Source organism: Gopherus flavomarginatus, chromosome 3, assembly GCF_025201925.1.
Source record: "Gopherus flavomarginatus isolate rGopFla2 chromosome 3, rGopFla2.mat.asm, whole genome shotgun sequence".
NCBI lineage: Eukaryota > Metazoa > Chordata > Testudines > Testudinidae > Gopherus > Gopherus flavomarginatus.
The window spans coordinates 50,693,084-50,831,103 of record NC_066619.1 but is presented as its reverse complement, the minus strand read 5'-3'; the positions used below and the strand labels follow the sequence as shown (position 1 = coordinate 50,831,103).

Below are 138,020 nucleotides of genomic sequence, written 5' to 3'. Positions count from 1 at the left end.
TTGACTTCCACTTTTTAAAAGATGCCTTTGTATCTCTCACTGCTTCTTTACATGGTTGTTAAGCCACGATGGCTCTTTTTTAGTTCCTTTACTGTGTTTTTTTAATTTGGGGTATACATTTAAGTTGGGCCTCTGTTATGGTGTCCTTGAAAAGTGTCCATGCAGTTTGCAGGGATTTCACTCTATTCACTATACCTTTTAATTTGTTTAACTAACCTCCTCATTTTTACATAGTTCCCTTTTCTGAAATTAAATGCCACAGTGTTGGGCTGCTGAGGTGTTCTTCCCACCACAGGAATGTTAAATGTTATTATATTATGGTCACTATTTCCAAGCAGTCCTTTTATAGTTACCTCTTGATAACTATAGTTAATAGTCTGCAGTTTCACATTTGAGCGATCCTGCACTCCACTCAGGACTAAATTGAGAATTGCCTCTCCTGTTGTGGGTTTCTCTACCAGCTGCTTCAAGAAGCAGTCATTTAAAGTATCGAGAAATTTTGTCTCTGCATTTTGTTCTCAGATGACATGTACCCAGTCAGTATGGGAATAATTGAAATCCCCCACTATTACTGAGTTCTTTATGTTGATAGCCTCTCTAATCTCCCTTAGCATTTCATAGTCACTCTTACTGTTCTGATCAGGTGGTTGATAATAGATCCTTACTGTTATATTCTTATTAGCGTATGGAATTACTATCCATAGAGATTCTATGGAACATGTAGATTCATTTAAGATTTTTACTTCATTTGGTTCTACATTTTCTTTCACATATAGTGCCACTCCCCAACACACGACTGTTCTGTCCTTCCGATATATTTGGTACCCCGGAATGATTGTGTCCCATTAATTGTTCTCACGCCACCAGGTTTTTGTGATGTCAATTATATCAATATCCTCCTTTAACACGAGGGACTCTAGTTCTCCCATCTTATTATTTAGACTTCTAGCATTTGTGTACAAGCAGTTTAAAAACTTGTCTGCCCTTTTCTGATGTGTCAGATTCTTTTCTTATGTGAATGTTTCTTGTCTGATGTGGCCCATACTTTATCCTCTTCCATCCTCTCCTCCTGACTAAAACTTGGAGAATCTTTATCAATAGACTCTCCTCTAAGAGAAGTCTCTGTCTGATACACATGCTCCTCTGCAGCATGGGCCCATGGGCTGCAGGTTGCCCACCACTGATTTAGACTAAACTCATTTGTATTTCAGGATCTTTTCACATAGTAAATACAGAATTGTTATGCTGCAAGTGTGGCTTTGATCTTTGGGCAACCACAGACACCGTTGAACCTGATGGGCATGCTAATTTCCTTTCATTCAGCCTAAATGAGGAAGCAATTAAATAACCCTTTTGCTTAGTAATAGCTGGAAGAATAGAAACCACCATGACCAGCATGGTAAGGCTGAAGTAGAAGCTAGGCCATGCAGGCTGAGAGGTTTCCCTGGGAATAGATTGCAAATGTAAGGAGTGGTCTTTGATTGTATTACAGCTGTGTGCCTATCTATGTGTGTGAGAAGCAGGAAGCTAGCAGGAAAGCAGCAAGGAAAGGCAGAAGTCATCACAAGAAGCACTGATAGTGTGGACCCGGGAGGAAGCCGAGAAAGAGAGCTTCTTTTGGGCAGAATGCCGGCCAAAAGCAGTCTTGGATATTTGAACAAGGAAACTACCTCCTGTTTTGTTCCTACTGGGAAACAGGACTTTTGTACATTCTTTATAAGTAGGATTGCACCCAAGAACTACCTGACTCTGTCATCAACCCACAAACCCCTGAATATTAGCTAACCAGTTGGGCCAGAAGAGCAAAAGTGTCATGTGTTATTAAATGGAATTAAATATATTCCAGATGTAGCTTGTTGTAGGTCAAACTTTTAGAACAAATAATAAATTAAATTTCTGGAGTGCCTGATAATTTATTACATAGTTACTGCTTGCTAAATCTGTACCGTTAGTAGGCTCTAAACTCCTGATGTGCAGAGAAGAGTGATTATTGATCAGAGGGTGCAAAACAAGTGGATGGAAGAGTCTAAAACCACTTTTCTCATTTTTGCAGGTGTACACTGATTTATATATAGACTAAGTCTTGTTTTCATCACCCTTACAGTGAACTTGCTTAAACAGTAGAAGTCAACATAGTTCCATTGAAATATACCAACTTAGGATCTGGTCCTTGATATGAATGCTCTCTGTTTAGGATTACATCTGTCTACCATCAGACAAAACCAGCACAAATACTCACTGATATGCTAAAGATGGCTCTTGAGGATTTGCATGTGACTTTTGTTACTATGTGAGTCCACCATAATAATGAGGGACTCAGAGGGAATTAGTCTGCCTATGAAGGAGTTCATTCCTTCCATGAATACTGCTGAATTACATCTGCCATAGATTATTTGTCCCTCAAACCATAAAAATACTCCTGTATATCTATTTTTTTCCCAATTGGAATGCAACCAAGTCCCAATTTTTTTAATTTCCCCAGACACCTTTTTCTGGTCTTATTAACTCCCTTGATTTCAAACTACAGAAATTGAACACTATGCTGTATCATTAATGTAGACAGTTTGTCAAGAACACTATATAAACCCTTCCACCGAATGCACTTACAATAGGTTTCTTTTCCAGATGGTTATAGTGATAAGATGGCTTGGTTCTAGTAATGAGAAATATTATTTTTTTCAATAGAAAAACAAATATATAGGAACTTCAGTTCCTCTACTCTGAGTCTCTCCTTCCCCTAAGAATAGAGGGTTTATTAATAGGCCCAGGGAGAAATAGTTTTTAGAGCCCCTTGTTAAAATATTGGCAGCATGTAACTGCAGATGCTGGTGTCTTGACTTGTTTAGATGGCTTGGATAACTGTTCAGGTTAATCTCTTTTCAGGTTCTGTTTTATGTACTTACTAGTATGTCCAAATTAAGTGAAAATTGAGGCTGTGGCCCTTCTTCTATAGGGATTTTTAAGGACATACACAAGGGTTCTTAACTGCAAGGAAAAAGGGGATCTGACCAGCCAAACAGTTAATGCCTTTCTAATGTGGCTAGTATTCTAGATAAGATTAATACAAATAAATCATACAGTAGCACCCAGAGTCCCACTCTAGACTTGGAAAATCCTCGCTGAGGAGCACATGAGGCAGGTCAGGGGGGCATACTCTCCTGATCCTGAGGCTGCTCTGTCCTACTGGGTTCTGGGAAGTGGGCTGCCCACTGCTAAAGGACCCTTCCCCAGCCTTTGGGGAGGATCCACAAGGTCCAGGAACTCAAATAATTATGGAGGACAACCCAAAATGTAACAGGGGTAGTGTGAAAGTAAAAGGGTCAAGCAAAGGGAACCTGAAGGGGACAACAAGCAGAGAACTCCAGACAGCGCCCACTGCTCCTCGAAGGTGTCAAGGGAGCCAGCAGATGCTGCCCAGAGGAACTCTGCCCGGATACGTAAGCAAAGGCAGGATTGGAAATAGGCCCCAGAGTCACAGGAAACTCCCTCAGCCAACCTCCTTTCCCTCTCTTCTTTGGCCAGTGCTAGGAGGAGGTTGACAAGGAGGTCCCGTGACTTTGTAGGGCCATGGATAGGGTGTGTGTATATGAAAAGGTGAGGGGAAAAGTGCAGCCAGAAACACAGTGAGGCTGCTCTGTGCTGGGCCAGTTACAGCAACCTTCAGTCTACTCTAACCAGTGATAGATGCCTGCAACTCCAAAGGGCTATTACAGTAGCCATTGATCTTCAGGTCATAAGGAAGTTCTGGCTCCAGCCCATTCACTTGCAGCTGGTGCAGCCGGGATCAGGTTGAACTGTTCTTTTTCTCATTCGGAATCTTTGACCATGTGAATTGTTGCTGAGGGAGAAGGAAGTTTGCATGTCAGGAAAATTGTTTCCTATTGCAGTGTGAACAACCCAACTGGTAGCAAACTGGCTGTTTGCCATTTAAAATTGAACAGCCAATGTTAAACTGTGTCAGAGTTATTTTGTACTGCTTTAAGGCTTCCTAGCCACACATTGGAGCAACAGTGTTCTCAGATCATAATCTGTTCAGCTCAGATAGAATAGAAATAGGAATAGAAAGACAAGGAAGTTTGCCTGTCAGAAAATTTGTTTTATCTTCCATTGTAAATAGCTAACTGGCAGCTGCTCAGCCATTCAGAGTTTAAAGGTCTAGGGACACCTGTGTCAGGTGCATCCCTTCCTTAGTCTAACAGGGCTGAATTCATGTGGACTAGGTGACAGCTTTGATTGCAGTTAGCAGTTCATCTGCCATTTTCTATTTAAATTGTCCAATGGACAATCAGTTAACTGATGCTAATGGCCAGTCAGCTTCATCGATCGGTATACATCCTGAGCATAATTCTTGCTTCTGGACAAATAGCTCATGGGAACATTTTAATTTTCAGTATATAAGACAAACTGGTGCTTGCTCTAAGGCCCAGTCCAATGCCCACTGAAGACAATGGAAAGACTTATTTTATCTTTATTGACTGATGGATCAATACTCTAGTGTGCTTCTCCCCCCATCCCCCCCGTGTATTATAATTGCATTTAATAGCATTACGGAAAAGAAAAGAGATTTTTGTCCTGGTTTTCCATGTGTTGTCGTTCCAATATGGTGACAAATCATCTCTTGAGTCATGGTAGATTTTTATGCAGTGGTGGATTCAGCATTTTAAAGATTCCCTGGCATACTGAAAGGTGAGGGAGTAAAAATTATCATTTGAAGATGGAAGGTACAATCAGTTGTGGGATCCATAGTGAATTTTAAGCTATTGTTACTCTCCTAAATAGTGAACCAGACCAGAGAGAGTTCAGAGGAAGCAACAAATGATAAAAGGTTTAGAAAACCTGACCTGTGAGGAAAGGTTTAAAAAAAACAAAGCAAAAAAAACCCCAAACTGGGCATGTTTAGTCTTGAGAAGAAAAAACGGAGAGGGTGACCTGATAAGTCTTCAAATATGTTAAGGGCTGTTATAAAGAGGATGGAGATACATTGTTTTCCATGTACACTGAGGATAGGACAAGAAGGGGCTCAATCTGCAGCAAAGGAGATTTAGGTTAGATAATAGGAAAACTTTCTGACTCTCAGGATAGTTAAACTCTGTAATAGGCTTCCAAGGCAGGTTTTGGAATTCCCAGTATTGGAGGTTTTTAAGAAAAAATTGGACAAATACCTGTCATGTCTCTACTGTAGAGATGCCATGGTAATGAGCACTATAGCATTTCCTATATATTAATATATACATCAGTAAAACAACTTGCTCATCTAGGATGGAAACCTGCAACATTTTTATAGTTAGAGTGACTTCTACAAGTCACTGCCATAGGATGACTGATATTTGATTGTGATTGCTTCTGCTAGGAGACAGCCTCAGAAGAAAGCATTGATGAGCACTGGAGAGCAGTGTTAATGATGTGTGAGACTCTGGGAATCAGGAATAAGACTTTAAAAGCAGAAGAGCATCTGAAATTTCAAAACATACAAAGTGGAATTTATTTGGAGTGTTTCTCCTTGTGCCTGAAGAGGAGACCAGGATTTTTTTATTTTATTTTTTAAGTGAAACAGCACTGGTGTGGTCATGGGCTATAATTCTCTGTCATATGCCTGCTCTAATTAGGAGGTTATTGAAGGGCTCCCCCCCTTCTTTTCAATCAGGCAGACCCAATCTTTTTGTGTACTAGAAATGAGGTAGAGAAAAGCCAGAGAGTGGCAGAAAAGGTAGGCTAATCCAGATTTTATGTGGTTGATTTACATTAGTTTCACCCAAAATTACAATGAATAGGATATTATAGTTGATCTTGCATGACCATAAAATCAGTAGATTGGCAGTTGTGGAACTCAGTCTGTGTGCCGCTTCTTAGCGTACATGCAACATGCCTCAGGCAGCACGTGACCAGGATTCATAACTGAATTTGGTCTGCTGGTTGGATCACTAGCCTCCCTGGAATGGGAGAGGTACTGATGGGAGGTGCGACGTGAATGCTGATCCATGGCTCTGTTGGGATTTGGTGGTTCTCAGTGAGCCTGATGCTGGGTAGAAATCATGGGACTTCGATCCAATGCGATTCAATTCAATAAAGCTTTATTCAACATGTGCACAAAGAGAGCCCCTGGTACAAAGAATCAGGCAGAGTCCCTCCAATGGAGCCCCTCCCCTCGCTACTTTATAGCACATGGTGCTTATATAACAAGTATATAACAACTTACATAACATGAACCCTAACCAATCAGAATTAAACAAACCCATATATGGGTTTGTTTATCCCATGCTCATAGTGCTCCAGTCCACATGCCGAGCTCACACCCCTCCCCGTGGCCTTCTCCAGAATGTTCCTAGGCCGGTGAGCCACAGCATGCTTCCCTATGCATAAGCACCCTGTAAACCACATTTTATTTAAAATAAACACAACCATACCCTTCAGCTCCTGCAGTCTGTGTAGCTGGCTGAGAATGAGAAAATGGAGGTCTCACATTGTCCTGCTTCTGTTCAGATTTCCTCACTGATCTTGGGAACATAGTAAGGACAAGGAGGTGGGGAAGTAGGATTTATTTATCATTAGGCTCGCTATCAACACAGAAAAACCTACAATAGATATATAAGTTAGGGAGTGGCAGTTCAAATTAGTAGCCTGCCTCCACAAAAATAGATAATAAATTTTCCCAGGCATGTCACATAGCCTCCTTTTGTCTGAAAAGCACCTAGCATATGACAGCACCAAGTTGTTACTACTACTAATAAGGATACAGAAATTTTGTTATCCACAGAAATTTGCTTATGAGTAGATGATGACACTCTAATTTCAAAACTAGTTAGACAGAATAAAATTAACAAGTGGTCCTGATCATTTGAATTGTGGTCAAATAGTGATGTCAGTCCACTTTGTCAAAATAATTAGAACTAGGCTTGGCTTGGTCCAGAATCTCATCTTAAGTGAATGAAACTTGGTTGGCTCAGCCATATTAGAGACCTGGGTCCTAGTCCTACCTGTGACCTTGTACAACTATCTGTTGTTCCTTATGTAAAATGAATGGCAGATATTTGCCTTCTTCCTAAGGCAGGCATTTGCGGCTTTTGCTCAATAAGATGTGGGAAATGCAGAGAATATTTGATACCAGTTGGAAGAGGTGAATTTAGAATTCATGAGTGGGGAGGGCAGTAGTAGGATCCATTTTGTCTGATGGTCCAGTTCTGTGTGACTGCTTCTGACTGATGCAGGAGGCTCACAGGGGTCCAGGAGAAAACACACTGCCACTGGAACAGGAAGGGACCAGCCTCCAGCTCATTTTGTTAAGCATGTGCAAATGGTAATTTTTCCAGGATGTTCAGCTGGTCAAACCTAGGCAGCAAAAGGCTGCTCTCTGACCCCAGGTTGAGCAGGGCCATCCTTAGGCATATGCAGCATACGCAGCTGTGTAGGGCACCCAAAAATTTAAGGCACCACTGAGTCTTAGTGTCCATCCTCCTGCCTCTTCTTATCCCTGTTCTGACCCTTCCTGCAGGCTTCCACCACAGTTGGCTGCTGCAGCCTGGTGAGTCTTCCTCTGGAGGAGATCTAGGGTATGGCTACACTTGCAGCTGTACAGTGCTGTGAGTTAAAGCTGTCTTCGTACAGCTGTGTAGGGAAAACGCTGCAGTGTGGCCACACTGACAGCTACCAGCGCACTGTCATGGCCACATTTGCAGGGGTGTTGGGAGTGGTGCATTATGGGCAGCTATCCCAGCATTCAAGTGGCTGCAACGTGCTTTTCAAAAGAGGGGGGTGGGGGTGGAGTGTGACAGGGAGCATGGGGGAGAGAGAGAGAGAGTGGATATTTGGAGCTGACACTGTGTCAGCTCCCTGCCTTGCAAGTTCCGATCCCTTCTCCCACCCCTCTCTCATTCACTAAATGCAAATAGTCTTCTTTGTTTTTTTCCTCACAGACTAGACAAGCAGCTGCTCCGAAACGGACACCCCCCCCCCGGCTCCCGCCATGCTGCTTTTCTCCTCAAGCAAACACTAGCTGTGGACCTTCCAAAGGAATCCCCCTGCCTGCCTCTGCTCGAGCAAACAGTAACTGTGTTTGTTTTTTAGATAAGCTGTACGAACACAGCTGTAACTACCAGCGCTGCAGAACTGTAAGTGTAGCCATGGCCATGGTTTTTAAAATATATCCTTCAAAAGACCACCCTTATCTAAAATACACATTTTAATTTTAATGACTGTAGTAAAAAAAACCTTGCTTCCAAAGTCTACCTGTTCTTTATGTCCATCCCTTTCTCCCTTCACATGCACACCCGCATTGAAGAGAGCCCTTAAAGCAGGGGTCTCAAACTCAAATGACCACGAGGGCCATATGAGGGCAAGTTCATTGGCCCGAGGGTGCATCACTGATACACACCACCTCACGGTCCCTGGCCCCTCCCCCACTCCACCCCTTCCATGAGGCCCTGCCTCTTCCAACCCCTTCCCTGCCCCCATTCCAACCCCTTCCCTGAAGTCCCATCCCCAACTCTGCCCTCTCCCTGCCCCCAGAGGGTGCATGAGGAGTGTGACTGGGGCTCAGGGCAGGGAGTTGAGGTGCAGCAGGGGGTTGGGGTGCAGGCAGGGGGCTCAGGGTGCAGAAGGGGTGTGGGATGCAGCAGGGGGCTCAGGGCAGGGGATTGGGGTGCAGAAGGGTGTGGGATGCAGCAGGGAGCTCAGGGCATGGGGTTGGGGTGTGGGGTGCAGCAGGGGGTTGACGTGCAGGCAGAGGCTCAGGGCAGGGAGTTGGGGGGCAGGAGGGCTTCAGGCTCAGGGGTGGCAGTGGCGCACACTGGGGCCAGGGGAGGCTGCTGGCCCTGGCCCCACTCCGCTCCAGAAAGTAGCTGGATCCATGTCCCTGTGGCTCCTGGGGGAGGGGGACGCAGGGCTCCGTGGGCTGCTTGCCATGCCTCCAGGTACCTCCCCTGCAGCTCCCATTGGCCGCGGTTCCCCGTTCCCGGCCAATGGGAGCTGCAGGGGGGGTCAGAGGGGAGGTCGGTGCCTGGAAGCCAGGGCAACACACGGACGGAGCCCTCTGCTTCTTCCCCCCCACCCGGCCTCAAGGACGTGATGCCAGCCGCTTCAGCGTGGGGCTTGAGGGGGACAATCCTGAGGCTGTAGTTTGCCCATCCCTGGCCTGGAGGTAGGCCAGGGGGGTGGGCACAGGCCACTTGGCAGGGCACAGGAAATAGCCCTATGGACCATGTGTTTGAGACCCCTGCCTTAAAGACAACACCCCTGTCCTTCCATATGTCTGGACAAAGAGTTCCCCTTCCTTTACTTCTGATTATCTGATGAACTAGTTTTAAGAGAACCCTCCAGAAAAATCAGTACCTTAGTAAGATATAAAATCCTTTGTTATGCCTAAAATCTGTGGAAACATATCTTTTAAAGTATCAGAGGGGTAGCCGTGTTAGTTTGGATCTGTAAAAAGCAACAAAGAGTCCTGTGGCACCTTATAGACTAACAGACGTATTGGAGCATAAAAGCTTAGTCTATAAGGTGCTACAGGACTCTTTGTCATATTTTTTAAAGTTTGTGACATTTCATAAACATGTCTATTGTTATGGAGATCACAAAAATAAATTAGTGTTCTCTTTTTCTAAAAGCAATGAACATTGTTATGAACACCCTAAACCTCTGTGACTGATTAATTTAAAATAATGTCATTCAATCTGAAATGATTACTTTATGAAGGCTTAAGAGTACATTTAAAATATAAAATCAGTTTAGGAATACTGATTAAGAAAATAAAAACAGAGAAGAGCTGCATCATGTATTCCATAATATTTAATGTTGTATTCAGCAAGACCGCTGACTTGCCCTTACTACAAAGTTTTTGCAAATAAATCTCTGACAAACTTCAGGATATATCAAAAAACCTGTGCCTGACATTTTTTATTCCAACGTTTGGTTCTTTTAATTAGGTACCTTCTGCAAGTCCAGTCTTCACCATCTTTCATGCAGTGGAAAATATGCTTCATTTTCTTTAGAAAGAAATAGCAGAAGTGGTTTTTTTTTCCAAATGTCATTTGCTTCCTTTGGGTTAAGGGATTTGGCTGGAAAGGGGTGACCAGCGTAAAGGGGAGGGAAAAGAGACGGTGAGGAGAGGGCAGGGCCTGGGTGGGGGAGTGGGGCCTGGGACAGAGTAGGGGTGGAGTATGGGCGGGGCCACAGGCAGAAGAGGTGGGCTGCGGAGCTTCAGACACCGCCCATGACAGCAGGTAAGAATGGGTTGGCTCCCGCACACCCAGCGCACACTGCAGTCTCCTTAGGCAGGGGCCATATTCACAGAGCCAAATGCGCCGGCGCCGCACATTCTGTGTGAGGGAGAGGGTATGGGGATCTCTGTGGGGAGCTGTGATTCTCTGCCACCATGAGTCGGGCCAAGTGTCTCGGTATCCTTTGCTGTCTCGGTTTAATAATACTGTGTAGGGCCCCATAAATCCTAAGGATGGCCCTGAAGGTGAGACTCTGTCAAATGTCAAGATCCTGCTCCAAATAATGGGAGTGTTATAGCTGTTCAAAAAATGAGTCAAAAATATTAAAATTGTCAGAATGACCTAATTTTTTATCAGCCTTGTTCTCTAACATGGTTACACCATTTTTGTTCAAACTTTCCACAACCACCACCACCACCACCACAAACAACAACAACAACAAAAGTAGTCATTTCAGGCAACGATCTAGCATTAAAAAAATCAGCCTGAATTGTTTGGATTTTGCCAAAGTTATAAACAATTGAAAACAGAGGATCATAACTGGAAGTCTTGGAAACATTAATATAGGTGAAGCTCCCTCTCCACCCAGTGGTAGATTAGCTATTGGGTCAATGGGACCTGTGCCCTGACCCACTCCGTCCACCTGGTGCACCTGCCAGGGGGCAGCGGGGTTGGGGTTCAGGGGTTTGCTCCATTCCCTAGCAGGAGCACTGGGTGGGCAGAGCAAGGCAAGCCCCCTGTGCCCCAACCCCACTCCCCATGCCCTGCCCCTGCTCCTCAGCAGGGGTAGTGGGAAGAGACTGCAAGCAGAAGAGTTGGGGAGGGCCCCCACTTGTTCTGGCCCAGGACTCCATAAAACTGTAATCCACTTCTGTCTCTACCTTTAATATAACATGAAAATGCTTTCCTTCAGTTAGGCTCTGTGCCACCTATCAAGCACAGCTGGCTTGTTCTAGGGTGCCTGATTGGCTGCACTGCTCTGTTGGTTGGAAGAGTTGGTAGTCTGGTTCTTAAGACTAAAAGCAGCAGCAGTTCAGTGGCTGCTCAAAGCATTTGTCTATGGCTGCAATAGTGCCTTTTTCAGACCCAGCCTTAGAATTATAGAATATCAGTGTTGGCTCTGGCTCCTGGCCATTGACTCCGGCTCTGACTACTAGGCATGACCACGCACATCTCAGTCACTGACACTATCCATCTGTGACACCACAGCAGTTCAAGTGCTTGAACCAACACATTCTCTGGCTTAAGGAGGGAGCATGTTATTTTCAAAGATGGGTCCTTGACACTGGAATTTAATTCACTCCCTTGTTCCAAGAAGCTGAGTTGGCTGACTTTAACTGTTTTGCCAGGCTTTTGCCATGGGATGGTATGAATGGGATGTGGGGAAAGTTAGCAGCCCTGATCAGTTGAGTGTATTTTATGGTGGATATCAGTCTAGTCTGCATTTTTTGCACAAATTTTAATCAATCCATTTTATGTGAGAATACTGTTGATGCATTGTAAATGTATAGATCCTTTAGCAGACTATCCCATAAACTCAGGTATAGATATCTTAAAAACAAAAGAAGAAATCTTTATAATATGAGCAAATACTACAAATCAAAATCTTGCACTGTGTATTTGTGATCACACATTCTTGTTCTTTTAACCTACATAGTAAAAAACCATTCCTTCTAAGTTTCCTAAAAAAATTAAATTTGTGTCTCACTTTAAGTCAGAACTAGTTTGCTATAATCTTGCTGCTGGTACTTGAGAATATTGGAGAGCAACTATCTCTGTAATTCTGTCTTTTTGTCCATCACTGTTATGGTGTGTTCTCTTCCCTTGAGCGGTACTTTACGGAATTCACATGCAAAGAATACAAATGACAGTGCAGATGTGGGTCAAGAATAGGTCACCTTGGAGTGGTTGTGCTCTGCAGAAAGCTGCTTAAGTGTCTCATGCAGCAAACTCAGCAAAGAATCCTGTGGCACCTTATAGACTAACAGACGTTTTGGAGCATGAGCTTTCGTGGGTGAATACCCACTTCGTCAGATGCATGTAGTGGAAATTTCCAGGGGCAGGTATATATATGCAGGCAAGCTAGAGATAATGAGGTTAGTTCAGTCAGGGAGGATGAGGCCCTGTTCTAGCAGCTGAGGTGTGAAAACCAAGGGAGGAGAAACTGGTTCTGTAGTTGGCAAGCCATTCACAGTCTTTGTTTAATCCTGAGCTGATGGTGTCAAATTTGCAGATGAACTGAAGCTCAGCAGTTTCTCTTTGAAGTCTGGTCCTGAAGTTTTTTTGCTGCAGGATGGCCACCTTAAAGTCTGCTATAATGTGGCCAGGGAGGTTGAAGTGTTCTCCTACAGGTTTTTGTATATTGCCATTCCTAATATCTGATTTGTGTCCGTTTATCCTTTTCCGTAGCGACTGTCCAGTTTGGCCGATGTACATAGCAGAGGGGCATTGCTGGCATATGACGGCATATATTACATTGGTGGACATGCAGGAAATTGGTGGACATGCAGGACATGCCCCTGGAAATTTCCACTACATGCATCTGACGAAGTGGTATTCACCCACGAAAGCTCATGCTCCAAAACGTCTGTTTAGTCTATAAGGTGCCACAGGATTCTTTGCTGCTTTTACAGATCCAGACTAACACAGCTACCCCTCTGATACATGCAGCAAACTGTTAAACAGTTAATATGAGAAAGTGAAATGGAAAAGGGAAATATTTCTTTAAAAAAGGAACCAGAAGCAGGAGAAATTATATTTTACTATTTTAGCAGCAGCAGCAGCCAAAAAAGGCCTGGGACTAATTGCTTACTACGGGTAATTTTCATCAGAATGCAGGAGGTAGTCCAGTGTGAAAATTGGTTACTATATTAGATCTTTCAGGAGCACCACAAATACAGATTTAAAATGTTGGACAACTCTATTTTCTAGTAATATGTGATTATGAGGAACTGAGAAAAGGAGTTCACTGAATCCTAATGCCTGTCATGTAGGTATATTTCTGTCCCTAAACTACGTGTTATTTTTCATATTAGTCTCTATTACAGTGCGTCTTCTGTAGCCACAAAAACCTAGGCATTCTTATTAACCCAGGAGAGTACAGGTATTAGGATGGGTTAATGCTGTGTGGAGATCAAAAATGTAGAAATACTGCTCCAAAGTTAGAAGGACGCGCTGGACATATTGGTCCTGATTTCCACAAGAAATGTAAGTATATGTCTAACTTTGGGCATGTGAATAGTCCCAGTGGCTTAAATGGGACTACACGCATGCATGAAGTTAGACATGTGCTTAAGTTCTTTGCTTAATCAGAATCCTGGATAACTGATCTAATACACGCTGTCATGAGGGGGTAACTTTGAAATTTTTTGCGTCCAGTAGGATTTAGTTTCTTTTCCAGCTCCCAGCTAATATGTACACGTCCGTCTTCAAAAATAATACCATCTTGAACAACAGTTCCTTCAGTATCATTTTAATAGAATTCCAAATAGCGTGCATAATCGTTCAATTTTACTGCGACTTTCTTTACAGAAGGATTCTGTCATTGCTGGTTTTCTTTATATTTATTTGGATGGTTGGGGAATTAATTCTCTCACACAAATATGTGTTTTACACTGAGTTAAAAAATGATCTTCAATAATCAATAATTATATGCTTATGAAAAAGTCCTGTAGAATTTAATAGAGAATAATTTTTCTGTTGAGTTTTTAAACCAACCTGTAGAATTCCATAGAATGATATAATTTGTATTAAAATCTGTAGGTTTTTCTGTCCTACCTTTATGGATACTCAGTGTCCTCTTCCTCCAAACACCAACGTATCTCCACACCTTTTATACTAATTTCTGTAGTACCCTAACTTCAATAGAATAACTGATTTCATCATTATTAAATTATATAGTACTTTCCCATAAAGGTATGAACAGCCTGCTTATTACCATCCATCTTAATCCTTTTAGTTTACCAAATCCTATGTCTAGATATGTTAATTAATATCTCAATTATTTGTTAGTTTTGCTATTGAGTGCCAGCAGTGTGTGCAACATTTTACATAATAGGTAAGATATGATCCCCGCCCCAAAGAATTTAGGGCCAAAATCTCTGCTCATGTGAATTGGCACAGTGCCCGTGTACTCAGTGGAGCTGTGCTAATTTACTTTAGAAGAGTTTGCCCCTTAAAATCTCGATCCAAAAAGTGACACTGTGGGAAGACCTCCACTGAAGTCCATGAAGCTTCATGCAGGTGCAGGAATCCCCTTATGGAGTCTGTTACAGGATTGGGACATACCCTGAACAGACAATATATTTCAGACACCCATTGGTAGTGCCAGGGACCAAAAGGCTTATTCTCAAAGTTTTTTGTTTTTTTGTTTGTCTCTCTCCCCCCCCCCCCCCCCGCCATTCATACCTTCTTTGGAGGATTTTCATCTGAAAGGTTTGTGGATTGTGGGAGATATTATTTCATAGGAATCTTTAATCGATTTTCTCTATCAGATGTTGCACTACATGCAAATACTGACCTTGCCAACACTCACATACCCTTTGGACCAAATTCTAAAAAATAACTGCAGCCACTTTCACTTTATAAAAATGTGAGTGCAGCCATACTTTAACATGCAGCTGTGCGAGAGAGTGGGGCAATAGAGAATGAACATGAAGGAGTCCAACTCTATGTGCATGTTTTGCACATGTGCTGAAATTTAAACTTAGTGAAGATTTGACCCTTTATAACTTGTAATGACACTGGCTGTAATTATTGCTATGCTCAATAATGACTATCTTTGTACATTTTTTGCAATAACTACAGCTAACATAGTCGACAAATGCAACTGTTTTTGTTTTAAATAGTGTCCTCACCTTTCTCTTATTTTTGGTATAAAGACGGTTTTCTCTGAAAGTTTTTGTTGTTGTTTTTCTTTTGTTTTGTTTTTCTGGTGCTACATGACAATACTGTAGCTATCCCAGGACTTTCCCCACATTTCACTGCAAACATAGCAACCTCCTGGGGGAATCTAAGAGAAACTCTTTCATTTCCTCTTTATTTGTTTGAAGACACAAATGAACCCAGTTCATTTTCACTGAAAATTACAAGGCAAATTGTGAAAAGGGCCAACCATAATTTTTTCTAAAATATATTGTTGCATCTAGCAAAGAGGAAGTGTTGAGAGCCACTGATACTGAGCCACAAGGGAATGAACTAGGTCACTCCCCAGCTATCAAAGAGTCATATCTTCCTCCACATGCAGAGCCAGTTTGTAATGCTCGTAATGGTTATCCACAATTAGAAAAAAGGCTTTGCTTCTGATCTAGGAGATCTCTAGATTTATATTGTTGAGTCATATGCATAAGTCCCACATTTTAAGGGATATTAGTCTTCTAAGTCACCACAGAATAAACTTATTCCTCTGCCAGTCAGAACACAAACATATCTGTTCTTGTTTTCCTTCATTGTCTGAATTCCCTCTGTGCATAGCATAACAGATGCCAACTCTCCATTCAAATCACTCCTTAAATAGGCTCTGCAAAGTCTGCAATTACTAACCCTGGTCTCTAAAAATCCTCTCATCTCAGCATCTCACCAGAAAAAAAGAAAAACTAACAACCTATATAAAGTGATGGTTTACAGTATAACCATCTCCTCAGTTTCTCAGGGCATTTTCACTAACCACGCTTAGTCTACTTATTTAGGCCTTGAACCTGAAGATACTTTCACACATGCTTTAATCTGATCTTTATCAAGTGTAGAAGTCTTTGCAGGATTGAACCTTTGATTGTAAATTATCTTGGGGTGAGGACTGTCTTTCATGTCTTGTACAGGGCTGAGCATGTTGTCAATAATTAAACAATAAACAAGAACAGCATTGTATAATTTTCTCTCTGCAGTCTGTGATGGTGAGGTGCTCCACATATCTGAAGGAATTTTGAAGGTCCTATTCCCTCTGCTCCTCATTTACCTCTCCTCCTTTCCTGTAGGTGTCTCATCACAACCATGGTGCTAGTGGCTCTCAGAACAGTCAGAGTCTCTAATACTTTCAGTGGCCAGGAGGAGTCGCTGTGGAATAAAGTGAGGCCCTTCCCTGTCAGATCAGGGTCCGAGTACATTGTGTGCATTACTGTACAACATAAATGTTTAGTTGTTTACTTCCTGATGGGTTTCAATGGTTTAACAAGAACTACAGCAGCATCTTCCATATATCTTTATTTGCTTAAATTAACAAAATACATTTTACATGTTATTTTCAGGTGAACTGCTTTTGCTATCGAGATATAATGCCGCAAGCTGAACATTCGCAACTTAAATTGATTCATTCTTTTGAGTTTTTGTTTTTAAATAGCAAACCAGCATTCTGTATGAAATAAACATCTACTGCAATATTTTTTCCAAATCTGCTGAATACAAAATGTTAGCTCTGTTACATCTTGTTCAGCTAAGCAGACACAACTTACTACCAAAAAAATGTTAATACTTTATTAAATACTTTTTTGGCACAATAAATACAGTACTTACATTACACTTCTTAATTATACACCAGCTGCACCTGAGTCCAGCAGCACCAGATGAATTATGAGATTAGAAAATTGGCTACACAACCAGCACAGAGCTCTAAAAAGAGGAATGCAATGGCAGCATCAGAAGACCACTTGGCCTGTCTGATAAACAAGCTATAGCTAACATGCTATAAAAGCCAGGAAGTGCATGGTAAAACCCTTCTAGGAGATGCTCAGCAGCCTGCAAAATTGAGGCCATAAAAGATTTTACCAAATTCTTCATGACAAAGTTCAATGCTTGCCCAGGCAGCAGCACGTTATCAATAACCAAATTTCTCAGTGGATGTGCCATAGCTCTTCGTCCTGAGTTTAGTTTGACACCTGAATTTGTTGCTTGCTTAATCTGCTCTGTACAGTACCTTGCAGAACTCAAACATCCCAGTGCTGTCCTGATAGTAAAACTACCTACTTATAACCTATATATGTCCTGACCCCTCTCCTGCCCACACTCCCGATGATGTTGCCAATCTACTGTTCTTCAGTAGGCTTCAATGGAGCTCCTTGAGCAAGTGCTCTGCAAAGAATTTCAGTCAAGTAAATGTGTAGACACTTTGAACTCACTATTAATCAGTTCTGAAGGGTGGAATCGGATTCCCACAATGACCAAGGAAACAAGTATGACTTAATTGGATCTATAGCTTTCATGGTGACTGAGCTTTAATTTGACCTGCTGTGCCAAAGTGGCCACTGAGGCAATGTGGGAGAATCAGGTAGAGGCCACATCAAGGCATCATCTAAAGTGTATTTAAAATATCATATAATTATAAAGGTCCAGGTTTTAGAAAATGAATAAAGTGAAGCTTTGTGTGCCACCTTGCACTGTAGGTCTCCTTTATAATCTAAATCTAGAGCAGTTCCATGCCTGTAGGCAGAGCAGATGAGCAAAGTTGAGCACATAGAAATTAGATCTGGAAAAGACCTTCCTTGTCAGTGCAATTTTTATTTCTACAAGAAATTTTAAAACTATTAAAAACTCTTAATATCCATCCTTCAAAAATGGCAATGTAAATAATGTGAAGATCAATTAAAAGAAAAGCAAGGTATTTCACAATGGAGACTCTCCTTAATTTGTTCCTTTGGACCCATGTATGGCAGATTTCACAGCTCCAACTACACTATATCCTGCAAAATGGAGGCATCTACAGATGGACTATTCTTTCTGCATCTCTTTGCTTGTGTCACTTTGTGCCATACCCTTATCATTATCTCAGTAATGGTTTTGTTTGCAATTCCTCTGTTATATATTCTCTGATTCATGGATGCTTTAGCATGGGATGGTTGATGGCTGAGGGAATGAGTAGACTGGGACTGCCTGCAAACCTCATGGAAAGAAAACTGTGGTGGTCTTTGCTTTGTGGGACAGCTGTGAGAAGAGGGGTTTACATCAGGTTTCATACCATACTGCTGGTTCCCAAATGATAATGCCAGGATTGCATCTCATTGTTGTTCTGAGGGGAAATGGGATTATATGAGCAGGAAGGGGGAAAGCTGGTGACAATGAAGGTGTTGTTGGAAGCTTTGGGCTACTCAGCCAGGCAAGTTGATGTAGTTGCAGTGACTTATTTTACAAAGGGCCCATTTGGCAATTGCATTTGGTGGGGTCTAAGACTATGTAATTTTGTTGCAACCTCTTCCACAGCCAACATTTTAGTGGTTATGTCACTAATTCAGCATCCACACCTTTGTAGCCAAATTTTCAGAAGAGCTCAGGGCCAGATTTCAGCATTCTCCAATCAGGGCTAGATGTTTAAAAACACTCACCAGCACTCTGGGCACTCTTGAAAATCTGGTAACTTACTTTGGGGCCTACGTGGGAAGTGAGTTCTCTTGAAAATCTGGCTGACTGTGAGTAGTGAGCTATAAAAAAAAACTGGCCCATATTGCATAAGATTGTGTTTGGGTGAGTAGTTGCTGTCTTGTATCTTTTGACTGGTGCACTTCATGTGACCTTTTGTCTCTTATCACATAATAATAATACCTAGCTTTTAAGTAGCATTCTTCATCTGTAGTTCTTGCTCAGTGTGACCCAGCAGTCTGGTGGTAAAGCCAGGAACAGAACTGCAGTCTGATGATGCAAGCCCATTATTTTATGCACTAGGCCATGCTACCTCTGCAACCACGCTGCTGTCAGGATAGACACCTAAACCTAAGGTCCCCTTTTTAATGTAATGACTAGAATGGACAGTCTCATAATGAAAGAATGTACAACTTATGCATATGATAAAACGGCATGGACCCATCACTGAATGTCTGCAGGTCATACCTGCACAGTCATCCTGTGGAACTCTTTGCCAGAGGATGTTGTGAAGGCCAAGACTATAACAGGGTTCAAAAAAGAACTATATAAGTTCATGGTCCATCAATGACTATTAGCCAGGATGGGCAGGGATGGTGTCCTTAGCCTCTGTTTGCCAGAAGCTGGGAATGGGAGACGGGATGGATCACTTGATGATTACCTGTTCTGTTCATTCCTTCTGGGGCACCTGGCATTGGCCACTGTCGGAAGACAGGATACTGGGCTAGATAGACCTTTGGTCTGACCCAATATGGCCATTCTTATGTTCTTTCAAATGTACCTCATTTTGGGTGGCATCATTCATTTTAGTCCCAAAGTTACCTGCATTCCACACAAATTTGGTGTACCCTGGCTTTTATTGTTAAAATTATTCACATCAGAAAGAGTTAATTACACTATAGAAATGGATCCGCCATCCTTAAGTTTCCTGGAGGAGTAATATTTTTGTGCTCCTTATTCAGAATCTTTGTTATATATTGTGCCCACATATGGGCCTTGGGAGGTGGACAGAAATGACAGCATATCTTTTCCTTTGGAGTCAAACTGCACAAACCCAGCATGCTACACCATAAATGAGTGGTATTTTCCTGTAGTGGGTGGCCAACAGAAAAGATGTGAGAACTACTTCCGTGAGCCAAGAGGGTTTCCTTTAGTAGTAGAAGACTGAGATTTTGAAGCAGACGCAATCAGCATGTGTTCCTAATAACCCAAGAACATATTTTCTATAATAGTTGTGTCTCTTGTAACAAATTCATGTGCTGTAGGCATCAGATATTGCAGGAGTAAAACACAATCCTAAATTGAGGGCTTGACAGGTAGATAAGGGAAAATCATTTTCATATACTTTTCAAAATATATGTATCCATATGTAAATCTAAACATTAGATTATTGATTTTGAAACTCAAAAGGACACAGTTAATTAAAAATGTATTAGAACATTATCATTTCCTTTTAAAGTGACAGTATGGCTTTGGGCTCTTTGCCATATCTCTCAAAATTACAGGGCACTGACTGGAAAAGATAAAATCTGCATTTAAAGGAATGTGCTTTGAGAAATGCTTTTACTAGTGGCCAGAAAAAAGGACCTAGGGTGCTCTGTCAAAGTACTCCACATATACTAAATGAATACCTACTAATACTGCTTCAAAATAATGTGCTCCCTGTCTGGGTCCTGATACAATATAATAAGGCTTGAGTGCAAGGATGAAACTTTGGGACTGAGGTATTAAGAATAGCCTGAGTAGCACTCTATTTTCTATTAATCACTTGAAAGGGTTGGATCCTATTGGTCAGTTATATTAATGGGAGAAAGTTTATGTGTCAAATCAAGGGAGATTTGAAGTACAACAAGACCCCAGTGTTTTGGTGGGGTGTTTTTGGGCAGGGTGATGGGTATTTTGTTTTGATGTTTCTTTTAAACAAAAGCAGTTCAGATATTGGATTTCAAATTAGCACAGCTCTCCAAAATCAAGGTGAGAGATGAATGGGAAAAATTTACCATTGCGGTCAACTAAATTAATTCTCTCTCATTCCTATTGCTTACATGCAATTATAGCAAAACTTGCAAATACAATGTGCTGCTGCTCCTCATATGTACTGGCCTGAACAAACAATAAAATAAAATGTCCGCTCAGTCCATGCTATTTAATTTCAAGAATTGTTAAATGCTCCCATGCTGATTGAGATGCAGCAAAGCATTACTATACCCTATGTCACAGAAAAATGCCTCTAAATAGGGTGACCAGACAGCAAGTGTGAAAATTGGGACGGGATGAGAGGTAATAGGAGCCTATATAAGAAAAAGATCAAAAATTGGGACCGCTCCTATAAAATCAGGATAACTGGTCACCCTACCTCTAAACCAATTCTAGTCCTTTCACAAGAGTGTGAATTATAAAGTTGTTGCCCATCTGACAAGACATTAGAGTTTCATCTTATTTTGTTTCCCATTTCCCACTGTAAACAGATGCATTAAAGCAATCATTTCCAATAACTCAGAACCTCTTGGTTGTGTTAGTTCTGAGATCAATGACAGATAGTATTTTCATCATGCATATTTAACTATACTTTTGCATATGCTGTAAAATACTTAGCATATTTTGAGCTCCTAAAACCTGCAGAAATAAGTGTTCTTATTTATTCTTTGGTCAGCTAATACCTCAAACACTACAATACACTGCTTTTTGATAACTAGAAAATTGTGTATAAGTTGGTATTGTCCTAGATCAGTGGTTCCCAAACCTTAACAACCTGTGAACCCCTTTCACTAAACTGTCAAGTCTCACGAACCCCCTTCTAAAAATGAATATGGCCAGGGATTTTCTCTTTTACCTGAGTATAAATTATAAAAGCAGTGATCTTGGAAATATAAAAATTGTTTTTATGACATGCTTATTACACACTATTAATTATTATTTATCATTACATTATATTTATTACATTATGAAAACTGCAACACTCTTCCAAGATCTCACTTTCATAGCTTGTATCACTTTGGTTAAGCCTGTTAGGAGCTTTGTCTTATATGTTTCATCGAGGAGTATCATGTGAAACCAGCATGAAAGTATTTAAGAAGCCAACTCAAAGAGTTCCTCCTACACAAGCATTCAGGTCTTGAGCAGTCCAGGCAAACAACGCAAGTTACAACAAAGCTTAAACTTGTTCATCATAATAATTTAAAAAACAATACTAGCTGCCTATTTAGTTTTAAAAATAGCAAAATATCCATCTCCCTTTCCATTTCTTATAAGGAGTCTTGAAGTTTAAATCTCCTCAGTAGGGTGAACAGACAGCAAGTATAAAAAATCAGGACAGGGTGTGGGGGGTAATAGGTGCCTATGTAAGAAAAAGCCCCCAAAATCAGGACTGTCCCTATAAAATCACGATATCTGGTCACCCTACACCTGAGTGTGATATGCTTGCTTTGATCTGCTTAGCTTTTGGAAGTCCAGGGACTCCAGGTTGCTGGCCTCATGGCACCCAGAGTTCTTAGGGACAGCTGTGTCCACCATTAGAGAATTTTTTCCTGAGAACCCCCTGTAACATTTTGTGAATCCCTAGGGGTTCACGACTCCAGTTTGGGAACCACTGTCCTAGATAAAGGAAATAAAACCTCGGTTCCAACCCTAGTGTCTGCTTATATATCAAATGAATACATAAGAAAATGTTGATGTACATCAGAAGAACAAAGCAGTCAAATTACACCAGAAAATACAACATTTTATATTTTTTTACCTTAAAATTATCTGTATTGATTTTGCTTGTTCATCCTGAAAGACTTTTACAAGCTGCCAATCTTTGGCAATCACAATTCATGTTAAGAGCCACAACAGTACTGCCTAGTTCTCAGTTTCCAAGTGTAACTTAAAAGTTGTCAATTTAGATGCCTATAAGCATTGCTTGTTTTTCCATTTTCCTTTCCAGTAATTCTTTTAAACTGTTCTTCCTGTGTTTGAAGTATAGGTAATCAGAGAGAGAATGGCTGAGTCTGGCCTTTTCAAAGGGTCTAAAGCTCAGGCATTCCTTGTTATTCACAAAGCCTCTCTCCTCTTGGTTCTCTTCTTTGTCTTGATTTCCTTTCCCCCTCTCCAGTCCTCCTTCTCTCAACATTTCCTCCTTCTCATCGCAGTAGGACTCTTTGAAATCTTTCATCACGTAGTCTGGTTTGCTAGACAGATCTGGGGGCATATACAGCTTGTTGTTTTCATGATGGTACATGACAGGACTGTACTGCTCTGCTTCATAGCAGTTGTCTTCCTCTTCCTCCTGGCATGAGCTTCCCTTGGCACTCTCACCATCAGAATGAAATGAAATTCCTTTCCCTTGGCTTTTCTGAGAAAGGTCAAAAGGCTCTTCCTGTTCCAAGTTTCTCAAGACACCTGTCTGGGACAGTGTAATTCTTCCTCTTCCAAAACCTTATGGTGGTTTTTTTAAAAAAAAAAAAAGTTACAATTTATACATAACAAGTTTATTTAATACTGCCTTTCTAGTCAAAGCATGGCTTGGGCTTAGATTTAAAAAAATAAAATAATGCAATTTGTGTGAGATGGGAGAATATTTAAACATTGAGGGCCCTTACAGAGTATCCTTCACCCAATTAGATGAGTAAACTGAAGCACACAATAGATTATTGAACTTGTCACAGTCGGTCAGTAACACAGCTAGGAACAAAAACCAGTAGTCCTGAGCTCCAGTTGAATACTTTTGCTACTAGATTTACCCACTTCTTTCCCCTTTTATATTTTTACCTACACCTTGATCTTGATTGTCTACATCACAATCAAAGTTCTAATATCTGCCCATTCGCAGGGAGGAAAAAAGGTATAAAAACCTGTTAACACATTTTATGGCTACTCTGTTTCCAAGGCAGTGTTATTAAAATGGTAGACCTGATCATTTCTAAATAATACATCTCCATTTAGTTTGCTCTTCCTCATTTAGTGGTGCTGAAAACCTGCTATGCATTATTCAGTACTTCTGCTAAGTTACTGGGGAAATCATAATCAGATGATGTTTTTGAACTGTCTTAGTTTCTTTCTCTCCATAACAATACTCATATTGTCTTGTCTCGATATTTGCCTGAGTGTCTGCTCTGTGTGTTTCTCTTCTGCTTGTTTGAAAACAGAAGTGAGCCCAGACTATAACCTCAGATCCCCAAACCCTCCAACTGTGAGGAAGCTCAAATCAGGATTCCAACTTTGCAGTTTGGGCCCATCTTTTTTTTTTTTAAATCATTGAGTGAAATCCTAGTCCGATTGAAGTCAATAGCAAAACTCCCATTGACTTCAGTGGGGCCAGTATTTCACGCATTGGTTCTATTTCCTCTGTACCTGGCAACAACTTCCACAGAATGCATGCAGCAGTTACTGTGTGACAGGTTGTGTTTGTTGAAAGGGTTTATTGCCTGGCAGCAACTCTTATAAATTCATCTGTTTCATGGCTGATAAGCCAGAGGGGGTGAAGAATCTGTATGCACTGAAATGCACATAACCAGCTTATAGTTATGGGTAAATTAAACTCCATTGTAGTGTAAGAGACAAACATGGAGGAGAAAACCCTGTACTGTAAATATCAGGTCAGCTAAACTGTTACATGTTACGATCCACTTCTGTTTCATTTTAAGACATTATTAAAATCATGTGTTACAGGCTATAGGCATCCTAGCAACTATTAAAAACACACCAACAAATTCCACCTGGCTAAAAAAGCCAGTTATTAAGAAAATCTAACTTAATAAAATCTCTCTGCCACCCAGCTTCCCAAATGAAACCCACGTCCCAACCACCTCAATTCTGCCCAAATGCCTGTTTGAAGAAATGGGCTTTGCAGCATATTCTTCAAGGGTTAACAAATGTAGATTGTTCAGACCACGATGGGGAGTAGATTTCAAAGGTGTGGGCCCTAATGGAGAAAACTCTCATGAATGTTCATTTCCCTGTAAACTGAGAGAGCTCTAGCTTGAGCTCCTCCTCTGATCTCTGCCCAGCTTGACCCAGCTATCTCTCAGGTGGGAAGATTCCAGACTATTTGGGGCTTTATAGGTCAAACCAACACTTTGGAAGCCAATAAGCAGTCAGTGAGGATCATAGGGCGCTGGTGCCCAGTGCTTCCCTGTGAGATACTGCAACAAGAAATCTGCTATATCTTGTACCAGCTTTGAGCCTCCGAAGGATACAGCTCATGACAGCATGGTCAAAATCCGAGAGGAAAAAGTTGTAATCTCCTGACCAGATGAAGTTGGAACAAAGTCCTCCTGGCCACTGCGTGTCTAAAAACAGCTGGGAACCCCACCAAATGAAGTTGCAAATTTTACTCAAAAATAATGGAACTACACCTTCAATCAGGAGGGTCAATATAATCTCAGCTATGTCCTCCAATTGTTTCTTCAACCCCCCATGATCACCTTGGTTTTATCAGGACTGACTCCCAACCAACTCTCTCCCATCCATGGCCCAAACTTATCAGTGAGAGAGAAAATCTACTGCACTGTCCAGGCTCGACAAGATGGAGATACAAGGATGGTGGGTATTGGGGAACAGTGACGGGTCAGGCTGGTGGTAATATTTAGAAAATATTGATGTGGTTCAATAAATCTCTCTCACTTTAATATAATCTCCCAGCAATATGAGGTTCAGTAACTTCTAGTATCAAAAGCAGAGAAAAAACTGCATCTTCTGAGATCTATGTTACTGTGCCTTTTACAGTGTTGTTCTGTGCATTCAAAGCATTGCAAGAACAACCTTCTTGCTAGTTATTACCTTGAGAATGAAATCCTCTTTCCATGACCCCGTGTTTGACCTTCATGTGTCTGGTGAGGTTTCCCTTCAAGGTGAATTTACTGGGACAGTAGAGACACTTGAATGGTTTGCTGTCTGAATGCAAGTGCATGTGTCCCATTAAATTGTGCATTCTGTTAAATTCCTTTCCGCACAGCTGTCAAGAATAATGGAAATTAAAATGATTTATTTTGTAGATGTACCCACAAGGCAAGCAGGTAAATACAATCTCCCCTTGAGATGAGAATGTACTGCAGCCCAGACAGCTTCTGCCAGGAACTTCATTTTATCATTCCAAACTGTGTCCGAAGAACAAAAACAAACTGTCACTATAGGAATGTGTGCTTGGGTTATTTTGTCCAGACACATTCAGACACAGCTAAGCAAAGACTTTGCTTTTGGGTTTTTTTTAATGACGTAAGAATCAAAATCAAGGCCCCTTCAGAATCAGAAAGCCCATAGAATGGAGAAAAGAGGCTCAGTTCTATAGGCCTAGACAAATCACAAGTGCAAAATTCTGTTCAGTCAGGGCATGTACTTTCTGCTTTTTAAATCTAGACCTTAATCAGGAACAACACCATTCCATGATGTAACGTGGAGAACTTCTGATGAAAGATCAGAAAGGTGAAAGGTATCAGTAAAGCAGTGAACCAGTGTATAGCTTCCATATCCATGGACTTCAAATAACAGAAGCTTTTAGCTGAAAGATAGTAAAAGCAATTCCTTCCCTCCCTATCCCCTCCATTCTTCTCTGATCCTCTCCTCTTCTGTGTACTAGCTTTTGTATTTTATGCCTGTGATGAGTAAGCTGGAGTTTATACAGTCTTGTGGCTGCAACAATGACTCAGGTTTCCCTGGAGCATGTTAGTGCCAACACCAGCCATTGATCCAGCAGGTTTCCATTTGATGAAACAATATGTTGCATGTTTGTTTTGTTTCTTGATGTCTCCTTTCATTACCTTTTCCCCTATAAACAAAATGTGCTCTCAAACACACAGGCATTTGTTAACCCTGTTATAGATTTCTACTTCCTGATAAGGATGTAAAAGTAACTTTCTTTCTTTCTTTTGGATTGGCATCTCCCTCAGTCAGGAATGTTTCCAGCAGCTGTACAACCTGCTGCATGCTGTCCATTTGAACTCCTTTTTGGAAGAATTTTAGCCAAAGACTTTTCCCAGTTGAACTGATTAATCAGCATTTTCATATTACATGAGCCCAGGGACTCCTTAGCTAAATATAGTGCTTTCTATAGGGAGAAAATGCTAAAAGAGCATTTCACTAGATTTAAAGTAGAAACTTTGGTTTCATTTGAATTTGGATTAAGATATTTAACATAGTTTTGGGAAATCTGCTATACCATTGTTTGAGGGATTATTCAAATTTGTCAAGCTGTCTACCAGAATACCTGCTGTTGTGGGGGAAGTTTAAATTTGTGGGCTGATCTTGGGTAGAATACTCTTCCCTCTCTTGTCCCCCCCTTTTTTTAGACACTATAACTGCTCCCCACTTTCCTCAGAGAAAAGTTAACTGGACTATTAAAAACTGCATGATATCTGAGTATTTTAAAATCTATGATGATACAGTTGAATGAATATTGGAAAAAAAAATCTGAAAATAGTCACATGCATTTTTAAATGATTTGCCTCCACTGTGTTAGTCCTTGTTTTGCCTTCTGCAAATATGCTAGCAAGTTTATTGGCAAAAGTGTTCACAGAAAAAAACAGTTTTAACTAAATACTTCAGAATACTCACAGAAAATGAATTATTAGTTTGTAACTGTGAGTATTCACACAGGACATGTGATTCTAAGAGTTATTCATCCAATTAGGATGTACTATGCATCCAAGAAAGGTAACAAACCTCATGGGTTATATTTCAAATGTTGATTATTGAATATTTGCAATGAACAGGCTATGCACCATTTATCGGTCAAGAATTATTTGTAGAAATTGTGACAAATCATTTCAGACTTATACATTTGAGAATTATAAACTGTTCATAGACAACTGACTCATTTTCTGCTTGTGAAATCTTGTTTTGTCAATTGAATAGTTGCCCACTACTTGACCACCTCTATTCACAGCAGACTGTATACGGAAATAATAACATATGCAGATTTCACCATGATCTGGATCCCTTCCATCCTCAGATTGCTATCTGATGATTTTTTAATTTAGTTTTTTGCTAATCTTTTGTAGTGGCAGTGACTGCAGCACTTGACTTACCATAATCTGTGTGATCAAATACTACAGGATCAAACTCTGCTCTCATTCATATTCAGTGAGCAATCCCTATTGAAATCAATGCTGCAAAAAGCATCCTAAATATGTTGGGAGGGGAATGGAGAGGCAAAGGAGTGTTGATTAGCATAGTAAAGTCCATGAAGGGCAATAGCTGCTCTTGACAGCAGCTGGAACAACCTATGATATATTGATGATTCTCTGAATTTAAAAATCCTTTATAGCAATGAACTGTGTTTTGCCAAACAGATATTTTTTAGCATGAGCTCATCTATTGTTTGTGTTATGACTAATCTGTTTCTCAGCCTGGTAGATATTAGTACCTATACATCTAAAACACTAACCAAAGAAATGGAAGTAAAACAGCAGTCTGAATGATGAAAGTAGTTATTTTATCTAGGAATCTTTATAGGGTATTGGGTATAAAAATGAGTTCTGTAAGAGCCTTTTTGGCCAGTAGTACATATTTCTGCTTCTTTACTCTGGAGGAAACAAAAGGACATACGATGTGGCACAACATGGGTTTTAGTTTCTGGACAAAGAGAACAGGATTTCCATTTCCTTGAATCATTCACAGTTTCAGGGATGGAACACAGCTAAATTTGCCACTGACCCTAAAGCCACTTTTTTCTAGAGCTGAGGAATGTAGTTGGAATCTGAATCTGTGATGGGGGAGGGGGAGTGATGCCAAGAGAAAACCCATGGGAGAGGTGCTACAGGAAAATAAAACAAGGGAAATAAAATTATATCTTTTGGGGAGAGAGGGTGGCAGTGAGGGGCACTATTACAGGATGAACTGGTCGTCTGTGGGGTTTCGGGCTAAGTTCCACTCTCTGCCAGGTTTAGCCTACCTTCCCAACTGAAAGGAATAAGTTCCAGGGTCACATGACTCAGAGGCAGGTCTGTGGGGATATAAATGACAGCTTGAGTTCAGGGAGCAGGCCAGAGAGAAAAAGGGATCAAAGAGGCTCTCCTTAAGTCCCAGGCAGACAGCCTGAGAGTGGATCCCTGCTGGGAGCTGGCTAGGAAGTCTGGAAGCCAGTCTATTGGAAGAAAACTCCAGCAGAATATAGTTAAGAGGCTTTTAATTTCCAGGCAGTGAGATCGACAGGGAGCAGACAGTTTACTGTGAGAGATCCCAGGTCAGGGGAAAGGACATGGTTTACATGTGGAACTTATGTTAAACTGGTTTATTTGTGAGAAATAAAACTCTGTCCCTGACAAAAAGGAACTGAACTCCTATAGCTGCTGAGAGAGCTGCTGCTTTGATGCATGGCCAGTGAGCTTGGCCCACTGGCTTACAGGTACTTCATTACAAAACTTTGAGTAAGCTGAGCCATTTGCTCATGCTGTGCAGTAACCCATAGCAGAAAGCACCACCCTCCAAAGTCTTGCTATTAGAATCTGTCAAGCATTTTATGAGTCTTTAAAAAGTTTTTATAGCATGATTTCATTGTCATTGGATACTGGTTTGAAACAATGCTCTTGGATGTAATGGGGAAGCTTGTACACACTAGCACCCTTGTGGGCAGTCCTGGAAGAGAAGCCAAGGACTGAATGAGCATGAATTAATCTCTTACTCCAAGATGGAAGCTACCAAGTGTACTTGGCAGTATTGGAGAGAAAACCGTATTGTTCTATATTAAAGGTCCAAACGCTATTGATTTCAGTGCCAACAGCAAACCTCCTATTAATTTCAGTAGAAGCAATCCTCACATTTTACTATAGCAATAGTGTATCAGCGGGAGCAATTGCTGTAGATTACTGTAGTATTTTTTTTGCTAATAAGGAAGCCTGGACTTTATTTTTTAAAAGCTGCAAGGATCTTCACCCTTCAGAGAGCGAGCCAAATGAGATTACAAGCTGCAGCTGGGTGAGGAAACACAAGGCACAGCTATTTTCTACTCCCTAGCACCAGATAGTCTGTGCGTGGCTGTGATTAGACATATAGGAAAGCCTTGTGTTTTCTTTTGCTATGAGAAAAAAGCCATGAAAATTGCAGCCTGCAGTGAGATAGAAAGGCCACTGCTGTGCTGTCCTTCCCTTACATTCTTCTTCTTTTATTTTTTTTTCTTCATAAGAAGGGTGTTCCTTTCCTCACAGAGAGAGAGAGAGGGAGAGGGAGAAAGACTGTAAACTGTCCAAAAGGACCGTGAGAAAACAGGAAACTTTGAAAAGTACAAGAGAAAGCAAGATGAAATCTATTTGCAGGCGGTTCCCTAGGGACATATGAGCCATTGTTAAGCAGGCAGTTCATGCAGCTATATCCTTCCTTCTGCTGAGGAGGAGCTTGGTGCCAAAAGGCTGCTATCTGGTCATTGCCTTAACCCTCTGAATACCATCCAAAAGGGCTTGACTAATTAATCCAAGTTTCCTTTGGGGATTCTGCCAGACAGGCAAAGGAGATCCCAAAAGCTAGGGCCCTGCTATACCCCTCACTTATAGCAGTACAACTCCATTTGATTTCAGAGGCATTACTTCTTATTCTCACCAGTGTTGTGTGAAAAATCTAGTCCACTTACTTGTTTCTGTTCTGAGAGGGGACATTGGGTGGAGATAGGAAAAAAACAGGTGTTCCACTGAAGCTTTTGCTACTATCTGAAAAACATGTTGCTTACTACTCCAGTTTGTTCTGAATCAGAACTAAAGACTGAAAGTTTTGAAATTTCCCATAGATCAAAAATTTAGAAATTAATGTATTTGGTACCATCAAAATATTTTGTTTTGATAAGGTAAAAAACATTTTGTTTTGGTAATATCAGGACAGTGGAATATAACATTAAATACAATATCCTATAATGTTAAATATCACTGTAATAAAATGAAATAATATAGAAAAATATGAACAAGCAGAATTGAAATGATAAAGTCAAAACAAAATGTTTCAACATTATTGAAACAAAACAAGAAAGTTTCAACAATTTGTTTAGACTTTTTCCCACTTAAAATTTTAATTGAAATGATTATATTCCTGTTAAACATTTTGATTTTGACAAAATTGCAGTTTCCAACAGAAAACTATTTAATTGAAATTTTTTTGATTAGCTCTACTCTCGGTTTCCCTTAAGAACCAATCTAGTTCCAGACTGTTGAATGAAGAATTTACAGAGATTGCATCCAGATCAATCTCCAAGTGTTTATGCAGAAACTGGAAAATATTGCTTGCTAGGCATTTATGCTGCACTCAGTTACTGTGTGTTTTAATAGTTACCCAAGTGAGAAGGAAACATGCAAGTGTGGGCATTTTAAGATAAATCTGTATTACTAAGCCATGTGGTCAGTTAAAAGAAGTAATACATAAAAGAATCGAAAAGGATGATTGTACAGGCCAGCCTTAAGCAGGAAAAGAAACTTGAATCACATCTTCCCTATGAATTAGAGGTGGGTGTAAACCAGAACCACAAATCTAAATGCCTCCAAACTTAGGGGAAGTTCAGATCTAGGTGTGTTTTACATCCCTTTAATTTCCTGTGTGCTGTCTTGATGGAGGTAGCAATCCTGCCTAAGATGATCCTATATTATTTGGTTGACACCATGAATAGGCAAACAAGTATTTTTCAGAAGTCTGTTTTGTTAGGATACTAATGTCCTGGCCAAATTTCAGTTTGGGGCAATTACATTTGGCCTATTCAAAATCTCCCTGTAGTTCTGTTTTGCTATGATGTACTTTGTGTCCTGCACCAGCTATGGTGTAGAATTATGGTGCACTGTTAATGTTGGTACATTTCTGTGACTCCCAGAGTCAATGCCTTGATCTGTGTGTTTAATAGGTGCATCAGGTTGTTGAGCACTTTGTCTTCCTTTAGAATGAAATATGCCAGATAAATGTCAGGTATTTTTATTATTATCAGACTAGCAACTACATTCAGTACTCACTAAGTCAAAACTACAATTTCAAGATTGAGAATATGGATAATATTTAAGGGTGTGTGTGTGTGTGTGTCGGGGGGAATGAAAATTAATCTGGAAGTTCTCCTGCCCCTTTTTTTGGGTGTTATTCCTGCCCTGAAACTACTTGGCTTAAGAAAAGAAACCAAACAATTATTTTGAAAAGTGAATTTGAAAAAAGATGTAATATTCTTTTAGGCATTGCTTTTCCAGTTGCATCCGGCCACACGTAATGAAATCTCGGGAGCATTCACTGATGATGTACCTCTGCAAACTCATGAGAAATGCTTACCTTGCATTTAAAGGGCTTGACATCAGAGTGAACAATCATGTGTGCCTTCAGAGTCTGTTTCTGCACAAAGCTTTTGAAGCACAGGTGACACTGGTAGGCTCGGATATTGGTGTGGATCAACACATGTCTCTTCATGTTGGCTAGCAGAGTAAACTCCCGGCCACAGATCCCACATTTGTGCTCTTTCACACCCTTATGGAAACAGAGAGTCAGAAAACTGAATTGATGTGCCTGTTTCAGTCATTTATTTTCAAAGCCATTATATGAATATATATTCAAGCTGTGCTAGTGAAGCAATGAATAAATTCAATTCTTGTTAATATCACCCTGCTGAAGTGGTAGATATTTGGATACTTTTTTCTTCTGGTCAATTTCTGTAAGATTCTAAAAAGTGGAAAAAGAAACCATAAAATGTCTATACCACAAAACAGTATAAATGGCACTGAGGAACAATAAGTGTCACTTCCCTTAATAAATTTTACAGAGCAGTCATATCAGGTTATTCTGCCTCAGCTTTCAAACTCTGTTTAGCTAATCTTTTGCATTTCTATGGTGCTTTCATCCAAGGATCATAGAGCACTTTATGAACCTTAATGTAGGGGAGCATGTTCTCCATTTCACACATGGGGGGAAAACCAAGACATGGGGAAGTGAAATCACTTTCCCAAGGTCCCACAGGAAGTCTGTGGCATAGCCATTAAACTGAACCCAGGTCTCCTGATTTCTGTTCTGTGCCTTAGGCACAAGACCATCCTGTAGGCTACAAGAGCATCATGTGATTTTATTAGTGGTGAGAAATGATTATACAACACTGTGGGGAAAATTTTCAGAAATATCTAACTCAGTGGTTCTCAAATTTTTCTGCTAGTGACGCCTTTCACATAGCGAGCCTCTTAGTGTGACCCCCCCCCATAAATTAAAAATACTTTTAAAATATATTTAATGCCATTATAAATGCTGGAGGCAAAGCGAGGTTTGGGGTGGAGGCTGACAGGTCACGACCCTCCAAGTAATATCCTTGTGACCCCCTGAGGGGTCCCGACCCCCAGTCTGAGAACCCGTGATCTAAGTCCTTTTAGAAAGTGGGTCGTAGTAGCCTGTCGCTTGCTTTTGAAAATTTTACCCTGTATTAATATCACTAGGACACCCAAATGACAAACCAATGGCAACATTCTGCTACCCCACTGTATAGCTTAACTACCAATTGCATGTATACCAATAGCATGTCAAACATGTATAAACTTATTAAGTGAGACATAAAATAACTTGCCAACATCTGATAACATTGAGTCTGGGATAATCCCTGTTGAAGTCAATGGTAAGACTTCGACTTCAGTGGGTATTGGATCAAGCCCTATGTAACAAAGAAAGAGCCTGCCTCTATTTTGAAGAAAAATATGGAAAAATAGTACCTGCTCAATTTTTGTAAGAAGCAAAGAGTCATGCAATTAAGTAATAATATTAGTGGCACTGGGCATTTCATGGGGATTATTGACCCTCCCTGGGCATAAGACATTAACTGTGGATACAAATGATAGCTTTGAGATACCCAACTACTTGATCTGAGGCTGCACTCAGGCAGCTAGACAGCTCAGTACTTAAATTGTGCTCACAACTGACCACACCTAACTAATTGTGGGTGAAAAGTAGAGGCTCTTTCTTGGATAAGAGGGTGTTGTATTTTTCAATTGCAAGTTTTTATTAGACTTTTTGGTAAGTTTAAAATTATAGAGTAAATCCAAAGAAGGGTTGCTTCTACAGAAGCGACAGCAGGGGAATTGGGAAGAAAATCAGAAGTGAAAAGAGAGATTATTCTTTAAAAAATTATCTTATAATTCTTAAATTTTGCAATTTTCTCTGTTCTTAATGTTTAAATTTAAATGTTAACCCAAAGTAGACCCCTGGGGGAAAAAACACAAATCTGAAAGCAATTCTTCATAAAACATATGTGTGTGTTCATTAGTTTATCAGCATTAGTCTATTAAAATGCATTTTGATTGTTAGATTAAAATTGATCTTTACAATATGTTTGTGATGATGGGATAATTCTGATTTCACTTGTTACACATCACGTTGAAAACTCTTTTCTGTTTTAGAACAATCTTCAGTTATTCATTCCAAATTATAGACCTAATCCAAAACCTATTGACGCCAGTGCAAAGACTCCCATTGATGTCAATGGACTTTGGATCAGGTCCTTTTTTGCCCAGCTCTAGTCACTTGTACTCTGGATTATTTCTACATAACATGGTCGAGGTTGGTTTGGTTTTTCTAAATATAGGGCAAAAGCTGCTTATACAAAATCTGCCAAGCAGTAATATACTTGCCTATGCACAGATATAAAAAAAGTTCTGTAACAGTTTCACTGCTAAAGATCATTATACAAAACTATGGTTTTCATGAAGACAAAAACCAAACTGGAAAAGAGGATGTGAACTGAAATTTGGGAAGCAATACAAGCAACTTGATTGAACTCTTGGTTATGGTCTTTTTCTTGCATTGCCTTTGTTAAGACTAGAGCCAGTTTCTGTTAGTGGCCAGACTGTTCTGGTTCTCTTTGCATAAAATTCAGATCCATACAAATGGCCTCTACAAGGGCCTGTATACCATGTCAGTTCTTTTGGGGGACTTAAATGGGACTTTAATGGTGCATAATCCTTTTGCTGGCCTTCAGAGCCGGGGCAAATTTAATCATTAGTGTCTTACCTTGTGGGTTAAAGAGTGTTGCTTGAGATGGTGGGGCTGCACAAACTCCATGCCACATTCAGTACAGATGTATGGACGGATGTCTTTGTGCTTCATCATGTGATTTTGCAGCTGGCTTGGGTACTGGAAAGTTTTATCACATTCTGTGCAATTGTATTGTATAGGACCTCGATGGGTTGTTAAATGTCTCTTCAGCTGGGCCAGGGTTGGAAAGTCAAGACCACACTCCACACAAATGTTCTCTCGGCCACTCTCATGCTTGGACTCGTGGGCTTTCAGCTCACTTGGATAGGCAAAACCTCTGCCACAGATCCTACAATTGTAGGGCTTGATGTCACTGTGTTGCATCATATGTCTCTTCAGGTGACTGGTTTGGGTGAAAGCCTTGTGACAGACCTGGCACTTATGTGGTCGAGTGCCCTGGTGTGTCAACATATGAGTGTGCAAGTGACTCAACTGCTTGAAAAGCTTGCCACACCGAGTGCAAGCATGAGGTTTGATGCCACTATGTCCCAAGATGTGGGTGACAAGGTTGTACTTGGAAGTGTAGGACTTTTCACACATTGGGCATTGCCATCGTTTTTGTTCTCCCCCTACATCAACATAATAGCTGTCGTCAATCTGGAGGTTGACATCTACTCTTTCCACCTTCTGTTTATTGTCACCACTTTCCCTCGGTTCAGTCCTCCTGAATCCTGGCTCCGGGGGTCTTTTCAGTTGGAAGGAATTCCTGAAATGGAAGTTTGAGGGCATAATAAAAGGAAACATCAGGCCAGGGTGGACTTTTGGGTAATAAGAGTATGGAGTCTGCACAAATGCAGGAGTGTTGGGCCACATCATGTTGGGCTTTATTGGTTCTTGTTTAATGGGCTTGGCTCCAAAATGCTCCAGATTTCTGTAGAACTGAAAGCCAATGTTACATAGATCAATCATTTGGGAGTTGTATTTGGGCTGTGTGGGTTGTTGGTACATCAATGAAAGACTGGAGGAGCATACGTTGTTGTTTTCAGATCTGTGTGATGGTGATGTAGGATCTCCTGTGGGGATAGTGTGAGGCATTTTTGTGGGCATGCTTTTGCGTTTCCGGGAACCTCCTTCAAAGGATCCATGAAAGGTTTCTATATCCCTTAGGGAAGGACCATACTGGAACTGTGCAAGCTGTGCCCTGAATTCTTCATTGAGTGGTGCAGTTCTGTGAGACTTCACATCGGGGTCCATTGGCTGCAGGCAGTGTGATGTGTGTGTTTTGTCAACATTGAAACATACATCCTCATTTTTCATTGCATTTAATTCCTTCTGCATTGTCTGCCTTCCTTGAAAAATAATAATAAAGAAATTCCTTTATTTTTTCTCATGTTCTCCTAAGGCCTGTATTTTATTGTGTAGTTTATATTTTTTTAAAAATTAAGCATTTATAAAATAGTCTCATGACCAAATAAGATACCAGTTTACTTCTGCTATACAAAATCTGTCTGTTAGTGGAAAATAAGCTTTGAATTTAATGCTTTAAATCAAGCTCGGATCAAACATTAGCTTGATGATCTAATGGTACTGTACTTGGATCCATTGTTCAGCATATATTGTAATATTGCTGTGTAATACAGCCAACCCACTTGTGGGCCAAATCCTCTCCTTGAATGTGCATGCACAGCCACTAGAGTTTAACTCTGTAACTACAGGATACAACAATACAAACAAGAATGCATATATTGCAGTATCGTTGTGACATAAAAATTCAAAGCCAAAATGTTTGAAGTTTAAACTTTTTTATATCGTTAACTCATGCTGCAGTGGAGAAAACAATGGCAAAGTGAGTTCAGAACACTGTGTACCATCAGCTTTCACATTGGATTTCCTGGTTTCCAAAAGGTGGAGATAAACATTGTATGTGTGGTTAGGGAGTGAAAGGTTCTTCTGTTTTTAAAAAAGGAAAAAAAGCTAAAATGTTGAATGGAATTCATGTGGGCAATATATATATTGTTTTTTTACCTGAAGATTGTCAGGTAAGAATGGCAGCGTTTAAACAAAGAAAACATATTTAACTTAGAATAGTATCAACTACCCCTTCAGCTTTCCAAAGCAGCTGACAACCTGAGTTTGCCAGCTCTACTTTGGCAACATTTCACTGCCTTTTCATGCAATAAAGTCATTAGGCAAAATCCCGAAATCCACATGCAGATTTTATGCTATTGTCTCCAGTGGGAGTTTCGCCTGAATAAAGATGTAGTAAAATATCAAGGATTTCAGAATTTGGTCTATTTAAATTAGATCACTGGGATTTCATATTGACCTTACAATGGTACATGCTTTTTTGGGTATTGCTGTCTGTCCAGGATGAGGTTAAAAGAAAGAACCAGACACATTTTCGCTTTGCCACCTATTACATGCTGAGGCAAGTTAATTTGTTGAAAGCTATGAATAACCCCATTCTTGGGAGGCAAACAGTGCTAAAGAAGCTCCAGTTTCTTTATTCGGAAGCTCCAGTTTGGAGAAACTTGCTTGTAAAAATAGATAGAAGAACCTGTACATGGCCTAGATAGGGTGTGGAGAGCAGGAGACATCCAAAAGGCTTGGTCGCAAGCAGATAAGTCAAATCTTTTTAGAATATACAGGAGCAAAATCTGAGGAGTTCAGGGGAGATCTCTGAGGCAAAAGGCTAGGTGATGCTACTTTTCAGACACTCGGCAGATAAAACAGACAAACTTTTAGGATAAGAATCGTCAATGATGGTAGTAGAACTAATGGGAATGCCTCAGTGCATGAAGGAGTCTGGGGCCTCTAGACTTATATTTAGTAAAAACAGAATAGTAATAGCAGAATCTAATGTTCTAGCCTGAAAAAGCTCTTTAAGACAGGGATTATAGGGGCTATCATCACCTAGAGCTGAACTCCCACTCAAATCCAGTCCCTCTTTTGGGAACACACAATGGTTTGGTTTATAAAAATGGGAAATCCTTTGAGACCCAAGAGGGACTTAGATGACTCCCTCTCCCCACATTTTCAGGGGGTAAATGTCAGGCAAATTTGAACTCATTTTAAGTTATTCTAAGTTTATGTAATTTTAATTTGAATCCACCTAGGTCTCAAAATATAAGTCTTCCCTAAACATTGTGGGCCCAACTTTCCATTGTCCTGCTCCTTGTATAGTCATTTACATCTGTGCGAAGTACATAAAATGTTAAGTGCCAGGCAGTAGCAAATTAGGCCCTATTGTCATTATTGTAATGCTGTCAAGAATCTATAGAAGTTACAATGAGTAAGTGCCTTGATAGATGCTCATTGCTCTTTTGTCTCTATGTTGCCTGCTTCTCTCAGCTTTTATTATCTTCATTGGTGTCTGAGGATTTCAAACCATCCTGAGACTGAAGTAGTGGCAGACTGTTTGAGAGTCTTTTCCTTGAGGTAAAATGAGCATTACTGGAGAGGAATCTTTTTATTGCTCAACAAAAGCATTAGTCACTTTCACAAAAAGCTTATGTTATATTATCCTATAATGGATTACCATATAAATCATTGGATCAGGTATACCTGGGAAATAGGGAGTTCAATTATTCAAGAACCACCATTAACACAGGGTGCAGTCAGACTGAGGTGAATGAAGGACCTGAGATGAGAGGGAGAATACAAGAAAATCAAATAGAATATACCTGCAGTACCACTTCTCATAAATAATAAAATAGCATCTAAGAGCCCCAAATCAGGCTCTGTGACTCTTAGACTCTGTCCAAACATAGGGGGAGACACACCCCTGACTCTTTAAATTTGCAATCTAAGTTTTGCTATGGATCATCTTGTCATTTCTGGCTTGTTATTATAGTTCTGTCAAGTCTTATACTATAGAAATCAAACATTTTTGTTGTTCAAGACAAGCGACAAACCTGGGGCCTGCTCCTACTGCCTCTGAAGTCAATGGCAAAACTCCCATTAACTCAATGGGAGCATGATCTGCCTTTGGTCATAATCTCACTCCATAAAATATTGCTAAACCTTTCAATGGATGACCAAATTATAGAAGGGACTCCAGACTTGATAACAGATTTAAGGATTAATTCCTTCACAGACGTAAGGTGTAGTGCCTTCTGCTTTAAATAACTGTGCTAGAAGACATCATGTTACAGTACCTTTAAAAAGCATATTTCCTCATTACTTTACTTTATTTCTCTTTAGAAGATCCCTCGTTTACTCTCAGCAGCTTAAATAATTTTTTTATCATCCTCATCTTAATTATTTCATAGATGTCTATCATTTTTAGCACATAATCACAGCATATCTCCTTTCCTCTCTCTTCACCTAAATATTTGTGTTCTATGTATAATAGTGATAAATAAACTTTAGAAATAATTTTGGTTTAAGTCTGGATAAACATCTAAAAGCCTGAGTATTTATCTGAGCTATCTAAGCTTCTTGAGTCTGAAAACACAGTCTGGAAATCTCACCAGGACAGAACTTCTCATGCTATCTTGGCACCTGAAAGTTTTAAAAAACATATATCAAGACACTTCATAGCTTAAAAAAGATTCCATTTCAGTTGGAGTCTGGGAATAAGTAGAGAGTTTCTAGGGATTCTTATTTACCCAAATAGTCTGCCCATCACCAATGGAATACAAACGTATGTCTCCTTAATTTCTGTTTTTAATTTCTATACGTGAATACATTGGAATATGATGTATTAGAACCAAAATAGAACCATGTAAAGCATCTCTACAGTGAGTTGGGAAAGCTGTTGAGGTTTTTCCCGAACAAAGCTTCTGTACTGCTATTTGTAAGTAATGTTGTTATTGAATGAACTTCCTTGAAAGAGGAAGAGAGTTTTTAACACAGAAAATGAATCGCCTCTTATTTTCTCATTTCCAGGCACAATATTTCCCCAGAAGAAAAAAACCAAACTTGTACATATATCATGCAACTCATTGTACCAGCGTATATATCTTTAGAGTCCCATCGGTGAGATCCTGATCCTATTGAAGTCAATGGCAAAACTCCATATATGGAAGCCATCACCAATTATTTGGAGAGGCATAAGGGCACCAGTATAAATGTGAATGTTCCAAGTAGCTCCAGCTTAGACTATAACTACCCCTTTGCTTCACAATTGTTCTGCTGCTGCTACTACTGACAGAGATGATAAAAATAGAAATGATACCAGAATGAGTGAGAACTGAAAAATTAAAAACCCTTTAAGATAGGAAACCCATACTAGTTTGATGTTCGAGTGGAGCTTGGGTCAAAGATCTGGAAACAAGCACGAAACGGAGGCTAGTATGGAAAATATAAAGGTGGTAGATTTGGGCACAGCTCCTGTTAGCATGGGGGGCGCTCTGCCAGTCACCAGGAGGGTGGCAGGCAAAGTGTCTTCGGCGGCATGGACGAAGCCTCCACCGAAGCCGCAGGACAGCGCACCCTCCGCAGGCACGCCTGCAGGAGATCCACTGGAGCCGCGGGACTGGCAACCGGCAGAGCACCCCCCCGCAGCATGACGCCGTGCTTGGGGCGGTGAAATGTCTATAGCCGCCCCTGGTTAGCACTAATAGGAACTGTGTGTTTAAACAACCACATCTGATTCAAAAACATAGCTGAATGTACCATATCAATTAATTCCTGTTCTCCCTGTGGGGGTTGAAATACTGATGCTGGGATTTGGGAGGAAAGAATTAATTGTAACTGCATTTCTTTACTATTTGATTACTTTGTTTTGGGTACATTATGAAGAAGGTCAACCCACAAATAAAATACTACTATTCTCCTTCACTCCAGCTGAGCAGGTGAAAGCTTCTCAGATCTCACTGTGCACACATCTGCTTTTCAATAGTGGACATTTGCAAGCAGTCATTTTAATGACCCAGTTATTGCTGACTCAGTATGTTTCATGAGCCTCTCCTTTACATAACTTGCCCCTAAGTTTTGTTTTGTTTGGGCCAAACCCTGAAGTCCTTACTAGTTTTTAATCATTCCTTGTTTGGGCAAATCTTCTATCGACCTTAGGATTCGACTGATTAGAAATTAGACCTGTAAAAGACCCATTTGGTCATTCAGGCCCATGTAGAATTGTTCCCTACAGAATATTAGCAAAATATTTTGCTGAGTACAATTTGAATCAGTGAAAGTATTAAGAATATTGAGACAAATGTGAATTTGTGTATTACCATTGGCTACAAGCTTTCATTTAATTAATGTAAATGAATTTGCAAAGCTCTGCCTGAGCCTATGTATCTGATCTCGCCACTCGTTTCCCACTCCTCCTTTGCTTCAGCAACAATGACCTCTTCATTTCCTTCTCCCATTCCTACCTTCATGCTGCCTCCTATGCATGGATTAACCTCCCACTCCCTGTATGCCTCTCTTCATTCAGATCTCTCCTAAAGCCCCACTTCTTCTGTAAAGACCACAATTGGAACAAAAATGGAAATAATAAAGGAAGGTCCAACACATTTTCAATGCTTAACTAAAGAGAATAATTTCAGGATTTGATGTTTAGTATTATTTCTCACTGCATGTCTTGCTCAATACTTGGCTGTTTTCACAATTCCTCACGCTCTTTTAGGTGTACTATTTCCTTCATTTCTGCTGCATGCTTGAGGGAGATGTAGTAAGCAGAGATAGGTCTGAGGTGCAAAGTTCAAATTTAGATCCAGATCTGAACTTCCCTAAAGTCTGAGGATGGTCTCATCCGATGTTCCACGTCAGACCCCTCTCTAGCTATAACTTTGTAAATGTCATGTGTTCAATATTTCTCCCCCACCTCCCCAATCATCTCCCTTAATGTACAAACAGACACAGGTGCAATTTGCACCTAGCTGATGTGGAGACAGCTAATCTCACTGTTTGGTACCCAAATGCCAGATTATCAAACCATTGCTCTTTCTCGTCCACTTAAAGCACAAAGCTGTGAAAAAATGATGGTGTGGGCTTCAGATATGCCACTGTGTGGGCTTCAGATATGCCACTCACTGGAGAGGACAAGGAGCAACTGTAACTCCAGTTTCCCAGTCCTTTCTCTGGTATCTCAGATCTTCTTGCTGCTGCCAGACTAATTCCTTTTCCTTTTATGCCCACTACCTTTTTTTCACCCTTGTTGTCACATTATTTCATATGTGTGGAAGGTACTGCAGGATTCACTTTCCGTCTATGCTGTCCTTGCTGAAGTAACCACACATGCAAGCACATGAATATGGAAAATGGGCTGTGGCAGCCTTATTGCTGAGTGTGTTCCATTTCACCCTAAAACACTTGCGGTGTAAGCCTGCACCATGTGGACTGAATCTAGAAGAGAGATCTTCAATGTAGAACAAAAGCATTTTTTCCTACACTTGGCAGGGGTGTGTGAGAGAGAGAAATTATGCTAACATCAGGCAGAAGTGAGGGTGGGGATAGGAAACTCCTCAAAAAACATTGGACGTAGAGATGCATTAGGGAGTCATAAAATGGGAGAACTTGGGGAATGAAAGGGCAGAGTTGAGAAATGTAAACTTTCTGGAGCTTTAATAAATCTCTTCTTTTAGTACCAACCGCCCTTTCACTCTCGCCATCTCTCTCACACACACACCCTCCTTTGTCTACAGGAAGGTCTATAGGACTTGAGCAACAGCTTAAATTTAACCAGGTGCTTAAGTGCTTTGTTGAAGAGGGCTGTTTTCATGAACTGAACCTAAGTGTCTTGCTAAATTATGGATATCTTTAAGACATAAGACAGGTGGTCACCTTAGCTAGTTTATTTCTCTTCCCTTTTTCTGTTTGCTGTTAATGGCATTGGAATTGGAAACATGTAAACAGTTGCTCATGAACATGATCTGGAATGATTTGAAATTAGGAAGTGGCCAGGATCAGGTTTCTCTCCCTGCATGAACATGATACTGTTGAGAGGTTTGCTGTCTTTTCACTTCTCCCTGGGAAATTACCTTCATGTGCTGATTAAGGGCTGCAGGATAAAACTTCTTCTTTCCAGCAAGAAACATTTCTCATCAGCATTATCCTGTAAAGTGGAACTGATGATTTGGCAGCTCTTCTAGAGCTTGATCCAAAACTCATTGAAATCAATGGAAGGACTCTAATGGGTCAGATCCTTTATGATTTTCCATGTAATTTGCCACAAGGCTGGTTCTCCATTGGTAACTTTTTTCTTTTTACATTCACTTGATTCACTGTGATTTAGATTTAACAGGTGGCATTCTTGATATGTCACTTAACACTTTTTTATGCAGAAGAACAGCCTCCAATAATTGTTTATCAGTTACATGCATAAGCCACTCCGCTGAAAAATTTTATTTTCTAAAGGATTTGAACTGTTTAACACAACACAGTAAAACAGCTCTAATAGAAACACGTGGTTTTCATTTATAGTTGTATGCAGTTAAATAATATTGGTTTCTTGGGTTATGTAACAATACTGTATTCCATGTTAGTTTCGCTGGATCTGTTTTTAGCACATACCTGACTCACTTCAGGATTGATGCTTAAGCTTTTAAGTTATTCCTCAGGCTCTCAGAGCTATCTCCATAGTCTGAGTTTCCCAAAACAGCACATCTGCATTTGTCTCACCTGTGAAAATGATGCTAAGAATGAGAGACAGGTCATCTCTAGTCAAATGGAAAAGCAGATAGGTTTTCGTTACTTGAGCCACATCTCTGTTGTTTACCACTGTGCCTTTAAAAATATTTGTTTTATGCCAATCAATCACCTCTCTCACTATGTTTGGGAAATAGTCTATTTGCACTATACTATCTGGCTATACAGATTGTAAGGTTTCTGAGTCATTTTGGGCATGCATGTCCATTATTTGTTTTTCATACCCTGGCAGACAGATATTTGCTAAAAAACACTTTGCAGGGTACATTTATTTTTGTCACTTTCTATACCAGGGAATTTAAAAAAATCTACTCTGAAGTAAATCAATGTACCATTATTTTCATATATTTTTAAATAATTATTAAAGATGTAGAGCCAGATTCTGAGATCATTCCCACAGGTGCATATCTGGAATAAATATGTTGTTTCACTGTCAGAATTCAGGTAGTCTATGGGCTGAATCTGATGCCTTAACCTTGCCAGAAAACATAGTTATAGTATAATTTGGACTTGGATGGTGCTAGTGAGTATGTTAAAAGAAAATTGTTTAGATGGATGGCTAGATGTGCAGGTCCTTATGTGTTATCACTGCTTTTCTGCTTTTTTACTCCTTTTGTGTTTTTCTCCTTGTCTATGCTGCAGTTCCTTTCCTCCAGAGATGAGTAGTTTGCCCTTAATTTGGCAGAATGATTCATTATCATTCCTATTACACTTTTACATTGTTTCCCAAGGCAACTGGATACAGGACACTGTGCAGTGTAGTTTGGTTCAGTGAACACGGTGCTGTGGACTCCGATGTAAAGCTTACATTGAGCTTTATAATCTTATCCCAAGTGCACCTCTTACCATGCCTCTACCCCTTATTGGGAGATCCTTAACTGACCATCTCCAGCCACTTTAATGTGTCAGTGACACAAAGTGGCCTTTGCATTCAGTTTAGGCCCACTGCTGTTTTTGCCCTTTGTTTCTCTCCTTTTCCACATCCTTCTTTCTCTGTTTTTTCTTCCTCTTTGTTTGTTTCCTCTGTTCTTCCCTCTGCATACTCTTCCCCAAGGGGTTCACTCCTAACCCCTCCCCCATTTTATCTGTTAAAATGATCAGCAATTAAATAATTAATGTTGATAGTGAAGTGTCATCACTGGGCTTTATAGCGGACACTCCAATTATATTAATGGGGATCAGGCAGTTCATCTCAGGACTATTGTTTCAGCCTGTCTGCAGACTCAGGAAGATAGTTACACCTAGATCACATTTGGTAGGTTTTCTTCACAAATATGAGGGCTAGAAACTTTGTTTTATTAAATAAAAGCTTAAATTATGCACCATCTGAATATGTCGTGCAGGCCATAGTTGTACCTCAAGTAGGCTGAATACAGTGTTTGGCACTTCTGCATTTTCTGGATATTTATTTACATTTTTTAGAAAGCTCTTGTGGAGAGAGGGATGTCTTTGGAGATGGTCATCAGGAGAGGAGGGCTAGCCTACAAGCTAGTAGTCCGAGGGAGGGGGAGAGAGACAGAACACCTCTGATCTAGTACTGTAATACTTATTCTTAATAGCTTAATCCACATTTATATCTATTAATCAAAATTATTAGTATAAATATGGATCCAGGTATCAAGATGAAGTACTTTATTAAACAGTTATACAAATTCATCATCCTATATATAACTCATTTAAAATAAATGAAAATACTCTAGAGAAAATTTGGCCCCATGTATATTCTTTACTATGCTTTCCCTTATGTACCAATACTGCAGCCTTTCCGCTGTGTGGGATCTGTCCATTGTGACAGGGTCAGGCCAGATAGCTACAGGAGAGTGTTAGAAGGCACATACATTAGTCCCAGATTAAGTAGATCCCTCTCCCCTGGATAAGGTAACAGAGGCAGTTCCAGAACAAGCAGGAACTTGCTGGAACCAACTAAGGCAGGCAGGCTAATTAGGACACCTGGAGCCAGTTAAGAAGAAAATGCTAGAATCAATTAGGATAGGCTGGCTAATCAGGGCACCTGAGTTAAAAAGGACCTCACTTCAGTTTGTAGCATGCGTGTGAGGAGCTGGGCGCAAGAGGCACTAGGAGCTGAGAGTGAGAAGATATATTGCTGGAGGACTGAGGAGTACAAACATTATCAGACACCAGGAGAAAAGTCCTGTAGTGAGCATAAAGAAGATGTTGGGAGGAGGCTATGGGGAAGTAGCCCAGGGAGTGGTAGCTGTCAAGCAGCTGTACTAGGAGGCACTCTAGACAGCTGCAGTCCACAGGACCCTAGGCTGGAACCTGGAGTAGGGCATGGGCCTGGGTTCCCTTTCCCTCCAAACCTCCCAACTCCTGATCAAACACAGGAGGAATTGACCTGGACTGTGGCTTCTACCAGAAGGGAAGATCTCTGGGCTGTTTTCTGACCCACATGGTGAATCTCTGAGGCAAGCAAATCTCCCAATAAGCTCAGGACCCGCCAAGGTAGAGGAGGAACTTTGTCACACCATCTTTCATTAACCTTTGTTGTTAAAATTTGCTTGGATACATTGCAGTATTTTTCCCTATGAAGCTTTATATTGTGTCAAATAACTTTGTGTGTATGTGTGAAAAGCCTATACAATCACTAATGTGTAATGGACCAAATTTTGCCCTCAATTACATCTGTTTACACAATTAGTGGACTAGTATAGCTGTAACTGAGGGCATTGAGATCAAGCTATGATCTGATGTCAAAAGGATACATTCCTTCAGACTCTTACATAAAGAATCATAACAGTACTCATGTCAAAATCTGGAACAAGGAGTTTGTCAACACCTTTATAAAATGTACAAAATAGTTTTTTAAATCACTGCTTATGATTTTAAATCACTGCTCATCTCATTCTATCCTTATTTCCTGCCTACTTCCATATATATCACTGGCAATTGAAAATATCACACTTTTGGCATCAGAGCATTGTACATACCAAACAGTTTTCCTTTGGAATATTACCAAATTAAGCTAACAACTTTTTTGGAAACTTTTCTCCAGGAACTAAAGTTAGTGAAGATAAATTGAGGGCAAATAAATAACTTAAACTTTCTGAAGGAAAAGGACTTCAGTGATAAAATTGCATCAGTTGAGCGCAGTTTCTGTGGTTTCCTCAAAGGAAGACTTCAGACAGAATAGTGTAATTCACCAAACATAACAATTACATACTATATATGTGAAATTCCATTTACAAAATCTTCTTGGACTGTTTAATGTTTTGAATTTTAGATAAATAATGGAGCCCTGCAGAGAGTCCAGAATGAAAAACTAACCTTGGCTAAACACTTCTGCTTCAGGGCTTTTTTGCAAAAGTGAACCTTTCACTGCTACTTATGGACCTTTCAAGGGGACTTAGGTTGGCTTAAGATCCTTCCTTCCCACCATAGTTTCACTCCTGCTACTATCCCATAGAGGGCCAGGGAGTGGCCTGGTAACCTCCCATCTCCCCAAGTCTTAGGAGCTGGTAGATGGGGACTCCCGTCCTTGATCTGCAAGCTAGCCAACCAGTTGGCTTGCTTCCACATCATGAGTCCTTTGGCCCAGACAGTCCATCTCCTGAATGCTTCATTTGCACATAAACAGGTGCCTAAAAGAAGAGATCGCCAGGTAAAGTGAGTGTGTGCACGGACGTGTGGAGGGAAGTCATGTGAAGAGAAGGGATGCTACTGTTGGGATACCCAGCTGAGTTTGATCAATTTCCATATGTCACCTCCAAAACAAGATTTTTAGAGGAAAACCTGGCCCTATGGAAGTCAGTGGGAGTTTTTTGCCATTTACTTCAACATTGCCAGGATTTCACCTTTTTTAAAGTTTTGCTTTGAATTTTTGGGTTCACACAACTCAAAGTGAAATTCAGAGGTGCTGAAATGATGGGAACCAACCTACCACTAAGGTTCTGTGGAACTTGTGTGAACTGAAACAGGAGGACTCATGAAACAAGAGGACTCAACTCCAGATACTGACAAGCAGGAGATATAACCTATCTACTGCTCACATCTGTTTCGTATCCAGTTCCTTAAAAATAGTTTACAAATTATGCATCCCTCATCATTATGAAGCTTAGGTGGATTTAGTTGTGTACACTTTCAGTTATGAACATGTAGCTGAAGTTTGATTCAATCTCTTCTGGAAGGTCTGGACATTTTATTTTTAATATATATATTGCAATTGCTAAATAGCCCATTGGCTTTTTATAAGAGGTTCTTAAATACAATGTTTTAGCCAAATTCTTATCTAGGTAGTTACCTACATTTCCCTGTCTATTTCAATTGGATACATTACTCACTTTAGATCTGATTGTGAGCGGTTAACTGCCTTCAGTTCCCACTGAAGTCAGTGGAGTTACCATTGTCTTACATTTAGTGTATAGGAAATCAGGCCCTTTACCTTTAAAAATAACACTTTGCATGGTGGCAGAACAAGGACAGAACCCAAATATCCTGAGACCCAGTCTGGTACTTTCACTGCAAGACGATACTGCCCCCCAGCGATTAAAAACTCCCCAAAACAATTATGGTCAACTATTTTGAAAAGTAGAGATACAATAAATATACTTGAACAGGTTCACTAAAGGCTGCCTTAAATTGGTCCTTTAAATGATTTATTGAAAATAACTCATTTGAAAAGCATGAATATTGAAAAAATGTCACTTTCACTTTAAAATAAAATGATATGGAGAGAGTCTGTCAGTATTTTGTGGATCCCTCTCAGGTGAGCACTTGTTAGTTGCCTCCATTTTGGTGAGAGCTACAGTACTCCAAGGTGCTGTTAAAAAATATGACTATTGGTATGTGTACATTGAGTGTAAACATTGAACCAATGATTAGTTTTTTCCTGAATCACCTTGGAATCCCACTTGTCCACACAGACATTAACAGAATAGTGTTCAATGTGTTGTCATCTTCAAATCATCAGCAGAGGAAAGGGATATTAAATAGTGGGGAGTCTGATCAGGGTTCTAAAATGAAAAACCTGCTTACTTTTGAAAATGCTTTTTGCTGGAGAAACTGCTTTGTTGAGAAGACTAATTACTTTTAACTTCTATGTTCAGCCTGGGCCAACAGTGACTTAGTCAATTACCCTTTAAACAAGCGTGTGGTGGTGATCTCAGTCCAATAGTACAGTAGTTTAGCTGTTCTCTCAGTTCAGAGAAAGCCCTCCAGAATTGGGTGCATTGTATGCAAGGCTTACCCCAGAGCTTAACTAAACTTCCTTTTCTCCCATTTTTAAGGGGAAATACTTCCCTGAGCCAAGCATATATCATGATAAGACCACACTGAAACCATGTTTAAAAATCATAATTCCTTCTTAGAATATAAGGAAACTAAAATAGAAAGTTAAGGGCTGTATTCTCCTAACTTCTGGTCCATGTGCTTCCAAAGACATGCATATCTGCGGGCAGACTCTGGCCCTGAAATTTGAACTTGGAGTTTTCTATTTATCAGCAAAGTGTGCTGCCTAATTCTCAATGCAAGTAAACAAAAATGTGGCTGCAAGAGATGTGATGAGAGTATACAGCCATATTGGATTCATCCCAAAGTGGCCTTGCTCCCATTCTATTGTTTGTGTTTCTTCTTTAAGTAGGTGTACGAAATACAGGCTACAAGTGTACAGAAACGATTCTTATTTGAAGCAGTTCTATCAGAAGAAGAACTTACACTACCAGATTTTTGCTTCATCTATGTGAAGGTGAAGGGCAACATCCTTGGTGCTTTAGCTCCACCTCAGAACAATGTTTCTGACTGACCAGGTCAAGCACTCACAAGAAAGTAATTTAAGATAACTTCCTCACTGGTTTTTTCCCTTCCCCTGTGATTCCCAAAGTTGAATCCTGTAACTGGTTGAGTAACAGGCTATTTCCTCCTTCTGATCCACCAATGTACATCCCACATACAACATTTAATTATTATTTTATTAACTTTAGTGATTGCAAAAATTAAAGTTTTAAAAATAAGCAATAGTTAGTTGCAACAGGTCAAAAAGCACCTGAAATTGGCACCATAGTTGGTTTTGGGGGAGGTGGTTGGTGGTGGTGTTTTTTTTATTTCATTATCATTTCAGAACTAAAATTCAGCTTCATCATTTTAATCCAATCATAGGGCAGAAATGTACTATTGCTGACAAGTTTCAATCCAATCCAATTTTAAATGGCATTGTTACAAAACTCTGGAAAAAAATGAAGCCCAAAATGGTAATGGTGACTTTCTCTTAGCTTAGCATCACAAGCATTATAGTATAATAATGACTAGAAGTTGTCAAAGGGGATGTGGTTTTTGAAAAAGTATTCACAAATTGCATCTAGTTTTTAATCAGTTTCAATTTTCAGGCAACTCCAATAATTACTTAGACCTTCTATTAATCACTTTTAATCATCAGTCATCCCAAAGGCCTCATTTAAAAAGTGCTTCCCATCACAAGAACAATGCTCAAAGTGACACACCCTTATACTCAAACCTCCGTCCAACCAAAAAAACCAATCAAACAACTGACTGCTAAAACAAATAAACCTTGAAAAAGACAAAGCAAACAACAACAAAAATAACTAACTTAATAAAGTTAAGACCAAAAACCTTTCCCCATGCAGAGTTTTTGTTTGTTTGTTCCTGGAATGGAAAAGTGCCAGAAATTCCATGAAGTCCACTGGGGACTTCACTGTTGCTATTGCATTTATGTGGAAGGTGCACATCCTCTACAGTGATGGACATCTGTATAAAACCCCAGGATAGACAGAATTCTCATGCATTATTTTGACTGACTTTGTGCAGTGGTGCAACATGCCCAAACCAGTATGTTACAGTTGCTCATGTGTATCGTTGTTACCCATAGTGAATGACTAGTGGACTTGTTCATGAAGGTCATCAGATAGAATCCTGGATCATGATGCTCTCCCCACAGGATACAAGTAACTCCCATTGAATTAAATTTCTTGATTTGTGACTTATATTTAAGTTGAGAGGTGTTTCTTATCTCCTAGGATAGGAGAATGGCATCCTGTATACTGGGATTCAGAAGTTTTGAAACCTGTTCCCAGTGACATATAGGTGGTTGATGCTGGTATCTGTGTGATTGCAGGTAAAATTCTGCCTTCAGATCTGTACTGCTTCTCGTAACTGGAACAACTTAATGTTTTGGGTTCAGCGTTAATCAGAGATACTCGGTGATAATTTGCATGGTATTCTGAGTCTGTTTTGAAGGGACAACATGTGTGGCCAGAGTTTTTTCCTTCACTTCCATAAATATTTACTGTGAGATGAGCACCTCTTATTCCTGTTAAACGTAGGAGCAATTAGATAATTCATCCTCTACTAGTGACTTCCCTGTGGTGTACTTCAATTTCCACAGAAGAACTCTAATCCTGCATTGGCTTCAGTAGACACAGCAGAAATCTGCATTAGTGAATTGCAATATGGGGTCGGGCGCCTGCACATAAGTTGTTCTAACAAGTTATTTATTTAATTAGAAAGAGGGGAAATGTTGCCTTCCAAAAAGAGATCCATGAATCTAAATTATTTTTCAATAGTGCATATTTTCATTAAAGCTACAGAGTGCATCAATAAATCCATTTACGAAACATGTACACATGTAGAAAGAGGTATGCCTACCTTCTGGGAGACCTGCCATGAGGAATACGTCCACTTAAAATTTTATGCTTCCTCATGATTTTATCTGGTGCCAAGATACCAAAGAAATGGGTGCTGCAGTAAATATGCACATTTTTAATGTGCTAGATGTATACTATTTAAATGTTCCTATTACAACTTTATGTGTGGAGAAAATATTGTGAAATACATAAATATTGCAAATTTAGCTAAGGGCAAATTTACTCATTCAGAAGGGCCCAATCCTGGTTCCATAGACACACAGACTTTAAGACCAGAAGAGAAGTCAGTGGGTTTTTTTACCATTTACTTCAATAGGAGCATGAGCAGGCCCAGTGTGAGATATTAAGAACATATTTTATGACCGAATAGGGCCCACAAACTCCATCAAATTACAACTTTGGTCATGGGGTGACAAGCAGAGACTGCTTAGCCAATATTCCCCCCACACACACCCCCGCAAGCAAGTGGGTAGCAAGAAAAGGCATAAGAGTAGTCATGGCTTCCCTTACCCCCCTTTAGTTGCCAACTGAAGTAATCATTCAGGTATCTGGGTAGGGATGCGTTAATTGCTCTGTGAAAAGGGATGAAGTAATTTACTCCCCTCATAGAATAAGGAGAAAGCAGGAAAGGAAATGGGACATTTGATGGCTCACAATTCATTCTCTTTTCTGCTCCTGGCATAGTGCAGCTATGTGCTACCCCATTACTCAGAGAAGACTGTAAAATTACAATCTAACCCAGATAAATTATATAGTTTCCATCCTTGATCAATGAATAAGGAGCAATAATTTCTCCAAAGCAAAAGATCAGACAATGGATACCTCATTGCTAATGTTAGTGTACTTCTTTAATACAGCCTCACAAAATAATAACCCATGTATGATCTCACTGTCACTTTGCTTCCGATTTCAAATCAATGGCACTTCTTTCTAATCCAATATAGAAAAGTGGAGGGGAGTTTTTTTCACTGAAAAGTATCAACTTACATACTAACTGAAATCCTCTGACTGCTTTTGTAAATTCAACATTGTGAACCTTCAGGTCCAATGAACATTTGAACATTTCATTCCTTTTACAGCTTCCAAAATCCTGCTTATGTGAAGTGGTTCCCTACATTCACAATACGCATAGGCCATTGAAAACTAGGGCAGTTTTAATTTTAGTTATTTACAAAAATTGCCAGAAAGAAACAAATTTGCTATCCAATTAATGAAAAACAGTTTTCCTAAATCTTTTATGCAGTGGAATTTTCACAATTGGGATCAAACTATTTGCTGGCTTTCATCTAGTCTTTTCTGAAAGGTGAAAGCGAAAGGTATTTGCGTCTTTTGTTTTTCAGGGTAGTTGGGAAACAGAATAATAACTGTGCTGCCTGATTCAAGTTACTGACTGCCACTGATAACATAAGCTTCTAAACCATGCAGCAAGAAACCAGGAGCAAATGGTGGAAGAGGGGAAATTAAATCACCAGACAGGGAATATCACTGCAGTTTAAAAACCTTTAGAAGTATCCCAATTTCTTTTAGTATAAGACTTATTTAATGTAACCCTCTTGCAGGACCTTTATAGTTCTCAATTTAGAGGCAAAATTGCTTTGTTGTGACTGTATTTATGAGCTAGGTATATCTTCATATAATAAATAGAGCTAGTAGGGACCTTGAAAGGTCATTAGAGTCCAATCTCCTGCCTTCACAGCAGGACTAAGTACTGTCCTTGACAGATTTTTGCCCCAGAACTCTAACTGGCCCCCTCAATGACTGAACTCACAATGCTGAGTTTAGTAAGCTAATGCTCAAACCACTGAGTTATCCCTCCTGTACGAAAACCACACTAGCACCTGTGTTTCTGTTACGCATAGGTATAAGCTCCCTGGGCATCAAATGAAAGCATTATCTTCTTTCAAAAATATAGGATTCTTTCCTAGAATCATTAGTATTTTATATACAAGGCAAGAAGGATTGATTCCTGCTAAATGGATACAAAGGCAAGTCAGACATCCTATACATATGTAATTTACAAAACATATTGCATTACTATTAGGTGTTCATCTTGTCAGAGCTTTTGACTGGATGAACATTCTTAACCCTCATTTTGAATGTTATCAATTTAAAAAAAATAGTATTGTAACTTTTCCAGCAGCAGACAGATGCAGGCTGAGTTTCATAACTGTCATCTTCTCAACATGAAAATGAGGGTGACATCAGGCTTTTCTAGCGTCTGTTTCCTCTCAAGCAAACTTTTCTGCCTTTTGCCTTATTTTTAAAGGCTTACATTTATTTTTTCCTTCTAAAATCCTCTCTGAGACATTTTTCTTCTCTGACCTCACTTCTCCATGCTCAGTTTGTCCTCTTGGATGGGAAGTGGGAGTGGAGAGGCTACTAGGTTTTAAAAATACATGGTTCATTTGATTTAACAACACTTTTTTCAAAAAGGTCCTTAATGCAGATGTTCAGAACACATAATTGTTAAAGGTCTGTCCAATAATGAATACATTTATCTCCGTCTATATTATCATCTTTTACATAGGACTATTGCTATTGTATTTAAGGGATCAACCTGCAAAGGGATCTGCATGGGTTAAATGGTCTATTCATGAAGATTCCTTTGCTGTATTGGAGCCCCAGTAATATAAGTTCAATATGATCTGCCTGGGATAATCAATTCTCCAACCTACTTAGGGTCTGTCCAGGACTACTTCTAGGAATGTGGTGGTCTCCATTCTACTTTGGGTTTATCTTGTGTTACTGGTTTGAGGTTGCCAAGAAGTTTTCTTCCATTCTAATTCTAAACAATTAATAGGTGTGCCAACACGTCTATCTTCTGGATATACATTCTGCAGTGCCTCAAAATATGCAGTATTGTGGGTACAGCTTATAACTTATCTGTATCCACATTATGCCCAAATTGCCTCAAGAACAATTAGGCTAAGACTTTTCAAGGTTTGCATGTAAAATACCTGATAATTCAAGGTAAAAATTCTCCCACTGCCAAAAAACACAAACAACACAACAACTATAAGAGATGCCAAAATGTGAGAGAAAATACATCTTAAACATTTAGAACCCAAGAACCAAATCTCAGCTCGTGTATATGACCATGGCTCCACTTGCACAAATTTTTACAAGCAGAAGATCATCTATCGAAAGAATCCCATTGACTTCAATGGGCTTTGGATCAGAACCTTTCTCCCGTGACTTCCATGGAGCTACTTGCAGAAGTAAGGCCGCAGGACTGGGCCCTTACCCTTATACTAACTTATATATTAGCTAGTTAGTACATAATAGTTCAAAACTACTGCTGATCAAAAAATGTTCTGCTAAACATTTTTTGTTGAAATTTTCATTGAAAATTTCTCAATGATTCATTTAGATAAGGTTGAAATATTTCATTTCAACTTTGTTTCAACTTTTGTTATGGTCTGTTATAACTTATAAGATAACAATGTAATATAATATAAAAAAGTTGAAATCTTTTGACTTATGTTATATAAAAGTCAAGTTGGTTAAACTTGAAATGAGAGGTTGACATTTTAAAAGAAAGTTTGACCTTATTGAAATTAAATATTTCAATTTTTCCAAATGAAATTTTGGAATTTTCATTTCATGGGAAATGGCAAACTTTCATTCTAATTTTGGAACACTTTAAAAAAGATATTCAAAATATCTTGTGGAATGGGAATTGGGGATCCAAGCAGCTCAATTCAAAACTACTCTGTAACTGTTTTTTTTTTATTTTTAACAAAGGCACCAATAAGCTTTTAAATTAGATTTTAAAAGTGTCTCTCTGGTAAATACCTGTTTTATTGCCTTCATGAAAACAATGTTTCAAATAATATAGGAATTAATCACTAAAATATATTTCACAAACATTAAGCTTATGCTATAAAGTAACAAATCCTATAAATTTAAGGAGGCTGGCATTCATAACCTGTTACTTTGCCTATAACTTTTTTTCACAACAATACGAGACAAGGACAAAACTTGATTTCCTAAACTCTCAAAGAGAAGTTAGTTTGTTTGTTACAATTGTATTATATAAAATCATGTTGTATTGATTTTATAACAAAAAATGCACAATGTAAAAGACATTACAAATGACCAAAAAATAAAGTAAACTGAAAGGTGTAATCCGAGAATGAAGTACAAAGCTCAGAGTCTATATTTACAACTAAATTATAAACTATCATTCTGCATTGCTATTTTATTTAAACATTAATAGGGAACTGAGTTTAGAACCGGCACTTCATTTTTTGATTAGCTACTATAACAGCAAGTATACACACTGTTTTGCCTCAGGATCATAGAATCCCCTCTTTTCAGAGCTCTCAAAGAAAGGATATGTGTAAACATGGGCCCAGATTTCAAGCATACATAAATTTGTAGAGATCGTCAAAACTGAAGTCTGGATCTACATTTTGCAATTGGCTCTTGTCTTAATTGTAGATTGAACCTAAATGCTGGATCCAACCTTCCCAGAACTTTGGGGTGTTTGCAATCCAGATCAAAATTTTGCAGCTTGAGTTCATCTTTACTGTAGTAACAGCAGTGGAATAGAGAAATTCCGTGGCCTCAGAAGCTGTAAACTGAGCAAATTGCATACTTTACAAGCTAAATTAACAGAACAACTTCTCTATTTATCTTATTTGGCATATGAATGGGAGCCCAATTTTCGAATGTAGTCACCTAAATAGATGTCCAAAGCCCACATTTGGTTGTCTGAATCAGTACTTGGTCACATAAAATGACCTTTTGTCCAGCTAAGTGCCAAACTGGGTATCCAAATAAAAAAGTACACCTCATTTTCATGTGTGCATTTGAGAACTGGTCTCTCTACACTGGTAACCTTAAATACTTCACCTACAAAATGTTATCAACCAATGCTCATAGCATCAAACTAGACAAACTTGATACATTTCACTTCAAACCACATTAAACAATAAATTGATTAGGTTCTTCTATTTATTAGCAGTTATAAAGTGTTGGAGAAACATATAATTTTATCAGAAAACTTCCTAATTTAGGATAGATCACTCCCTATTGAGGGTAGGAGGAAGCTATAGAAAGGAGCCACAAAGAGGAAAAATGTATTTGTTCAGTCATTGTAGAAAGATATATCCCCACTTCTGAGAAGGAGGCTAAGCCCTCAGAACCCATGGATTTCAGAGTATCCACCAGCAGCCAGAGTTGTCTATACCAGCTCTGGGGTTCGCTGCCTTGCATTTGGGCTGTGCTGCCAGGGACTTGAATGTCCCCCAGAACATTCTAAAGCTCAGAAGGTTTCACTTGCAAGTTAATGTGTGCTTGAGATGTTCAGGCTTTTCTTATGTAGAAATGTGACCTTTTCTACTCCTCATCCGCACTGCACCTTCCTGTGTAAAAAGTTGCTATTTCTGTTGAGTTGCCTTATAAAAATAAAATGCATTCTTAGATCATACTCTGCTGACAGCAAAGTTTGACTGCGCTAGCTTAAGGTGGTGTACCTGATACTTGGAAACGGTAGCTGACCAGCCACTGGCTGATATGAAATATAAATAAGTAGCCAGCATTTTATCATCATACTGACACTGGTGATTAATCTTAGTATTTGTGACATACCTTGTAATTTAGTCTTTTTAAAGTGAAACTGGATCTCACTTAACTGGTCAAATGTCACTGCTTTGTATCTCAGTGCCTGTGGTATATGCAAACACTTGTGCTCTCTCTCTCTCTCTCTCTCTCTCTCTCACACACACACACACTACACAGCTCCATTTAAAAAAAAACCCTAGTAATTCTTTCTCCTTTATGGCACAGGTTGATGACAGTTCAGTTGCTTAATGTAACACTTGAATGAATATGTCTGAAGTAATGGTCAGAGATGAACAAACTATACTAGCCTATCAATTATGAAGCTGCTTATCCTATCTCTGCCTTTGCGAGGTAACAGTAAACCTTGCTGAAACTTTCAATATAAAGTCAGTGAAGTCTAAAACAAGCTACAGTTCCTGCTGGAAAGGTAAAGTCAACTACTCAGCTTCATATGAAAGAATTCACAACACTGAATACTGCAGACATTATCAACCTCACTGAGAAACCATTCCTCCATATTGGTTAAACCTCATGGACTAGATACTACTAATAGCAGTATCTAAAAAGCTGACTATAGATATTTAAAAAATATATATACTGCATGCTAATGCATACAGTCATTATCTTTTGTCTGGTAGTTGATAAATGTCTGTCCTGTATTTAAAGGTGTATATATTAAAATAACAGATATAAGTAAAATGCTTTCTTGGTTAACTTACCAATTGTTGAAGTTAGAATAAGCTAAGCTCTCTACCTGCTTTCCTGTTGGCAATCTCTCTTGCTCCCTGTGTAGAGATTGCAGTAAACTTAGAAAACTAGCAAGGACAATGTTTCAAATGACTTAAGAAAGAGAACAGGAACAATCACTTCGTTCTCTTTTTTCAGATGAGTACAGTACCTTCAGAAAGAAGGAAGGAAGGGAGGGGAGAGGAAGTCAACAACCCTTTGCTTTCCTGCAAAAAAATAAGGAAACAGTAGATAGCCATCTCATTTTCGCTCAAACAAAATGTTTGGGAAAATAAATATAATTGAACCAAAAGGAATTCCTCAAGTATTATATCTGAATTATTGGCTTCATGAGGACTAATTTATAGCTCTCTGTGTGCAACTACAACAAAACAAATAAAGTTCTAAAAGTAGTGTCTAGGATTAAAATGCCTTATCTCATGTCAAACTCCATTAGCCAAAAAAGTACAGATAACATAATCCTACACTTCAAACAAGGAGAAATCTTACATGTCACAATAAAAACAATACATGTGCAAAAAAAGGAATGGAAAAATCTCTTGGTGTGTTAAAAAGAATCAACAAATTTAACTTCTACAGAATGTTATAGAAATGAAATACTTTTTGAGTCTCATAGATAAAGTGTTGGGGTCATATTTATCTGAAGTCAGAATTACACCAGAGATTAATTTGGCTTTTCTAAGAATGAAAAAGCATAGGATTGATGTAGAGCACACCTTAATATATCAAAATTAGAATTATTTATCATGATCTAGATATATTTTCATGCTTCTTAACTGGAAAAAAGCAGAAAGTTCATTCCAGCCAGTGAATGACCATACATATGAGTCAACTCACTACGACCCACTTTACATTTTTTTATAGCTGCTTACTTTTATCAAACTCCAATCTCAATAACAAACAATAGAAAATTACCTTTCTTTCACAGATTTGTGAATTTATCAACATTTTTAGTTTATCTAGTACAAACATTGATGCCATTAAGGGTTTCAGGTCTTTACCTAGACTGTGTCTTCAAGCATTGAGGAAAAAAGTAAACTCTGCGCCCTGTTAGTTTACTCATGTGATAGCCAAATGTAGAAGGCTCTTGGATGAACAATTACATGTCTTTCTCCATGAAAGATGAAAACAAAATGCTGCTTCAAATGGCTTCTCAGAGAAAAACGTAAGGTTGTATTCAGCTCTCGGCTATAAGGGCATAAATTTAAATGAACCTTATTAAAGTTAATGGAGTTATATTGGTGTAAATCCATTGTTAGTGAGAGTAGAATTTAGTAAATAGTCCTATGTCAATAATAAATTGCTATTTCCTTTACAGTACAATAATGAGAAGTGATAGATGGACAGACTATCTGAGACTGTGCACTCTTGACATGCAACACTTCTTCATGCATAAAATGAGCACTAGTACTATTTCCAGGAGAAGTAGTGGAGGTCAACCAGTGACTTGATTGTAAAGACCTTCAGTTTGTATTCTGAACCACTTAAAACTTTAGTTATGGAAGTCAGGCTTTGACACAACTGGGCAGGTGCTAGATGTGATGTTTGGAAGTATGATGCAGCCAGTTGTTTCCTGATGTATGTGAAAAGGATGAAAGAGTAATGAGGGGGCAAATAAAAAACAAAGGATACAAAGGGTTAACTTTAAATATATGTGCCATTGCAGAAGTATTAAGTCTTTCTTCAGGGAAAGAGTATTCAGCCAAATGGCATTTCCGCCAGATACTGAGCATGAGGAATGTTAGAGAGTGTGCTAAGAGACAATGGAGGCATATTATGCACCAGTTTAGCAGTTGGAGTAAAATTTATATTTATTTTAAAAAACATTTCCCAATAGTCCTATATAAGTCCCAAAATATGATGACAATTTCCAGCTTTTCAAACTGTTAGTGAGTTATTTCATGGAGATCAACCTTGTATACAGGATTGCTAGGCAGCCCAGACTACTGAAGACAGTGATCAAATATAATCATCTGGTTGTCTCCCATTTGGAACATAGTGCAGAACTTAGTCAAGAGCTGATATACACAAAATTAGGAGCATTCTCACAGAGATCAAGACAGGTATATCTGAGTCACATTGTAATTCATGATGGACTTAAACTTCATTGTGACTGAAGTCTTAATTTTCAAAGAGGATTTATTTATTTATTTTTCTTTGGAGGCTTTACAAAAGCTAAAATGTGCTGTAACACACAGCAGTGAAAGAGAATCCTGGCCCTTCTATCAAAACATTTCTGTAGGGATGGACAAAACCTATGTTTTTGTTGCTTTTAGAAATGACGCTTAAGAAAAATCAGATCTATGTGCTATCACTGAATATAAGGATTCCAGATTCACCAGGCTACAGCATGGCTTTAGTACTTTGTCTTCAGACTGACTGAAAAATAAGACTCATTATGACATCATTATGTTAATATGTAAATTGACTGTCTACTAGACTGCTTTATACTTTGGTTTGTGAGTGAGGAAGAAGAGAACGTCCTACTTCAGTGGTTGCCTCTTAAATTACACAATAATTCAATCAAATCCACAACAAATGGCAGTGTGCATACATAGTTAACAAAGCTTTTCACTACCATGTGCAGCTGTCTCTTAGGATACATTACTGGCTGTGGAAATACTCTTATTATTGTCCTGTAGTGCTGCAGTAGTGGAATGCATCTTTCCACAATTAATTTATCAAAACAAACCCATTCACATATATGCAGCAAAGTAGAAGCTCCTGGCCCATCAGCCTATTCTCTATAAACCTGAATGAGAATCAGAGACAAAATATATTCATGGACAAAGTCGGAAGGAGCACTCAACAGCACACAGCATGAATGGAGGACTTGACTAATGCTGTTATGTATGATCAGATCTAGATTTGAACCAGATGGACACTAACTATGATTAATTGGGTATTGGATTTATTTTGCTTGAATTTGAAATAAATTTTTGAGGATTGTTAATTCTGATCGAGCCTCAGTCTGGTGGTAGCAGGTACATTTTAAGTTACGCTAAAGTGAGCACACAATTTAATATATCAGACCAAGCGTGAGTCAGACATGCTGAAAACAACAACAAAAAATTAAAATATGAAACCTTGTCTCAACAGTCCACAACAAAACAAGCGGACTGTAGAGCAATGCCTTTAGGTAATCTCACCAGCAACAATTTCATTTTAATTTGACAGCATGAGACCACAGGCGACAAATTTGGACAATCACATTATCTTGTTGGACAATAAAATTAGATGTCTTAGCTGCCTGTGGCCAAGTGCATCAGAATACTTTCCTCCCAGCCTCATGTATGCTGATGGCACAATTTAAGTAATACATCATAAGAATGGTCTGACCCAGAATGGCCAAAGGTCCCTCTAGGCCAGTATCCTGTCTTCTGACAGTGGCCAATGCCAGGTACCCCAGAGGGAATGAACAGAACAGGTAATCATCAAATGATTCATCCCATCGCCAATTCCCAGCTTCTGGCAAACAAAGGCTAGGAACACTATCCTTGTCCATCCTGGCTAAGAGTCTTTGATGGACCTATCCTCCATGAATTTATCTAGTTCTTTTTTGAACTCTGTTATAGTCTTGGCCTTCACAACATCCTCTGGCAAAGAGTTCCACAGGTTGACTGTGTGTTCTGTGAAGAAATACTTCCTTTTGCTTGTTTTTAAACCTGCTGCCTGTTAATTTCATTTGGTGACTCCTAGTTCTTGTGTTATGAGAAGGAGTAAACAACACTTCCTTATCTACTTTCTCCACACCAGTCATGATTTTACAGACCTCTATCATATCTCCCCTTAGCAGTCTCTTTTCCAAGCTCAAAAGTCCCAGTTTTATTAATCTAGGGATATGGAATGGCTTCCATATGACGTGAATCATTTTTGTTGCCCTTTTCAGAACCTTTTCCAATTCCAATATACCTTTTTTGAGATGGGGAGACCACATGGATTTATACATAATAAACCTTTCCCCTAACTACCATAAAAAAATCCAATTGTTTCTTGTAAGTCAGTGTCAGATATGTCTCTCTCACTTTTATTTGGTTTAAATGTTTGCTTTAGGCTTCTTAGGAGTGAGCTATCAGAATGTGAATATGAACACAGACTTGGAATTGAATCCAAAGGATTTCACTTCTAAAATTCCGGTGCATGAAGAATGTCACGTTGAGGCTTATGCTAATATTAATATCAAGTCAATTAAGTCTAATTATGACTCTTGCATTGTCTGCATACCATATGCATACATAATGTATTTTGGATAATAATATGATCTAGTATCAGAGCTATTCTGTAAATATTTTAGTTTGTTTATCTGAACAGCTCTCATAAAGAAAAATATTTGAAACGTTTTCATTCCACCTATCTATCTCTCATAATCGTATGATCAAAGTATTCTCACTACTATACATGTATTGACAGATATAATACCTTGGGATGTAAATCCTTTTTATATTTATTGAGGAAAGATAACATCTAATTAGCATGTAATAGGGTATTCAAGTTTAACCTTCAAAGCACCCACAGTTTAATTTACTATCTTGGGGTGAGGTGAGTGGAAATAAATACTCAAAACTATTAAAGAGATGCATTTCCTGGAAATAAATGCCTTGTAATAATTTAAAGGTGCCCTCATTCAGGATCAAATTAATTTCTTGTGAACTCCATTAACTACAGTCATTTCAAAGACAGACTTCCTAGACCTTTTATATAGTCACTACAATTACCTTTATTACAACAATAGCACCAAAAGCTTACTTTACAAAGATGGTATGATGGATGTGTGTTTTCAAGTGTTACATGAATGAATTCTTTACACACTGCATATGCACAGGATAATGAGCCTAACTGAGGTCCACAATGAAAGAAAACATGGTTTTGTTCAATGTGTCTGAATTCACTGCAGTGTTTGCAGATCTATAGCACATGGAAATTTGCCAAACTCTCTGGAAGTTTGATAAGTTGCCCTCCATTTAAAAATCAACAGTTACCAACCAAAATATCTGATATGCATACTGCAGTTTTGCTGTACAGTTAGACTCAGAAATTAATGTGCATCTGGAGTGGTCACTCTTGGTAAAGGTTGATATTTCAATGGTAACCACTCTACATTTTTCTTTACTGACATGTTCACAGTGTACTATAACATGAAATTCTCCCATCTACCTATCACATAGTATAGGAATGTAATATTGTAAAAGGTGGTGTCCCTGAGAAATTTATGAAAATGATCATTACTAAGCATGTTTATCCTATGCAATGATACCTTCTACACTTTCCAGCATTACTATAATTTTCTCTGGTTTGTGCCATAAGTCATAAAATATTTCTGCATTTTCTCCCAGAAGTTTAATTTGACAGTAAATTTCAAAATTAAGAATTTAGGTAAATTCTTTTAATCTTCAATTCATTCATTTAGTCCCTCAGTCAGATAATCTGATTAATATGGAGTCTTATTACATGCTTGCCTACTAGTTTATGATTTTGCAGTAAATGTTTCTGGACCTCAGTTGGTAAAACACTAGGATGTGATGTTCAAAACCACTCAGCATTGACCTAATTCTGCTCCCACTGAAATCAGTCCAAGTTTTACCATTCAGTAGGAGCAGACATGGGCTAATGGAGATTTCTTTTGAAAATCCCATCCTTAACGTTACTAAATATTGAATTAACAATATAACCTCTGGTTTATAATTATCATAGGTCACATACCTGGGACCATGTTCCACTTTTGAAAATCCAGGGGCATTACTGTACTCATGTGTTAACGAGAACAGACCATGCGCCTTTGTCTTTTTCAAACTCCTACATAAGTAGCTTTAGAGAAAGGAGGATTCCCTTCATTTTCTCCTCTTTGGCTATGTAGAGCACCTACCATTTCACTGTCATGTAGTGCTCAAAATGTTAAGTCTTTCAGTGTCAATAATAAATGCTATAGGTGACCGAACCATGGGAGAATGTTGGACACAGCAGACAATTTAAACAAAGGATGGTCCATACTCAGCCAGTAGTACCATTGACTCCAACAAAACTTTTTCCTGAGTAAAGACTGCAGCACTAGGCTCAACATATTTTAAAGTTTTGTTGTCAGATCATTTAAATTTAACATTTGCTTGTGGCAGAGTATATGGTTTGTGGTTCAAAGCAGTTATAAGTGAATAGAGAGTGAGCATCAAGAAAGCTAACTAGCCAAAAATAATTACTTAGATGAAAAGAAAAGCAGAACTTAGGTCTGTTAAATTTCTTCTGTTCTACCAAAAAAAAAATGATTGTGGTTTATTTGGTTTTTTTAAAAAGGAAAACTTTTGCTTAGACTAGTATTGTTTAGTAGAAGAGCAACTGATTACAACTTAAAGCACAGGAAAACCCCCCATTTACAGGAAAAACCTCAGACTAGTCTAGAAGTCTTGCCATTGGGATTTCTTCAGCTGTACACTTCCCCTTTGTCAGGACAAAGCGTGTCCTAAATAGTATTAATCTGAGATTAGACAACTTTATAGGTGACCATCCTCTTTATATGCAACTCCAGAATATCCCAGGGCATTAACACTCAGAAACAGGAATTCATATAAACTGATTTATTTTATTGTTGCCTACTAATTTGACAAAATACCTGGACGTTTCTGAAGAAATTGTGGTGGGAGGAGGAAGGGTTACAGGGTTAGTTTGTTTGTAAAGGCTCTTGTGCTTTTTTTCTTAAAACACAGTTGTGATTCGCACCAAACACAAGTGTTCGTAGGATATGACCCTACAAGCATAATAGCGTGCTATAGGATTGGGCAACTGCTAACAAGGAAGATTTTCACTGGCCCTTTATTTTTAAGAGATAATCTACCACTATTAAAACTTCATTGGTCATGGTGCTGTAAGTCTGCTTCTCCATTGCTTTGCATCTTGAGTCATTTACACCAGTCCAAATCAGAATGGCAGCCTTTTACATAAACTTCATATTCATTTTGCACCAGTGTAAATGACTGCACAAGGTGCAGGGCAACAGATAATTGGACCGTTAGGCTTTTAAGTTTGTCATTTCCATAATGAAACTGTTTTCTACTAGCTTAAGGGGTCCAAAATGGGCTCCCAAATCTCATCCTTCCTTTAGGGCAACACATGCCATCAGACAAGCATGTTGGTCACATTTCAAGTCTATTTGTCACTATTCTGCTCCAGTGAAATTACCCACATTAGAAAGATTGTTAGCTTATATAACAAGGAAATTTACACTTAGCAGAGAGTGAACATGAAAAGAGAGAAAAGCTTCAGTTCTTGATAAGCATCCTCATTAACAAGAGTTGCATCTGCACATTGAGATCAGAACAAACCCAGATGGTTCCAATTAAGTGGTTAAAAAAACCAGCAACTGAAAGTTGTTTTTATAGACATCTCCAAAGTAAACTGATTCACTTTTGTGGAGTAGTAAGTGAATCAGTTTTTACTTAAGGAAATACTGTAAATAGCTGCAGCTGGTAGTGAATTAAGTTTTTGCTCTAGAGTGCCTTATTCTTCTATTTAATTTTAAACATATTAAATCCTGATGGATTTAGATTTTTATAATACATGAAGAATAATTCCAGCATACTCTCTGTACTTCTAACTATGAGCTAGATGCTTATTTCAGTTGTGCAAGTGTAAATCCATTTAAGTTAATTGAGTTATTTTGGATGTACATCAATGTATTTGAGATCAGAATCTGGTCAGAAATGACTGTGGTATCTGAGCCTTGCCAAAATGACAAATTACCAACAAGATCTTTGATTCTCTTCACCTTCCAAGAACACACATCACTTTTGTTATCATTATTAATCTAGGAATACTGTGGAGCAGAGAGGAGTTTTATATGTCTTACTAAACATAAGATTCATCATTATTCCTATTTCTTCTGTAGTGGTGTTCTCAAACACTGGACCAGACACCAGAAAAGCTACAGTAATTAAAATATAGTGTATAAATGAATACTTATATCTGAGTATATGGACAATAAGATTATGTAAAGGAAGAGACAGCTTTTAGATAGCAGATCTGAAATACAATAATAAATTTTACATATACCTGGGTTTCCTATGCATATTGAATTAATTACATTTGATAGGAAATTGCTGCATCAGCTGTTACATGCAGTGTTATAGCTTTGTCAGTCCCAGGATATGAAGAGACAAGATGGGTGAGGTAATGATGTCTTTTATTGGACCAATTTCTGTTGGTGAGAGAGGCAAGCTTTTGAGTTACACAGAGTGCTTCAGGTATGAGAAAAGCAACCAGAGTGTCACAGCTAAATACAAGGCCAAGCATTTTTCCCTATAGTTTGTTTACAGGGTAGATTTACTTTTCTTCCCCTCTTGCAGCAGCAGAAATTAATCCAGATGGATGAAGAAATCACTGAAACAAAGATCTTCTAGAGTGTTAGCACTCAATAACTTGCTGCTATAATCCCCTAAATAAACAGTCCTCTTAGGCCTGGTCTACACTACGCGTTTAAACTGATTTTAGCAGCGTTAAACTGATTTAACGCTGTACCCGTCCACACTACGAGGCCCTTCATATCGATATAAAGAGCTCTTTAAATCGGTTTCTGTACTCCTCCCCGACGAGAGGAGTAGTGCTAAAATCGGTATTACCATATCGGATTAGGGTTAGTGTGGCCGCAAATCGACGGTATTGGCCTCCGGGCTGTATCCCACAGTGCACCACTGTGACTGCTCTGGACAGCAATCTCAGCTCGGATGCAGTGGCCAGGTAAACAGGAAAAGCCCCGCAAAATTTTGATTTTCATTTTCTGTTTGCCCAGCGTGGAGCTCTGATCAGCACGGGTGGCAATGCAGTCCCAAATCCAAAAAGAGCTCCAGCATGGACCGTACGGGCGATACTGAATCTGATTGCTGTATGGGGAGACAAATCTGTTCTATCAAAGCTCTGTTACAGAAGACGAAATGCCAAAGCGTTTGAAAAAAAAAATCTACAGGCTACAGAGTGCTGCGTAACAAGCGTAACGGGAAACCAGAGACTCAAATGGACGCTCATGGAGGGAGGGAGGGGGTACTGAGGACTCCAGCTATCCCACAGTCCCCAGCAGTCTCCGAAAAGTATTTGCATTCTTGGCTGAGCTCCCAATGCCTGTAGGTTCAAACACATTGTCCGGCGTGGTTCAGGGAATAGCTCATCAATTTACTCCCTCCCCCACGTGAAAGAAAAGGGAAAGAAATCATTTCTTGACTTCTTTCAATGTCACCCTATGTCTACTGAATGCTGCTGGTAGACGCGATGCTGCAGCAGTGAAGAGAAGTATCCACTCCTCTCCCCTCTCCGGTGGCAGACGGTGCAGTAGGACTGGTAACCATTCTTCTTATCAACCCGTGAGTGCTCCTGGCTGGCTTCAGGTGAGGCTGGCCAGGGGCGCCTGGGTGAAAATAGGAATGACTCCCGGTCATTCCCAGTAGATGGTACAGAATGGCTGGTAACCGTCTTCATCATAGCAACTGGGGGCTGAGCTTCAATCAGCCCCCTCCCTTTTATGTGAAAAGAAAAGATTCTGTACTGCCTGGACTATCATAGCAGCGGGATGCTGGGCTCCTCTCCCCCACACTGCTTAATGTCCTGCCTGGACTATCATAGCACCGGGAGGCTGCCTCCCCCTCATTCTGTCACTAAAAACTCAGTGTTTCTTATTCCTGCATTCTTTATTACTTCATGACACAAATGGGGGGGACACTGTCACAGTAGCCCAGGAAGGTTGGGGGAGAAGGGAAGCAACGGGTGGGGTTGTTGCAGGGGCACCCCCCGTGAATGGCACGTAGCTCATCATTTCTGTGGGATCTGACACAGAGCAGCTGTACTCTCTGATACCCTGCTTCTCTAGTACATTTGCCCCATATTCTAGGCAAGACTGACTCTATTTTTAGAAACCATAAAGGAGGGATTGATTCAGGGAGTCATTCCCAGTTTTGCTTTTGCGCCCCTGGCCAATCTCAGCCAGGGGCACCCACGATAACAGCAGACAGCACAGAAGGACAGATAACCGTCATCTCATTGCCAAATTACACTGGTAGCAGATGGTACAGAATGACTGGTAACCATCTCTGCTATCATGCAAAAGCAAATGAATGCTGCTGTGTAGCGCTGGAGTATCGCCTCTGTCCACGGCATCCAGTACACATACGGTGACTGTAAAAAAAAGCTGAACGGGCTCCATGGTTGCCATGCTATGGCGTCTGCCAGGGCAATCCAGGGAAAAAGGGCGTGAAATGATTGTCTGCCGTTGCTTTCCCGGAGGAAGGAATGACTGATGACATTTACCCAGAACCACCCGCGACAATGATTTTTGCCCCATGGGCCACTGGGCTCTCAACCCAGAATTCTAAGGGGCGGGGGAGACTGCGGGAACTATGAGATAGCTACGGAATAGCTACCCACAGTGCAAAGCTCCGGAAATCGACGCTAGCCTCGAACCATGGACGCACACCACTGAATTAATGTGCTTAGTGTGGCCGCGTGCACTCGACTTTATACATCTGTTTTATAAAACCAGTTTATGTAAAATCGGAATAATCCCGTAGTGTAGACGTACCCTGAGTCTATTTCTCTCTGGTGTGAATCTCCTCTTCTTCTCAAGCTTAATGAAAATACTGTGCCACCAAAGGATAAGACTTGTAATACTTTGCAGTTGTAAAACAGATCATATCAGATTAGAAAATAAAGCAGAAGCTAAGCACTTCATAAAGACCTCTCACATTGCTAGCAGAGACCAAAAATGTGCTGTTTTTGTTTGGCTGGTTGTTTATTGCTATAATATTTCTGGCTTTGAGGATTCCCATCCTACTTCCTTTGAAGTTACTGGAAATTAAAGTTTTGCTATATATTATACTTCAGCAAAAGGGACGTCTAGACCAACTTTTCATAAGGAGAACAAATTAATACAAAAATTCTGCAGCTCCCTCTGATCCTGAGGCCTGAACTAAGACTCTACAGTTCCACTGCAGTGGTAAGGGGTGGGTCATCAGAAGACAGTGGAGTATCTGCAATGTATGGGGATCTGGGCCCCCAGGCCCATTAATGCTGGCTAACTATGCAGAGGGAGTTCTGCTCCATACTGTCTAGCCATGACATAGGGAAGTTACAGTTGGTGCACTGGGAATTAATGCTGGCTCAAACAGCACTAGCTTTCTGCAGATGTACCTGTGGATCAGCCACAGTTGGAAATGGAGCCTACCATTCAGTGCATCTCCTCTCTGCCCTCGCCCCTTCACTCATGAGCCCATCCTCTTCTTCCATGCAGCATGTTTTATGGAGGATAGGGAGCATCTTGTTGGGGAACAATTAAACATATACGCCCTAAACTGCATGAAGCATCTCAAAATGCAACAGGCCAAATGACTGAGAAGGCTTTTTAATGATCTATAAGCTGGGGGCAAATCTTTAAGTGAAAAGTCCCCCCGAAAACCCATCTTTGGAAAAGGGCAGAATATGCTGACATGGGCGCATGGTGTGCTCCATAACTTTCCTACTCACATGAAAAAAATAAAGGCTGTGGTGAGGGGATCTACAAACCCCACATTACGCAAAAAAGGGTTATAAGAACAGCCATATTGGGTCATGCCAAAGGCCCACCTAGGCCAGTATCCTGTCTTCCGACAGTGGCCAATGCCAGGTGCCCAGAGGGAATGAACACAACAGGTAATCAAGTGATCCATCCCCTGTCACCCATTTCCAGCGTCTGGCAAACAGAGGCTAGGGACACTATTCCTGTCCATCTTGGCTAATAGCCATTGATGTACCTATCCTCCATGAACTTAGCTAGTTCTTTTTTGAACCCTGTTATAGTCTTGGCCTTCACAAAATGAAGGTTAAAGAGCTGCTCGGGGCTCAGGCAGCTCCACCCCACCACACCTGCAAGGCATGCACAGGCTGGAGGAGTTGGTGAAAAGGGGAGCAGAGCAGCTCACTTGTGGGCAGACACAGATGTTTAGGTCTCAGTGCCTGAGGAAAGGGCTGATTGAAGGCAAGAGCTACCTCAAAGACCACTGCCTGAAGGCCCTCCCTTAGGGAAGGGAGGGCCAAGTTCTGATGCACCCAGGAAGGAAATTATTCCCCTTTCTTTCTTATCACTATATTTGTGTTAATTCCCCTTGATTTTTGTTCATGGACTAGCATGGAAAGGGAGATACTTATAGTGACCTAGTTGGAGGGCCAAGTCACAGGAGGAGGTAGGTCAGTACAGAGACAGAACAGCCATTGGCAGGAGCCACCCAATGGGGACAGAACTGCTATGCTATGCCTGGCCATAAGGAGCTGCCAGTGGTGAGTCAGCCTGTTCAGTCATTCAGAGGTGACATGTAACTGTTGATAGTGGAGGGGGGCACAGTTTAAAGGTTCTGGGGTGGTACGTGACCACCCCACACATTGTCTCAGGATCTAGAACAGAGGTTTTCAAAATGTGGGGAGGGGGGAGGAACACTTGTGGGGGCCAGTGGCAATGCCAGGCAGCTTGGACTGGCCCCACATGGTGCAGCTTGGGGAGGAAGTGCAACCTCTACCCTTTAAGTCACATCAGCAGGCCACCCAGCCTGTCTCAAAGGCCCAAGCACTCCCTCCCTGAGCACTGCTGCCTGGTGTCACCGCTCACTCCACCTGAAGTTGTCTAAGACACAATGCTTTATGCTGATTGGAAGAAAGATAATGAATATGCAGCATGGAAAGATATTTTAAAAGAAAGTGAGCAAGGGCCCAAGTTGTATAATTCCTGTCCAGAGATTGAGATGATCATTGTTAAGTGGAGAAGAGCTTCCTGGTACCCTGGAACTTGGTGACTTGGGCTCCTATCTATTCTGTTTTATAAGAATTTTGGTATATAAAAGAGAGAGGAGTGACAATGATTCTGTCTGGAAATGTATAAATGTATAAATAAAGGTGAAAAATTGAGGCACAAATCCTCCCAATTTAGGCTTAATCAGTTTCCCTCCTTATAATCTGACATAGATACTTTCTCTCTGTATGACCCCACCATGACTCTTCCATGGACTGAGCCCTCTCTGTAGCATAATAGAGAACACAGATGTCATAATCAGAAGTAAGAGTTAATAGAACAGGAGTACTTCATATCTCTTTTGCCTGGAAAGGGTTAACAAGATCATTGAGCCTGGCTCTCACCTGACCAGAGGACCAATCAGGGGACAGGATACTTTCAAATCTTGAGGGAGGGAAGTTTTTGTGTGTGCTGTTAGTGTTTGGTTGTTGTTCTCTCTGGGTTCTGAGAGTGACAAGACGTGCAACCAGGTTTCTCTACAATCTCTCCGATACAGGTTCTTATAAGTTCAGAATAGTGAGTACTAGATCGATAAGGCAAGTTAGGCTTATGTTTGTTTTCTTTATTTGCAAATGTGTATTTGGCTGGGAGGAGTTCAAATTTGTATTTGGCTGAAAGGATTTTAATTTGTACTTGTATACTTAGGCTGGGAGGGTATTCCCAGTGTCTATAGCTGAAGGACCCTGTAATATATTCCATCTTAAATTTTCTTTCTTTAATTAAAAGCTTTTCTTGTTTAAGAACCTGATTGTTTTTTAATTCTGGTGAGACCCCAGGGGACTGGGTCTGGATCCACCAGGGAATTGGTGGGGAGAAAGGAGGGAAGGAGGAGAAAGGTTAATTTTATCTCTGTGTTAGGATTACTTTCTCTCTCAGGGAGAGTCTGGGAGGGGGAGATAGAAGGAGGAGGGAAGGTGAATTTTCTTCTCTGTTTCATATTTCAAGATTCAAGGCTTTTGAATCACAGTGATCTTCCAGGGTAACCCAGGGAGGGGAAGCCTGGGAGAGGCAACGGTGAGGGAAAGGGTTTACTTTCCTTGTGTTAAGATCCAGAGGGACTGGGTCTTGGGGGTCCCCGGGCAAGGTTTTTGGGGGGACCGGAGTGTACCAGGCACTGGAATTCCTGGTTGGTGGCAGCACTACAAGTACTAAGCTGGTAATTGATCTTAGAGGAATTCATGCTCATACCCCATCTTTTGGACACTGAGGTTCAGAGTGAGGAATTATACCATGACAATAGCGGAACTTAATGTACGCATGTGAACTTCAAAATGTGTTGGATGATTGACATCCACTCGAACAAATCATGTTTGCAGGATTGTGCTCTCTGTAATGACTGCAATTGCTTCTTTATGCAAATAGATCCCTAAGGGATTGTAATAGCTTGTTCATTTCAGGGCAGGAACAGCATGGAGAAAATTGGATAGTTTAGTGTTCCCAGGGGGATATTACTAGAAGTTATGTGGTGAAACTATGGGGACAAACTTCAGGAAAATCAGAAAGTATCCTAACAATTGTGCCTATTAGCTGGTGAAAATGCCACTGCTTGAGTCTCTTAAAATTTATACTGAAAACACTTCTGCACTGGCAGGAAATTGGACTAGATGACCTAACACATCTTTCCTATCTCTAATTTCTTTGAGTCCATGATCTTATTATATTGGCCTTAGTGGTAAATTAGGAAATACAGTTTTAATTTATGTAGTGGTCGCTCATTATGCAGCTGTCAGGTATGGGACTATCACTTATAAAGATCTAGTACAGTGTTCCCTCTGTCTTCAAATTGCATCAACATCACAAGTGCAGTAAGTAACACATACTAGAAGGCGTGATGTGGTACACAAACCACCTAGTCAGGAAGGGTTTAATGTGAGCCTGTGTACCCAGTCAGTTCTTCCCTGCTACACATGCGAGAAGGATCAAGCTTGGAGGGAGGAGTAAAAGGGGCAAAACCCAGTTCGCTGGTAGCTGGCTGGGGCCCAGTTGATAGCCAGCGAGTGCCTGAAAGAAGGTGCACTTAGGCTAGGATCTTACTGGATGCTGAAAGGGTAAGTCTACATTGCAGCTGGGAGTGAGCCCCCGACATGATAAGGTAAATGGATGTTGTTCAAATTATTTCTTTGAGTTCAGTCCTGTAGTCTTTCCTCATGCAAAATATCCATTCCTTTCTTAAATGTTTTGTATAAATAATGACTGTAGGATCAGTCCCTCTGGCCGTAGGATAGGTTTCAGAGTGGCAACAGGGCACCTATGTTTTATCTGATGAGCCCAGTTTTCAAATGGGGGTGGGGTGGGGCATAGAAAGATGGCCAAACCCTCATTTGGGATGTTGAATTGGCCTTTAGGCACATAAATGCTCTTTATGTGACCAAGTTGGCTTTTAGGCACATAAAAATATAGAATTTAGATTACTTGGGAAGGCCCCTTTGTTAATCGTCCCCAAGGAGTCTTTGTAAAACTGTCCATTTCTGATTTTGAGTGAATGGCTTCTGCTATGGTCCCCTTTTCTCTTTCAAAGCTACATACAGTATGTATAGAATTTTTTCGCTCTTGCTTTTGAGTGGGAATGTTAAGACTTTTAATATTTACCTTCTTTCATAACCTCCACTCCCAGTAGCAGACTGCACTGAAATAAACAGAACACCTAGTTCAAAATCACCCGCTATAATAAAGTAAGGGGGGGGGGCGCGAAATCCTCCTCTCATTTGGAAGCTTAGCCCTTAGTTTGGAGACTAACAAAACAAAATGTTTATTAGTTTCCAGTACGTACTGGTCCTAAATAAACACAGAACTGTCCTCTCTTTAGCATCACATTTTATAGAATTAAAAAAGGCACCACTTAGAGTTTCACAATGAGTCATACTGATATGCAATAAATTATTTTAATCCCATTAGTATGAAAATACTAACAATAAGGCTTTGTGAATTGTGCCAATATGTGCAAGAAACACAAGAGGAGCTGGCTGTGAGAGCAACTGAGTGCGATAGGAAGAACACAACATTTTATTTGTCTTGCACAACGTGTCTCGAGTCTGCTGAAGCAGAGGAAGCTAGGAGGAAGGAGTGACAGATTTTTTCGCTGATGACCTAAAGAAAGAGGAAAGGGTCATGCATAATATAATGGCAGCAGTGGCAGACAAGTCTCTCAGATAGGTCAGTCTAGCAACTTCTTTAGGCCGACTTCCAAATGACAAGAGAAGCAACCCCCAAATGCTGTCATGCCTGACCAAAAATAAGAAACAAACCTTACTGACAAGTATTTTCCTGCGCTAAGATGAATTATACAATGTCATTCACTAATTTAGGATTAAGCAGTGTGAAATGTTTACCTGGGTTCAGATTTAAAATGTGTCTGTAAACCAACAGGGGTTTGCTCAATTTTTTTATTTCCATAAACTGTTCATAGAAGCTGCTAGCAAATACTTTTTGCTTTATGTATACAGGTGACTCAGGAAAATGAACCTCTCCATGCTAGCTGTTCTCCTAGGCTTAGGCAGAGACAGTCAAACTGGGACTCCCACACATAAGTGCTGGAACTCAGGGTGCTGTTGCACCCACTAGCTTGAAGTGCTTTCCATCATATACAGGGTTTACAGTTTGGTTCAATGGCTCTCAGCACCCCTGCTGTAAAAATTGTTCCAGCACCACTACTCCCACAGGCTGGCAGGGGAACCAGTAATATTCTCCTCCTCCCACTGTGATGTAGCAGGCAACCAACAGGGAAGGGACAACAGTTGTGCTGATTGCTCCTGTTTTCTAGCCAAGATGTTCCAAGGTTGGCAGGGGAAGTGGTTCCCCCCTTGCTCCTCTGCCATAGCAACAGGGCTAATTTGAACACTTCTGCAGCTCAAGTACCACATGTCCAATTCATAATCAAATGAAAATTTTCTTCTTAAGACAGACTCTTCCAAGCCACAAACTAGACACCCTTGCACTATCCCAGTGCCTACAAATTTTATTGGGCTGCTGATCTGGTGTACTTCAAATTCAAAATTGATTTGCTGTGATTGCTCATGTGGCACAAGTTGCATGTTATCTTACTGTGCACCTGATTGACTGAACCTATTCACAGACTTAGAAATATAGGTGTGTAAAGGACCTAACTCTGTCATCTAGTCCAGTCCCCTGCACCGAGGGCTAAGAGTATGTCTTCACTACCCGCTGGATTGTCTATTCTAGATGTGATAAATTGACCCCCTAGCCCTCTCTCGTTGACTCCTGTACTACAGCACTGTGAGAGGCACAGGCAGAGTTGACGGGGGAGTGGCAGCAGTCAACTCACCGCTGCAAAGACACCACGGTAAGTCAATCTAAGTATGTCAACTTCAGCGAGGTTATTCATGTAGCTGAAGTTGCGTAACTTAGCCCTGGTCTACACTGGGGAGAGGGGGGAAAATCGATCTAAGTATTATCTAGATCAGTCTTGACAGGTGTCTGTCTAACCTGTTCTTAAAAACCTTCAGTGATGGTCTTAAAAACCCTCTCCTCTCTAGGTAATTTATTCCAGTATCTTTACAGTTAGGAAGTTTTGTCTGATTCTGGCTAATATCTTACAGAACAATTTTGTCCCTCCCCTTTTTTAAACAATATTACATTGTTGACTCATATTTGGTTTGTGATCCACTATAACCCCCACATCCTTTTCTGCAGTATTCCTAGGCATTCATTTCTTATTTTGTATTTGTTCAACTGATTATTCCTTCCTAAATGGAGTACTTTGCATTTGTCCTTACTGAATTTCGTTCTATTTATTCTTCTTCGAGTGCTTGCTCATATCCATTCCAATTAGGTGTGCGCTCGCCGCGTGCATGTTCATCAGAAGATTTTCTAACCTAGCAACACCCGGTGGGTCGGCTAGGCACCCCCTGGCGTGGTGCCACTATGGCACCGAATATATACCCCTGCTGACCCGTCCACTCCTCAGTTCCTTCTTACTGCCCGTGTCGATCGTTGGAACAGTGGAGCGCGGCTTAGCTGATCTCCACTTCCCTAGCTATTCACTCGTTCTAGTACTATTGTGTATATAGTTTTATAGTTTTATAGTTGTAGTTAATACTTTTAATAACCTTTTGTAAACCTAGTTAGTGTATATAGTTCAGAGGGTTGGGGATTAGCCCCTTCCCCTCTTCCGGTGCCCAGGCCCATGCCTGGTTCACCGGGCTTCAAACTGTGCTCGGCCTGCCTGCGGCCGATGCCAATGGGAGACCCCCATGACTCCTACCGAAAGTGCCTGGGGGAATCCCATCTTACAGATAAGTGCCGGATTTGCAAGTCTTTTAAGCCGCGGACAAAAAAGGAGCGGGACTTTCATCTTAAGCAGCTCCTAATGGAGGCAGCCCTCATTCCTCCGTCTTCGGCACTGAGTGCCGCACAGTCCGTGCCGGGGAGAAGTGCCTCGTCGGCACCGGAGAGCGCAGGCACCGCCAAGATGCCCCGGCACCAGCCGGCACCGGCCCAGAAACCAGCCCGGCACCGCTTCCTCTCCCCACATGCCAAAAAGGTCAAAGCTTCTGCCGCTCCAATATCTACACCGCAGTCTGAGCAGCAGCCAAAACCGAGTCGCCCAGCACCAACAACTGCCGCGGCACCAGCAATCTCGGCACCATTGATTCTGGCCATGCAAGAGCTGTCGAGTCCGGTGCATGACAGCTCCCCGGCACACGCCGCAGTAGAGCTTATTGTTTCCACCACGCCAGAGACCTTTCCAACGGCGAGGGAACTCATTGCCCTAACGGAGCCCACCCTGCCCCAACCCCCGCCACCGCCGGTGCAGGTTATTGCATCAACAGGGAAGCCTGCCCTAGTCAGGCCACCTTCCATCGACGCCGCAGGCAGGCACCACTCGAGATCAAGGTCTCGCCACCTGTCCCGATCTTGACGCCACTCGCAGTCCTGGTACCTATCTCCTTCTTGGTACTGGTCGTACTCGCGGTACTGCTCAAGATCTCGCTCTCTGGACCGGTACTCCAGACGGTGGTCCAGCTCCCAGCACCGTTCACACTGCAGCCACTCCCACCATAGAGTTTCATGATCACGGTCGACCTCCCGGCACCGCGCCGGTCGCAGGTCCCGATCAACCTCTCAGCACCGGTACGACTCCCAGTACTGTTCCCCAGTGCAGCACGACATACGGTACCCTGTGCACAGGGCTCCTCCTCACATGCACTCTGCTCCTCCATGGCCATCACGGCACTCATCTGAGTCTTTGCACGCTGATAGCATCGCATATGGGGATTCAGAAATGCAGAGCCGTGTCCTCCAGGAGGCTCAGGGCACAGAACAAGCGCCTCAGTGGTCCTTCTGGACGCCTTGGGCATATCACCAGGCCCAAGGCAAACCCACCGTTCCATCTCGTTCCGCCCAGTCGGAACATCGGGCACCAGAGGCCACTGTTAGCCACCCTCCTCCAGTGAGTATGGACGAATCGGCTCTGGCGCCGGATCCTCAGGTGTTCCTGGACCCTGATGCTCCTCTGGAACAGGAGTCACTAAATGAGCCAACTGTGCTGGGTCTGTCGTCTCCTCTTTGCCAGACGAGGCAGTAGCCGGTACTTCTACATCGGGCCCCCCCCGATCGACCTCCGAGCCCACCAGGACCTTTTCCGGAGAGTCGCCTTAAATATCAGCCTCCAGGTGGAGGAGGTCCCGGAGGTGGAAGACCCGGTTATAGACATACTGTCGGTGGATGCCCCAACTCGCATGGCTCTGCCATTCATCCGTTCCATCCAGGCCAAAGCGGACACCATTTGGCAATCCCTCCCATGGCCAGAGACGTGGAAAGGAAATACATGGTACCCTCTAAAGGGTATGAATACTTATATACCCATCCTCCTCCATGCTCTCTGGTTGTTCAATCTGTGAATGAGAGAGAGCGCCATGGCCAGCAAGCCCCTGCCCCGAAATCGCGGGAGGATAGACGGATGGATCTATTGGGGCGTAAAGTTTACTCCGCCGGAGGCCTCCAACTGCGCGTGGCTAACCAACAGGCCCTGCTCAGCAGGTATAATTATAATACCTGGCAATCGGTGGGTAAGTTCGCTGAACAGTCCCACAGGACTCCCGCCCAGAATTCCAGGCCCTTCTGGAGGAAGGGAAGAAAGTGGCACGGACTTCTGTGCAGGCCTCACTCGACGCTGCTGATTCGGCGTCCAGAACCGTGGCCTCGGGGATTACAATGCAGAGAATATCGTGGTTGCAGGTGTCAGGCCTACCTCCTGAACTGCAACACACTATTCAGGACCTTCCGTTTGATGGACAGGGCCTTTTCTCTCAGAAAATGGACCCTAGACTCCAGAGTCTCAAAGACAATCGCGTCATCATGCGTTCCCTCTGGATGCATACTCCGCAAACCCAATGGAGGTCCTTCCGTACCCAGCCCCAACGCCCTTACCCCCCGCCCAGGCCACGACAAGACTTTAGCAGGAGGCGTGGTTGCGGGAACTGCAGACGGCAATCGGGTTTCCAAGGGGGCCAGAATAATGGTCCCGCCAAACCATCAGCAGGACCAAAACCAAACTTTTGAAGGTGCACTCGAGAGCAGAGCACCAGCCCTTCCCCAGGATCCCCTTCAGTTTTCCAACCGCCTTTCCTCCTTCCTCCCTGCGTGGGCCCAATTAACCTCAGATTGTTGGGTCCTACGCACGGTGGAATTTGGATACCACTTCCTATTTATTTCCCCCCCTCCCTCCCACCCTCCCCATCCCTCTTCAGGGACCTCTCTCACGAGCAATTCCTCTGGCAAGAGGTTCGTACGCTCCTCTCCATTGGAGCTATAGAGAAGGTGCTGGAGGAGTTCAGGGGCAAGGGATTTTACTCCGGTCTCAACGTCTTTCTGAAGAAGTTGAAGTTCCGCATGGTGTCCCTGGGGACCATCATCCCATCCTTGGATCCCGGAGACTGGTATGCTGCTCTCGACATGAAGGACGAATACTTTCACATCGCCATTTACCCTCCGCACAGACGGTACCTACAATTTATGGTGCGCAATCAACATTTTCAATTTGCAGTCCTTCCATTTGGCCTCTCTACCACCCCACACGTGTTTACAAAGTGCATGGCTGTAGTGGCCACCTTCCTCCGTCATCGGCGAATACACGTCTTTCCTTACCTAGACGACTGGCTTATTCGCGGGACCTCCAAGGCTCAAGTCACCAGGAATGTTGCTATCATCACAGACCTATTCGAGCGGTTGGGCCTGATGATCAATCTAGAGAAGTCTACTCTAGTGCCCACTCAAAGAATAGAATTCATTGGGGCCATTCTAGACTCCACACTCGCAACAGCCTGCCTTCCACTACCCCGCTTTCGGGCACTAGTTTCAGTCATAGAGAGCCTCCAAACTTTTCCGACGACCTCGGCCCGCACCTGCCTCAGCCTTCTCGGTCACATGGCCGCATGCACTTTTGTAACCAAGCACGCCAAACTACGCCTGTGTCCCCTTCAAACCTGGCTCGCCTCAGTTTACCGCCCAGGTAGGGGCACCATAGACATGGTCATCACCGTTCCTCAAAGCGTCTTAGGCTCCCTCAACTGGTGGCTAATACCTTCCCTGGTGTGTGCAGGGATGCCGTTCCAAACGAGATAGCCCTCAGTATCCCTAACGAAGGACGCGTCGTCTCTCGGCTGGGGGGCACACCTAGGCCATCGTCGCACGCAAGGCCTCTGGTCATCTCAAGAGCTAGCGTTGCACATAAACATCCGGGAGCTGAGAGCAGTTCGCCTCGCATGCCAGACGTTCCAACATCATCTGCAGGGCCGTTGTGTTCTAGTGCTCATGGACAACACAACAGCAATGCACTACATAAACAAGCAGGGAGGGACTCGATCCTTCCCCCTTTGTCAGGAGGCGATCCAACTGTGGGAATTTTGTATAGCCCACTCCATAGATCCTTCCTCCCAGGGGTCCGGAACACTCTGGCAGACCATCTCAGCAGATCCTTTCTCTCCCACGAGTGGTCGCTTCGCCTGGACATTGTACATTCCATCTTCCAGAAGTGGGGCTTTCCCCACATAGACCTCTTCACTTCCCGCAACAACAGGAAGTATCAGAAGTTTTGCTCCTTCCAGGGTCTCGCCCCCGGCTCAATATCGGATGCCTTCCTAATCTCTTGGGCGAACCACCTGCTTTACGCCTTTCCACCTTTCCCGATGGTGCACAGGGTTCTCGTAAAGCTTTGCAGGGACAGGGCTCGACTGATCCTGATCGCCCCTGCGTGGCCCCGACAACACTGGTACACCACGTTGCTGGACCACTCAATAGCCAACCCAATCCCCGTGCCCCTTCATCAGGATCTGATAACGCAGGACCACGGCAGGCTTCTTCACCCAGTCCTGCAATCCCTCCATCTAACAGTGTGGCTCCTGCATGGCTAACCCAATCGGAATTACGCTGCTCTGCCCCGGTGCAAGAGATACTCCTGGGTAGCAGGAAACCTTCTACGCGGTCTACTTACTTAGCCAAATGGAAACGGTTTTCTTGCTGATGTCACACGCAGAATGTTGCACCTATGGAGGTTCCTATCCCTACTATTTTGGACAACCTCTGGTATCTAAAACAACAAGATCTCGCTATCTCATCTCTGTGAGCGCACTTGGTGGCTATTTCTACTTTCCACCCCAGCGAAGGTACTTACTCTGTCTTCTCCCACCCTATGATCTCTAGGTTCCTCAAAGGCCTGGAGCGTCTATACCCCCTAGTACGACGCCTCGCCCCTTCCTGGGACCTAAATTTAGTTCTGATGAGACTTACATCCCCCCCGTTCGAGCCATTGGCAACCTACTCACTCCTATATTTATCATGGAAAACAGCCTTCCTTGTAGCCAGTACATCGGCTAGGAGAGTTTCTGAGCTTCGGGCTCTGATGGTGGACCCACCATACATAGTGTTCCACAAGGACAAGGTACAGCTATGCCCACATCCGACGTTCCTCCCTAAAGTAGTCTCGGCCTTTCATCTCAACCAGGACATATTCCTACCGGTCTTCTTTCCCAAACCGCATACATCTCGCAGGGCGCAGCAGTTACATTCGCTCGACATCCGTAGGGCGCTCGCCTTCTATATTGACCGTACGAGGCCCTTCCGCAAAACACCCCAACTCTTTGTTGCAGTGGCGGACCGGATGAAAGGTCAGCCCGTCTCTTCTCAGAGGATTTCATGCTGGGTAACAGCGTGCATCTGCACTTGCTACGAACTAGCTCATACCTCTCCGGGTCATATTACCGCACATTCTACCAGGGCCCAGGCCTCATCCGCCGCCTGCTTAGCTCGAGTACCTATTCAGGAGATATGTTGAGCAGCTACATGCTCTTCAGTACACACCTTTACTTCCTATTATGCCCTGGTGCAACAATCCAGAGACGATGCAGCCTTCGGCTTAGCAGTTTTGCATTCTGCAGTTTCTCACTCCGACCCCACCGCCTAGGTAAGGCTTGGGATTCACCTAATTGGAATGGATATGAGCAAGCACTCGAAGAAGAAAAGGCAGTTACTCATCTTTGTAACTGTTGTTCTTCGAGATGTGTTGCTCATATCCATTCCAAAACCCGCCCTCATTCCCCACTGTCGGAGTAACCGGCAAGAAGGAACTGAGGAGCGTATGGGTCGGCAGGGGTATATATTCTGTGCCATAGCGGTGCCACGCCAGGGGGCGCCCAGCCGACCCTCCGGGTGTTGCTAGGGTAGAAAATCTTCCGACAAACGTGCATGCAGCGCGCGCACACCTAATTGGAATGGATATGAGCAACACATCTCAAAGAACAACAGTTACAAAGGTGAGTAACCGTCTTTTTCAGACCATTTCTCCAGTTTGTCAAGATCATTCTGAATTCTAATTCTGTCTTTGGATTTGTCAGTCTTGCAACCCCTCCCAGCTTGGCATCATCCACAAACTTTATAAATGTACTCTCTATCCCATTATGCAATCATTTATGAAGATATTGAATAGAACCAGACTCATGTGAGATCCCTCCAGGACCCCACTCAATATACCCTTCCAGCTTGATTGTGAACCACTGAAAACTGAGTACACTTTTCCAACCACTTGCGCATCTGTCTTCTAGTAGCTTTGTCTAGCTTATCTGTCTTTGGTTTATTTATGAGGTGATCATGTGAGAGAGTATCAAAAGCCTTACTAAAGTTAAAATATATCACATCTACTGCTTCCCTCTATTCACAAGGCTTGTTACCCTGTCAAAGAATGATAGTAGGTTGGCTTGATTTGTTCTGGACAAATCCACATTGACTGTTACTTATCACCTTAGTTTCTTCTAGGTGCTTACAGATTGATTACTTGCTCCATTATCCTTCCATGTATTTAAGGAAGTGCAGTTTAATGAAGCCATTTTCATTTGAATTCTCCAATGGTATGGATATGTCAAGCTCTTTGATCTACCTGGAAATGTCATGGAAAAGAAAATAACTTTCTGCTAACCTTGGTAGTAGCAACCTAGACTAAACAGTTGGGAGTTGTGTACAAATGTACATTCAAAAGGACTATTTTTAAAAATTAAAATCCTTTTTTAACCATCAGTTTTTGCTAAAAGATATTTTGAAGAAACTAAGAACATCTTAAAATCTTTTCCTTTTAGTTAAAAAAACAAACAAAAAAACAGATTTTTTCCTCCTAAAAAAAAAATCCTCTCTGTTTCTGTAGGTTCTTGTCTATGTTCTAGGTGTCTTAGTTCAAAGACCTCTCAGGTCTAAACTGATATCTTTGATTTCAGTATAATTAAATCAGGGGTGAATTTGGCCTATAATCTGTAACAATGTGTGGGGAAAGGTGTTGGTTTCTGTGGGACAGCTTTCTCTTAAAGTGTCTGGCTTTCTCATAAAGTCTTACATTATAATGCTGTTTTCATGCAGAAGATTCAGGTCCTGAAATCTTTTATTGACAAGAGACCAATCACTTCACCTAGTGCTGAAACACTGTCTCTGCGGAGAAACAACAGACCCTGTGCATTAGTAACACTGCACAACAGTGTTTGGAAGGGGAAGTGAAGAATTACATATTCACTTTGAAATTAGGAAAGAGAGGCTAGCACAGCAGAGTGTAAATATCCAGATTGGAATTTGACTAGAATAACAGGATTAACCCTTGTATTATTACCAAATGTGCCTTGGATCTTGAATCATCACAGCAGCTTAACATGTCATTTAAATGACAGCACCTCCGGAAGCTCAGTGCCCCTACCATCATGTTGGATCATTATTCAGTTGGTTGATAGAGTAGACTGCCACCTACTGAGCTACCAACAGCAAGGTTTTGGTGTAACAATCACACAAGAAAAAGCAGACTAAAACAGTTGGGAATTTTTTATAAGGAATTATGCAAGACAAGGAGGAAAACTAAAGTGGAAAAAGCAGCTTCAGACATAGGTTAAAAGAAAATTTGTGCACAGGATAGTGCTGCTGTGTTTAATCGCTGAAGATGTATATTTGATGTTGTAATTTTAGCACAGAGCTCCAGTGCAATGTCTAAAAATACTGCTTGAGTAATGCATCTCCACTGCAGGGCCGGCTCCAGGTACCAGCTCAGCAAGCAAGTGCTTGGGGCAGCCAAGGGGAAGGGGTGGCATGTCTGGCTCTTCGGCAATTCGGCAGCGGGTCCCTTGGTCCCTCTCGGAGGGAAGGACCTGCCGCCGAAGAAGAAAGTGGTGCGGTGGAGCTGCTGCCAATCACAATTGCGGGTTTTTTTTTTCCCTACCGCTTGGGGTGGCAAAAACCCTGGAGCCAGCCCTGCTCCACTGTGCCCTCTTCTGTGTCTGTTAGGCACCATTTTGCTCTTCATTTTGTGCAGTTGGGACACCCATTGGCTCTCCAGAATCTAAGCTTGAAACTGAAATTGGACTAGATGCCCAATATGAAATAAGCTTCCTGAGAATATTTTATAGGTCCTCCCAGTTTACTCTGGTGCCTGCAGGTAAGTATCACCCTTTCAAGGTACAAGCAGTGCTTGTGCTCCCTGATTGACTGAGCCTCATCAGGATGCAAAAGGATGGGGTCTGATGAAGAGCCATTGTGCCCTCCTCCCTTCTCTTGTACATTTGTGCCAGCCCAGCCACAATCAAAACCCAAGTGTCAGAAGGAATTATTTACATAAGTGTATTATTAGAAATATCAAGATGAAATTAAGAGAGAAAATTATTAGGTCATCCTAAAATTTCCATCTCTAATTTCTGTAATATGTTTTCACAGTACAGAGCTGTGAACTGGTCTAAAGCCACGTTTATAGCAATCTAAAATATTCTGATGATTTTCAACATCCTATATTTTGCTTTGGAACTAACTTCTCCCATGGTTGAGAGATGGTAGAAAGAAATGCATGTGGTCACTGGAAATGCAGTGTTCCATAAACTTTTCTAATGTCTTTGTCACTGGGTTTAGAAACAAACTAAACTTGGATGAGTGCTGGAAATGGGCAATTTTCATTACCACTACAAACAGTTCTTTTTCTCTCCTGCTGATAATAGCTCATCTTAACTGATCACTCTCCTTATAGTGTGTATGGTAACACCCATTGTTTCATGTTCTCTGTGCATATATATATATATCTTCCTACTGTATTTTCCACTGCATGCATCTGATTAAGTGGGCTGTAGCCTATGAAAGCTTATGCTCAAATAAATTTGTTAGTCTCTAAAGTGCCACAAGGACTCCTGTTCTTTAAACTTGGATAGAGGCCTGACAGTGTGATCAGAGAATAATGATGAGGGAATGAGTAAGGGATAAAATATTACAAGATAAAGTCAGACCAAGTGTAAGTGGGCAGAACTTCATTGACTTAAGTGGAATTGCATTTCTTGTACTGGGATTGAATGTGACTCCACAAGAATAAAACTTCTTTCAAATCTTTCCACTGACATTATCTGAAGATCTTGGAAAAATTAACATTGTAAAAATAGTCCCCCAATGGCATTTCCTGAGGTCCATTGAAATCACTGCAACATCATGGAACTGTTGTTGTTTTGATTGAAATATATTGTCAGCTTTGTTCATAGTGTAGTATAAAAAGTAATGAAAGGTGCAGAAACCATTTCTCAACATTAAATAATTTAGAAAGATTAAAAATGTACAAATCATAAAACACAGAAATATCTGGGTCAAAAATGTATTGCTACTTTTTAACATTTCTCCCAATGAAGCCGCCAACTATCTCAAGAGGATTGTATATCGACAATAGAAAGAGCAGTGCCCAACCTTCCTGAGTTACGGTTACAGGTGGTCTGATGTAGAGCTGAGAATAGAGGAGGGATCCAGAAGGGCTAAAGTATTGGTCCCATGTTCAGTATGTTGTGAGCCTTATCCTTCATTCCTTTTGCACTCAGAATGTCTGTTGAAGTCACAAGGGTTGTAACCCTGCATAGTTGCTTAGCAAATCAGCTTTCAGATACAGCAGAAATGCTGATGTTCTGTTCCTCTGCTAATTGAAGGAATGGATGGGTTCTTGAATATGCCAGTCGTTATCTAAATGTGACCCCTAGTGTTCAACTGGGGTGGCAATAACTTACAGAAATATATGCCTCAGTAGATTTCTCTTCAGAAAAGGGACATCTTTTCTGGTAGTCCAATATCCTATAAAATATTCTGTTAATTCCTGTTTGTTTACACTAAAACAGTAATATTAAATTGTTCTTGTTTTTTTAGAGAGGAAAGTACTGACTACCTACATTATATAGGCTATAAATATCACATTGACAACCTACAGTGTATAGAATATCACTATAATTTCAAGATTTTACAGATTATCAGTATATGGTCTACATTGTGAAATTTTGCTTCAGCTAACAGTACTGTTCCATCTCACAAAAATATAGTTAAACAATAAAATTGGCATATTCATAAGAGTATCGGGGGAAAAAAAAAAGCAAAATTCTACAGAGCTTTAGGATGAAAATCCATTGATGACATTATGATTCAGTGGTTAAAGCAAGGAACTGGGAGCCAGGACTTCTGTGTTTTGCTGTGTGTCTTTGGGTTCACCGCATAACTACTCTCTTCCTCAGTCTCCCCATTTATAAAATGCAAATGGTATCTTCTTCACACAAGTATTTTGAGGCTTAATGTTTACAAAGGTGTATGAAAGCTTGGATGAAAGATGTTAATACAAATGAAAAGTACTATTAGTTACATCCTATCATTGTTAAACTACAGAAAAGAGCAGTTAGGGGATTTACATAGGTTAATAAGAAGGATGGGCACAGTTTAGCTAAGGAAAGTGCACTTCAGAATTACAGCTCAATGTGTTCGTCACCTGTAATATTGTCACTATTTTTGAATGGATAAATAGTAATGATCATGTTACGATATGGACCAAATCGTGGTCACTGATCTCTTGAGAATATTACTGGGTGACAATTAAATATCAAAATCAGACAGTTTAACTTTCAATAACAGATAGTAGCAGAGTGGTTAGAAAATTAGTTTTATGCCATTCAAATTAAAGGATGGCAGATGAACCCATGATTTCCATGAAGTGACATGTCTGGCATGTTGTTACAGGGTGGCCTTCACCTTTAAAGGCCAAGAGTCGAGGGGCTGGCCAGCCTGGTTTGGTCAGCCCTGACCGGCCACTAGTGCTGCGTATAGGACTTAAAAAAGGGAGGAAGCCCACCAGTTTGGGGCTGGCTGTGGAGGAGAGCAGTTGAGCTGGGTTATGGTTACAGAGATGACCCAAAGGAGTGGAACAACTGCAGTAGGCCCCTGGAACAAGTGGCCAGGATCCAGGTAGGCAGCCCTATGGCCAATGTCCTGTAAGGACCCAGGAGCTGAAGAGGGATGAGAGGCTCAAACTCAGAGATGAACAGAGGATGCTTCAGTAGTGCTTGGTTTGTTTGTAGCTCTGAGCTCTACTGAGGGGCTCAAGGAAACACCCTAGGACTTGCTACTCTGGAAAGAAGAGGGTGATTATTATTATTTTATTATTTTATTATTTTATTTTGTTTTTTGTTTGAGTTCTGTGGTGATTTGGCAGGACTTTGCTGTTGACCCAAGGAGGGCAGTGCAAAGGGATGGTAAAGAGGCAAGCTGGGAGAAGCCACCTTAGGGTCTGTCCAAATACAGCTGCATTTGCTTACCCTGGAAGGGAGACTGAATTTTTAAGTGACCTGGCCAGAGGAATAGACCACAGAAAACCCAGCCAGAGGTGACCAACAGGGTGCAGTGATCAAAGGGAAGGCCAAGCAATCCTGTACCCAGTCATAAGGGCATGCTGGCTGGTGAGTCATTTCTGTGTACATGGGCCTCACGTGAGCAGGACCCTATAACATTTGTATTGTAAAAATGCCTAATTAAGTTTCTCTTAGCTTCCTGATTTGTTTGTGTTCTAGGCACACAGGCCTTTCACAAAACAGACTACTTTAGCATATTATTCAGAATAGTTTCAAAGGAATCTTTACCCTGCTCCCATTCAAATGGTTCAAGCATTAGGGCATGTCCTTGATGCACTTCACAGTACACCCAAACGCCTCATGAGATGGCTTGAAAAGTGCTGTCACTAGAAAAAATTCTGCTATTTCAGCTTTGTCCATAGATGTTAAATCATAGATGATTTCTATAAAGTTGTTTTATACTGATTTGGTCATCTTTGAGTGTCAGTGAGGATCCATTGCAGGTATGAATGCACAAGGGATTGGATGTTTTTTTTTAATCGCAGTCTGTCAGGACCATACATATGCCCAGTGTCACCTAATACACCCCTGCCAGGGTATAAAGAGTGGAGTGGCTACAACCCTAGTTCCTTCTTACTTGGCAATAAGACTGATCCTTGTCTGACCTGCTACTTTCCTCTAGCTTCAAACTCCCCTTCTTAACTTGTTTAGTGAAGAAAATGCTTCTTCAGCCTCCTTATCTTCATAGTTCTTTAATGTAGATGTTCCACTCCCCACAAAAAAGAAATGAGGATACATCCCCCTGAATAGTGAGGCAAGAAGCTTTGGGCCAACCACTATGGCAGACTCTGAACCTTCAAGATTTCAGCCCTGCCTGACCTGTGACTCACTCATCTCCCTGACTGATGGGCATAGCCAGTGCCTATTCTGCCTGGGGGAAAGTCACATCCTGGGCAAGTGTACAGTGTGCAAATCTTTTCAATTGAGGACTGAAAGTCAGTGGATGAGTGGGTGAAGTCAGCTGCACAATCAATGAATGCATGTTGCCTCAGACCCAGAGGAGGCCTCTATGTTCAAGGAACCATAAGGATCATCTTCAATAAACGTCCTTCCAGAAGACACTGCGCCCTGAGGTTCAGCAACTAGAGAAAACTGAAGAAACACCTGTCAAAATTAGTACTGGTCACATTGACACTGCTCCTCTGACAATGGAACAATTGGCACAGCTAACACCAGCAACCACCTCAGAACTGATACAGACTGGCTACGCACAGAGATCGGCGCTGGCTCCCCTGGTATCAAAAAGTCACCATCACAGCCAACAAAAAGGAAGAGTCGAGGAGAGGCCAGACCGCTCCAAACACAGCGAGCGTAGCAGGCATCCCTCCTCCAAGAACAGGGTATCTCAGTGTGCTGCTCTGTTGGTAGACTGTGGGCAGACTCCACCAGCATTGGCAGCAACAAACACTGGCAATTGCTATGTAGATTACAGTGCCTAGATATGCCTACACAGAATTGCCAGGTTCCCTTTCATCGGTACCAATGCACCACCAGGCATCAAGACAAAAGCCAGGACCATTGCCACTTGAGGAATACTATTTCTCATCACCATCTGTTCACTATGTGTTCTCCCCAACATCAAGCAAAGATGCCTCTCCATTACTCTTTGAGAATGGTGCTAAGGCTGTTGCAGGCAACTCTTCTCACAGGGCATGAACCCAGCACAAGCCCAAATGGCATTAGGCTGAACAGTCACAACTGAGCCAGTACCCATTCAACATTCCACCCTGGCCTTACTGGCCCTGTTGTGGACAATCACCTCAAGTGTCCTGTCACAATCTCCTTCCTGCAGTTCCAGGAAGAGAGAATCTGGCTCCCCCTGGTGGCATCACATTGACCACAGGAACCTGACTTCGGTGCCCAGGAGCAGAGAGGAGCAAAGGAACAACAGCACCCTCAGCCTCTACTAAAGGGATCAACATCATCACCTGATGAGGCAGTTCAGTCTGCCCTGACCAATGATGACTCTAAGGCTTTTCAGTTCATCTAGCAGAGACTGTCAACATTGAAGGGATGGTCACACAGGAGAAATCCCATAAAATTCCACATCCCCCACAACAGAGTTTTATGCCAAGAACAATGCAAAATGTCCTTGTAACAGGGTGGACTGGCCCATTAAGTCTAAGGAGGGCTAGATGACCCTCTTCCAGGGATGTTGCTGTGAGCGCAGGCTCAGGAACTGGTTGGAACTAAAAGAAAGGGGGTGGTCCTTATCAGGAGTGAGATCCTTCAACAGAACTCAAGGTCTAGCTAGCCCAGCATCCAGGCAGATTAATGAGCTCAGTGGGGTTGCAGTAGGAGAATCTGATTGGCTGAAGGGAGCTAGCAGGCCTGCTTTTAACTGCAGCAGCAGCAGGTTGCTGGCTGCTCAGTGCTTGTGCCCATAGTAGTAATCACTTTTGTTACCTGCCTTACTCCAGCCTTATTCCTGTCCTCCTCCAGCCCTGCTTCCCTGCTTACTCCTGTTACTGGCTCTGACCCACAGCTTGACTCCCAGTTCCTGACTCTGGCCAGTAGGTCTGACTGCCCATGCCCTGGTTGTGACAGTCCTGGGGAGCTAGCAATGGGATGGGAAGATTCCAGAATATTGTCGCTTTAAGGGTCTGGGATCAGGAGTCCTATAGTGTAGGGTGGGGAAGGGGCCCTCTCTCTCTTGGCCAATCAGGAGAAGCTTTCAGAAGGAGGGTAGTATATATACCACCTTCTCTCTCAGAACAGTGCCTGTGAAGACAGAGGAAGAAAGCTTGGGCCAGAAGGCTAGGCTTTTGCTGAGCAAAATAAGGTCTCTGTGGATGGCAGGAGAGTTGAAGATGGGTATGAACTACTGGGATATTATGATGGACCTTGTGTTTGGGGCACTGAGGAATATTTTAAATTACTTTGGGATACCAACAGTCTCAGAGGAAGGTCGGTGATAGCCCTGAGGGAGACTGTATAGTGCTCTCAAGAGTCCCCAAAGAGAGGAAGGCCCCTGCAGAAACACCTCTGTCCAAAAAGGGATGCCTGGTGAATGGTGACTCCACTATAATCCTCAAACGAAAATGTACCTCAAACAGGCCAGTCTCTCACTCAGCTTTATCAAAGTCCCCCTTGCAGCAATTTCAGTTTGTCATCTGTCTTCTCTTGTTCCATGGTATTGGAGTTTCTTAAGCAGCTATTACACACTAACCCATTCCTGCCTGGCACCTCTGTATAGTCCTCCTGAGACTCATGGAACCTCCATCTGAGCCTCTGTCAGACTGCTCCTTATACCACCTGATGGTGAAGATGATCTTCCTAGTTGCTATCACTTTGTCTAGGAGAGTAAGCTTCAGGTCCTTATAGGTGAACCTTCCTATGCAATCTTCTGTAGGAACAAAATGGTGCTAAGACCTTGCCTGAAATTCATCCCCAAGGTGGTCTCAGAAGCTTACTGATCTAATCCATCAACTTGCCTGTCTTCCCAAAACCACATTTGGCACCAGGAGAGAACAAGTTACACACACACACATACACACACGCACACAAAAGCTGTATCTTGAGATTCTTCTTTATTATATTGACAGAACATTCAGACTGCTACCCTACCTATTTCTTGCTACAGCCAGGGTTCAATAGGTCAAGCTATTTCATCTCAAAGATCAAAATGAATCACACAATGCATTTCCTCGTGTTACCAGTTAGTACTTCTCCCACTGAACGCCAAGACTCATTCCACCAGAGCTCAAGTGACATCTGCCTACTTCAGGTATGTGCCCATATTAGTAATCTGCAAGGTGGTGACATGGAGTAACCCACTGCCTTGTCAAGCACTATGCCTTAGGCTTAGCGGTGTGGTTGAATGCCAGGTTCGGGAGAACAGTGCTACAGTTGCTGTCCAGCTGAAACAACTGGAACTCCTCATGATCACTATACCCATGCTCACCACTGCTTGTCAGTCACCGATGGTGGAATCCACACTGACACACACTCAAAGTGCAGTTATCTACCCTACAGAAACTGTGGTTCTTTGAGGAGATGACGTCAGTGTAGATCCCACAATCCATCCTTCATTTCCATTCTCTGCTACTGTGGGCTTCATATCACAATGGAGTTAAAGGAAAATGATAGCTGCTCCTGGACAGGTGACTCATATGGTATTAAATTGGACAGTCCTGCTTTTCTAGGGTTCATCCCCCATCCAGTACTCAGATAAAACCAGATGTGATACTAGATGAAAATATACATATGTATCTGACAGGATGCTCTCTTGAAAAGCGCACTGCTCTGCCCCCATCACCTTGTACACAATATCACAGTCGAGGGAAGGGGACGCGCAGAGTGGTGTGCTCTTAAAAATGGTGCGCCTCTGTGATGTGACCTTACATGCACAGTGCAGGTGGGGTCACATGGGTGGAGTCTCACAGAATTTAAGGCCAGAAGGGACCATCATGATCATCCAGTCTGACCTCCTACACACTGCATGCCACAGAACCTCACCCACTCACTCCTGTAATAGACCCCTAACCTCTGGCTGAGTTACTAAAGTCCTCAAATCATGTTTTAAAGACTTCAAGTTACAGGGAATCCACTATTTACACTAGTTTAAACCTGCAAGTGACCCGTGCCCCATGCTGCAGAGGAAGGCAAATAAAAACAACCCCAAAGTCTTGGCCAGTCTGACCTGGGGGAAATTTCCCTCCTTACCCTATATATGGCGGTCATAGACTTTAAGGTCAGAAGGGACCATTATGATCGTCTAGTCTGACCTCCTGCACAATGCAGGCCACAGAATCTCACCCATCCACTCCTGTAACAAACCCCTAACCTATGTCTGAATTACTGAAGTCCTCAAATTGTGGTTTGAAGACCTCAAGCTGCAGAGAATCCTCCAGCAAGTGACCCGTGCCCCATGCTGCAGAGGATGGCGAAAAACTTCCAGGGCCTCTGCCAATCTGCCCTGGAGGAAAATTCCTTCCCAACCCCAAATATAGCGATCACTTAAACCCTGAGCACGTGGGCAAGACTCACCAGCCAGCACCCAGGAAAGAATTCTCTGTTGTAACTCAGATCCCACCACATCTAACATCCCATCACAGACCACTGGGCATACTTACCTGCTGATAATCAAAGATCAATTGCCAACATTAGGCTATCCTATCATACCATCCCCTCCATAAACTTATCAAACTTAGTCTTAAAGCCAGATATGTCTTTTGCCCCCACTACTCCCCTTGGAAGGCTGTTCCAGAACTTCACTCCTCTAACGGTTAGAAACCTTTGTCTAATTTCAAGTCTAAACTTCCTAGTGTCCAATTTATACCCATTTGTTCTTGTGTCCACATTGGTAATAACCTTAAATAATTCCTCTCTCTCCCTGATATTTATCCCTCTGAAATATTTATAAAGAGCAATCATATTCCCACCTCAACCTTCTTTTGGTTAGGCTAAACAAGCCAAGCTCTTTTGAGTCTCCTTTTGTAAGATAGGTTTTCCATTCCTCGGATCATCCTAGTAGCCCTTCTCTGTACCTGTTCCAGTTTGAATTCATCATTCTTAAACATGGGAGACCAGAACTGCACACAGTATTCCAGATGAGGTCTCATCAGTGCCTTGTATAACGATACTAACACCTCCTTATCTTTGCTGGAAATACCTTGCCTGATGCATCCTAAAACCGCATTAGCTTTTTTCACGGCCGTATCACATTGGCAGCTCATAGTCATCCTGTGATCAACCAGTACTCTGAGGTCCTTCTCCTCCTCCTCTGTTACTTCCAACTGATATGTCCCCAATTTATAACTAAAATTCTTGTTATTAATCCCTAAATGCATGACCTTGCACTTTTCACTATTAAATTTCATCCTGTTACTATTACTCCAGTTTACAAGGTCATCCAGATCTTCCTGTATGATATCCCAGTCCTTCTCTGTGTTAGCAAAACCTCCCAGTTTTGTGTCATCCGCAAACTTTATTAGCACATTCCTACTTTTTGTGCCAAGGTCAATAATTAATAAAAAGATTAAATAAGATTGGTCCCAAAACCGATCTCTAAGGAACTCCACTAGTAACCTCCTTCCAGCCTGACAGTTCACCTTTCCGTATGACCCATTGTAGTCTCCCCTTTAACCAGTTCCTTATCCATGGTTCAGTTCTCACATTAATCCCCATCTTCTCCAATTTAACTAATTTCCCATGTGGAACTGTATAAAATGACTTACTGAAATTCAGGTCGATTAGATCAATTGCATTTCATTTGTCTAAAAATCAGTTATCTTCTCAAAGAAGGAGATTAGGTTGGTCTGGTTTCATCTACCTTTTGTAAAACCATATTGTATTTTATCCCAATTACCATTTACCTCTGTCCTTAACTACTTTCTCTTTCAAAATTTGCTCCAAGATCTTGCACACAATTGAGGTCAGACTAACAGGCCTGTAGTTTCTTGGATCACTTTTCCCCTTTCTCAAAAATAGGTATTATATTAGCAATTCTCCAGTCCTAGGATATGGCCCCAGAGTTCACAGATTCATTAAAAATCCCTGTTATTGGGCTTGCAATTTCAAGTGCCAGTTCCTTTAAGATTCTTGGTCATGCTGATGGGAGCAGGTCCACAGTGTTCCCAGAAGAATGTCCAGTATTCTGGGAATGCAGCTGCTCTGTTCTGTATTTCCTTTCACAGGGCACATGTGGCCCCAACAGCTAAAATCTGATTGCACATTTATGAGATGCATGCACACCTATAGTGGGATCCACACTGACAATATCTTGAAAAAACAGTTACCATTGAAGAATATGAGACATTTTAGTGGTCCCCTGGATCACTTCAGTTGATATATAGGGAGCCTTTAATCTGTAAATTAGCAAAGTAAATCCTCCTGATTCTTTTAAACGTTTAGACCCCAATCCTGCAAGTGCTTAAGCATACAAGTAGCCCCATTAATTACAGTGGGACTGCTTGTTATTTAAAAGTTAAGTATGTACATAAGCGTTTGCAGGATTGGGCCTTAGGCAGTTTTTAATCAAGGTGCGCATATACAAAGTATTTTATATTTAAAATGCATGTAAAATGAGTAGGGGCCTTTCTCAGTAAAGACTGAGTTTATTTAAGTGAACAAGGGTGGCAGAATCTCCCCCAAATGTATAATCTCTAAGGGCTCTGATTCTACTCGCACTACTTTCACACCAATGCAATACTGCTCTTTATTCAGAAAAGTATAAATAAATGAAAGGACAATTGAGCATAAAATCTAAAAGCTCTAAGATGGTGGTTCTAAACCAGGGGTACATGTACCCCTGGGGGTACACACAGATATTCCAGGGGGTATATCAATTTATCTAAATAATTGCCTAGTTTTACAGTAGGCTACATAAAAAACAATAGTGAAGTCAGTACAAATTAAAATTTCATACAGTGACCTGTTTATACCGCTCTATATACTATACACTGAAATGCAAGTACAGTATTTATATTCCAATTTATTTATTTTCTGATTATATAGTAAAAATGAGAAACCAAACAATTTTTCAGTAATAGTGTGTTGTGACACTTTTTTGTATTTTTATATCTGATTTTGTAAGCAAGTAGTTTTTGAGTGAGGTGAAACCTGGGGGTACGCATGAGAAATTAGACTCCTGCAAGGGGTATGGTAGTCTGGAAAGATTGAGAGCCACTGCTCTAGGATCAAACATTGGCACACCTTAAAGTTTTTAGGGAAAACAGTCAATTCATAAAATGATTCAGTAGTCTGCAGAACTTGAACTCTGACATTAATGGTAATACTTCCATTGACTCCAGAGGGAACAAAAATAGGCCCGTCTCTTCTGTTGCTTTGGACAAAGATTATAGACATTAAAAGCAGTAGCAATGTCACATGGAGGAATTTTGCAGAACAGCTGTGTTCCCACTGCCTGCTGGCCTGCCAGCAGTGTTTGCATACAAACAAGTACTCTTGTTCTTTTTGCGGATACAGACTAACACAGCTGCTACTCTGAAACCTGCATACAAACTGTCCCTGACTGCTGTGGAAAAGCTTCACAGCCCTTTCTCTCTCCTCTGACTCCTTTTTTCCCAAATGTTGAATGTGCCTTGACCATGTGGTTCTGGATGCTGGGAAAGTGAGTATTCCCCTTTGCCCTGCTGTTCTGCAACATAAGACTATTAAGTCCTATGAACTTAAAGGCTTCTAAAAGCCCAGCGTCCGCTGTCAGATTGTTCTCATTTAAGCGCTGAGCTATTGTATTACATGCACGGACTTTACTCTCTGAGTATCTGCAGTAGTTATTGTAGTCTCTTCTGCACGTTCCCAACCTACGACTTTTTTTTAATTAACATTTCTGATTTCATAACTTTGCCACTCTGCTATCACAAAAAGGGTATGTTTGCATAGCAGCTGGGAGGTGTGATTCCCAGCGGGGTAGCATGGAGTCAAACTGACTCTGCTCAGGCGAGCATACTAAAATTATCACTGTGGACTTCTGTGGCACACCTGAAGGCTCCAGCTCTCCACCCAAGCTCAGGCTCAAGGGGTCAGGTGGACTACAACTTGGGTGGCTAGCCTGAGCCACTGCTCATGCTGCAACTTTCATATTGCTATTTTTAGCATGTTAGTCCAACAGAGGTAGTGTAGGTCTATCTACCCAGGCTCAGAGTGATGCCGCTCAGCTGCACTGTACGCATACCTGTAGAGACTGGGAGACTTTTAAAGACACAAAGGGTACTTAACTGAAACTTATTAAAGGGGATGTGGAATTTGGTTAATGTGTTGGCTCCTGTTTGCCCTGGGCTGTTAAAGTGAACCTATCACAGCTCCATGTGAGGATGTTAAGGTGGGGCACTCTGGGAGTGCCAGACTGGTCAACAAGCAGGTATGCAGAGACTGGCCACACCTTTACACTGGGATGTCCATAATGTTCCTTTAATAAAAAGAAAAGGTTTGATTTATAAAATTAGGGCTGGATCCTACAATCCCATATGCATGTGAACAGACTCTCCTGGAATTCTCCAGGTACGTGGAGGGAGCTGGCAGGCAGTTCTCACAGTGACCCCACACTGTCTTACATATACCAGACACTATCATGGAACCTGCTAAAAATCCTTGTGAAGAAGGACCTCAAGGGAGAAAAACCTAATGGGTTCACCTCAGCTTTGTTTCCAGAACACTTGACACCTGATCTGGAAAAGCTCTCTATAAGTAATCTCATGGGAGTTCTCCTCCCTTTGGAACCTGCATGAGATTTTTTTTCCTGTGGGAGGGGCAACACACATCTGCCCTTGAATAAAGATTTCTGGATTTGGCCCATATAGCTCTTCAGTTTTCTTTTTACAATTTTCATTGCTAAAATCAAATTTCCAGTAATGAAGTGTGGAAAACAAAGTGGTTAGAATAAGCAACTTAGAGTCAAGACTCCTGGGCTCTATTCCCAGCTCTGCAACTGATTCATCTTGGGCAAGTCAAATAACCTCTGTGCTTCTTTAGAGCAGGAATAATAATTACCTACCTCAGAAGTGCCATCAAACTTAACTTATTTATGTTCATAAAACCCTTCAGGATCCTCATATGGAAAGCTGATACAAGTACAAAGTATTAGTTATGTTGTATCTACAGTTGTAATTAATAATTAGTAGAGAGCCAAAAAGGATTGCAAAGCAGACTTTACTGTTAAGTTTCTATTATGTTAATCATACAGCAAAGTAAGATCATTTAAAAATATATAATTTCAAGGTTGGCCATGTTCCTTTCACACAAAGAAAAGGGGCTCGTTCACCTGCACATCTACCAATGTGATATATGCCATCATGAGGAGCTCAGGGCTGGGACAAGGGGTTGGGATGCAGGAGGGAGTGCAGGCTCTGGGAGGGAGTTTGGGTGCAGGAGGGGGCTCAAGGCTGGGGCGGGGTGTGTGGGCTCCGGCCAGGTGGTGCTTACCTCAGGTGGCTCCATTTGGTGGCGCAGCGGGGCTAAGGCAGGCTCCCTGCCTGTGCTGGCTCCGCATGGTGCCCCGGAAGTGGCCGGCATGTCTGGCTCCTAGGCATATGGGGGACCGGGGAAGCTTCTTCTGCTCAGAGTCTCCAACTGCAAACCCTGTCCTATCCGGTGTTGTGCATGGGCAGTGTTGCTGTGGCCTGCGGTGCTGGGTCCCAGCAGGGGGTGCTGGGTCCCGACAAGGGATGCTGTGCAACACTGGCCACCTCTCTCCAAGTTCCTCTTGGGCACAGCACCTGCCCTTCATTCTTTGCAGCCGGAAGTAGTGTCCTGGCTGGGGATAGAAGACAGAGGCAGCAGTTCTGCCGGAAGGTGTGTGTCTGGGAGGGGGCTGCTGGGCCCATGTGCCTAGGAGCCAGACCTGCCAGCTGCTTCTGGGGCACTGTGTGCAGCCAGTGCAGGCAGGGAGCCTGCCTTTTAACAGCACAGTTGGCAGTGCTGACTGGAGCCACAGGAGTCCCTTTTTGACCAGGCATTTTGGTCGAAAACCAGACACCTGGTCACCCTAAAATGCAATGCATTCCTCATGCAATTGCTAAGGTCAGGTCTACACTACAGACTACTGCTAGCACAAGTCTGTTGGTCAGAAGTGTGAAGAGGTGTGATCCTTGACTTATCGTACGTGCCAGCAAATCCCCTAGTGTAGATTTTTGCCAGCATAGCTTATTTCATTCAGGAGGCCAGAATAAGCTATGCCAGCAAAAGCACAGTTTTGCTGGTACAATTGCATCCACACTAGTGCACTTTACTGTTATAGAATATCAGTCTAGCTATACCAGCAAAACACTCCTAGTGCTGACCTGGTCTAACTTTTGGAGTAATTAGTGACGCTGGATAATGGGTAGACATAAGGCACTCCAACATCTGCACACACAAATATTTTCAACAGACAAATTTCTACCTCCTTCAAGAGATGTGGGCATTCAAATAATTGTTTTTAAAATATGGCAAAATATATTGTCCATGCTTAATTAGACATCAGGACAGTTCTGCAGTGCTCTACCAGACTTCAGATAACCTGTCTTCCCTTTAATTTGAAAGCTCAAGACCAAAACTGGCTACATATAAATGATAATGCTGTCCCCAAATAGAGAAAGAGGCTAGTGTCCAAACTGGGTGTCCAGTTCTGGGTACCAACATGGGTATACTGGTACCTAAATTGCAATTTGGGCTCTTAGGTGCTCACATTTGAAAATTGGGTCTGTAGTCAAATGTCAGTATTTTAGGACAGAGGCAGCGGCATCCACATAGCTCTTCATTTCATTCTCTTCGGAAGGAGATTCTGTAGTAAGCTCCTTTAAGTTAATGCCATATGCCAAGAAGTGACAGGATAAGAACAGAAAAGGGCAATAGTGCTAGCGTTCTACTGTGACTAATAACGTATGTGCTTTTTCTGATGCCTGGTCTTTGAAGGAGCTTTTTGCAGTCTTTATCACTGTCCAAATGATCTCTGGCTTACAGAGTGAAACCTTATCTCCGAGGAATCTTTTGGCAACATTTTAGGTTGCCTTCATGCTGCAATAGATAAATGACATCTTTGAATCAGGAAGCTAACCATGTAGCAAGGATGTACTCCTTTTTATGCAAGGTTCCGCTTTTATTAATTATTAATATACTCTGCCTCAGATGCATAGAAACAACATCAGTAGGCACTTTAAAATGCTCTTGCATTGGCTTTTTCCTGCATGCAAAATAGAATGTTGATCTGGCTGAGGAACCAGCATTATCCTGATTAAGTACTTGTGTGGACTTCTTCAGAAGAGGACCGGTTTTCCATAAGATTTCACTTATTAGGTGTCAGATACAAGTATCACCTTCCCTTCCTCAATATTTTGAGCTCACTATCTATCTAGCTTTGCAAGTACTGTACTAAATGATATTTAGACATTTGATATATCTAAACTTCAGTGATATTTCATACAATATAGTATCTTAGATAGTGCAAAGCATTGCTGGGCTATGGTACTCTGTGTGTGACAGATTGAGAGGAGAGAAAGGTAAGCTGTGGTGCTATGTACCATTTTTCTCCAGTAATCAAAGAAGCAAACACCAGAAGGATCACCCCTGCTGTAATGGTAGATTTATTTATGGTATATTATTCTGCCACTAGAATCTCTGTTGTACAAACGGGTGTGGTTGCTGCTGAACATTGGCATCAAAGCTGGAATTTGAGCTGCGTGAAATCACTTTAGGCGACAGTCTCTTTAAGGGTATGGCTACGCTTGCAGCTGTACAGTGCTGGGAGTTAAAGCTGTCTTCGTACAACTGTGTAGGGAAAGCGCTGCAGTGTGGTCACACTGACAGCTACTAGCGCACTGTCGTGGCCACATTTGCAGCATTTGCAGCGGTGTTGGGAGTGGTGCATTATGGGCAGCTATCCCAGCGTTCAAGTGGCTGCAATGTGCTTTTCAAAAGAGGGGGGTGGGGTGGAGTGTGACAGGGAGCGTAGGGGAGAGAGAGAGAGAGTGGATTTTTGGAGCTGACACTGTGTCAGCTCCTTGCCTTGCAAGTTCCGACCCCTTCCCCCACCCCTCTCTCATTCACTAAATGCAAATAGCCTTCTTTGTTTTTTTCCTCACAGACCAGATAAGCAGCTGCTCTGAAACGGACCCCCACCCACTCCTCGTGCTGCTTCTTTCCTCAAGCAAACACTAGCTGTGGACCTTCCAAAGGAATCCCCCTGCCTGCCTCCACTCGATCGAGCAAACAGTAGCTGTGTTTGTATTTTACATAAGCAGCTCCAGGAGCCCTGAGTTCACAACAAAACAAAGAGAGGCATCACAACAAAACAGAGAGTGTTATCTTTACTTAAAAGCATTATGGGAAGCTTCCGGAGGTCAGTTACAGCGTAGTAAGATTAATCACTGTTTACACTGGCACCCCAGCGCTGCAGCAGCAGCGCTGTTCTCTTTATTCCTCTCATCGAGGTGGAGTACATGCAGCGCTGTAGCCAGGGAGATACAGCGCTGTATGTGCCTTGCCAGAGTGAACGGGGAGTGTGTTACAGCGCTATAAAGCCACCACCAGTGCTGTAACTCTCAAGTGTAGCCAAGGCCCTAAGACAGTGATTCCATATATTATGACAAATGGATTCTAGTCCTGGCCCTGCCTGCTATCCTAATTCAGTCATACTTGAGATCAACAGGTAAAATAATCTGGGGTGTGTGTGCGTGAATGTATGTCTGAATTTTATATTATTTTGAAAAGCTTAAATTCCCAATTAAGCAAGCTGTTAAATATAGAGATGGAGGGAAATGAAGATCCAGTATTATGTTCTAAGCTCTGTCTGAGGAACCACTAAAAAGAGTTTTATTGCTGACTTGCCCACAGACTATGACCGATCACAAATAGTAGTGATAACAGGACGTGTAGGCAGCTTGAGATGGAACAATCTGGCCAGCTTGCCACTGGCCAAGATCACCATGCTCCTTTCCTTCCTGAGTATGTAGGGTGTGATCAAAGCAGCAGTAGGCAGAGGAGTGAGGGATGGATTAAGTCAAGCCACCCACTCTGGAGATATCTGCACTTTCTCCCTGAGATGGGGGAGTGTAGGGTGGTTGCAAGAGCTGGAGCCACAACCACAGGGAGTGGTGGGGCACCCAGGTCTAATGATTCCTAGAGCTGCCAGTTGCTGAGTTAGTGAGATATAAGGAAAGTGAGTGCAGGGAAACTTTTGGGAAATAGGGAGAGGAGGAAGGTGGGATGGAAGAGTATGAGAGAACAGAGAGGGAGAAGTGAAGAGAAATAAAGGGAGAGAAGAGGAAAAAGAAATAGACTGAAGAGACAATTAATGATGATTAAAGCAAGAGAGACTGAAATAGAAAAAGCTAGGAAAGACAGAACTTTAAGATCAGCGAGTGTAATGTTTTATTTTAATCTATATCTGTGCTGGTCTGTGTAGTTCATGGGCATTTCCCAAGGTTGAGATATACAGATCTCAAAACAAATGCGCTGATAGTATTGACCCTCACTGCTTCCTTGTGGACCAAGTGGTGGGGACACAAAGTATCTTTGCCTAAGGCACCAGCACATCTAAGGTCAGCCTTGCCTGGAGCTCAAACTTAATGGTGTACCTGTTCTGGAATGCTGTTGATTTCTATCGTCTCTCTCCATTCCTTCTTTTACTTTTCCTCCCACTGTCCCCTGTCCCGCCATCTGTGCTTCTCCATAAGTTTCCTCCCTAGCTCAGCATAGATTTTTTAAGGACTTTTTAGGAGCAGATGTTCCCATTCCTTCTTCCTCTCTACTTTTTTCTGTACAAACAGCAGATTGCATTGCTTCTGACATGTCAATTTGATTTACAAAGGAAAAAACAAATGTTTGTTTTTCTGTTCCTTCTCTCTGGCCTCTTATCCCTGGCATTCCAGAACAGGTACACCATTAAGTTTGAGCTCCAGGCAAATTAGTTAGGGAAGTGGACTGGACCGGACTGACGAACTCAAGGATCTGAATGTGGAAGAGGCTTAGAATTAGTTTCTGCAACTTTGATGTATAGTATCTGGAGCCTGAATCTCAAGCAAGGTAGGGGAAAAACTCATAGGAAAGGGTTGCAGAGCAAACAGCATGAACAAGCACCTCAAACAGGTTAAGAGAAAGCAGAAATCCTACAAACAATGGAAGAAAGAATGGTCACCAAGAAAAGCTACCTCTTGGAAGTCAAAAAGTATAGAGATGAAGTGAGAACTACTGCAACCCAAGCAGAGCTGGAACTTGCAAAAGAAATTAAAGCCAACAGTAAAAGATTCTTTAGCTATATAACTAAAACAAAAACAAGGAAAGCAGTGGGACTGCTAAGCATTCAAGATAGGGTGGAGATTAAAGATAATCTAGGTATGACCCAATACCTAAATGAATACTTTGGCTCCCTTTTTAATAAGGGTAATGAGGAGCTTGGGGGCAGTTGCAGGGTGACTAGCAGGAACAAGGATATGGAAGTAGAAACTACCACATCCAAGGTGGAAACTAAATTCAAACAGCTTAATGAGATCAAACTGGGGGGGGCTGGATAATCTCCATCCAAGAATATTAAAGGAACTGTTACATGAGGCAATATGGACAATCATAGCAGGGACAAAGACAAGAGGGGAATATAGAGAATAAATCTAGTGAGCATCTTAGATATATGTATACTAATGCAAGAAGTATGGGGTATAAACAGGAAGAACTAGAAATGCTAGTGAATAATCACAGTTATGACATAAATGTCATCAGAGACTTGGTGGGATGATTCATATGACTGGAATATTGATACAGAAGGGTACAGCTTGTTCAGAAAGGACAGAAAAGGAAAACCAGGGAGGGGGTATTTTCTATATCTTTGATATACAAGACACTTGCACTGTGAGGTCATGATAGAAGTGAGAGGCAGACCTGTTGAAAGTCACTGTGTAAGGATAAAAGGGGTAAAAAGGTGATGTCCATGACAGGGGTTTACTATAGACCAGTGGTTCTCAACCTTTCCAGACTATTGTACTCCTTTCAGGAGTCTGATTTGTCTTGTGTACCCCAAGTTTCACCTCACTTAAAAACTACTTGCTTACAAAATCAGGTATAAAAATACAAAAATGTCACAGCACACTATATTACTGAAAAATTGCTTACTTTCTCATTTTGTCTGTATGAAATTTTAGTTTATACTGACTTTGCTAGTGCTTTTTATGTAGCCTGTTTTAAAACTAGGCAAATTATCTAGTAGAGTTGATGTAATCCCTGGAAGATCTCTGTGTACCGTGAGGGGTACATGTACCCCCGTTTGAGAACCACTGCTATAGATCACCTAACCAGGAAGAGGAGGTGGATGATACTTTTTTTTAAACAACTAACAAAATCAGCCAAAACACAGGACTTTGTGGTGATGCAGGAGTTCAACTACCCAGATATAGGTTGGGAAAATAATACAGCAGGACACAGATTATCCAACAAGCTCTTGAAATGCACTGGACACAACTTCGTGTTACAGAAGATGGAGACAGCAACAAGCAAAGAGGCTGTTCTAGATTTTATTGTTACAGACTGAGAGGAACTGGTTGAGAATCTGAAAGTGGAAGGCAGTCTGGGTGAAAAGTGATCATGAAATGATAGGTCACTATTTTAAGGAATGGTAGGAGGGAAAACAGCAGAATAAAGACAAAGGACTTCAAGAAGGCACACTTTATCAAACTCAGAAAACTGATAGGTAAGATCCCATGGGAAGCAATTCTAACGGGGGGAAACAGTTCAGGAGAATTGGCAGTCTTTCACAGAGACATTAAGGGCACAAGAGCAAACTATCCCAACACATAGGAAAGATCGGAAGTATGTCAGGAGATAACCAGGAGATCTTCAACAACCTGAGACTCAGTTCTACAAAAAGTGGAAACTAGGTTTAATTACAAAGGATGAATATAAAAAACAACAGAAGCATGTAGGGACAAAATTAGAAAGACCAAGGCACAAAAGATAAAATGAGCTAGGGACATAAAGAGTCACAAGAAAACACTTTAGAAATACATGAGAAGCAAGAGGAAGACCCAGAATAAGATAGGCCCGTTACTCAAAGAAGAGGGAAAGACAATAATGGAAAATGCATCAATGGGTGGCATGTTAAATGTCCCTTTTGTTTCTGCTTTCACCAAAAAGATTAGCATTGATCAACCAACTAACAGAGTGAACATCAGTGCAAATGTGGTAGGAAATAAAGAACAAGATGAGTTACTTAGACAAGTTAGTTGTCTTCAGGTCTGCAGAACCTGATGAATCACATCCTAAAATACATAAGGATCTGGCTGAAGAGATCTCTGAATCATTAGCAATTATCTTTGAGAACATATGGAGCATCGGAGCGATTCCAGAATACGGAAAGATAACGGAGCAAATAATCAAACAATTAGTTTGTGAGCACCTAGAAGATAAGGTGATAAGTAACAGTCAATATGGATTTGTCAAGAACAAATCAGGTCAAACCAAGCTAATATCTTTCTTTAACAGGGTAACACGCCTTGTGGATGCAGGGGAAACAGTAGATGTGATATACCTCAACTTTAGTAAGGCTTTTAATATTCTTTCACAGGACCTACTCATTAGGGCTGCCCGGGGGTGGGGCAAGCAGGGCAATTTGCTCCAGGCCCCAGGGCCTGCAGGAGCCCCCACAAGAATATAGTATTCTATAGTATTGCAACTTTTTTTTAATGGAAGGGGCCCTGAAATTGCTTTGCCCCAGACCCCTTGAATCCTCTGGGTGGCACCGCTGTTCATAAGCAAACTAGGGAAATATAACCTAGATGAACCTACTATAAGATAGATGCATACCTGGATGGAAAAGTGTACTCAGACAGTAGTTATCAATGGTTCACAGTCAAGATGGGCAAGTTGAGTGTGATCCTGAAGACATCCAGTTCTATTCCATATCTTCACAAATGATTTGTATAATGGCATGGAGAATAAATTTATAAAGTTTGTGGATGATACTGAGCTGGGAGAGTTGCAAGCTCCTTGAAGGAGAGGATTAGAATTCAAACTGATCTTGACAAACTAGAGAAATGATCTGAAATAAATAGGATGAAATGCAATAAGGACAAATACAAAGTACTACACTTAAGAAATAATCTGTTGGACATATACAAAATGGGAAAGGACTGCCTAGGAAGGAGTACAGCAGAAAAGGATCCAGGGGTTATAGTGGATCATAAACTAAATATGAGTCAACTATTTCAAAAAAGTGAACATTATTCTGGGATGTATTATCAAGAGTTTTGTAAGTAAGGGCTTGTATATACTGGCACTTTATAGTGCTGCAAATTTCTCATTGAGGGGTGTAAAAAAACATACTCTTGAACACTGCAAGTTTCAGCATTGTAACGTGCCAGTATAGACAGTGCACCAGTGCTGGTAGCTATGCCCCTCATGGAGGTGGGTTTTTTGTAGAGTGCTGGGAGAGCTCTCTCTCAGTGCTCTGCTGCGACCACACAAGCCATGTTAAAGCGCTGCCACAGCAGTGCTTTAACGTTGTCAGTGAAGATGTGCCCTAAGACTTGAGAAGTAATTCTTCCATTCTACTCAGCACTGATGAGACCTCAGCTGGAGTACTGTGTCCAGTTCTGGGCACCACACTTTGAGAAAGATCTAAACAAATTGCATACAGCTCAGAGGAGAACAATAAAAATGATGAAAGGACTAAAAAACATGACCTACAAGGAAAGATTGAAAAAGTTGGATTTGTTTAGTCTGGGGAAGAGAAGACTGACGGGGGAGACAGTACTCATAGGCGACTTTACTTCGCTATGGCTCTTTCCAGCCTTGAGGTGGGGGAAAAACTTCAGAGATGGTAGACCACTGTCTGCATGTGAGGAGGTGGTGGGTGCATTGGGATTTGTCTGCTGTACATGCTGTTTGCCATTGTTCTTTAGTGGGGTGGAGTGAGTTGAACATGTGCAGCTGTACATCCAACTGCTAATACATGAGGGTTAGGATAGACTAAGCAATGTCCATTTTGGTTTTATAGCATTGTTTGTTTCTGAGGTGCTTCTGTGGAGTCAGAGGGGCATGAGGAAGTTATGCAGGGGCCAAGCCAGATAGTAATCCTCTTTGCGATCCCCATGAGGTTGTGCTGACTCTGTGACATTACGCTGAAGTGAATGACTAGGAGGCAGAGAATAGTCTTATTCAAAAAAGGCAAAGGGTATTACAGAGAGCCATCATGAGGGGAGCAGTAGCCGTTGAGCAAATGGACCGGACTAGATTGGCTCAGATTGTGAGAGGAATTCAATATCAGAACCCAATCCTTCTCCACCTTCGATTAAGGGAACGGCAAGATAATCCACCAAGTTACTCTCGCCTGATAAAAGAGGTCCGAGAAGAAGAAGAGAGGCAGGCAGCTGGCGAGGTTTGGGAGGTGCAGCAACACCAAGCATCTGGCACAACATCCACACGGACACCCAAGGCACTAATGGTGAATCCTCAAGAGGAACTTACTCAGCGAGTGCAGGCCTTAACACAGAAAGTGACTGAACTAGAGAGTAACCTCGATTCAGCAAAGACTTCAAGGTGCAAGGAACCCTCTGCTACCATGGTCCAGAGGACTACGTTTAGAACATCTGCACCCCCTCGACAGCAAGGGAAAGGACAATCCTTCTTCTGCTACCGGTGTGGCCAGAGTGGGCACATTGCTGCAAGGTGTCAGAATGCAGAGAATCCCATGCTGGTATATCAAAAGCTGAGGACCACCTGGGGAAAGCCGGGAAATGGCCCCAGGGCCTGGGAAGGGAGCCGCCTAGGCCTGCAGGATGCGGAGGCTCCCCTGGAAGGAACCATGCGGCCCGAATCCCCCCAGGATTGATAGGACCCCGAGCGGAAGTCACTGTAAAGGTTGAAGGGACAGAATGTAGAGCAGTGCTTGACACTGGATCCCAGGTGACTATCATATTCCAGTCTTTCTACCAGCAGATGCTTGGGCATCTGCCTATATGGCCCCTGACAGGGCTTGGCCTATGTGGCCTCAGCATGGATGAATACCCTTATCAGGGCTATGTCATAGTACACCTGGAATTCCCAGAAGAGATTGCTGGGGTAAGACAGGAGGTGGACACTGCTGCTTTAATATGCCCTGACCCCAAAGGAGCCTCTGATGTGTCTGTGCTAATAGGGACCAACTCCAGCCTCTTTAGGATACTGGCCGATTACTGCAGACAGCAAGCAGGAGACCAATATCTGAACACCTTGGTGATACACACACACTGTGCCGAGGCTTACAGAAAAATTGAGGACACGAGAAAAGTGATGCCTGATTTGCCAGTAGGAGCACTGAGGTATGCTGGCCCGGTCCCTTTAGTGGTGCCTGCCATGTCAGAAAAGGAGGTGATTGTCAGGAGTACCTGCCTAAAAGGCAGTAAGGGAACATTAGCTGTGGTAGAGCAGCCAACCCAGGGAGGGCTCCCAGAAGGAGTGCTGGTTCTCAGTGGAGTCATAACCCTACCTGCTGAAGCCCAGGAGGAGGTGACGATACTGGTTGCTAATGAAACACGCCGTGATGTGTTTGTAAAACCAGGGCAGAAGATTGCAGACATCTTTGAGCCTGAAAGCGTTGTGAGACCCCAGTGTGAAGCTGAAGTTCCAATGATAGATCTTGCAAAGTTTGACTTCGGGGACTCACCACTGTCTGAGGAGTGGAAGGATCGCCTGAGGAAGAAGCTTTGAGAGATCCAAGGTGTTCTCACTACATGAGTGGGACGCGGGATGTGCAAAGGGAGTGGAACACCATATCAGGCTACAAGATCCCCAACCCTTCAGGGAGAGGTCTAGGAGGATTGCCCTCTCTGAGATGGAAGACATGCGCCATCATCTTCAAGAGCTGATCACGAATGGTATCATCACAGAGTCACAAAGCCCCTATGCCTCACCCATTGTGGTCGTTCGTAAGAAGAGTGGAAAAATCCAGATGTGTATTGACTACCGCACCCTAAACAGGCGCACTACAGTTGATCAATACACCATGCCTCGAGTACAAGATGCCTTGGACTGTTTGCTGGGTAGTCAGTGGTTCTCTGTGTTGGATCTTCGGAGTGGATACTACTAGATCCCTCTGGGAGAAGAGGATAAGGAGAAGACAGCCTTCATCTGCCCGTTAGGGTTCTACCAGTTCGAACGCATGCCACAAGGGATTTCTGGGGCCCCTGCCACATTTCAACGACTTATGGAAAAAGTCGTGGGAGACATGAATTTACTGCAGGTGTTAGTTTACTTGGATGACCTGATTGTGTTTGGAAGAACCCTGGAGGAACATGAAGAAAGACTTCTTAAAGTGCTCGATAGGTTGGAGGCATACGGTTTGAAGCTTTCAATTGATAAATGCCAGTTCTGCCAAACCTCAGTGAAGTATGTAGGTCACATCGTGTCCCAAGAGGGTGTGAGTACTGACCCCGATAAAATAGAAGCATTCACTACCTGGCCACGTCCCATTAACTACAGAGAACTCAAGACGTTTCTTGGATTTAGTGGCTACTACCGCAGATTTGTGAAGAACTATGCTACGATTGTAAAACCTCTGAATGATCTTACCAGGGGATACCAGTCCAACAAGAACAAATCTAAGACCCAGAATAAGCGAAGGCCTCCAAAGACTCCTTTGCAGAGACACTATGGCCCCTTCGAACCATTTGGGCAGCGGTGGGATGAAAGATGTGAGAGAGCTTTTCGGGAAATCATTACTCGCTTAACTCATGCTCCCATCCTAGTCTTTGCTGACCCAAGCAAACCGTTTATCCTGCATACTGATGCCAGTTTGGAGGGTCTGGGAGCAGTACTGTATCAGGAAGTGGAAGGCAAACGCAAACCGGTAGCCTTTGCCAGCCGAGGACTGTCTGACAGTGAAACTCGCTACCCCATCCACAAGCTGGAGTTCTTGGCCTTTAAATGGGCCATCACTGAGAAATTTCGAGACTACTTGTACGGTGCTCAGTTCCAGGTGTGGACAGACAACAACCCACTGACCTATGTGTTAACAAGTGCTAAATTGGATGCTACAGGCCAGAGATGGGTGGCCGCCTTGGCTAGCTATGAGTTCTGCATTCAATACCGATCAGGGAGGAGCAATGTAGATGCAGATGCCTTGTCCAGACGTCCGCAGGCACCTGACGTTGCTGTGATACCCACGGATGGCGTGAGAGCTATCTGCAGTGTGAGTCGCCGAGAGCCAGAGGCCCCTGAGAGCCTTCATGGATGTGTTGCTGAAGCTTTGGGCCTGCCCCCTGAATGCGTGCCTTCTGCTTCAGTGAACTATATTGCTTTGGACCAATCTCCCTTGCCCATGCTCAATGCGGCTGACTGGCAGGAAGCCCAGCTGCAAGATATTGACATTTGTGATACACTACTTGCCAAAAGAGAGGGGCGAGGCCCAGCTGAGGTTGTCCCACTTACCCCAGAGGGTAAACTACTATTGAGAGAATGGACCAAACTGAAACTGATTCAGGGAGTGCTACACCGCACGACCACAGACCCTCTACAAAAGCAACGGAATCAACTAGTGCTGCCAAAAGAGTACAGAGCCCTGGCCATGAGGGCCCTGCATGATGATTTTGGACATTTAGGGATGGAGAGGACCCTGGAACTTATCCGTAGTAGGTTCTATTGGCCTCGGATGGCCGAAGATGTTCGCAGAAAATGTGATACCTGTGCTCGATGTGTTCAAAGGAAAACTCTGCCCACAAGGGCCGCATATCTGAAGCACATCACCAGCAACAAACCTCTGGAGCTGGTTTGCATTGATTTCTTGTCCTTAGAAGTAGACAAGAGGAATATTGGGAACATTCTAGTAGTGACCGACCATTATACGCGATATGCGCAGGCATACCCCACACGTGATCAGAAGGCCACTACCGTCGCTCGAGTACGCTGGGAAAAATATTTCTCAGTTTATGGATTCCCAGCCCGGATACACTCGGATCAGGGACGAGACTTTGAGAGTCACCTTCTGAAGGAGGTGCTGAGGATAGCAGGAATTAAAAAGTCAAGGACAACGCCTTATCACCCACAGGGTGATCCGCAGCCAGAGAGGTTCAACCGAACCCTGTTAGATATGTTAGGGACTTTGCGGCCAGAGCAGAAGGCAACCTGGAGCCAACATGTCGCATTTCTAGTGCACGCCTACAACGCCACAAAGAACGACGCTACGGGAGTCACCCCATATCTCTTAATGTTTGGGCGAGAACCAAGATTACCCATAGACCTGTGCTTTGGTGTATCCGAGGATGGAGATAGCTATGACACTCACCAGCAATATCTATCCCGACTACGAGAAAAGCTGCGGGATGCTTATCACTTAGCTACATCTGCAGCTCAGAAGAATGCAGGCCGCAACAAACATCGATATGATGCTAGGGTACGTCTGCAAGAGCTCCAGCCAGGGGACAGAGTCCTACTGCGAAATTTGGGTATTGCTGGCAAACACAAGATAGCTGACAGGTGGAAGGCAATACCTTACTTAGTGATGGAAAAGCTAGGAGACCTGCCGGTTTATAAGATCAAACCTGAAGAGGGTACAGGGCAGACCAAGACCGTGCACAGAAACCTTTTGCTCCCTGTGGGGGAATTGGTAGGCAGCCCTTATGAGATTGGCCACAACCGGGCAACTGGGCAGAACAAAGGTGCTGTGCCAAAGCCGCCTTCCAACGTGGACAGCCGGCTCCCTGCAGCTAACCTACCCCTACTCAGCACATCTGAGAGTGAGTCTGAGGAGGAAGACACAACCATGGTGTATCCTGGGATGAAGACAAGATTTCAGTCTCGATCCGCTGAATCAGAAGAGAGCACATCCTCTTCCACCCTAAACCCTATGGCAGAAGTATTTAGGCCCATTCCTGACATCCCTGAGCCACTGGTGGGACCCCCGTGTAATGACTTACACAGACTATTGGACAATGGTGACATACAGATGGAGGATGTCCAGAGCACCTGCGACCCTCCACTGTTAGAACTAGAAATGCAGGGGCCTATGCCAGTACCCGAGGGGAACTCACAGGAAACCTCCCCATCCATCACTCAAGAGGATGTCCCCTCTACCATAGCAACAGAGATTCTCAATAGGCGAGACAGGGTAATAAGACCAGTGAAACGGTTAACTTACGATGCACCTGGGGTGATTAGTGAGGAGCCTATACATTTAGCACACAGGTTTGTGAAAGCTAAAGTGGGCTATCTAATGCCTTTTGGAGGGGACCAATAAGTTGGTATAGTAGGGAATGTGATTTGTCGGGACGACAAATTCTTGGCTGGGGGGAGGATGTAAGCAGAGTCAGGATAAGCTCTACCCTGACATCCGGTGGAAAGAATGTGAGAGAGTGTATTTGCATAGGCACGCCCACCCTATCCCAGACTGCCAAGCTGTGGGACTGCTTGGTGACAAATTGCTCACCCTCAGTTGGGTGGTACTGGCTAGACATGGGACATGGGTTCCAAAACACAGAGAATGGAGAGGCAGGCAGGCAGGCAGGCAGGCAGGCAGGCAGGCAGGCAGGCAGGCAGGCAGGCAGGCAGGCAGGCAGGCAGGCAGAGAGAGAGAGAGAGAGAGAGAGAGAGAGAGAGAGAGAGAGAGAGAGGGGGGCTGGGGACAGGTATCTGTGCCTGGTGGTGCAGGGTCCTCGTAGAGCCAGAAGCACCAATTGCACCCCCTCCTCTCTCCACTGTGGAATGTCAGAGTTGATTTTTTTTATTCCCTTAAGAATTTAATTACAGGTTACTGAGCTGAAATCACTTTGGGCTAATGGTGCACTAGCACTGGGGCTCCCCTACCATGAGCTGGAATCACTAAGAGCTGAAAATCACTAAAGAGCTAAAATCACTGAGCTGAGAGCACTGAGTACTGTGCTAACTAGTGGGGAGCCCAAAGCTATACTGTGGAACAGAGCTGCTGGTGGAGTGGAGCAGTTTGTGGGGACGGCTGGAGCAGCTCACAGAACAGCTGGTGGAGCAGAGCAGCTGGCGGAGTGGAGCAGTTTCTGAGAACGGCTGGAGGAGCAGAGTGGAGCGGCTGGTAAGCGGAGCAGTTCGTGGAGAAGGCGGGAGCAGAATCCACGGAGAGGCAGGGCAGTTGGCACCGGACCACGTAAGGTGCCCCTTTCTACCAGGCTGGGGGGGGAGACCTGCAGATAGACTCTCGAACTTTGGGCTGCACTGACCCAGGACAGAGACTTTTGGGACTGTGGGTGATTTGGGGGTTGCTGGACTCAAGAGCCCAGGAAAGAGGACACAGCCCAATTTCCTGGGGTGGGTCTTTGCTCACGGTTTGGTCTATGAACTATAGTAGAGGTGTTTTTCCAAATTTAGTGTTTGTTGTTTATCTCATGTATTAAATCTTTTCTGCTACACCGAGACTCTGTGCTTGCGAGAGGGGAAGCATTGCCTCTTTGAGGCGCCTAGGGGTGTGTGTAAGATTTTCCCAGGTCACTGGGTGGGGGCTCGAGCTGGTTTGGCATTGGGTTATTGAAACGGAACCTCTGGATATTGAATCCGGCCCTTGTTGCTGCCAACTCAGAGGGGCAGAAGGGTTACATAAGGAAAGGAAGGCGTGAGAACAGCAAAATAAGGACAATAGACTTAAAAAAAAAAAGCAGACTTTAACAACTCAGAACTGGTAGGCAAAGTCCCATGGGAAGAAAATCTAAGGGAAAAAGGCATTCAGAAGAGATGACAGTTTCTCAGAGACAATGTTAAAGGCATTACAGCAAACTAGCCTGATGCACAGGAAAGATAGTCCTCACCTGGGGTACTATGTCCAAGCTTTGGTGTCCCACTTTAAGAAAGATGCAAACAAATTAGAGAGTCCAGAGGAGAGCAACAAACATCATAAAAGGTTTAGAAAACCTGACCTACGAGGAAAGGTATAAAAAGAAAACTGATCTCTTTAGTCTTTAAAAAAGACTAAGGGGGGATGTGATAAGCCTTCATATATGTTAAAGGGTACTATAAAAAGGACTGTGATCTATTGTTCTCCATGTCCACTGACGGTAGGACAAAAAGTAATGGGCTTAATCTGAAGCAAGGGACACTTAGTTTTTCCTAATATCTAACTATAAGGATAGTTAAATATTGGAATAGGCTTCCAAGGGAGGTGGTGGAATCACCATCATTGGAGATTTTTAGGAACAGGTTAGACAAACCTCTGCCAGGGATGATCTAGATAAACTTGGTACTGCCTCACTGCAGGGGGCTGGACAAGATGACCTCTTGAGATCCCTCCCAGCCCTACATTTCTGTAATGCTGTGGTTCGTGAGTAGAAATACCTACATACTTCCTGAGAAAGCAACTGTGATACAGCTATCATATGGGAGAGGAGTCAGGCCATTAGCCACCTAAGCACCTACCAAGAGCAACTGGGAGGGTAGACACAGGCCATCGCAGTAACCTGCAAAGATATCCTCCTCAAAGGCACTTCTTCCTTTTTAATCTTAGAGAACCTGTCCTAGTTCTTTCTCTCATTTGAAACACTACAGTCACCTTCTTCATCCCCTTATTTTAGAAGTAGAGGTGACAAGATCCAGAGAGGGCTACTCAAGGGAGCTTCTTCATTTGAGCTTCCATGCCTATCCCTGATCGTATCCCTAAGTGCAGAATGGAGATCAGATGTAAAACAACTTTGTTCTCCTCTTCCTCAGCTGGACCAGTGTGATGAGGACAATGTATGCACCCTTTACTGCCACAAATCAACAGGGCCCAGGATCTGGTCCTTCATCTTTTTTATTTTTATTTTTTCTTGCTAGCAGGTTTGTTTTGTTTTGTTTTATTAAACTTGTACATTCAAGGGGGAGAAAACCAAACATCAAGCCATGGAGTAGTAGCTAAAAGAATTCTTACCAGCTTCTACATTAATTTAATATCAGATGTCTTTGCTAAAAGTCTTTGAGAAATGGAAGCAGATGATTATATGCATCTGCAGAAACCTCTCCTTGCAATGCTAATGTACAGTATGTGTTCTCCCGGTTTCCTGCTCCCTCTCAGCTTCCCTGCCAGAAGCCATTCGTTTAATTTAAGGAAGACAAAAATACCTAAGATTTTAGAATTTTTTTCCCCTCTGTTCTTCAGAATTACAAGCCCAATAGTCCTTTTCACCTCTGTGAACAGAGGAGACACAGATCAAGCATATCTGGCCTGAAGATGGAGAGAAGAAAGAATGGGAGAATACTGGATCCATTTCCCCTTCAACTCCATACTCTGGTTTTGCAGAAGCCTCTCTGGGATGCACTGCATAGGTAAGTCTCCATGGACAGGGAGGAGGTAGAGGTGGAAGGGACTGTCTTCAGCACTATTAAATAACCATCGCCCCAGAAACCTCTGGAGACTTTCCAGGTAAGATCATATCAGCACAGATAATAAGAGGAGGCCAAGAAGCCTCATGGAAGATCTCTCTTCAGGACCTCTAGCCTTTAATTGGTGTCCTTAGCCAAATGGGCTTGAGTCCTTCTGTACAGAAGATATAGCAGTAACCTCACAGGCAGAAAGTCAATTTCCTGTCCCCTACATGTTTGGTTTTTCTCTTGTAGGAGTTGATATAGTACGAATACTGATTTCACTCTTGAAAATGTTTGTCTCTTATATCACATGACTTTGCATGAAAGCTAAGCAATTGGAATCACTTCCAGTAGAGGGCAACTGTAACTGTGACCAAATGGAAAGGAAACACATTTGCTCTGTATCTAAATTGCAAATCTCCCCATGACATACTGAAACACTTGCTGGTTTACAACTTATATGGTAAACTAATTGCTGAATTTAAATAATTTGGCTTCTGCTATAGTAATTAGTATGCAAATTACTGGTGTACTACCTCTGAATCATAAACTACAATGACAAATTTAACACTTGCATATGCCACATACCATTCTTAGTAATCTTTCTATTTGCCAGTAGAGAGGGAATTTGGATATTAATTTCCTTATTGAACAGTTATGCCTTAAATCAAGAATGACTAATTAAATACAATTCCCAATGTATTCTAGGTTCTCATATCACACCCACCACCATGGTGTGCACTCATTTATTTCACTGAGCATTAAATTAAGACATTAATTATACAATGCTCTGAAGTGTGCTAAATGACTGCCTGTAAAATACAGTTAGGGCAAATAGTTCCTTTTGTAACTAAAAGACACTCTATCTGGATACAACAATGCATATTCAAGTTCTATATGTTTTTATTACAAACCTTAAATGACTACATATATCCTGTATGTGCAGATTCTGTGCTTGTTCAAATATACTGGAATCTTAAGTAGGCAGGCTTTTTCACCACTGGTAGCAGAGATATAGATGACTAGGGCCAGATTTGATCCAGGGACCTAGAGGCAAAAGGATGCATAAATACTCCCCTTGCAGGGAATGTCATCCTGTACATTGCATAAAGGGGTTTGATCCCTATTGTGGTCTTTGGGAGCTCTCATAGTATATATAGTTATTACTATGATAATTGTCTTAATTCTGCACCCTTTACTCACAAGTAGTACTAGGCAGATGTATCATCCTACTGAGTTTTGAATATATTGTAGTTAGAAAGCAAACTATTAGTATTCTTATAGGGCCAGATCTATTGCTGTTACATTAAGTAACACTTAGACAAGCTGTGATCCTGAGAACCCCTAAATGTCAACTGGCAATGGATTCACTGTTCTTTAGCATTTACTCCTAGCAGGAGTGGACTAAGCAATCCTCCACACCTAACATACTGCTGTAATAGGATTTACCTATAAAAGGTCATTTGAGGTGTTTAACAGAAGCTTATGTCATACTGATCCTCCTGGTGTTGTGTGATGTGTGTACAGGGAATATTTAAGAAATTGTACATACTGGAAGTATGCTTAGAATCAGTGTCCCAGGCAGGGTTGTTGACAAGCCGGTTTTGCCAGACAAAGGGATGTGGTATCAGCTGCCTTGGTTCATGTGTAAGTGAAGCATTGCAATGCCAACATATAGACAGCCCCATTTACATGTGACAGTCAACAGGAAAACAGGTCAACAGGGGGATGTGAAACAAACTGGAATATGGGAGGCACCTTGGAGTGAGCATCCCAGGAAAGAAACCACAGGGCATCATCCAGACTCAGGACAAAAACAATGGTCTTTGGGGTATAAGCAGAAGGATCTCTCTCTTATCCTTTACTTGGGGGATAACTGGGCAGCATGGTTATGCTTATGAAAACAGTATCTCAAACAACCTTGATTGGAATGCTGCAAGAAAGGCCTTAGGTGAGAAATTGCTTTAAAGAAGGTTAGCTTGTTATAGTAAAGTCTTAGTCTAGTAGAAGCATGTTATATTTCTTGTTTTATTTGTAACCTGTTCTTATTACTCTTCCTCATTAGCTCTTAAAATCTTAACCTTTAAGAAACTTGTTTTCACTATAAATAGATCACAGTGCTGTGTTATATGGGATCTGCTACTCAATTGAATCAAACATGCTGGTGTGCATTTGCTATTCTGTTGGGAATAGCAAATCTAGTAAGTACTATGAGTGCCTGGTGACAAGGGCTGGACACAAGAGGATGCGTCTGAGATGTTTGGTGGACTGGAATATACCAAATGTTTACTTGGAAGGTAAAGTGAGGGCTGGCAGAGCCCAGTAGAGTATTTGAGTGCCTGAAGGACTGGCAGTATATTGTAGTTAGAAAGCAAACTATTAATATTCATATAGGGCCAGATTCTATTGCTGTTACATTAAGTAGCACTTACTTAGACAAACTGTGACCCTGAGAACTCCTAAATGTCTTCCGGCTACCACAAGAAACACCTCCCTCTTGCTGAAGACAGGAAGGTAGCACAATGGCCCACAGCCCTGGCTCGCTGAGAAATTGTCACACAAGTTATCCAGTGAGTTCAATGAGATTGATAGCATGCTGTATGCTGGTGGACCAATCACCAGCCTGGGACAGATAATTGGCCACTTCCAATTCAGCCTGTAGCTCTTTTCCTCTGTGCTCTCTTTATTCTTTAACATACATGAAAAAAGAAAGTGGAACAATAACAGAAAGCAACAGTCTTGTTTTTTAGCTCATATTGCACGGCCCTCTGGTCTCCAATAGCTTATTGTGCTGGATGTTCCCCCAGGGATCCATAAGGCTTTCCTACCCTCCTGCAGCATTCTGCTACTGGCAAGTGCACTCCTAGTCTTCTCCTGCTCCCAACTTGTCCCCAGGCCTGGGGCCCTCATTTATATCCCCTGGCTGGAAATGATCATTTCCGATCACTAATGTTATCCAGCTGGGACAGATGAGTCCCAGCACCTGCCCAGAACAGGGCCAGCATGAGTAAGATCTGTAAAATCTGGACCTAAAAAATGTACTTACAAAATATTCAGACTCTTTCTGCCTTTCCATCTGTGGAGACACATTCAGCCTTTGAATAAATGTTGCAGTTCCATTGACTTAATTGAAGCTGTGCCCACCTACACCAAGACTGAACTTGGCCTTTGGTCCATGAAGTGTTTTGTAATAGAATATGCACAGCTTTCTATATCTGCAACTGTGTACAGACACTGTCCCATGGGTTGGTGAAATCATCAAATTCCAAACAAGCTTTTAGATCATTTTCTTCAAGGGTTATACATACTTGGTGTCTCGATTATGTATGTTTTTCTGAGTGCTGAATATAGAGATTGATTATAGTGATTATTAATACAACAAGAATTCACTTAGACCACATTCTGATCTGTTAACCTTGTATATCCAAAGTAACCCCACTGAGCTCAAAGGGGCTTCAAATTGAACAGAAGCATATACACTTTGCTCAACAAGTGTTTTAAATCATATTCAAATTCACTTCTATTGTATGCATTTCTAATGCTGTTGGTAGAGGCATTGCTTCTCAGCCTCGTGGCTAAGAGGGGTGAAAACATTATCTAAGTTTTATTAGAATTTCATTTAGGTTTTTGCTATTGATCTATACATTCATTTTCATTTTCACAAAGCCTACGTGGTCAGATAAAATCTGAAAAAAAGTATAATACGACTGTTTCTATTAAATTATTTATGTTACTAGGTTTGACTTATTTTGAGGAATGGAGAGATGTGCTATACATACACAAAATATAGGGCTGAGTTACACTAGTGTGACTGAGAGCAGAATCTGGCTCATAGATTTCGGGAAGCTAGCAGCATGTAAGACTTTCTCTTATTTTACAGGTAATGTGTTGTGTTTTCTGTTAACTCCATGGTGAAAACAAATAGCTCTCTTGTCCAATTCTTGAAGGATTGGAAAAACATAGGGTGGGTGAATAGAAAGGCAAGCAAATTCCATCAAGTGGATGTTGATTTTTTTTTAACCTTTCTCTGAACTGTGGCCAGGGAATTAAATAACTCAACCATGATGAGATAATATTTAGACTTAAACACTGTCTTCTCCATTTCTATATATATTTTGTCTTGCAGACACAAATTAAAGAGCATAAGATGAAAGCATACCTTGATACTTTGTAGAAATAGGGTTATCAGGCTGGGTTTTTTCCCTGATAATTATTTTCTTTGGAACAACTGAAATATGTCTCATCACGAAACTTATCTTTGTATATAATAAATATTGTAACTCACTATACTGCAGCTGTCACTGTGTGAGTTGTGATATTCCAGTCCTTTAAATGTTTGTAGTGTGCTAGGTGTACCATGTGCTCGGGATCAGGTGCTGTAAGTGCTCCATGCACTAAGCTCTTCAGACTTGAGCCATCACTGAGTTCCTAAAAAAGATCATAGATTCCCAGGAAATAACAATATTCCTTTACTAGGGCTGCAAGCAATAAAAGGTGTCATTACCTTAGGTATTTTTGCTGTGAGTTGTATCATAAAAATAAACACAATGTAATCAGAAGGGCCAGTCCAGTCCAGGAATATAAAATAACAGTCCCAGTATAGCTTCTATATGCTATCCTGCGTGCCTGCAGGTTGCAACCCTGGGTGTCCTACTCTCTAAAGCACTGGCTCCCTGCCAGCAACAGGGTATGTCTCTGGTCATCTCTCAGATCCTCCAGCTTTCAAGGTCCTGCAGTCTTTCCTGGGCCAGATTAACTTACCTGTGGGCCATGGGCTAATAGGTTTTGTGGGGCCCCTGTATACCACAGGGGGATCCCAGCTGGTGGCACAGCAGGCTGCCTGCATGCCCAGGCCCTACACCACTCCTGGAAGCGGCTAGCTGCTGGCATGTCGCACCCCTAGGGGAGGGGGACAGTGCGTCTTGGGTAGGGTGACCAGATGACCCGATTTTATAGGGACAGTCCCGATTTTGGGGGCTTTTTCTTACATAGGCACCTATTACCCCCTACCCCCGTCCTGATTTTTTTATACTTGCTATCTGGTCACTCTACTGAAGAGATTTAAACTTCAAGACTTCTTATAAGCAGGGCCGCTCCAGGCACCAGCTTATCAAGCAGGTGCTTGGGGCGGCAACTCCGGAGAGGGGCGGCACTTTCATGTATTGGGTGGCAATTCAGCGAAGGGTCCCTCACTGAATTGCCGCAGATCGCGATCGCGGCTTTTTTTTTTTTTTTGGCTGCTTGGGGCGGCCAAACCCCTGGAGTCAGCCCTGCTTATAAGAAATGGAAAGGGAGATGGATATTTTGCTGTTTTTAAAATTAAATAGGCAGCTAGTGTTGTTTTTTAAATTATTATGAAGAACAAGTTTAAGCTTTGTTGTAACCTGCGTTGTTTGCCTGGACTGCTCAAGACCTGAATGCTTGTGTAGGAGGAACTCTTTGAGTTGGTTTCTTAAATACTTCCATGCTGGTATCACATGATACTCCTTGTTGAAACATATAAGACAAGACTCCTAACAGGCTTAATCAAAGTGATACAAGCTATGAAAGCGAGATCTTGGAAGAGTGTTGCCGTTTTCATAATTTAATAAAAATACGGTAATGATAAATAATAATTAATAGTGTGTAATAAGCATGTCATAAAAACTATTTTTATATTTCCAAGATCTCTGCTTTTGTCATTTATACTCAAAGGAGAAAATCCCTGGCAATATTCATTTTTAAGAGGAGGTTCGTGAGACTTGACAGTTTAGTGAAAGGGGTTCACAAGCTGTTAAAGTTTGGGAACCACTGGACTAGATGACCTCCTGAGGTCCCTTCCAACCCTGATAGCCTATGATGTTGAACTGGGAGTTAAGAGTGCCCAGCAAAGAGCCAGCAGATTCATTCTGTTAATTTCTTTGTATTACTGTACTTACACTAAACAATCTATTCTACCTTGTATTTAGATGTGACACTGAAGAACAGCTCTTTAAGCTCGAAAGCAGAGCTTGTCTCTCATCAACGGAGGTTGATCCGGTAAAAGCACAGACTGGTGGAACTGCATAGTGTTGCAGGTGTGGGATGATTCCCAGTGGCTGTGAAACTTTCGTATGCGTAGGGCCACTTTCATGGAACTTTGTGACTTACTTCCCCTGCCCTGAAGCACAAAGACACCAAAATGACAGCAGCCCTCACAGTTGAGAAGCAAGTGGTGATACTCCTGTGGAAGCTTGCGATGCCAGACAGCTACCGGTCAGTCAGGAATCAATTTGGAGTGGGCAAATCTACTGTGGGGGCTGCTGTGATGCAAGTAGCCAAAGCAATCACTGAGCTGCTGCTACCAAAGGTAGTGACTCTGGGACATGTGAAAGTCATATTGGATGGCTTTGCTGCAATAGGGTTCCCTAACTGTGGTGGGGCGATAGATGGAACCCATATCCCTATCTTGGCACCAGAGCACCACGGCAGCCAGTACATAAACTGTAAGGGGTACTTTTCAATGGTACTGCAAGCACTGGTGGATCACAAGGGACGTTTCACCAACATCAACGTGGGATGGCCAGGAAGGGTTCATGATGCTTGCGTCTTCAGGAACACTATTCTGTTTAAACGGCTGCAGCAAGGGATTTACTTCCCAGACCAGAAAATAAACATTGGGGATGTTGAAATGTCTATATTTATCCTTGGGGACCCAGCCTAACCCTTAATGCCATGGCTCATGAAGCCATACACAAGCAGCCTGGACAGTAGTCAGGAGCTGTTCAACTATAAGCTGAGCAAGTGCAGAATGGTGGTAGGAATGTGCATTTGGACGTTTAAAGGGTCGCAGGGGCACGTTACTGACTCGCTCAGACCTCAGCCAAACCAATATTCCCATTGTTATTGCTGCTTGCTGTGTGCTCCACAATCTCTGTGAGAGTAATGGGGAGACATTTATGGCAGGGTGGGAGGTTGAGGCAAATTGCCTGGCTGCTGATTATGCACAGACAGACACCAGGGAAGTTAAAAGAGCACACCAGGAAGCGCTGTACATCAGAGAAGCTATGAAAACCAGTTTCATGACTGGCCAGGCTATGGTGTGAGAGTTCTGTTTGTTTTTCCTTGATGAAAACCTGCCCCCTTGATTGACTCATTCCCTGTAAGCCACCCCCTCCTCGATCACAGCTGGCTTTCTAAGGAAATAAAGTAACTATCATTTAAAAACCATGTATTCTTTATTAAATGATTATAAAAATAGGAAGAGAACTGACAAGGTAACCTGGGTAGGGTAGGGGAGGAGGGAAAGAAGGAAAAGGCCACTTCAAAACTTGTTGAATGACAGTCTTTTGCTTGGGCTGTCCACTGAATGGAGTGGCAGGATGCATGGAGCCTTCCCCCCCTGCGTTCTTGCGCGTCTGGGTGAGGAGGCTGTGGAACATGGGGAGGAGGGAGGGCGGCTTTACAGGGCTGCAGCGGCACTCTGTGATCCTGCTGCCGTTCCTGAAGCTCCACCAGACGCCGGAGCATGTCCATTTGATCCCACAGTAGCTGCAGTGTTGCATCTTGCTCCTCTGATCTTCCTGCCGCAAACTCTCATCTTGAGCGTCCCTTCTGTCCTCGCGTTTGTCTCTTCTGTCCTCATGTTCATCCCACCTGTCCTCACGTTCATTGGCCACTTTTCTGTACTGTAATACTGTGTCCTTCCACTCATTCAAATGAGCTCTTTCACTGTGGGTTGATTGCATGATTTCAGAGGATATTTCATCTCGCATGTGTTTTTTTCGCTGCTTTATTTGAGATAGCCTTTGGGATGGAGGAAGGAGGCTTGAAAAATTTGTAGCTGCAGGAGGGGAAAAAGGGAGAGAAGTATTTAAAAAGATGCATTTTACAGAACAATGTATGTACTCTTTCAGAGTGAACAACAGTATTCACATTACATAGCACATGTGATTTTGGTACAAGGTCGCATTTTGCATCTTAATATTGAGTGCCTGCGGCTTTGGTGTTCGAGATCACAGACACAGGGCCGGGCAACAGAATTCAGCTTGCATGTGGCCATGGTAAGCCATTGTCTTTCGGCTTCTGCAACCTTCATAAAAGCAGTGCCCTCCTTTCCCATACCAAGCAAAGCCCGTTGAGTGCTGCGGTTTTCGTGTTAAAGTGCAGCAGCAGAAACCAAACTAACCCCCCCCCTCATCCAATTCTCTGGGATGATCACTTTACCCCTCCCCTCACCACGAGGCTCATATCAGGGAAGATCCCTGCTAGCGAAATGCAAACAGCTCAGCACCAATGCCTCCCTCTTCTCCCCATCCCCCCACCCCCCGCTTGGCTAACTGCAGGGAAGGATTTATTTTCAGCCACAGGCAAACAGCCCAGTAGGAACAGCCACCTCTGTCCCCTTAATTCAAATTCCCATATTTCAACCAGGTTACCATGAATGATATTACTCTCCTGAGGATAACACAGCAAGATAAAGAACGGATGTTGCTTGAATGCCAGCAAACACTGGGATCATATGCTGCCATGCTTTTTCATGCAATGATACCAGATTACTTGCTACTAGTATGTCGTGGTAAAGTGTCCTACCATGGAGGACAGAATAAGGCTGCCTGAGTTTCATGGAGATGTACCTGGAGGATTTCCGTCCATCCCCAGACACGTTAACAGACTTTTCCAGTAGCTGTACTGGCCGTGAATGCATCCCAAGTCCTCAGGGCAAATTAATAATTAAAAAAGTTTGCTTTTAAACCATGTGTAATATTTACAAAGGTACACTCACCAGAGGTCCCTTCTGTGGCTTCATGGTCTGGGATACTGCCTTGGAAGGGTTGGGAGGCTACTTCAGTCAGGCTGAGAAAAAGCTCCTGGCTGTTGTGGAGAACAATGTGCTGAGTGCTCACCACAAGCTCGTCCTCATCATCATCATCATCTTCCCTATCCGCAAAATCCTCAGGCATGGCTGAGAGTACCCACTCCTCAGAATCCACGGTCAGGAGTGGGGTAGTGGTGGTGCCCCCTCCCCCCAGAATTGCATGCAGCTCAGAGTAGAAGTGGCATGTCTGTGGCTCTGCACCGGGCCATCCATTTGCTTCTTTGGTTTTCTGGTACACTTCCTGAGCTTCTTAACTTTCACACAGCACTGTAGTGAGTCCCTATTGTGTCCTCTCTCCATCATGCCCTTGGAGACTTTTTCAAATGTTTTGACATTCCTTTTTTTGGAACGTAGTTGTGCTAGCACGGAATCCTCCCCCCATACAGCGATCAGATCAAGTATCTCCCATACAGTCCATGCTGGAGCTCTTTTTCGATTCTCGGACTTCATGGTTACCTGTGCTGATGAGCTTTTCATGGTCACCTGTTCTGATCAGCTCTCCACGCTGGGCAAAGAGGAAATGAAATTCAAAAGTTCCCAGGGCTTTTCCTGTCTACCTGGCCAGTACATCCGAGTTCAGATTGCTGTCTAGAGTGGTCACAATGGTGCACTGTGGGATAGCTCCCAAGGCCAATACCGTCAAATTGCGTCCATGCTAACCCTAATTCAAACCGGCAATGTCGATTTCAGCGCTACTCCCCTCGTTGGGGAGGAGTACAGAAATTGATTTTAAGAGCCCTTGATGTCCAAGTAAATGGCTTCGTTGTGTGGATGGGTGCAGGCTTAATTTGATTTAGCACTGCTAAATTCAACCTAAATGCACAGTGTAGACCAGGCAGAAGTCCCTCGTGGGGCTGATGCAAGCCAAGCTCATTATTCCTGTGAGCAAGATTTATAGGGCTGGGTCTTTAGTTTTTTTGTACTGCCACAGTTAGTTAATTCAGTGCAGAAATTTGTAATCTTAAAATGAAAGCCTAGATTAAACTCACTGCTTTACTGTATTAAATGTTTCTCCCCATTATAGCCCTACCATTTAAAAAAAATCTTATATGTAGTTGGCAATAACTTCATGTTAGTACCATGTTTGTGTCAGATATATTTGATCATGGATAAGAAATTAAGCTCAGTAAAAGCCAGGCTGGCATGAGTAATTAATACGATGACTGTCTCGGTGACATTTATTTGAAATAGAAAAATGCTTTTTTTGTAACTGATTTTATGTAATGAATACATTTTATAATCACCAGGAGCTTCTTACTGTGCATTTAATGCTATAGATGTTAACTGTGAATAAGAGTACTTGTCAAAGATTATTTTTACTCAGACTTCAAATGTGGATACAAATATTATGAAATATTTTGGAAACAAATTTCAACATCATTTGCAGTGACTACCAGTTATGCATACTGCTGGTTTCATAATCAGTGAATCTTATAGGAACAGTAAAAGCAGTAACTTGGATTGCTTCCCGTGCCAGGACCTACGTGCTAGTGGATCTGCATCAGATTTCAAAGTTGCATTCACTTTCGTAGACTGGGATTGGATTGCTTAGAGAACTTGTCCCAATTCATTTTTGAATCTCATTTCAGTTAGCAAAGACATTTCCTAAAGCCCTGTACATGCCTGCCTCAACTCCTAGCAGGGCTATGCTGCTGTACATGCTAACCACCACTGGTGCGCCTGTCAAAAGTTTTCAAAATCAGAGCACTTAATCATATAGATCCTTTAAAAAATATTGTAGCCACATATAGATGTTCTCTGAGAGATTTTGTAGTGTTTTAGTTTAGTAGGTACATAGTTTAGTTTATCATCTCTAAAGTTATGCAAGATACATTGTACTGTTACTTGATCACTCTTTAAGAGCTTATGTTACGGAATAGAACTGATCAGAGGTGCAGAGGAAGGAAGGGTGTTTTTCCAGTGAAATTTTTATTTCTTCATTGAAAACCCCAAAACTGAAAATCAAAATATTTTCAGCCAAAATCTGAAAACAATTAGGTTTTGTCCAAAATATTTCATTTTCCAGATTTTTGATTTTCTGATTGAAAAAGTCAATTTTTTGAGGAAACCAGACACTTTCCGTGAAAACTTTCATTTAGGCAAAAACCCAATTTATTTATTTATTTTACAGAAAGGTTTTTTACAGCAATTTTTGACCCGCATTATTGTGGAATAGTGCCAGCCACTCCATAGTTAAATTTAAGATAGCATAGGAGGTGAAAGGGGGCCTGGCCAGAATGATTCGTTGCATCAGCAACCCCAGCTACCAGAGTAGCCATTAGGGAGCCATTGCAGTTGGCACAGTTTAGAGCAAGTTGAGTGTTTGTATATGCTTTTGCAGGTTTTAGGGGATAACTTTAAAAAGTGAGTCCACTGGGGTGATAATGAGTGTTGAAAAATTATATGGCAGCAAAGAATTGTCTGTATCCTCTAACTACTCATTTCCAGACATTCTAACATTTGGGTTTTCAGAAGGTTTACAAAAGTAAAGAAAGTGCAGTGTTGATCCTGGGTGTTGACTAAACTCCATTGAAACACATCTCCAATCTTAACTCTTTTTTTTAAATGACATTTTAGATCTGAATTCTGTTTGCTTGCCAATTTTGTTTGGACATATTCCTGGAGATTTCATCACATGACATAATCTTTAATTAAAGATTGATCTTTTGTTCCTGGAGACTCCAGGGCAATCCTGGTGGGTTGACAACCCTAATTCTGTTGCTTGTTAATAAAATGTAGAGCTGATCCAGTAAACACTACCTTCGAGATGTAATGCTTGCTACCATGATTAATCACATTAACATTACCCTCATTACATCTTTACTCACTGAAGTCAGTGGAACAGCTTACTGTGGAAATCACTATTCTTGGTAGTAAGTGTTGGCCAGATTGGACCCTAAGATCTGTTGTATGTATTTAGATGTAATATATTGAGTACAGCTCTGGAGAAGGCTACAGATGGGAAAAGAGAGGCTGATTGGGGAAGCAGACACAAGTGAGGCCATGCCCCAATCAGGCCACGGCTAGCCCTATAAGAGGGCTGAGGGTCAGAGGCTGAAAAAGATACTCTCTCTAGTTTCTTAGAGAGAGAAGGACCTGGCTGCCTGGGAAGCTGAGGAGGGTACCTAGGGTGGAGCAGTGTTGGGGAAGGGCAGAGGGAGCGGGGGAGCTCCAGCCTAGCAAAGCCCCAGGTTGCAGGCTGAGTTAAGGGCCCACAAAAGGGTACTGGGGCTGCAGAGGGGCAGCCCAGAGATAGGCAGAGGCAGCTGGTCCAAACCCCCTTGCTGATGATGAGTGGTTTATAGACTGCAGTCTGCCCCAGGGAGCAGGGGCTAGATGATGACTGGCAGTAGCCACTGAGGCAAAGTGGGGATAGAGGGTTGAGGTCTCCCCTGGGAGGGAAGACCCAGAGTGAGACACCAGCCTGCAGAGGGTGCTATGAGCTAATTCCCAGGACAACCAGCAGGAGGTGCCACGCTGGTGAGTCGTCACCCGCCACAGCGTTAAAGTAACTTTGTTACTGTGCAACATTAAACAGTGTTAAACAAGGTCCCCAGTTTGGCACAGAGAGACCTGAGCCTGCTTAGTACCATGGCAAACACACCATTAAAAATCCTTTTAACCTTTTATTAAAGATAAAGAAAAGGAACAACAGCTAAAGCATTTGAAATGTAATCTATTAAGGCCTTCATTTTAACAACATCCCTTTCTTTTTAGCTGGAGAGAGTTTTTAGAAGGAACCAAACCCCTTGTTTGACAGTCTCTTATATGGTATCACAGATGGTAACCAGGGTCCTTTTGGGGAAAAGAGAAGTTAGTTGAGGTGAGCTGGAGCTGCTACTGTTAAAATCTGATCCTATTCCATCTTAGATGGTGGTTGGGATTCAGCTAGAGTCAGTAGAGATGGCAATGTTATCTCAGCCCCATCACAGCCAGAGAGAGGGACTTACCTAGCCCTTCATAGCCCCTGGCTAGAGACCCTGTGGTCCTACTACACCCCATCGCAGGAAGGAGCAGTGGAGGTAGGTCTTCCAGGCCTGCCTTGTTACCTGCACCCACCCAGGGCACTTTGCCTTTACCATTCCATGGGCTCAAGGCATAACCCGATAAATTTAGGCACCCCTGTCCTTTCCCAGTTCCTAGGGCTCAGTGCAAAAGGCATCTACCCGTTCCCAGTTCCTAGGACTCAGAGCATAATTTTCTACATGTTTGCTGGGCCTTTTACCAGTGAAAAAGACTTGCACAGTAATATCCTTCACCAATATTTATTAACAGTTACTAAAACAGAATACACATGCTAAGCAGACAATGCTCATCACTCTCAATAAGGCAGACAAACTTTCCTTGATGGTCTGTCAAGCTTAGATCATCTGAGGCTTTAGTTTCTTCATGGCGTGATTGGCAGAGTGTTGAGGTCTGGCAACTTTGATTTTGGGCTGTGTCCTAGAATTAGGTTCCAAAGAACTTCCTTTTTTACCCCAGTTTATATAGTTAAATGTGAGTCCTGTTTAGATATACCTTAACCCATCATTTTAAACTAAAGTACTACAAAACAGTATTTTTCACCAGTTCTAGTCCATCACAAAACAATTCTTTAACCAATCAGACCCCACCACCTTAGCTGATTTAAATCTTGCAAAATTAGTTATGCAACTAATCAACACAATTAAAGAATAAGACAGAAATCATACAGATAATAGAGAAGTAGGGACCATAAAGGCAAAACGATAAAGAATTATAAATTTCACAATCACAACTGTTGATAAGTGGCTTCTAGCTAGACAGAATGCTATCAAATAAAGTTTTCTTTAAAGATCTTAAGATCTGTTTCTTTATCTGGTGATGGTAAGTACTGTTAGGACAGAAATGCCTCCTTAACAGCCTGATATTACATTGTTGTGATGCAATTTAGATGGAATGTGAGGATGTGACTCTCTTATGGTTGCTAGGTTTCAAAAGGAACGCCCAGTCAAAAAGAGATCCTGACAGCTCCGGTCAGCACCACTGACTGGGCTGCTAAAAGTCCAGTCGGTGGTGCAACGGGGCTAAGGCAGGCTCCTTGTCTCCGCATGGCTCCCAGAAGTGATAGGGTTTTTGCAATTGTAAAGGTACAAGCTGTCATTATACTAGGGGTGAAACCCTGATGCCAATGACTTAAATAGGGTCAGGATTTAATTGTATGTATTTAAATTGTCTTTAAGAAGGTTTAAGAAAAAAAGGAAAGAGAGAGGAGCTTTTGAGAGTTTCTAGGTTAATGGAAATGTGAAGCTGACATAGTGCTAGGTTTCTTGGGATTGCTTCAGCAAATCATACTTCTGTTCCTGCTCTTCAGTGGGGAATGAGGTGTCACTGATTAAACTACATCATTTTGCCTTGCTAGTGCAGCCACTCTAGCAGAAATTCTTTCATAACATAAGAGATTTACAGCAACAGCAGCACTGACTGTAAATGAAGTAAGTCCAGAAACCACTCTCGGTAGTAGCAGCCAAATTCCACAGACCTGTTACAACAGTCACACAACATAGTGATCATCCAAGTGCATAACATGAGTGTTGTTATATTGAAAAATATATTCAGTTATTCCATTTTAATATGCTGCAAAGCCTTGGCAGAGCTTGAGATGTACTCACCTTCCAGGCACAGAGTCACTACAGCCTGGAAGTGGGTGGGAAGCCAGGCTTCATTTGAAGGCTAGCTTTCAACCCCATCTACATTTTTCCTTGAGTTGTTTAGATCTAATGTGACTGTAGTCTACAGATGGCCTGTCAATTTTAATTTTTCCTGAGCTATCTAGTATGTTTGGAATAAGACATAGTCTCAGATCTTATTTCATCCTAGTGATCCTCTGGATTGCTCTTATACCTTGTTTCTTTTGACTCACTTACATCAGTTCAGCTGACAGTTTAGGTGATTTCTAAGTCCTCCTTGTCTTAGCTGTGGCCCCATCTATCTGGGTGTGCCAGCTGTCTGCAACTATTGCACAGGCTTAGTCTCCACTGCTTTCCAAAGTCTAGCTACATCATGTGATCTGTGTGTTCACTGCAGCTTGGAATGTTGCTTTTTGTTTGTATGGCTCTCAATGGCCAGACGCAGATCTATTCACCTGTGCATAGTGACTTCAGAGCCTCGGCTCCTCTGTAACAGCCTGCCTGCCTCACTTGCCATTCTCTTAATTGATTCTGTTTTCTGATCATCATTCTTCCATTGGGCTGTAGAAGACTATCCCTCATGGGAAGCAGAGTCTCGGTTCTTCAACCCATCAGTCCCTGTGTTTGACTACTGTCTACTTCCTGGGAAGCTGTATTATGATGGCCTAATATTGCCAGGTAGGGATCCCTTCCTGTCTAGTTTACCTTTGTCTTGGCTATCTTCCCATTGCTTTATGGGTACTCCACGGGAAGAGATCTTGTGCTCACATTCTCATATGGTGCAGAATGGTTTCTGCCACAGTGTACTGTGGCCCATTTTTTGGTCATAGAGTGTCAGCTGTACCGTACCTTGCAAATGTGCGTTCAGTTTCCTGATCAGTTCTTGCCAAAGCCTACTCTAGTTAACCTACCTCCCAGAAGCTGGAGTAGCAATCTGTAAGGCTAGGATTTAGTTGGGGGTATTTTTAGTAAAAGTCATGGATAGGACACAGGCAGTAAACAAAAATGCATGGCCCCAACCTGTCCATGACTTGTACTATATACTCCTAACTAAAACTTGGCCCAGTGGGCTGCAGATGCTCTGGCGGGAGAAGTGGGGGACAGGGGCACTGTGGGTGATGTGGGGGGATTGCCCAGGAGCCACGCTGATGCTGGTGAGGAGGCAGGCGGCGGTGTGTGGCCCAGAAGCCCTGCTGGTGCGAGGGGAGAGGAGGGTTGGCGGAGCTGGCAGGCTCCCTACCAGCCTCCACGCAGCTCCCCGGAAGTGGCCAGCATGTCCCTGCAGCTCCTAGGGGGAGGAAGGTCAGGGGGCTCAGAGCACTGCCCCCTCCACAAGCTCCTGGCTGCACTGCTCCCATTGGCTGGGAACCACAGCCAATGGGAGCTGCAGGGTGATGCCTCCAGGCAGGAGCAGCGCACAGAGCCCCCTGGCCCCTCCGCCTAGGAGCTGCAGGGACATGCCAGCTGCTTCCGGGGAGCCCCACCCAGAGGCGAGTGCTGCTCCACACCCCAATTCCCAGCCCTGAGCCCCCTCCCACACTCAAATTGCCCCAGCAGTGGCTGGTGTGATTGGCCCAGGGGCTGCCTGATCTTCTCGGGTAGCCCTGGAGCCAGCTGCACTGGCCGCTGCAGAAGTCACGGAATCTATGACCTCTGTGACAGACACAGAGCCTTTGTAATCTGTGACCATGTAGCTTCTATCATTAAAAAGGAACAAGTTTGTTCTGACCTTTTCCCAGGGTGAGGTTGCGATTTAATGCATGTGGAAGCTCTTTTTGCATCAATCAATACCGGGTTTATAATGGCAGCCTGCCAGTGACTGGGAGAGAGGGCAGCAGAGAGGAGCCCACAGCCGCTGCTACTCCTCTGGGCTGCTGCTGATGGATGGGCTGCTGCTTAGGGCTCCTCCAGGGTTGAGAAGCCCAAAGCCATGGACTGTCACTGGCAGCCTGGAGCGGAATCCCTGCCTGCCTGCCACTCAGCTCTGCAACGAGCGGAACAGTGATGGGCGGGCACACAGGCCCCCTCCTCTCTGGGCTCCCCTCTCCCTGAAACACCTTCTCCACCTGCACTGCAACTCCACTGCGGGCAGTGGCCATGGTGGGCAGGAATGGGGAGGCGGGGGGGGAACAGGGGAAGGGCTCTGTGGTGCTCGGCCACTCTGTGTGCCCAAGCTTCCCCGACCCGCTCGCACTTTGTTGGCAGGTGAGGTGTGAGGCATCCTTGGGGCACCGATTTCGGGGGTCCCCAGGTGTAATTTGCTGGGAACAGGGATCCCTGCTCTGTGCTGCCACTTGGGCTGGGGACACACTGTCTGTCAGCTGACACCTACAGTCTCCAACCCACCTGGGCAGCATAGCAGACTCTGCCCACTAGCTCCTCTCTATAACTTGCTCCTCTCGGCCAGCCTGCCTGGGGCTTCTCTCTGCCCCCTGGCCCCTCCTCAACCCTCCCCTCTCCCACCACTTGCTCCCCCACCCACCTTGCTGTCATTAAGGCTTATTCCTCCCACTTTTAAAAATGATGCCCCCCCATCTCCTCTTTTGCAATCATTTGCCGGGGGGCGTACAAAATAGGTTTGGCACTGGAATCACAAAAATTTAATCCATCCCAGCCATCAATCACTATACCCTTTTCACATCTCACACTGTTCCCTGTATGTGCTTAAGTAAGCATTCATGCCTGGCCAGTAGATACACACCCGTTGGCTCATCTCAGGTGTGCTTTTATCCCCAACCCTGAAGCATGTGTCCATCTCATGATGTTGGCTCTTAAATCTGCTGGAATTACTGATCAGTCCCCTTTAAACAAAATCTCAGCTTGCACACACAGCTCATCCCTCACCTCATGGTAACGGGGAATCTGCCATTTGCTTTTTTCAGTCTGGCCAACCCTGAAGTTGGAAATTTTTGTTGCCCATAGCACTCCTTTCTGGTTGGAGATTTGTTGGATTGCTTAGGCCGTGCCCCCAGAGAGGCAAAGGGAGTGTCACATTTTTATAGACTCCACCTCCTCCTTGGCAGAGCCATCTGTGTTGTACTCTGGAAAGCATTTGTTCTCAATGTACCTGCCACCAGAAGTATCTTTCCTGGGCAGTGACTTATCCTTGCCTCATTGCACTGAAGTCTTAATAGCATGTGTTGTAGTTGCTTGGGAGAACTCAGCAGTGCCTTCACCATGATGCCTTCCAATGACTTGTGATCAGATTATATATCCACCTTGTCCAAAGGTGAACTGATGGAACCATTCTATTTGAAAGAGCACCACCAGTAGCTCCTCTTCTATCTGAGTGTAACCCTTCTGCCCCTCCGAGTTGGCAGCAACAAGGGCCGGGTTCAGTATCCAGGGGTTCCGTTTCAGTAACACAATGCATGACCGGCTCGAGCCCCCACCCAGTGACCTGGGACACTCACATACCACACCCCCCTGGGCGCCTCTAGGAGACAATACTTCCCCTCTCGCAAGCACGGAGTCTGAGTGTAGCAAAATCTTTTTTAATAAAGGAAGGAATCAATGCGGCATCCCATTGGAGAAACACCACAAACAGGGTTATAACACAAACCATAAACAAAAAACCCACCTCCAAGTACGTTTGGCACTGTCCTTTTTCCGCTTAGGGTTTTAAGTCCAATCACCCCAAAGTCCAACAACCCAAAAGTCTCTGGTCAATGCCACCCCAGAGTTCGAGAGTCTATCTGTAGAGGTCCCTCCCCCCAGCCTGGGTAGAAAGGGACACCTTACGTGGTTCGGGGCCAACTGCCCTGCCTCTCCGTGGGTTCTGCTTCCGCCTTCTCCACGAACTGCTCCGCTTTACCAGCTGCTCCACTCTGCTCCTCCAGCCGTCCTCAGGAACTGCTCCGTTCCACCAGCTGCTCTGCTCCATGAGCTGCTCTGCAAAACTGCTCGGCTCCACTCACTCTGTGGGCCGCTCCACCCATCCCACAGCTACTCCGCTCTGCTGCCACCAGCTGTCCCGTGATCCGCTCCAGCTGTCCCCGCAACTGCTCCACTCCGCCAGCTGCTCTGTTCCACAGCATATCTTCAGGCTCCCCCACTAGTTAGCACAGTACTCAGTGCTCTCAGCTCAGTCATTTCAGCTCTTTTGTGATTTCAACTCTTAGTGATCGCAGCTCTTAGTGGGGGAGCCCCAGTGCTAGTGCACCATTAGCCCAAAGTGCATTCAGCTCAGTAACCTGTATTTAGATTCTTGAGGGAATAAAAAAATCAACTCTGACATTCCACAGTGGAGAGAGGAGGGGGTGCAACTGGTGCTTCTGGCTCCACAAGGAGGCTGCACCACCAGACACAGATACCTATCCCCAGCCTCTCTCACTTCACTGGGTTTTGGAACCCATGTCCCTTGTCTAGCCAGTACCACCCAACTGAGGGTGAGTCATTTGTCACCAAGCAGTCCCACCGCTCAGCAGTCTGGGATAGGGTAGGCGTGCCTATGCAAATACACTCTCTGACATTCTTTCCACCAGATGTCAGGGTAGAGCTTATCCTGACTCTGCTTACATCCTCCCCCCAGCCAAGAATTTGTCGTCCCGACAAATCACATTCCCTACTATACCAACTTATTGGTCCCCTCCAAAAGGCATTAGATAGCCCACTTTAGCTTTCACAAACCTGTGTGCTAAATGTATAGGCTCCTCACTAATCACCCCAGGTGCATTGTAAGTTAACCGTTTCACTGGTCTTATTACCCTGTCTCGCCTATTGAGAATCTCTGTTGCTATGGTAGGGGGGACATCCTCTTGAGTGCCGGATGGGGAGGTTTCCTGTGAGTTCCCCTCAGATACTGGCATAGGCTCCTGCATTTCTAGTTCTAACAGTGGAGGGTCGCAGGTGCTCTGGACATCCTCCATCTGTATGTCACCATTGTCCAATAGCCTGTGTAAGTCATTACACGGGGGTCCCACCAGTGGCTCAGGGATGTCAGGAATGGGCCTAAATACTTCTGCCATAGGGTTTAGGGAGGAAGAGGATGTGCTCTCTTCTGATTCAGCGGATCGAGACTGAAATCTTGTCTTCATCCCAGGATACACCATGGTTGTGTCTTCCTCCTCAGACTCACTGTCAGATGTGCCGAGTAGGGGTAGGTTAGCTGCAGGAGGCCGGCTGTCCACATTGGAAGGCGGCTTTGGTACAGCACCTTCGTTCTGCCCAGTTGCCCTGTTGTGGCCCATCTCATAAGGGCTGCCTACCAATTCTCCCCACAGGGAGCAAAAGTTTTCTATGCACGGTTTTGGTCTGCCCTGGACCCTCTTCAGGTTTTATCTTGTAGACCGGCAGGTCTCCTAGCTTTTCCATCACTAAGTAAGGTATTGCCTTCCATCTGTCAGCTATCTTGTGTTTGCCAGCAATACCCAAATTTCGCAGCAGGACTCTGTCCCCGGCTGGAGCTCTTGCAGACGTACCCTAGCATCATATCGATGTTTGTTGCGGCCTGCATTCTTCTGAGCTGCAGATGTAGCTAAGTGATAAGCATCCCGCAGCTTTTCTCGTAGATGGGATAGATATTGCTGGTGAGTTTCATAGCTATCTCCATCCTCGGATACACCAAAGCACAGGTCTATGGGTAATCTTGGTTCTCGCCCAAACATTAAGAGATATGGGGTGACTCCCATAGCGTCGTTCTTTGTGGCGTTGTAGGCGTGCACTAGAAATGTGACATGTTGGCTCCAGGTTGCCTTCTGCTCTGGCCGCAAAGTCCCTAACATATCTAACAGGGTTCGGTTGAACCTCTCTGGCTGAGGGTCACCCTGTGGGTGATAAGGCATTGTCCTTGACTTTTTAATTCCTGCTATCCTCAGCACCTCCTTCAGAAGGTGACTCTCAAAGTCTCGTCCCTGATCCGAGTGTATCCGGGCTGGGAATCCATAAACTGAGAAATATTTTTTCCCACAGTACTCGAGCGACGGTAGTGGCCTTCTGATCACGTGTGGGATATGCCTGCGCATATCGCGTGTAATGGTCGGTTACTACTAGGATGTTCCCAATATTCCTCTTGTCCACTTCTAAAGACAAGAAATCAATGCAAACCAGCTCCAGAGGTTTGTTGCTGGTGATGTTCTTCAGATATGCAGCCCTCGTGGGCAGAGTTTTCCTTTGCACACATCGCGCGCAGGTCTCACATTTCCTGCGAACATCTTCAGCCATCCGTGGCCAATAGAATCTACTGCGGATAAGTTCCAGGGTCCTCTCCATCCCTAAATGTCCAAAGTCATCATGCAGGGCCCTCATGGCCAGGGCTCTGTAATCTTTTGGCAGCACTAGTTGATTCCGTTGCTTTTGTAGAGGGTCTGTGGTCGTGCGATGTAGCACTCCCTGAATCAGTTTTAGTTTGGTCCATGCTCTCAATAGTAGTTTGTCCTCTGGGGTAGGTGGGACAACCTCAGCTGGGCCTCGTCCCTCTCTTTTGGCAAGTAGTGTATCATGAATGTCAGCATCTTGTAGTTGGGCCCTCTTGCCAGTCAGCCGTATTGAGCATGGGCAAGGGAGATTGGTCCAAAGCAATATAGTTCACTGAAGCAGAAGGCACGCATTCAGGGGGTAGGCCCAAAGCTTCAGCAACACATCCATGAAGGCTCTCAGGGGCCTCCGGCTTTCGGCAACTCACACTGCAGATAGCTCTCACGCCATCCGTGGGTATCACAGCAACGTCAGGTGCCTGCGGACGTCTGGACAAGGCATCTGCATCTACATTGCTCCTCCCTGATCGGTATTGAATGCTGAACTCATAGCTAGCCAAGGCGGCCACCCATCTCTGGCCTGTAGCATCCAATTTAGCAGTTGTTAAACACATAGGTCAGTGGGTTGTTGTCTGTCCACACCTGGAACTGAGCACCGTACAAGTAGTCTCGGAATTTCTCAGTGATGGCCCATTTCAAGGCCAAGAACTCCAGCTTGTGGATGGGGTAGCGAGTTTCACTGTCAGACAGTCCTCGGCTGGCAAAGGCTACCGGTTTGCGTTTGCCTTCCACTTCCTGATACAGTACTGCTCCCAGACCCTCCAAACTGGCATCAGTATGCAGGATAAACGGTTTGCTTGGGTCAGCAAAGACTAGGATGGGAGCATGAGTTAAGCGAGTAATGATTTCCCGAAAAGCTCTCTCACATCTTTCATCCCACCGCGGCCCAAATGGTTCGAAGGGGCCATAGTGTCTCTGCAAAGGCGGCTTTGGAGGCCTCCGCTTATTCTGGGTCTTAGATTTGTTCTTGTTGGACTGGTATCCCCTGGTAAGATCATTCAGAGGTTTTACAATCGTAGCATAGTTCTTCACAAATCTGCGGTAGTAGCCACTAAATCCAAGAAATGTCTTGAGTTCTCTGTAGTTAATGGGACGTGGCCAGGTAGTGAGTGCTTCTATTTTATCGGGGTCAGTACTCACACCCTCTTGGGACACGATGTGACCTACATACTTCACTGAGGTTTGGCAGAACTGGCATTTATCAATTGAAAGCTTCAAACCGTATGCCTCCAACCTGTCGAGCACTTTAAGAAGTCTTTCTTCATGTTCCTCCAGGGTTCTTCCAAACACAATCAGGTCATCCAAGTAAACTAACACCTGCAGTAAATTCATGTCTCCCACGACTTTTTCCATAAGACGTTAAAATGTGGCAGGTGCTCCAGAAATCCCTTGGGGCATGCGTTTGAACTGATAAAACCCTAATGGGCAGATGAAGGCTGTCTTCTCCTTATCTTCTTCACCCAGAGGGATCTGGTAGTATCCACTCCGAAGATCCAGCACAGAGAACCACTGACTACCCAGCAAACAGTCCAAGGCATCTTGTACTCGAGGCATGGTGTACTGATCAACTGTAGTGCGCCTGTTTAGGGTGCGGTAGTCAATACACATCCGGATTTTTCCACTCTTCTTACGAACGACCACAATGGGTGAGGCATAGGGGCTTCGTGACTCTGTGATGATACCATTGGCGATCAGCTCTTGAAGATGATGGCGCATGTCTTCCATCTCAGAGATGTCCCCCCAATCCTCCTAGACCTCTCCCTGAAGGGTCGGGGATCTTGTAGCCTGATATGGTGTTCCACTCCCTTTGCACATCCCACGTCCCACTCATGTAGTGAGAACACCTTGGATCTCTCGCAAAGCTTCTTCCTCAGGCGATCCTTCCACTCCTCAGACAGCGGTGAGTCCCCGAAGTCAAACTTCGCAGGATCTATCATTGGAACTTCAGCTTCACACTGGGGTCTCACAACGCTTTCAGGCTCAAAAATGTCTGCAATCTTCTGCCCTGGTTTTACAAACACATCACGGCGTGTTTCATTAGCAACCAGTATCGTCACCCTCCTCCTGGGCTTCAGCAGGTAGGGTTATGACTCCGCTGAGAACCAGCACTCCTTCTGGGAGCCCTCCCTTGGTTGGCTGCTCTACCACAGCTAATGTTCCCTTACTGCCTTTTAGGCAGGTACTCCTGACAATCACCTCCTTTTCTGACATGGCAGGCACCACTAAAGGGACTGGGCCCGCATACCTCAGTGCTCCGACTGGCAAATCAGGCATCACTTTTCTCGTGTCCTCAATTTTTCTGTAAGCCTCGGCACAGTGTGTGTGTATCACCAAGGTATTCAGATATTGATCTCCTGCTTGCTGTCTGCAGTAATCGGCCAGTATCCTAAAGAGGCTGGAGTTGGTCCCTATTAGCACAGACACATCAGAGGCTCCTTTGAGGTCAGGGCATATTAAAGCAGCAGTGTCCACCTCCTGTCTTACCCCAGCAATCTCTTCGGGGAATTCCAGGTGTACTATGACATAGCCCTGATAAGGGTATTCATCCATGCTGAGGCCACACAGACCAATGCCAGTCAGTGGCTGTATGGGCAGGTGCCTAAGCATCTGTTGGTAGAATGACTGAAATATAATAGTCACTTGAGATCCAGTGTCAAGCACGGCTTTACACTCCGCCCCTTCAATCCTCACCATGACTTCTGCTCGAGGCCCTATCAGTCCTGCAGGGATCCCAGGTGGTTGGTCTCTTCTGGGGGAATCTTCAAATCCTCTAGGCCTAGGTGGTCTCCGTCCCCGGACCTTCTGGCAGCTACTGGATCTCTCCCAACTGATCCTCAGCTTTTCATACACTAAGGAGGGGTTCTCTTCCTTATGGCAGTTAGCAGCACTGTGCCCATCCTGACCACACCGGTAGCAAAAGAAGTGTCCTTTCTCCATTCGGCGAGGTGGGACGGTGACTCTAGATACTGACTTCTCTATCATCACAGTCTGGAGGCTCCTTATTCCTGGAAGTCTTAGCTTGGTCAATGATGCTTTGCAGCTCAGCTATCCGTTCTGTCAGGACCTGCATTTGTTGGGCAAGTTCCTCTGTGGTGCTCACCATCAGTACACTGGCCACTGGCTGTGGCGTCGTACTGGCTGGTTCCAATGTTTGGGCTTCCCAACACTCGCTGGCTGCCTGCCTTTCTTCTTCTTCCCTGACCTCCTTTATCAGCTGGGAGTAACTTGGGGGATGTTCCTGCCGTTCTCTTAGTTGGAGATGAAGTAGGATTGGGTTCCGATACTGAGTCCCTCTTACAACTTGAGCCAGTCTGGTCTGATCCATCTGCTCAGCAGTCACTGCTCCCCTCATAACAGCTCTCTGAAGTAGTCTCTCCAGCCTCTGTATATAGGCTGAAATTTTCTCACCCCTTTGCTGTTGGGAATTAATGAATTTACAGTAACTGTCCTCAGGGCCCTCTACGCTCCCAAAGGTATTATCAAGGGCCTCTAGGCAGTCCTTCACACTGACCTCAGGGTCAGTGAGCTTCAGGGTGCGAATTACATCTAATGCTGGGCCACTAAGGCTCTCTATTAGACATCGTCGCTTTTCTACATCGGGTACGGCCCACTCCCGCAGCATTTCAGTAGTATGCTCCGACCAGAGTTCAAACTCCTCTTCCCCATCAAATAACCTTAACTTACGAAAAGAGTTTGACGTAGCATAGGCCAACACAATCTTTTCTAATATATGCCCTAGTGCTTTTGCCCAATCATAGGCTGAGTCTGCCACCCCTGAGCTAGAGGCTGCAGGACTGGGGCCCAACAAACCTGACATATTAGCCATTATACAAACAGTAGTTTCCTCAAAATATAAACATAATTATTTCCCAATACAGTGGAACACTCAACAAGTGCTTGCGAGGGGTACTGACCCAGGGATCCCGGACGAGCCCCCAAAAAATGTAACCCTTCTGCCCCTCTGAGTTGGCAGCAACAAGGGCCGGGTTCAGTATCCAGGGGTTCCGTTTCAGTAACACAATGCATGACCGGCTCGAGCCCCCACCCAGTGACCTGGGACACTCACATACCACACCCCCCTGGGCGCCTCTAGGAGACAATACTTCCCCTCTCGCAAGCACGGAGTCTGAGTGTAGCAAAATCTTTTTTAATAAAGGAAGGAATCAATGCGGCATCCCATTGGAGAAACACCACAAACAGGGTTATAACACAAACATAAACAAAAACCCACCTCCAAGTACGTTTGGCACTGTCCTTTTTCCGCTTAGGGTTTTAAGTCCAATCACCCCAAAGTCCAACAACCCAAAAGTCTCTGGTCAATGCCACCCAGAGTTCGAGAGTCTATCTGTAGAGGTCCCTCCCCCCAGCCTGGGTAGAAAGGGACACCTTACGTGGTTCGGGGCCAACTGCCCTGCCTCTCCGTGGGTTCTGCTTCCGCCTTCTCCACGAACTGCTCCGCTTTACCAGCTGCTCCACTCTGCTCCTCCAGCCGTCCTCAGGAACTGCTCCGTTCCACCAGCTGCTCTGCTCCATGAGCTGCTCTGCAAAACTGCTCGGCTCCACTCACTCTGTGGGCCGCTCCACCCATCCCACAGCTACTCCGCTCTGCTGCCACCAGCTGTCCCGTGATCCGCTCCAGCTGTCCCCCGCAACTGCTCCACTCCGCCAGCTGCTCTGTTCCACAGCATATC

The 138,020-nt window shown here is 42.7% G+C and overlaps 1 protein-coding gene across 4 annotated transcripts; it reads right to left on the bottom strand.

The window, feature by feature from the left end:
* Nucleotides 1–16,357: 16,357 nt before the first annotated feature.
* On the bottom strand, nt 16,358–57,044 carry ZNF366 (zinc finger protein 366). 4 transcript variants are annotated; one of them, XR_007773338.1, is made up of 7 exons: nt 56,920–57,044; nt 37,986–38,061; nt 34,458–35,770; nt 31,752–31,943; nt 25,314–25,488; nt 21,958–22,970; nt 16,358–20,910 (listed from the first exon to the last, which is right to left on the bottom strand). XR_007773338.1 is itself a non-coding variant. In XM_050945262.1 (6 exons), the coding sequence occupies exons 3-6, from the start codon at nt 35,757–35,759 to the stop codon at nt 22,435–22,437; spliced, it is 2,205 nt and encodes a 734-aa protein (XP_050801219.1). In that variant the 5' UTR covers nt 35,760–35,770; nt 37,986–38,061; nt 56,920–57,044; the 3' UTR covers nt 16,358–22,434. The 4 variants fall into 4 exon arrangements, 3 of the variants coding, with proteins under 3 accessions (XP_050801219.1, XP_050801220.1, XP_050801221.1); XM_050945262.1 differs by having other exon boundaries at nt 16,358–22,970; XM_050945263.1 differs by having other exon boundaries at nt 16,358–22,970; nt 34,458–35,766.
* Nucleotides 57,045–138,020: the final 80,976 nt, after the last annotated feature.

Coding starts and splice junctions, on each gene's coding strand:
- ZNF366 (XM_050945262.1), bottom strand. CDS start 35,759: ATGCAGAAGGAATTAAATGCAATGAAAAATGAGGATGTATGTTTCAAT. Junction 31,944..34,457: donor AACACTCTTTAACCCACAAG/GTAAGACACTAA, acceptor TGTTTCCATAAG/GGTGTGAAAGAGCACAAATG. Junction 22,971..25,313: donor AAGAGGATTTCATTCTCAAG/GTAATAACTAGC, acceptor AACCACCATAAG/GTTTTGGAAGAGGAAGAATT.